General features: G+C 55.2%; 5 protein-coding genes and 1 long non-coding RNA gene across 12 annotated transcripts; 1 reads left to right on the top strand and 5 right to left on the bottom strand.

Annotated features, from left to right (window-relative positions):
• Nucleotides 1-23077: 23077 nt before the first annotated feature.
• Nucleotides 23078-28532, bottom strand: LOC102391992. Its single transcript, XR_329547.4, has 3 exons — nt 26135-28532; nt 25942-26038; nt 23078-24340 (listed from the first exon to the last, which is right to left on the bottom strand). It is a non-coding gene; the product is annotated as an uncharacterized LOC102391992 (long non-coding RNA).
• A 3271-nt stretch (nt 28533-31803) lies between these two features.
• Nucleotides 31804-56007, bottom strand: TNKS1BP1 (tankyrase 1 binding protein 1). 6 transcript variants are annotated; one of them, XM_025266036.3, is made up of 14 exons: nt 55871-55987; nt 54246-54390; nt 53873-54089; nt 52767-52874; nt 51077-51707; nt 49587-49656; nt 43684-45384; nt 39529-41546; nt 34468-34810; nt 34141-34291; nt 33907-34034; nt 33124-33278; nt 32832-32904; nt 31804-32206 (listed from the first exon to the last, which is right to left on the bottom strand). In XM_025266036.3, exons 4-13 carry the CDS (start codon nt 52858-52860, stop codon nt 32844-32846), a joined length of 5352 nt encoding a protein of 1783 aa, XP_025121821.3. In that variant the 5' UTR covers nt 52861-52874; nt 53873-54089; nt 54246-54390; nt 55871-55987; the 3' UTR covers nt 31804-32206; nt 32832-32843. The 6 variants fall into 6 exon arrangements, with proteins under 6 accessions (XP_025121821.3, XP_025121822.3, XP_006080779.3 ...); XM_025266037.3 differs by lacking the exon at nt 54246-54390 and having other exon boundaries at nt 55871-56007; XM_006080717.4 differs by lacking the exons at nt 54246-54390; nt 55871-55987 and adding an exon at nt 55021-55217.
• A 1157-nt stretch (nt 56008-57164) lies between these two features.
• Nucleotides 57165-67144, bottom strand: SSRP1 (structure specific recognition protein 1). Of its 2 annotated transcripts, XM_025266034.3 has the most exons (18): nt 66991-67144; nt 66408-66530; nt 65794-65979; nt 64767-64872; nt 64300-64490; nt 63983-64213; nt 63754-63857; nt 63538-63666; nt 63121-63342; nt 62230-62302; nt 62114-62122; nt 61699-61837; nt 61576-61621; nt 59599-59728; nt 59034-59204; nt 58790-58878; nt 57908-58094; nt 57165-57657 (listed from the first exon to the last, which is right to left on the bottom strand). In XM_025266034.3, exons 2-18 carry the CDS (start codon nt 66459-66461, stop codon nt 57586-57588), a joined length of 2139 nt encoding a protein of 712 aa, XP_025121819.1. In that variant the 5' UTR covers nt 66462-66530; nt 66991-67144; the 3' UTR covers nt 57165-57585. The 2 variants fall into 2 exon arrangements, with proteins under 2 accessions (XP_025121819.1, XP_025121820.1); XM_025266035.3 differs by lacking the exon at nt 62114-62122.
• Nucleotides 67145-68866: 1722 nt separating this feature from the next.
• P2RX3 (purinergic receptor P2X 3) lies at nt 68867-101068 on the top strand. Its single transcript, XM_045162908.1, has 12 exons — nt 68867-69142; nt 77362-77497; nt 77997-78068; nt 78228-78291; nt 79451-79544; nt 79773-79850; nt 80606-80747; nt 81455-81591; nt 98490-98583; nt 98839-98904; nt 99450-99527; nt 99929-101068. Exons 1-12 carry the CDS (start codon nt 69024-69026, stop codon nt 100037-100039), a joined length of 1191 nt encoding a protein of 396 aa, XP_045018843.1. The 5' UTR covers nt 68867-69023; the 3' UTR covers nt 100040-101068.
• A 9086-nt stretch (nt 101069-110154) lies between these two features.
• Nucleotides 110155-114275, bottom strand: LOC112579541 (proteoglycan 3). The gene is made up of 7 exons (XM_025266032.2): nt 114193-114275; nt 114042-114064; nt 113695-113828; nt 112967-113265; nt 112356-112487; nt 111116-111227; nt 110155-110357 (listed from the first exon to the last, which is right to left on the bottom strand). The coding sequence occupies exons 3-7, from the start codon at nt 113753-113755 to the stop codon at nt 110299-110301; spliced, it is 663 nt and encodes a 220-aa protein (XP_025121817.2). The 5' UTR covers nt 113756-113828; nt 114042-114064; nt 114193-114275; the 3' UTR covers nt 110155-110298.
• Nucleotides 114276-128460: 14185 nt separating this feature from the next.
• Nucleotides 128461-132017, bottom strand: LOC102406054 (proteoglycan 3). The gene is made up of 5 exons (XM_044928940.2): nt 131957-132017; nt 131224-131522; nt 130614-130745; nt 129375-129486; nt 128461-128618 (listed from the first exon to the last, which is right to left on the bottom strand). The coding sequence occupies exons 1-5, from the start codon at nt 132015-132017 to the stop codon at nt 128560-128562; spliced, it is 663 nt and encodes a 220-aa protein (XP_044784875.2). The 3' UTR covers nt 128461-128559.
• Nucleotides 132018-138406: the final 6389 nt, after the last annotated feature.

Raw genomic sequence — 138406 nt, 5'->3', positions numbered from 1 at the left:
TAATGGGCCGATATCTAAATCTAAGAGCTAAACCTGTAACGTTGTTTAGAAAGCATAGGAGTAAATCTCATGACCTTGGATTAGGCAACAGCTTCTTAATATGACACCAGAGAACAAACTGCAACATCAACAAAGCCCAAAAATGGATAAATCAGGCTTCATGCAAAATTAAAAACTTCCTTGCATGTTTTTATCCATGCCAAAAAAAAAAAAAAAAGACACCATCAAGAAAGCGGAAAGACAACCCCTAGAACAGGATAAAATGTTTACAGTCATATTTCTGATAAAGAGCTTGTATCTAGAATATAATGAAGAACTCTTACAACTCAATAATGGAAAGACAAATGACCCAATTAAAAACTGGCAAAAGATCTTCACAGGCATTTTTCCAAAGAAGATATAGAAATGGCCAATAAGCACGGGAAAAGATAATCAACCTCATGATCCATCAAGAAAATGCAAAGCAAAACCGCAATGAGATACCATTTCACACTCACAAGGAGGGCTGTAATCAAAAGGGAAATGACAGCAAGTGTTGGCAAGGATGTGGAGAAATTGAAACCTCACGCGCTGCTGGTGGGAGTGTGAAATAATGCAGCCACTTTGGAAAGCTCTCTGGCAGATCCTCACAGTGTTAGCCATAGAGTTACCATGTGCATGCGTGCAGAGTCACTTCAGTTGTGTCTGACTTTGTGACTCTGTGGACTGTGGCCCACCAGGCTCCTCTGGGATTCTCCGGGCAAGAATACCAGAGTGGGTTACCATTCCCTTCTCCAGGGGATCTTCCCAACCCAGGGACTGAACCTGTGTCTCCTGCATTGCAGATGGATTCCTTATGGCTGAGTGACTGGAGAAGGCCTAGAGTTACCATATGACCCAGCAATTCCACTCCTCAGCATGCACCCAGCAGAAATGAAACTATATTTTCCACACAAAAACACGTACATAAATGTTCATACAGGCATTATTCATAACGACCAAAAAGGGGAAACAACCCACATACCCATCAAGTGAAATGTGGTATAGCCATACAAGGGAATATTATTTGGCAATTTTTTCATAATAAAGTATTAACATGTGGCTTCCCTGGTAGCTCAACTGGTAAAGAATCTACCTGCAATGCAGGAGACCCCGGCTTGATTCCCGGGTCAGGAAGATCCCCTTGAGAAGGCATAGGCTACCCACTCCAGTATTCTTGGGCTTCCCTTGTAGCACAGATGGTAAAGAATCCACCTGCAATGTGGGAGACCTGCATTCGATCCCTGGGTTAGGAAGACCCTAGAGGAGGGCATGGCAACCCACTCCAGTATTCTTGCCTGGAGAATCTTCATGGACAGAGGAGCCTGACAGGCTACAGGCCATGCACTTGCAAAAAGTCAGACTCGACCGAGCAACTAAGCACAGCGATGCGTGGTACAACATGCTGACTGTTCAAAGCATTGAGAATGAAAGCTGCTTTTTACTACTGGAAAGAAGTCAGTAACAAAGAATCACAAGGTGTATGAGTCCATTTACTTAAAATGTCCAGAATAGGCGAATCTATAGAAACAAAGTATATTAGTGGTTACCTAGATAGCATATTGAAAAGCAAGGACATTACTTTGCCAACAAAGGTCCGTCTAGTCAAGGCTATGGTTTTTCCTGTGGTCATTTATGGATGTGAGAGTTGGACTGTGAAGAAAGCTGAGCGCCGAAGAATTGATGCTTTTGAACTGTGGTGTTGGAGAAGACTCTTGAAAGTCCCTTGGACTGCAAGGAGATCCAACCAGTCCATTCTGAAGGAGATCAGCCCTGGGACTTCTTTGGAAGGACTGATGCTGAAGCTGAAACTCCAGTACTTTGGCCACCTCATGCGAAGAGTTGACTCATTGGAAAAGACTCTGATGCTGGGAGGGATTGGGGGCAGGAGAAGGGGACGACAGAGGATGAGATGGCTGGATGGCATCACTGACTCGATGGACATGAGTCTGAGTGAACTCTGGGAGTTGGTGATGGACAGGGAGGCCTGGCATGCTGCGATTCATGGGGTCACAAAGAGTCGGACACGACTGAGCAACTGAACTGAACTGAACTGAGGGCTGTGGGGCAGGAGAGGTAAAAAGGGAAAAAATTGCTAATGGGTATGAGAGTTTTTCAAGGTGATGAAATGTTCTACAATTGGTTGCAGTGTTACTTTTCTGGACTAATCTGTTGTGATTTGTTCTCATTCCAAATAGTCTCTTCTGTAAAATAAATTTCATCCACAAAATCAGAAAAAATAAAAATTAAGTAAATAAAGGAAAGCCGATTACTGTGTTGTATAACAGGAAGGAATACACTGCTGTAGGTCGATCATATTTCAAAAGCAATCAATGAGACAAATAAACGAACAAAAGAACTCATAGAAAAAGAAATCAGACTACTTTTTTTCTATTTCTTTAATGTTGTATCAATACCTATATAAGATGGATATTCACTAAGTTCTTATGCCATATCTGCTGTGCTTAGTCGATCAGTCATGTCTGACTCTTTGTGACACCCGTGGACTGTAGCCTGCCAGGCTCTTCTGTCCATGGGATTATCCAGGCAAGAACACTGGAGTGGGTTGTCATGCCCTCCTCCAGGGGATCTTGCGAACCCAGGAATCAAACTGGGGTCTCCTGCTTTGCAGGCAGATTCTTTACCAACTGAGCCACCACGGAATACCTTACATTTATATAATGCTGTATGTCAATTATATCTCAGTAAAACTGGAAGGAAAAAAAGTATTTTTAAGTCTCTTTAAAAAAAAAACTGTAATGATGATTGCATAACTGAATACACTAAGGATTATTGAGTACACTTAAATAGGTAAATTGTATAGTGTATGAAGGAGAAGGCAATGGCACCCCACTCCAGTACTCTTGCCTGGAAAATCCCATGGACGGAGGAGCCTGGTAGGCTGCAGTCCATGGGGTCGCTAAGAGTCGGACACGACTGAGCAACTTCGCTTTCACTTTCCACTTGCATGCATTGGAGAAGGAAATGGCAACCCACTCCAGTGTTCTTGCCTGGAGAATCCCAGGGACGGGGGAGCCTGGTGGGCTGCCGTCTATGGGGTCGCACAGAGTCGGACATGACTGAAGCGACGCAGCAGCAGCATAGTGTATGAATTCTATTTTTAAAATATTTTTATTTTTTCTAAAGGTGTTATTTTAAAAATAAAAGTCAACGGGGAGGATCCCGTTGAAAGAATGTAAAACAGATGAAAGCAAAAAGGCCTAAAAGATAATTAGTCGGGGGGAGGGGTGGGGAGGTCCAAGGCTGAGGCAGGAGGCTGGACCCTGGTTCCTCAGAGGGTTGGAGTGGAAGCCAGAGCTTCGAGAAGGTGGCCGCTCTTGTCTGTCGTGAGCAGTCGGGAGGTCAGAGGTCTGAGAAGATGGCTGCTCTCATCTGCGGTGAACGGGAAGACAGAGGCCTGAGGAGAACGGTGAGGGTCAGAAGCACCGTGTGGACCTGAGACGAGGACTGCTGGGAAGGCTGACTCCCCTTCCCTACGGCTTGCTGCGGTCCTCACACAATTCAAGGGCTTCTCGAGCACAGGCGCTTCTTAGGGGGTGGAGGGAAGTGGGGATCCGGCCAGCAAGCAATGGACAGCTTACTCAGATCTGGTAAGCAGCGAATGGGGAGGGTCCCGATGGGAGGAGGAATTCAGAGTGGAAAGCAGAGCAGGGACCGCCCCCCCTCGATGGTCCAACAACCAAGACGCTGCACTTCTTAGGGGAGAGCGGATACATGTATACACGTGTGGCTGAATCCCTTCACTGGGCTCCTGAAACCATCACAACATTGTTAATCGGCTCCACCCCAGTACAGAATAAACAGTTCAAAAATGAAGACTCTGCACTTCCAGGGCAAGGGGTGAGGGTTCGATCCCTGATCAGGAAACTAGGCTCCCACATGCAGTGTGCTGAAGCCAAAAAGTAAATTAATGAAGCATTTTTAAAAAGTAGAAGAGGAGAGGGAAGTGCTAGCCACCTGGAATATTCTGAACCAGCGGGCACCCACACACAGGACAGCATCCTGGGCAGCCGCCCTGTCCAGCTGCACAGCACCCCCACTAAGAGGAGCTCCATGCTTGGCCGGCTGCTTTACTGTCCCTGTCTTGAAATTCTTAATAACTTTTGAACACGGGCTCCACATCTTCATTTTGGAATCTGTTCCGTTCAGTTCAGTCACTCAGTCGTTTGGGACTCTTTGCGACCCCATGGACTGCAGCACGCCAGGCCTCCCTGTTGATCACCAACTCCCGGAGTCCACCCAAACTCATGTCCATCAAGTAGGTGATGCCATCCAACCATCTCATCCTCTGTCATCCCCTTCTCCTCCTGACTTCAATCTTTCCCAGCATCGGGGTCTTTTCTGATGAGTCAGTTCTTCACATCAGGTGGCCAAAGTACTGGAGCTTCAGCTTCAGTATCAGTTCCTCCAGTGAATATTCAGGGCTGATCTCCTTTAGGATGGACTGGTTGGATCTCCATGCAGGCCAAGGGACTCTCAAGAGTCTTCTCCAACACCACAGTTCAAAGGCATCAATTCACCAGCACTCAGCTTTCTTCACAGTCCAACTCTCACATCCATACATGACTACTGGAAAAACCATAGCCTTGAGTAGACAGACCTTTGTTGGCAAAGTAATGTCTCTGCTTTTTAATATGCTGTCTAGGTTGGTCATTTTGCAATGGGCCCCCAAATTATCCTACCCCCTAAAGAAAACTCATCCATCCAGATCTGGGCCCAGAACGGCTACCCTAGCCTAAAAAATGACTTCTGTATAGCTTAGAGGGAAAGATTATAAAGCTTAGACTTAGGTTAACTCAAGAAAGAATCCTCTGATCAGACCACCTATCTCCCTACTATCTATGCATCTACTTATCTCCCTAGCCTACTTACCCTTACTTTACACAAAATTTCAAGGAAGACATGGGGTAATGTTGCTGTTCAGAAACATTTACTGCTGGCTTTCTGGGAGGGGAGAATTGTGCCCTCCCACCCCACTGGCATCTGGCTGGGTCACAAGGCTTGCTTTCGTCAAGGAAATGTGTCACTTCTAGGCAGAAGCTGTTAGACCCAGAATGTGGTTTACCGTGTATTACTTTTCTTCTATTATAAGAGTAGTAATGTCCCTAACATAGGGCTGCCCCGTCAGCTGATTTGGGAGTGAAGAACCATAAGGCAATGCTACAGTGGGCTTCCCAGGTGGCATTAGTGGTAAAGAACCAGCCTGTCAATGCAGGAGATGTAAGAGGCGTGGGTTTAATCCCCGGGTCAGGGAGATCCTCTGGAGCAGGGCATGGCCACCCACTCCAGTATTCTTGCCTGGAGAATCCCATGGACAGAGGAGCCTGGCGGGCTACAGTCCACTGTGTCACGCAAAGTTGGACACAACTGAAGCGACTTAACACACGATGCTATAGTGGTCTTCACAGGTGGCATTAGTGGTAAAGAACCTGCTTGACAATGCAGGAGACCTGGGTCCGATCCCTGGTTCAGGACGATCCCCTGGAGGAGAGAATGGCAACCCTCTCCAGTATTCTTGCCTGGAGAATCCCATGGACAGAAGAGTCTGGTGGGCTACAGTCTATGGGGTTGCAAAGAATCAGACACGACAGCACGTGCGTGCACACACACACACACACTGCTATGGTGGCTGAAACTGTGAAATTACTAAGAGATAAATCTCTGTTGCTCTAGGCCACTGGAATTCTAAGCTTATTTGTTACTGTAACATAATCAATGTACCCAGACTAACACAGAATAGCCTCTGTTTTCCAGGACCACATCAACTTAAAATCAGCAAATCTTGAGATCCTAGATAGCTTTTCTCTGACCTCTAGAACCTGAGTAAACACATATGTATTTGCTGAATTCATAGTTGGAGAATCCTGTTTCCTCAGCATAATACCCAGACTCCTCTGTCTGGATTCAGAACCCTCCACAATCAATCTTTACAGCTTTATCTCCCACTACCCCCAGAACAGCTAAATTTGCTCGCTCATCTCCACATGCTTTTCATTTTTTGTGCATTCATTCTTTTACAGTGGTACCCACTCTTTCCTGGGGATTACGCAGGTGCAGAAATGTTCACCAGTCCTGGTCTCCCTGCCCTGGTGGTTCTCAGAGTCCCAGACTTTGGTCACACCACTTCTCTCTGCCCAAAGCATCATTTCCACCCCCTACTGCTTATTTCAGCAACTAACCATCCTTCCAGACACAACTCAGACCCTACTTCCTTCTGCTAAGCTGCCCCTTACCCCACCTACTCCAGAGCACGCTGCCCCTCCTCTCAATTCCTGCACCAGTCACGTTCTCACAAATAACTTGGCAGTTAGCTATACCCTGCCTGGTGGTCTGTCTCCGTTGTGTTTTGCAGAGCTAGCTAAGTCTCATTATTAAAAGATTTGTGTATTTTGTCTTGTCCTTAAATAGGCACACAGAAACATCACATTGCTTGCTAAAGACTCAAAGTCAAGCCTTAGTTATCTTACGAGACTTAAGTTCAACCAACTTTTGACCTAGAAACATGGCAGTCTCCTGTGGTTTGACCTGATCTAGTCTGAAACAGGATCTGTTGGCTCTGGAGGGCTGGCTCTGGAGCAGAGCATACACAACCTGTCCACACCAGGGTGCCACTCACTGCCTCTTCTGCTCTGGTCTGAAACCTGGAAGTCCCAGCTTGCCGTGACATCCACCTGCCTCAGAGGGTGTCGGCGGGTGTTAGGGGAGAGCACACTACTGGAACTTCAGCTTCTTTCAAGCTCTTGACCAAGCCCTGCCCTCTTATCTCGCAGCAAAAAGAAAGGGAAAACCAAAAAGGAAGGCAAGTCGGTTTTTGCTGACCATCTGCGGGGTGCAGGTATTGTGTGGATGCATGCACATTCACTCCTCCAGGCCCACCTTTAAAAGTGAGAGCCCCGGGTTTCCAGAAAAGAAAACAGGCTCAGAGACAGAAAGAGCCAAGTTCACGGTCACTCAGCAGCAAGCACTAGTGTGCCCTTGTCCGTGACATCCATGCAGCCCAACTAATGAGTGTTCTCCGAGAGAATCTTCCGTTGTCACCATCTCGCCGACCCCTCAGTACCGCCTTGCTTGGGTGCAGGCTCCATCACGCCGGCACAGAGCCAGGGCCTCCCGCAAGACTTTGAGCCTCGCCTCTCACATCAGGGCAGGGCAGGCAAAGAAGTGCTTCCGTGGGGCACCCCGGTCATCCCGCGCAGCCTGGCGGACTTGGCACAACTGAGCCGGCAACGTGATGCTCCCGCGGGGCCGCTGAATAATCAGAAGCAGCGAGGCCTGAGCGTTAACCACTCTCATTTTAAAGATGATTATTCACAGTTATTTCAGCTAATTAAGCCTTGAGCGCCAGCCAGCTCGGCTTCCAACTCAGAGAGGGAGTGCAGGAGCTTGTCTCCAGCTCTTCTCTTGGGGGGTGAGGGGTTGGGGTGGAGATGGAGAGCTGGGGGGTTGGGAAGCAGCCATAGCTGGTGATTTGTAAGGACCAGGGGTGCGGGGGACCAGACAGGGGCACCCAGCCTCCCCCAGCACCTGCCATCAGGGAGAAATAGGAGGTCTGGTCCCTCCCGCGGAAAATGGACCTTTGTCCTCTCTAGGGAGCGGACAGCCTGCCCCTGTGGGTCCAGCAAGGAAGAGTCCGGACTGGCTTGAAGCTTGGGGTGAAAGCCAGGAGCAGTGAGTCACAGCCTCAGCAACCAGGCTTAGTAGCCGTGAGAAGCCGCAGAATCTCCTTTCTCTCATCGGCAGGCTGTCTGAAATTCAGCTTTAGCGCATCAGTTAGGAGGCACTACAGCCTAGTTGCTGTGCCCACATGGCACAGTACCCATGTGCCCACACGGATTATAAGAGCTAGTTTCATTTTAATTAATTAAAATTAAATTAGGGACTTCCCTGGCGGGCCAGTGGCTAAGAGTCCTCGCTTCCCCTGCACCAGGTGTGGGTTCCATCCCTGGTTGGGGAACTAAGATCCCAAAAGCCTAAAAAAAAAAAATTAGATTCAAATTTCAGTTTCTCCGTCAGGCTTAGCTACATGTAAGCATTCCGGAGGACTGCTGTAGTGAACGGGCAGCTCTGAGACATCTCCACCATCACAGGACGTTCTACTGGACAGCTCTGCCCTCTGATGAAAGGTATGAGCACCGCGTTTGACTCGTGAATGCAAACTGCAGCGCCACCCGTTACTGGTAATCTTTCTCCCTACAAAACAGGGGTTCACAGCACCCGGCTCATACAGTTCTGGTAAAGACCAAATGAGAAATAAATGGGACACACTTAGAAGAATGCCAGCTAATGGTGAGCATTTAAGTGTTAGCTCTTATTATGTCTGTGGGGGCGTATATTCCCACTGACGTGAGTCTTTCATTTTACAAAGCGATTTCACAATCGTTCCCTCATTTGCGTTTCACAACGGCTCTGTGAGGCAGGCACGGGGCATGAAGAGCCAGCTGAGCCATTTTACAGACAGGCACATGGAGGCCCGGAGGTTACCCAACCTCTCAAACGGCTGGCAGAACTGGGACCTGCGCTGGGTTAATAATCCAGCTGCTAACGTCTATGGATTCTTTCCTGCCTGATGGCCTGAAACAGCCTGAAATGTCAGGTTTCAGCCTCAGCCTGATCCCGGGAAGTCAAGAACATTCCTGCCACTTTAAGAGTGAGGCTGTAAGAGGGAAGCCGTCCTGACGCTCCCTGGCACGCATGCAGCGTTGCCTCTGGGGCAGGCACCGTCCTAAATGCGAATCTCGTCTCCACAACAACCCCCTGCAAGTAGGCACACTGAGGAGTAGTAAGGGAGGTGAAGCCCAGAGAGGGTAAGTAACTTTTGCAAAGTCACACAGCCAGGGGTCAGGACGTGAAAACAGAAGCAGCCTGACTGCAGCCTGGTTAGAGATCTTAGGCTCCACTCACCCACCCCCCGTACAGCTGGAGGACAAAGCCCCTCTGTCCCCGGGGCCTCTGTCTTTCTCTGTCGTCTGTGTCCAAGGAGAGGAGAGTGCAGGCGGCTCTCCTGGCCTCGAGGGCAGGGCAGTGACCTGCAGCCCCGGTGTTCTCCCCGCCTGCTCACCGTCACCCTCTATTAGTCTGCTCGGGCCACCAGGTCTACTGACTGGGTGGCTTGAACTATGCAGATATACATTTCTCAGTCTGGGAACCTCAAAATCCAAGATCAAGCTGTCCACAGGGTTAGCGCCTCCTCAGCGCTGGGAGAGAAGAGCTTATTTCAGGCCTCTCTCCTTGGCTCACAGATGCCCATCCGTGTCTGCACAGGGCCTTCCCTCTGCAGGTTTCAAAATCCTAATTTCCTCTTCTCATGAGAGACATATTAGGTTAGTGTCCACTCTAATGGGCTTCCCAGGGGGCGCTCATGGTAAAGAACTCTACCCGCCAAGGCAGGAGACATAGGAGAAAATGTTAGATCCCTGGGTCGGGAAGATCCCCTGCAGGAAGGCCTGGCAACCTACTCCAGTATCCTTGCCCGGAGAATCCCATGGACAGAGGAGACTGGCGGGCCGCAGTCCATGGGGTCGCACAGGCTCAGACACGACTGAAGCGACTCAGCATGCTTGCACACACGTCCACCCGACCTCATTTTCACTTTAATGACCTCCTTAAAGACCCCGATCTCAAAACACCATCACATTCTGAGGCCCAGGGGTTAGGACTCTAACACGGGAATTTAAGAGCCAGTTCCGCCCAGAACTTGCGCGTCTCTGCACTCACTGCCTGACTTGGAGGAGCCAACGGGAGCAGGGGTGTGGGGAGCGGGTGAATTGGGGGGGGGGGTGCGGGGCACGGTGTGTGGGGCCCAGAAGGAAAGCGAACGTTCTGGGAACAAAGGGACAGCTCCAGTCACAGCTCGCCAAGGATGAGGGGACGGGACCCACGGGCTGGAGACGGTACTTGCTGCCCACCTTCTCTGTGCCAGGTCCCCCCCTGAGCGAGCCTGCAGAGTGGGGTTTTTTGGGTTGTTTTGTTTTGGCTGTGCTAGGCCTTAGCTGTGCCATGCAGGATCTTTTTTTTTTCAGTTGCAGCATGTAAGATCTCGTTCTCTGACCAGGGATCGAACCCAGATGCCCTGTGTTGGGGACGCAGAGTCTTAGCCATTGGACCACCAGGGAAGTCCCTGCAATTGAGTATTGTTATCCCATTTTATAGATGAAGAAAATGATACTCAAGGTGACTAGGAGAAAAAATAAATTGTGAGTGAGAAAGCCATGGAGTTAAGAATCATGGGTCCTAACTTCTCAGTGAAACAGCCAAATGCTTTGTCTGTGTGTTTGGTTATTTCACTCCTTTCCACCACGGAAGCTGCGAGGATGTCTTCCCTTCTACCAAGGATCCATTCCACTGGATCTTAGTTCATTCCTGCTCCTCCTTTGACTACACGCTCAAGTGTTTCCTCTGTGGAGAAGCCTCCCCTAAATCCCAAAGTTCTTTGGTTTTTTGTTCTCATAGCTCCATGATCCTCCTACCCTCATACCTTATTCTGGGAAGTCGAGTCACCCTGTTTCCACTACACTATCAGCTCCTCGAGGTCAGGGACCGTATCTGTTTATAAATACCTGCTTGTGTATTCCCAGCACTGAGCACATGTATATATAACACACACATATATAGCACGTAGCAGATGCTCAGTCGATACCTATTCAGGGACTTCCCTGGTGGGTCAGTGCCCAAGATGCCATTTTCCCAATGCAGGTCAGGGAACTAGACCCCGCATGGCACAGCTAAGACTTGGTGCAGCTAAATAAATAAACAAGCCATTGAAATGAATGAGTATTACGTCCTCGCCACAGCCTTAATTAACACCCCTGCCCCTCTGAGATCCAGGCTTCCTTTCTCCAGTTAGTCCCTATGACAGTTAATTTTTATCTCAGCACAACTTACAACAAGCTACTCTAGTTATCTTTGTCCCTCTTTCTAGATCATGACTCTGACGATAAAACCCAGGTCATATTCCTTTTTTATGCCAGGAGCCCAGACCATGAGCTGCTGCAGAGTAAGCAACCCATTGTGAATGGAGAGGAAGTGAGGAGAGTGAAAATGCATTCTGGTGGAGAGATATCCCCCATCACTACTGTTCAGAGAGCCATGTATGTATTTTGGAGAACCAGTGTATCAATCAGGACTCTTAAATCACTGAAAAATTCATTCAGCCTTCAGGTACGGTTTGATCCAGGAGTTTACACACAATAGCCTCAGGATGTGACCTCTGTCCTTCTCTCAACACTACATTTTGCTGGGTTAGCCTTGGGGAGAGTTTCTCCCTGTACTTAAAAGCTTCCAGAAGTTCCAGGCTCATATTCTCCCAGCCATGAGTCCAGTGAAAAGAAAGATTCTATTGCCCCACAGTTCAAACAAAAGATCAGAAACCAAATCCCATCTGACCAATTGAGTCACCCCTGAACCAACCACAATGGCCCAAAAGAAGTGATGCTGGAATCGGTCAGGTTCAGGTCACTTGCCCAGCTCTGGAGCTGGAGCCAGCTGCGCTGAGCCTATGGGTTTAGAGCAGCTCGGTAACCAGGAGACAGGGCAGAAAAGACCCACTATGTTCATTCTGACTAATGTTTACAACTGAGCTCTATCCACACCAATTGTTTCCACTCTTCCCTTGGGAGTCACAGCTCCTGACCCTCCTATGAGGCTGCGAGCCGTGCAGCTGCAGATGGTGGTACTTCCCCTTCTCCTTGCCTCTGAGATGTAACTTCAGTGAAGCACCTCCCGGCTTCCCACCATCCTGCTCTCGTTCCACCAGCCCAGAAACTGGTGGACTGCAAGCCAGAGACCCTCAACTGTGGAGCCCCGAGGTGGACCGTCTCCCACCCCTCCCCATGCAACTCTTCGCATGGGAGAACTCACCCCCAGGAGAGGCGCTTAGCCTTGATGCTGGCTTCCTGTTACTGCCCTTTCCACCAAGACGTCATTGACCTTGGCTCCCTTCCAGATATTTCTGTTTTTCTAGCTCCTACTAAGGAGACAGCAGAACCATAAGAGAGTTTCTCCAATAACCCCAGTAATTTCAGGCTTTAACTCCCTGTTGGTTAGAGACACCCTTGCAAAATCCAGAGAGTGATGTTTTAATATTTTGTTGATATCATTGCATGGATGGATGGATGGACAGATGTGTGGATAGATGGATGCAACGCAGGCTGGATGAATCAGTTCTAGGTGCCTTCAGGACACTCTATCTCCACGTCTTTTCCTACTTACCATCTTAGGCTCCAGATTCCTGTAAGACTAGAGCACCCTTTCCTTTGTCCTGAGATCGCACATTCCTCCCTTGTAACAATGACTGATATTTACCATGGCTAATTATTACCAGACACTGAATAAGGCGCTCTCAGAATCTTCACCCATCTCCATGGGCCGATCAGGGAGCTGTTACTGTCTCTGCTATTGTCTTACATTTATGGTTTTAAGGAAACCAAGATTTAGCAGTAATTTGTCCGAGACGCACAGCCAGGACTCCATGCACATGACGTGAACTGTGCTGTACGGCCCTGTGTGTGAGGAAACCTCAGCTCCATCCACACCATTGTTTTCATTCTTCTTTTAACAAGGCATATCTTACTGTCGCTGCTCTGCCTGGAGCAGGATTTTCCCTCCCCTCTTCTAGGTATACTGATAGCAGAAAATACATTTGTCGGGGCCATGCTAGGCTACATTGCTTACCAAATGTGGTTCATCACAACAAAATGTATTTATTAGAGATGGCTTCCAGCAGAGGGAAAAAGAGATGGAAGGGGAACACAGGAACTTTACTGCCTTGATCTGGAAGGAACACGTGTCCTTTCTGCTTACATTTCACTGGCCCTGACCAATTAGCGTGTGGACATTTGATAAACACATTCTGTCTTTGCCACAAAGAACCACACAGCTCCTGCCAAGGGTGAAGGATAAAAGGCCAAGACAATCAGCTCAGCCCACCAGTGCAGATGGGAGGAAGGGGATGAAGGCAAAAGGACCAAGATTCAAGAAGGTGGATGGGAAGTAGGCAGCGATGGGCCCGAGTCAAGGCTTGACCGAGTACGGCAAGCCCCAAACTCCAGTGTTTGGGCGGGGCCCCGTTGCTATTGTCTTGAATATTGCTCTGAAATGAGTGAGCCAATGCTGAACTTCTTGGCTAAGACTCGGAACTCTTGTTATCTAGATTTGAGGCTGCTAATTACAGGATTTGACCTGAACTAAGGGAACAATGCAATAAGGATAACAATTCCTGACTTTTCAGACTTTAGCATTTACAAAGCGTTCTCACAGCCATAATCTCATCTGACCCTCACAATAACCCTATGACGTAGATGTGTTATCTCCATTGTAAGGTAAGGAAATTTGTAGGGAGATGATGTCATGGACCAAAATCACACAAAACCTGAGCATGCAAGGGTAGTTCTCAGGGCCAGTTTCCTGAACCCGTGCTCAGGGGTCCTTCTACAGCTCAGCCGCCTCCCAGGCAAACTTCTATGGAAATTGACAATGTGAAAATGAACATCAGCAGGGTTTGGATTCAAGAGCCTGGTCACTCTTGAATTTGAGAAGGAAGAGTTTCAGCCTGCAAGAGTTGAAGGCAGACAGCCTGCGTTTGAATCCCAGCTCTGCCACCTGCGGTCTGGGTGAGAGTTGGTGAGTCCACCCGTCCAGGCTCACTTCCCTCATTTGGAAAACAATGACAAAACTGTGCCTAATCCGCAAGGCCATGGTGGGGACTTAAGGAGATAACAAACATAAAATGCTTAGTACAATGTCTGTCTTGTCAAAGCTATGGTTTTTCCAGCAGTCATGTATGGATGTGAGAGTTGGACTACAAAGAAAGCCAGGCTTCAGCAATACGTGAACCGTGAACTTCCTGATGTTCAAGCTGGTTTTAGAAAAGGCAGAGGAACCAGAGATCAAATTGCCAACATCCGCTGGATCATCGAAAAAGCAAGAGAGTTCCAGAAAAACATCTATTTCTGCTTTATTGACTATGCCAAAGCCTTTGACTGTGTGGATCACAACAAACTGTGGGAAATTCTGAAAGAGATGGGAATACCAGACCACCTGACCTGCCTCTTGAGAAACCTGTATGCAGGTCAGGAAGCAACAGTTAGAACTGGACATGGAACAACAGACTGGTTCCAAATAGGAAAAGGAGTACGTCAAGGCTGTATATTGTCACCCTGCTTATTTAACTTATATACACAGGACATCATGAGAAACGTTGGGCTGGAAGAATCACAGGCTGGAATCAAGATTGCTGGGAGAAATATCAATAACCTCAGATATGCAGATGACACCACCCTTATGGCAGAAAGTGAAGAGGAACTCAAAAGCCTCTTGATGAAAGTGAAAGTGGAGAGTGAAAAAGTTGGCTTAAAGCTCAACATTCAGAAAACTAAGATCATGGCATCCGGTCCCACCACTTCATGGGAAATAGATGGGGAAACACTGGAAACAGTGTCAGATTTTATTTTTGGGGGCTCCAAAATCACTGCAGATGGTGATTGCAGCCATGAAATTAAAAGACGCTTACTCCTTGCAAGGAAAGTTATGACCAACCTAGATAGCATGTTCAAAAGCAGAGACATTACTTTGCCAACAAAGGTCCGTCTAGTCAAGGCTATGGTTTTTCCAGTGGTCATGTATGGATGTGAGAGTTGGACTGTGAAGAAAGCTGAGTGCCGAAGAATTGATGGTTTTGAACTGTGGTGTTGGGAAGACTCTTGAGAGTCCCTTGGACTGCAAGAAGATCCAACCACGGCATCCTAAAGGAGATCAGTCCTAGGTGTTCATTGGAAGGACTGATGCTGAAGCTGAAACTCCAATACTTTGGCCACCTCATGCGAAGAGTTGACTCATTGGAAAAGACCCTGATTCTGGGAGAGATTGGGGGCAGAAGGAGAAGGGGACGACAGAGGATGAGATGGCTGGATGGCATCTCTGACTCGATGGACGTGAGTTTGGGTGAACTCCAGGAGTTGGTGATGGACAGGGAGGCCTGGCGTTCTGCGATTCATGGGGTCACAATGAGTCAGACACGACTGAGAGACTGAACTGAACTGAACTGTATGCCCATGAGACCATTACCATCATCTATACTGTGCCATCGATATGTCTATCCATTGCCTCCAAAAGTTTCCTCCTATCCTCATCATTGTGTGTGTGATAAGAACACTTAATAACAGATCTACCCTCTAGCAAATTTTTAAGTATACGACACAGTATTATTAACTATAGACACAAGGCCATCCAGTAGTCCTTACTAATCTTGCATAACCTAAACTTTGTACCTCTTGATTAACATCTCCTCATTTCTTCACCAACTCCTGTCAACCACCAGTCTACTCTCTGCTGCTATGAGTTTTACTATTTTACACTATTTATGTAAGTGTTGGCATGTAGTATTTTTCTTCTGTGACTGGCTTATTTCACTGAGCATAAATGTCCATGTTGTTGCAAGTGGAAGGAGTTCCTTCTTTTTAACAGCTGAATAATATTCCGTTGGTGAAGGATGGGGAAGTCTGGCATCTGCAGTCCCATGGGGTCGCAAAGTGTCACACATGGCTGAGCAACTGAACAATAGCAGATGCATGTTTTATGTCTTGGCTATTGTGAACACGCTGCAGTGACCATAGGGTGTGGGTATCTCTTCTATGTCCTGATTTCAATTCCTTTGTCTATATACCCAGAAGTGGGTCTGATCTGAAAAATCAGATCAATCGCTCAGTCATGTCCGACTCTTTGCGACCCCATGAATTGCAGCATGCCAGGCCTCCCTGTCCATCACCAACTCCAAATAGAACAGCTCTATTTTTAATTTTTGGAGGAAACTCCATACTCTTCTCTTTGTCTCAGGATCAGCACTGGCCGTAGCTGCCAATCCCAGGGTCTTCATCTCAGTTTTGCTGCCACTCAGACATACCTGTAGGAACAGGCAAGTTTGGCCGTGGAGTACAGAATCAAGCAGGGCAAAGGCTAACAGAGTTCTGCCAAGAGAACGCACTGGTCATAGCAAACACCCTCTTCCAACAACACAAGAGAAGACTCTACACATGGACATCACCAGATGGTCAACACCAAAATCAGATTGATTACATTCTTTGCTGCCAAAGATGGAGAAGCTCTATACAGTCAGCAAAAACAAGACTGGGAGCTGACTATGGCTTGGATGATGAACTCCTTATTGCCAAAATCAGACTTAAATTGAAGAAAGTGGAGAAAACCACTAGACCATTCAGGTATGACCTCAATCAATCCCCTTATGATTATACAGTGGAGGTGAGAACTAGATTCATAGATTCAAGGGATTAGATCTGATAGACAGAGTGCCTGAAGAATTATGGACAGAGGTTCATGACATTGTACAGGAGGCAGTGACCAAAACCATCCCCAGGAAAAAGAAATGCAAGGAGACAAAGTGACTGTCTGAGGAGGCCTTACAGATAGCTGAGAAAGGAAGAGAAGCAAAAGGGAAAGATATCCCTAACTGGATGCAGAGTTCCAGAGAATAGCAAGAAGAGATAAGAAGGCCTTTTTAAGTGAACAGTGCAAAGAAATAAAGGAAAACAATAGAATGGGAAAGACTAGAGATCTCTTCAAGAAAATCAGAGATAACAAGGGAACATTTCATGCAAAGATGGGCTCGATAAAGGACAGAAACAGCAAGGATCTAACAGAAGCAGAAGGGATTAAGAAGAGGTGACAGGAATACATAGAAGGACTATACAAAAAAGGATCTTCATGACCCATATAACCACGATGGTGTGATCACTCACCTAGAGCCAGACATCCTGGAATGTGAAGCCAAGTGGGCCTTCGGAAGCATCACTACAAATGAAGCTAGTGGAGGTGATGGAATTCTAGTTGAGCTGTTTCAAATCCTAAAAGATGATGTTGTGAAAGTGCTACACTCAATATGCCAGAAAATTTGGAAAACTCAGCAGTGGCCACAGGACTGGAAAAGGTCAGTTTTCTTTTTGTTTTTAATTTTTTTTTTTTGCAATATAAATACATTTATTTATTTCTTGAAAGTGAAAGTGAAGTCACTCAGTCGTGTCCGACTCTTTTTGACCCCATGGATTGTAACCCACCAGGTTCCTCTGTCCATGGGATTTCCCAGGCAAGAATACTGGAGTGGGTTGCCATTTCCTTCTCCAAAAAGGTCACTTTTCATTCCAATCCCCAGGAAAGGCAATGCCAAAGAATGTTCAAACATTTGTGCTTATTTCATTCACATGTTAGCAAGATAAGCTCAAAATCCTCAAGCTAGACTTCAGCAGTAGGTGAACTGTGAATTTGTAGGTGTACAAGCTGGATTTTTAAAAGGCAGAGGATGAAACTGGAGCCTATTATACAGAGTGAAGTAAGCCAGAAAGAAAAACACCAATACAGTATACTAACGCATATATATGGAATTTAGAAAGATGGTAACAATAACCCTGTGTACGAGACAGCAAAAGAGACACTGATGTATAGAACAGTCTTATGGACTCTGTGGGAGAGGGAGAGGGTGGGATGATTTGGGAGAATGGTATTGAAATATGTATAATATCATATATGAAACGAGTCGCCAGTCCAGGTTCGATGCATGATACTGGATGCTTGGGGCTGGTGCACTGGGACGACCCAGAGGGATGGTACGGGGAGGGAGGAGGGTGAAGGGTTCAGGATGGGGAACACATGTATACCTGTGACGGATTCATTTCGATATTTGGCAAAACTAATACAATATTGTAAAGTTTAAAAATAAAATAAAATTTAAAAAAAAAAAAAAAAGGCAGAGGAACCGGAGCCAATATCTGTTGGATCATCAAAAAAGCAAGGGAATTTCAGAAAAAAAATCTACTTCTGCCTCATTGACTACGCTAAAGTCTTTAACTGTGTGGACCACAACAAACTGTGGAAAAAGAGATGGGAATACCAGGCCACCTTAGCTGTCTCCTAAGAAACCTGTATGCAGGACAAGAAGCAAAAGTTAGAACCGGATATGGGACAACAGACCAGTTCAAAATTGGGAAAGGAGCACGTCAAGGCTGTATATTGTCACCCTGCTTATTTAACTTCTATGCAGAGTACATCATGCGAAATGCTGGGCTGGATGAATCACAAGATGGAATCAAGATTGCTGGGAGAAAGATCAACAACCTCAGATATGCAGATGATACCACTCTAATGGCAGAAAGTGAAGAGGAACTAAAGCGCCTCTTCATGAGGGTGATGGGAGGAGAGTGAAAAGCCTGGCTTAAAACTCAACATTCAGGATTTCTGAGGGGTCCGGGGGTTAAGAATCTGCCTTGTAATGCAGGGGACACTGGTTTGATCCCTGGTTGGGGACCTAAGATCCCACATGCCTTGGAGCAATTAGAGAGTCCATGTATCTCAATGAAAGGTTTCACGTAATGCAATGAAGATACCAAGTGCCACAACTAAGACCTGACACAGACTAATAAATACATACTTTTTTTTTTAACTCAAAAAACTAGGATTATGGCACCCAGCCCCATCACTTATGGCAAGCAGATGGGGGAAATGTGGAAGCAGTGACAGATTTAATTTTGGGGGGGCTCCAAAATCACCATGGACAGTGCCTGCAGCCATGAAAGTAAAAGACACCTGCTTCTTGGAAGGAAAGTTATGACAAACTTAGACAGCGTATTAAGAAGCAAAGACATCAATTTGCCGACAAAGGTCCATACAGTCAAAGTTATGGTTTTTTCCAGTGGTCATGTATGGATGTGAGAGTTGGACCATAAAGAAAGCTGAGCGCCAAAGAATTGATGCTTTTGAACTGTGGTGTTGGAGAAGATTTTTGAAAGTCCCTTGGACTGCAAGGAGATCCAACCAGTCAATCCTAAAGGAAATCAATCCTGAATATTCATTGAAAGGACTGATGCTAAAGGTGAAATTCCAATACTTCAGCCACCTGATGCAAACAGCTGACTCATTGGAAAAGATCCTGATGCTGGGAAAGATTGAAGGCGGAGAAGAAGGGGATGACAGAGGATGAGATGGTTGAATGGTGTCACTGATTCAATGGACAAGAGTTTGAGCAAATTCTGGGAGATGGTGAAGGACGGGGAATCCTGGCATGCTGCCGTTCATGGAGTCACAAAGTTGCACACGAATGAGCGCGTGAACAGCAACAAACATAGGGGCCATTTCATGCCATGCCAGTGTTAATCTCAAAGCATTCCTTTTAGGACAGTGGTTCTCAAAAAGATAAAGGGGACCGGAGGAAAGATGAAAGCATATCTAACTTTTGGAGGAAGCTGAGGCTTTTGAGGATTGAGAGAGTCCCACAGAGACTTCCCTGGTGGTCCAGTGGTTAGGACTCTGCACTCTCAGTCCAGGGGCCTGTGTTGGATCCTTGGTCAGGGAACGAGATCCCACATGCTGCAGCTGAGAGCTGGCACAACCAAATAAATAAAGCAAGTTTTTTAACTCTCTCTAAAAAAAAAGGAAAGAGTCCGACAGGTGCTTCTGACATGTACCTCCCCTCTATACCATATGAGACTCACTGATTTAAGTGAAGCTCGAGAAATGAGAAGCAGGACGATCTCATCTGTTTTCACCAGCACCAGGAATGTATATTGCTTCCAAGAGGTATCAGCTCTGCCCCAGGAATGAAGCAATGTTTTGTTTCTGATGCAATTCTCCAGCCAGTAAACACAGGATCGGAGAAGTTATGAAATGGCCTTTCTTAAAGACTCTTCCAAATCAACCGGGATAAGGAACTCATATGGAGAATATGTAGAGAACTCTTACAACCCAGTAACAGAAAGACAAATCGGAAAAGGGCCTGAAGAGACATTGCACCAAAAAAATATATACAAAAGGTCAATACGCAAATGGAAGGTGGCCATCATCAGTACCCATCAAGGAAATGCAAAGCAGAACTACAAACATACACCACTTCACACACGTGAGGACGGCTGGAATAAAAAAAAAAGCTGTTGGTGAGGAGGTGGAGAAATCAGAACCTTCCTGCATGGCTGGTGGGAATGTAAAAGGGTGCAAGTGCTTGGAAAACAGCCTGGCACTTTCCCTAAAGATTAAACATTGAGTTACCGTGTAACCAGGCATTCCACTCCCGGGTATGTACCCAACAGAAATGAAAACATATGTCCACACAGAAATATGTGCACAAATGAAACTGAAACTCAGGTGGGGTCTTGAACACACAGTCTTCTAACTGAGGTCACACACACACCTGGTCTCAGGACTTAATGAAGCTCAGTTTCCTGATGTCTCATCGCAGAAAGAATTCAGTGGGAAACAAACCGATGGGTAAGAAGTGGATTTATTTAAAGAAAAACACACTCCACAAAGCCTGGACCATCTCAGAAGGTGAGAGAGGCAGCAGGGGATGAGGCTGTCAGTTTTATAGGAGTGGGTAATCTCATAGACTAATGAGTGGGAGAAGTATTCCAGCTATTTCGGGGCAAGGGTAGGGGTTTCCAGGAATTGGGCTACTGTGCACTTTTTGGCCTTTATTGTCAGACTGGCGACTGTCATGGCAGCTGTGGGTGTGTCATTTAGCTTGCTGATGTGTTACAGTGAGCAGATACTGAGGCTCACTGTCTAGTGGAAGTCAGTTCATCCCCATCGTGGACCTGTTTGGTTCTAATCAGTTTGTGTCATGGCCTCGGGCTAGGTCACCCTTTCAGAGGGTGTGCCCTGGCCCCTTTCCCTCCTGTTTCACCAATATGTATAAAACCACTCTTCAGAACAACCAAAGAGTGAAAACAACCCAAGCTTATCAAAGAGAATGGAGTGTAGTCCTACACGGAATATTACTTGGCAATAAAAAAGGAAAGGTGCCTGCCACACATGGATGAACCTTCAAAACAGGCAAGGTAAAAGAAGCAGACACAAAAGCACATGCATGATTCCGTTTATATGAAATGTCTACAAGAGACATATCTATAGAGGCAGAAAGTAGTCTCATGGTTGCCTGGGGTCGGGGGTTGGGGAGGGCAGACAATTATGCCCAAGGGGTGCGATGTGTCTTCATGACGTGACACAAATGTTCTGAACTGATGGAGTGTGTGCCACTCTGTGAATATCCTAAATGCCATTGAACTGCACACTTTAAATGGGTGATTTGTATATGTAAATTATATCTCAATAAAGCTGTTAGAAATAATAATATCAGTCAGACTGTTCCTGGTACACCTGCTTGAAGCAAGCACAACTTCTAAGCACCTGCATTCAGTCTAGGTTACGGAAAAAAAAAAATCAAGAGCCTTCTGGAAGGCAGGACAGTTGTACTGCAGTACAACCTTCTAGACCCAGAGGGCTCCTCGGTGGCTGCAGCCCGGCAGGGCCTGGCTCACTGGGGCTGGAGGACACACTGCAGTGGGCTGCCCACCACACTGCAAAGACAGCAAGCCGGCTCTACTGACCTTGGACATGGCTGTGAGCCTAGGCCTGTCAGGAAGCCCTGCAAGGTCACGCATGGGCTCCAGACCTGCTCTGACGACAGAATTACAGAGTGAAAGGAGCGTGGGCATCCGCCAACGGTCAGATCCGACTTGGCACCACACCGCTTCCCTTTATTAGTTCCGCGACCTTAGGGTTTTTCTTCGTCTGAAAAAATTCAATAATAATTCCTATCATATACACTCCCCTCCTCCCCACTCCTTTTCCTTTTGTTTGGCTGGGCTGGCATTTATGGAAGGCTTACTCTGCACCAAGCTGATGCTGTCCACGCACTATTACCTCATTTAGTCTTCCCTGCAGTCCTGGACAAAGCCAGGGCTATTTTTTACTATGCCCTTTTTACAAAATCGGGGACTGGAGGCTCAGAGAGGTCAGACAGCTTCTCGGTTGTCACACAGCCAATAGGAGGGAGAGCCATTGTGCCACCTCTGTCTGTCTCTTTAAGTGCCATCCTACACTCCATCCCCCAGCAAGGATGATATTCACAGTGTAGGTAATGAGCATGACCCAGAGCTGCACTCTCAGAAAACAGTTCCAAGAGCCAGGATACCGAAGTCCCGCTCCTGGAGCAGGGTCTCCACCCAGCGGCCACCAAGAGGACCCCTGGAGGTGGCGGGGTGGGGATGATGGTGCTTTTGATACACAGGTCTCTTGAGCACTGCCTGGAGACGGAAATGGCAACCCACTCCAGTATCCTTGCCTGGAGAATCCCATGGACAGAGGAGCCTGGCAGGCTACCGTCCATGGAGTCAAAGAGTCAAACACGACTGAGCGACAAACACCCTCCTCTTGTGAGCACTCTGTGCCTGGAGCTGTGTTCTGTGTTCTCTGCACACCTCAGAGATTGTCTGTACTCCCCCAATATTCCACACATACCCCTTTTCAGGAGTTTCTGATAGGGAGGAACCACATCCTTACTAGGAGAAGGCTTTGGCTTCTGGGGTGAGGAAAGCAGAGGATCAGTGGACAACTGGCCTAAAACCAGTAAGACTAGGTCTGAAGAGCGGGCCACAAGATGAGACCACAGGAGGGCTCTGAAGCAGCTGGTAGGCTCCAGAAAGCAGATTTTCTTGCCATTTTCCACCCAGGGAGAAGACTAAATTCAGCCTTCCCAAATCCAGCCACTTCTCACCCCATATTCCAGTTTTTATTGGGGTAACCAACGACTCCCAAACCTGGCAACTTAAAACAGCCGTTTAATTATGCATTCCATGAGTCAGGGATCTGGAACACAGGTCAATCAGGGCGGCGACTCGTCTTTGTTCCATGACATCCAGGGGCTCAACCGGGCAGAAAAGGCTGAGGATGACGGACACCTGGGGGCTGCAACCCTCAGGGACCCGCTGACCCACCTGCCGGACGCCTGGGCTGCACAGACTCCGAGACGGACGGAGCACCCACGTGGTCTCCCCTGCGGCTTGCTTCCTCACAGCATGGAGGTGGTGAGACTTCTTCCTTGGGGAGCCAGCACTCCAACCAGCAGCGTTCCAGCAAATCGGGCAGAAGCTGCCTCACCTCTTATGCCTCACCTCGGAAATCCAGCATCACTCTCCACACTCTTGGTCAAAGCGGTCACAAGTCACCCAGATTCAAGGGCAGGGACACATTGACAGGAGAAATGCCAATGAATTTTGGGGCCAAGTTCAGGGGCATATAAGGAAGAGACTGAGGAGGGTTTGCCCTGTTTCCTGCAGAATCCAGTGGGAGAATCTCTCAGATGTAACAACAAGTGTCGAAAGAAGCCAGAGGTAAAAGTGTATGTCCCCTATGATTCCCTTTATGTGATGTGTGTGCGTGGTCAGTCATGGCTGACTCTTTGGGGCTCCATGTCCACTAGGCCCCTCTGCCTAAGGAATTTTCAGGCAAGAACGCTGGAGTGGGTCGTCATGCCCTTTTCCTGACCCAGAGCTCAAACCTGCATCTCCTGCATTGGCAGGTGAATTCTTTACCACTGAGCCATCCAGAAAGCCCACTGATGGACCTTCAAGGAGGAAACTAATCTACAGTCAGAATAGTGGTGTCCCGCGGGTGGGGTGCAAAGGCTACCAGGGAGAGAGTCTTCTGGGCTCTGTACCTTCTATATCTGGATCTGAGTGGTGGTTACACAAACTTATTCGTATGCAAACATTCATCAAGGCTCTGTGCTTAAAATTCATCAATCGGACACACTAGGTCAACAAACTGGTTTTTTTTTCCTTTAATCACCCAGCAGAAGTATTCACCTCACCCTCCATCCCCCGCCAGCCAGCTTCCGGTGCCTCCCCAGTCCTGGGTGGGCGGAGGCGCAGAAAGGCTCTTACTAGAGGCGGGTACCTGCTCCACGCCCTCATTTGGCCCTTCTGCCCCCATTTCCTTCTCGGTTTGGAATCCTAAAGCTCGTGGAGGAAGGGCCGGGCCCTCTTGTTAAGGAGGAGGAAGCAGTAAAGAGAACAGTGGAGGGATCTGAACGTGGGACTTCACACCTCCTCGGGGCCCACGCCCCGGGATGGCCCACGCCCTCCAGGCAGAGCTCCGCCCAGCTTCCTGTGGTTGGCGAGCAGGCCTGAGCGCTCATTGTCCACCGGGCTCTGCTTGGAGAGGTCTTCGTACAACCCTGCCCATCCAGATGGGACTTCCTGGACAGCAGGAAGATTTCCTACAAGACAGGCATCTGGGACTCCCACAGCGGGCGGGGCGGGGCAGAGCGGGGCGGGGCTCCCACACGCCCAGGACCAGGGTGGATGGGGGGCTGGCCCCTCCTTGGGGCGGGGCCCCGATGACCAGTCCTGCGGGGAGCAGTAGGCCTGTGAGGTCGCACCCCGCCCAGAATTTCCAGGGCGCTGGGAACAGGAACAGATGAGCTACTTTCACTTTCCAGCTTCGGACCAAGCGCGGGCACCACCAAGTCCTGTAAGATAAAGCTTAACACTGACAGCCAAGGCCTCTGCTGACCCAGGTCTGTCCACGCCCACCCCCAGCGGTCCTCCGAGTTCCACAAACAACTCCTGTTCCCACAGCCTGAACTGTGCCCTCCGCCCCGAAGTCACATGTAAAAACACCTGGGATTGGGACCATGTTTACAGACACCATCCTTAGAGAGGGCTTCTATGAAAACGAGGGTGTGTGGGTGGGGCCCCAAGCCAATATGATTAGTGTCCTTATAAGAAGAGGAAGAACTTCCCCGGTGGTCCTGTGGCTAAGACTCCGCACTCCCAACTGCAGGAGGCCCAGGTTCAATCCCCAGTCAGGGAACTAGATCCCGAATGCCACAAGACTTGGTGCCACCAAATAAATAAATACATATTTATAAAAAGAAGAAGAAGATTTTAGGACAGAGACACACGCAGAAGGAAGCCCATGTGGAAGACACAGGAGATGGTGGCCATCTACGAGCCATGGACAGAGGCCTGCTGCTTACGCTGCCTGGCCGTGGTGTTTTGTTATAGCAGCCGGGGCAGACTAAGACAGCTCCCATCGTCAGCGTCACATGTTTTCACCCTGACTTTGCCCAGTCTGACCACCCTCGATCCACCCACCTGGGGTGCTGTTCCTTCGCTCTTCTCCCACCCACCACCTGCCCCGGACAAGCTCCACCTTGCGCGCTTTGCTAAGTGGTTAACGATGTTTCCCTTCAAGCTCCCCCAGGTCAGCACAGCACTCTGCCCTGTCTTGCACTGTACCTAGTCACTACTGCTATCTCTAAGACACCGGATTTCAGTTTATCTCCTGTAGTCATCTCTCTTGACTGAGATGCGGGCTATTCCTGACTCATCTCCACATCCCCAGCATGAGTAACAGATGGCCCGATAAACGTCTGTGGGATTGCACTGCATGGAGAATCTGTGGAGGGTCTCAGCATAGCCCTGGCTGGGTCCCGGGCCCTCGGAGCTCATGACTTCCCATTCTGTGCCTCTGCCCTGCCCCCTGCACAAACACTCATGGAAGACTTTAAAGTCAGAGGAATTACAGTGCCTGAGGGGCTTCCCGGGAGACACTAGTGGTAAAGAACCCAACGGCCAGTGCAGGAGATGTAAGAGACGTGGGTTCGATCCCTGGGTCGGGAAGATTCCCTGGAGGAGGGCGTGGCAACCCACTCCAGTATCCTTGCCTGGAGAAAACCGTGGACAGAGGAGCCTGGCAGTCTACAGCCCATGGGGTTGCATAGAGTCAGACACAACTGAAGTGACTAGCATGCACACAGGATCATACAGAGTGCATGTTCTAAACCAGGAGCCCCAGGGAGGACAGTGCTTGACTCAAAGATACAGATTGCTAGCGACAATCCTGGCTGCCAGCGGCTGGAAACAGCAGACTTGGGGGCGGAGGCTGCTTTCTCATCTTCCTAGAACCCCAGAGCTCGAGTCAATGACTCTTCCCCCTGCTGGGTACAATCATTCCCAAACTGGCTGTGAACCTGAGGAAGCGTGTGTGTCTGTGTGTCTGTGTTAGACAGAGACAGGAAGGGGTGGCTATGTGTGTATCTTGAAGTTATGAAGACCCCAGACTCACCCGCGTGGCGAAGCATGGCTAAAAGCTTCTGGAACCCCAGAGAGAGCACAGCATTTGAAGTTCGGGCAGACCCGGGGTCTGAAGTCTTGCTCCTACCCTGCCAGGAGATGAAAGGAGCCGACACTTGGATGAGACGGCCCGCAGAGCGCCTGGCCTTGGGCGGGTGCATCTCCGATCTTCCCCTTCTCCTGACCTCTCTTGCCCTGGTGCCGGGTCCGGAGCACAGAAGGCATCCTGTTCAGAGCCAGGCCAGCAGGGGTTAACAGAAGAAAGGCAGGTTGCTTCTCGAAAACAAAGGGCCCGGTCAATAGACGCGCTGCAGCAGCCATTCATCAGTGAGGGCAAAGTCTCCGCAGGGAGCTGCCAGCGGCTTCTCTGAAACCTCTAGAACAGCGCGATCGGGAAAGCCAGGTTGAGGCTCCCAAGGCCCCATGGTGCGCCTGGGCTGGGGTCGATACCCGCGGAACACAGGGCTCCTCCTCTCTCTCCACCCCGTCGACCTCCTGGGGACAGACTCCAATCACATGTTGGAAGAGCTGGATCTCCCCGGCATCCACCAGCTCCTTCTTAAGCTGGGGTCCTTGTTAGGAACTCAGCCATCTGTGAACTTGGAGTGAGGGGAAAAAATGTTCACTAAGCATTTAGTAATGCCAGCCAAAGTGCAGCGTTTCTTTCTGCAGTGAACACAGACGTCAAACCACAGTAGAAACTGGAGGACCTAGGACTCTCACTAGGACATAGCAGTTATCAAAAGACTGAAAAACAGATTTGTGCCATGGTAATATATGTGTTTATTTGTTAATGCATTAAACAAGATCTGGAGGTGGGTCCAGGAAGTACTGCAATTTTGAGGTTGTGTATGAACAATGGTTTGAGGATTCTGTCATGACTGTCATGAGCCAAGAAGACACTTGACAGCAGAGAAGTCTTCCCTGATGGCTCTGAAAGTAAAGAATCCACCTGCAATGTGGGAGACGTGGGTTCAATCCCTGGGTTAGGAAGATCCCCTGGAGAAGGGGGTGGCAACCCACTCCAGTATTCTTGCCAGGAGAATCCCATGGACAGGGGAGCCTGGCGGGCTACAGTCCCTAGGGTCACAGAGTCGGACTCTGTTGAGCAACTGACTTTCACTTTCATACTGTAGAAATGTGATTAACACTGCCTCAGCTAGATGATCGGGTGAATAAAGAGTGATAACTCATATGGATAGCAGGCACCTTCTTTTTTTTAATTTTCATTATTTATTTTTGACTGCGCTGGGTAGCATGTATCTTTGATATGATATCATAGGCATGGTGCTTTACTTCTTTTTTCTTTTTTAATGTTTATTTATCTGGCTGCACCAGGCCTTGGTTGCAGCATGTGGGGGTCTAGTTCTCCAACCAGGGATCGAACTTGGGCCCCATGCATTGGGAGCTCATTGGACCACCAGGGAAGTCCCCTGGCACTTTACTTCTACCTCCTAAAAACCTGTAACTGCTGTCTGATCAGGAGAAAAACATCACACTAACTCAAGTTTAAAGGACATTCTACAAGCACTCCTCAAAACTGCCAGGTCATCCAAAATCAGGCAGCTCTCAGAATCGGTCACAGCCAAACAGAGCCTCAAGAAATGACAGCAAAATGTAATGTGGGGTCCTGAGCGCGTTCCTGGAACAGAAAAGACGTCTCGGGCAAAGACTAAGATTCATTGGTTGTAATCCAAGCACCACGCTAATACCGGATATTAACATCAAGGAAAACTGGGTGTGGCTTGAGAGGAACTCTGTACTCCTTGCGCAATTTTAATCTACTCTAAAATAAAAAGGAGTCTTTTTTAAAAATGGTATAGCTGGGTGGTAAAGGGACGGGCAATTTCTTCTTCATTGTATGGATACTTCTCTGTGTTTTCTAAGTGGTCTACCATGAATCTGTTTTGCTTTTTCTCGTCAGAAAAATCAAAAAACTTAAGTCTTCAAAAAAAAAAAAAAAATGAATGAATGGGTGTTTGGCTCTTTGGAGACAGAGTGCCATATAAATGAAAGTAAAATTAGAGTCAGTCTTTGGGCAGCGCTTAAAACCCGCTTAATCATTCTGCACGCGGGAGGCTGCAGTCTCGAGGGCCTGGCCCTCTCCCCGGGGTGGAGTGCTGTCCGAGACAGGCCCCTTCTGGCAGGGGAGGGGCGGGGAGGCAGGGCAGCTGCTCAGGGGCCAAAGGCTTGTCACAGATGACCCCACACGTCTGGCTCGGCGAGGCCCCAAAGGCAAACCAGCCCTTGGGAAACCCTGTCCCCCACCAGCTTCCAGGCCCGGGCCAGCCTGCTCCAGGCATCTGAATCGAGATGGATCCAAAAAAGCTCCTCTGTTCCCCTCGCCTAAATAAACAAAAGGAAGAAGACAAAAGCAGCCAGGACCACGTTCTCTGTCTCAGGGACATTCATTTGCCACTATTTAGACCTTGAACAGCTCTGTAGAGCAGATCCTCTATTTTACAAAGCTGAGGCTCGAAGTTACTTTAAATACATTTAATTTGAAAGTGAAAGTGAAGTCACTCTTTGCGACCCCATGGACTGTAGCCCACCAGGCTCCTCCATCCATGGAATTTTCCAGGCAAGGATACTGGAGTGGGTTCCCATTTCCTTCTCCAGGGGATCTTCCTGACCCAGGGATTGAACCCAGGTCTCCCGCATTGCAGGCAGACACTTTACCATCTGAGCCACATATAGTAAAACTGAGACTCAGGAAGGGTGCCTGAGGGTCAAACAGATAAAGTCTGACCTGCTTCACTCCGCCACTGGGACTGCCCATCTCTAAGCGTCTCAGGGATGGGCTGTGTCCCCGGCAGATGGCTGGACCACTTTGGGGTGTGTGTGTGGGGCGGGGGGGTAAGGATGCAGGTGGAAGGACAGCAGGCATCACTAGTGGACAGACGTCCCACAACACCCATCACCACCACCCAAGTACCAAGGGCACCACAGGCAGCCGTCAACTTGTTCTCAGACTCAGCCCAGCACGAACCTCAACCTCGGGCTGCAGGGAACGCGGGACAGTCCCCTACGCGCCACCGCGTTCAGTTCCCGAAGGCTTCTTCCTCCATCCTCTAGGATCCAGCTCGCATGTGGCCCAGGCTCTCGGTGAGGGCCGTGGAAGCAAGGAATCGGGGGAGAGAGCGCTGAGACATTTCTAATCATAACGAGACTGGGACCCGATTCTCTGGGGCTATCAACAAAAATCCCAGGACGGGACAGCTCCACTTTCGAACGTGTAGGAAAGGGTTTGATTCCTTTAGAAACACATTGACTTGTTGCCTTTAAAGGGGAGCCCTCGGGACTTTCCCTGGAGGTCGAGTGGCTCAGACTCAGGGCTCCCAGTGCAGGGGCCCTGGATTTGATCCCAGGTAGAGCAACTAGATCTTGCCTGCCGCAGCTAAAAGACCTCGCAGGCTCTAAGGAAGATCTCAGATCCCGCATGCCCGGTGCTGGTGATTTAGTCGCTCAGTCGTGTCCGGCTCTTGCAACACGATGGACTGTAGTCCGCCAGGCTCCTCCGTCCATGGGATTCTCCAGGCAAGAGTACTGGAGTGGGTTGTCATTCCCTTCTCCAGGGGACCTTCCCCACCCAGGGATCGAACCAGCGTCTCTTATGGCTCCTGCATTGGCAGGCAGGTTCTTTACCGACTGAGCTACAAGGGAAACCCCGCATGCCTGGAGCAGCCAGATAAAGAAATATTAATATTTTAAGATATCAGAGGACTAGCAATTAAAAAAAAAAAGTGATGCCCTCAAAAGTGATGCCATCTTTATTCTAATGACTCTTCTAAAGTTCACTCAACTCTTCAGAAATTGCCTTCAGGGTCACCTTTAACCAAAATCGATCAGCCTGCCTGACTGCCCAAGGAATTCCCCAATCCAGGCAACCAAGTGACTCTCAGTTTCCAAAACTCAAAGCCAGGTTCCACAGACCTGCCCCTCCGAGGCCCCTCCCAGGAACCCTTGCAGGGCGTAGGAACAGTTTTCTGACTGTCCTCAGACACTTGCCGTTCAGCTCAGAGGTTGGGTACGCTGCTCTCCTCTCTGGGCCTGGAACGGGCGGTCCTCGGGCGGAGGGAGGCTGGGCCGCCCCGCCCCCCAGCCGTGGCTCCGCCTTCTCCGGAAGCAGGGCCGGGCGCTGGGACCGCCAGGCTCCGTACTCCCACTAATGAGTCCTAAGTGTTTGCCCTGGGCCCCTGCCAGTTCTACTCCTGCGAGGAGGCGGGACGAGAGGTGAGAGAGAGGGAGGACAGAGCTCGTGCCAACCCGGCTCCGCCGGCTCCCAGGAGAGCTGGCACGGGGCCGCGCGGCACAGACGCACCCCGGGCACGGCCAGGCACCCAAGGAAGGGCCCCTGTCTCTCCCCTCCGCTTCAGGGGGCTTCCCCAAACGCCGATTCCCGGGCACACCTACTAGATCGCAATCCTGGGATGCGCGTGTTTAGTGAGCACGCTAGGAGGCTAAGGACCACGGCTCTAGGACGCCAGGGATGGGAATTCCAGGCTGGTTTGTGCATTTCTCTAGAGTCCACAGTGTTGGTCAAGACTCTCGAGTTACATTAAGACCCCCCATGCTCCCTAAAAATAAAAAAATATAAACCAAAAGGCTAAGAAGCTCCGGTGGGTGGGAGGATTTCTAAGTTCAGCTTTATCTACAGTTCAAGTGATTCTGTTTGGTCTCTGTCTTCCCTGGTGGCTCAGCTGGTCAAGAATCCGCCTGCAATACAGGAGACCTGGGTTCGATCCCTGGGTCGGGAAGACCCCTGGAGGAGAGCATGGCAACCCACTCCAGTATCCTTGCCTGGAGAATCCCGTGGACAGAGGAGCCTGGTGGGCTACAGTCTGTGGGGTTGCAAAGAGCCAGACACGACCGAGTGACTAATACCTGCACTTTCAAGGGGAGTCCACCCAAGTCTCTCCTTTCCCCAAAGCTCAGGGAGAGACGATCCCAGGCCGGAAACAGGCTGGCACCTCTCAGATGACAGAGAAGGCAGAGAAATAGGCTGAGGGACAGCTGGATGCCAATGGTCAGGGGTTAAAGTGGGAAAGACCAGGGCCGGGGAGACATTCTTGAACATATGGGTTCAAAGGACCCTTCGGGATCACAGGAACCAACACCCTCCTCCCATGAGGATGAATTTTTACCAGTATCTGGTTCTCTCTCTCTCTCCCTACAAACATTTAGACTACATTTCCCAGTCTCCCTCGCAGGTAGCAGGGGGCGTGACTTGAATTTTGGCCAGTGGACCATGGGTCTCCCAAAGGATCGACCCCTGTCTCCACTGGATGCTACAGAGACTCTGGGGCCCCTGACCATGGCTGAGCCACAACAGTGAAGGGGCCTGGGTTCTGCATGACTGTGAGGTTCACAGCCCTCCTCCAGGGGATCTTCCCGACCCAGGGATGGAACCCAGGCCTCCTGCATTGCAGGCGGATTCTTTACTGTCTGAGCCTCCAGGGAGGATGGAGGCCATACAGAATCACTTGAACCAAAGCTGAACTGGGAAATCATCCCATCCACCGGAGCTTCTTAAGCCTTTTGGGTTTTTTTTTAATCTTTAGGGAGTGTGAGGGCTATTAATGTAACTTGACAGTTAACCCACCCCAGATGGGACTATGATCGGAAAAGAAATCTTTGTGTGTTAAGCTATGTAGATTTGGGTTTTGTCCAAATCAGGAACCAGCCTAGTGTAACCAAGACATCCTCCTCCGGGTCCCCGAGCCCAGGGAGTGCTAGGGAAGAGACAGGCTGGGCGTCAGCGCAAGCTCCAGGCTGGGCAGGGCGAGAGCCGGCACCTCCTGGGTTCGGCCTCCGACAGGGACACACCACAACCACACACCACAACCGGGGCAGCACCAATTCCCAAAAAACTTTATTGTTTCAAGTGGCAAAACGTTATTGGTTTCTGTGGGGCCCCTGGCAGGGCGGAGGGAGACGTGGGGTGGGGCTGGGCTCCACCCGTTACAAAAATCAAAGGCTTTTATAAAAAAGGCTATAAACTGGTATCAAAAGAAAACCCAAGGGGGGCTGCAGGAGGAAGCAGAGAGGGAGGCGGGACGAGGGACCAACACCGTGGAAGACCGGTGGGGAGGGGCAGTGCAAGGGAGCTGGGACGCTGATACAAAGTGCATATCGGGGCCTCCCCCAACGCCCCCAGAGGCGGACGGGCAGAGGCTGTGGCCGGGGAGGCTCAGCCGTCTCCCTGCCGGGGACCCCACAGGGATGGGCACTGCCTGAGACTGCCAGACGGGAAGAACCTGCAACAGAGAGAAGAGAAGAGGTTGGATGGGGACACGGGGGCAGAGGGGACATTTCACCTCCCTGCCCAGGCGCCCCTCTGCGAGGCCCAGCATGAGGAAGGCCCTGCTGGGGACCTCCAGCCTAGTGAGTGCCCCCCAGGGGTGCCAGACCAGAAGGGCAGGCCACCATCCTTGAGCCCTAGGAGAAAGGTGGGGTGGACGTCCCCAAGCCGAGGGACCCAGGACTCTGGAGCTTGGCCTTAGCCGTCTGCTCCCAGCCTCGGAGTGTTCGTGGCTCAGTCGTATCCGACTCTTTGCGATCCTATGGACTGCAGCCCGCCAGGCTCCTCTGTCCACGGGATTCTCCAGGCAAGAATACTGGAGTGGGTAGCCATTTCCTTCCAGGGGGTCTTCCCAACCCAGGGATGGAACCCAGGTCTCCCAATTGCATGCAATTCTTTATCAGCTGAGCCACCAGGGAAGCCTAAGAATACTGGAGTGGGTAGCCTATCCCTCCTCCAGCCTCGCAGACGAGGGCCATAAAAGCCAGGTCTGGGGCCTCCGGAGGCCTCGGGGCAGGGGCCCCAGCAGCCCTGAACCAGCCCCCAACCCCAGACAGGCCAAGTCCAGCCCCTGCCCGCACCTCAACGACTTCTTAGACCTTCTTCTTCTTCAACTTCAGGGCTTGCAGCCAGTTGGGCGATGATCCTTCTGACCTACAGGGCAGGGGGCAGAAGTCGGAAGGAGTCAGAAGCACCCCCTGCCCCTGGCCAAGAGGGGTGGCGTTGGGCTTGGCTGCAGAGACCAGCACCCTGGCACCAACTGAAGAGTGCCGACCCGCAGCATGATACCCTCTCCAAGCCTCTGTCTCCCTGTAAAGCAGGGTTTTCCTCTTAAGGCCGAGATGGGTAGTTCCTGGCACGCAGATCACCTACCCTGAGGACTTGTCTGGCTTGGGCGGGAGCGCGTGGGGCTTGCCCAGCCCGGGGACCTTGCAGGACTTGGAGCGCTGCATCGACTCCTTCTGGCCCGCTTTGCCCTCTGAGGGCTCCCCCTCGTCAGCCGAGCGGTTCCGCGAGCGCAGCTTGGCCTGAGAGGAAGCCGGGGCACAGATGGACGTCAGTGGGGCCGGTGTGGGCAGGGAGGGCCAGGACTTCTCCCCAGGGCGCGGCGTCCCCGGCCCAGGCCTGGACGCCCTCCACAGCCCTCTTACCCCGGGGAGGGGAAGTCGCTTAGCAACGACCTTCCCCGAGGGCAGGCTATGCCTGCCACCCCACAGGCCCTCGGGGAGACAGTGCTGACCTAAATCCAGCCCGAGAGGGCTGGGCGGGGCCAGCGGGGACGCCCCCAGGGTCTGCATGCCCTGCGCCCTCTGCCTGCAACATCTCCCCACCGCACACACTACACGCCTGCTAGAGCCTCGAAGCTGTGACCGGAGGCCTCCCCGAGCCCCGCAGCCAGCCTCCTGCCTCCCCCTGCGCGGCTCAGCCCTGCCCTACCCCCAGGGACACCTGAACCTCCACCCGCCACACCGCTGTCGCCCCGCCAGCCCGTGGGGTTTTGGGACCCAGACCCTCTGTGTTCTTCCCTCCATCCTGCCTCGCGCCCACCACGGGCACAGCAGGCACAGAGGACGGACAGGGTTTCGGGGCTTAGAGGGACAGACAAACGGACGGAGGGCAGGCTGGACGCCAGGGGGTGGCACGGCCAGAGGGTACCTTCAGGGCCGACGGGCTCAGGCCGGGGAACAGGCTGACTTTCAGGCCCTTGGTTACCCGTGTCCGGCGGTTCTGAGGCTCCTCGACCACCTCCTCATCCGAGGACGGTGTCTGTGAAGCCCGTGGCTCTGCAAGGGCCCGGGCAGGGGCTCAGCACAGGGCGGCAACCCCAGACCCCCCGCCCACCGCCCAAAGGACAGCGACATGGAGGTCGCCAGGACAGCCCGGCCCTACCCGTGGAGTCTTGGAACAGCCTCGCGTCCGACGCTGCAGCCTCCGACAGGCCCAGCGTGCCCCCGGGCCGGATGGCCGGGGCGCGGTGCCCACGCTTGCGCCCCAGGTTGGCACGGCTCCGGTACATGGCGCTGTCGAGGATCTCGGTGTCCTGTGGGGCATGGGGGTACAGACCACTGCCATGACCTTCACAGAGCCGCCCCATCCCAGCTTCCCACCCCTCGGGCTGAGACCGCCCCGCCAAGAGGGAGGTCCCGGGGTGAGACCTGAGCTACAGCACCTACACACCCCTTCCAACCCCACCCCGACAAGAGCCCACCCACTGACCTCGATGAAGGAGAAATCCTGGCTGGGGGTGCTGGTCGGCGGCCCCTGGGGGGTCTGCTCGCCCTGACTGGCCCCTGTGGCATCCCGGGTGCTGTTGACCGCGTCTGTCCAGCTGGCCTCCCCGTCCGGCTGCGGCCTCCAGGAAGGCAGGGGGTCCTGGCCGGACTCCCGGGGCTCCACTCGGTCCGCACCTGCTGCGGCCCCTTCCTCCTCTGACAGGGCCCTGGACCCCAGAGATGCCGACTCCTGCGGGGCCGTGGCCTCGGGGCTGTGGGCAGCCAGCCTCTCACCCGGCTGGCCTTGGGAGCCCATGCGTGGGGAGCGGGCAGGGTGATCACCAGGGCTGCGGGGACAGAACAGAGGCTGAGGTCATGCGGGGCCCACCCAAACCCCACCCCCCCAAACCCCACCCCACCGCCCCCAAAGCCCACTCCCTCACCCCCTCCACCCCACCCCCGCCCGCAGAGCGCCTTTCTCGGCCTGTTTCCCTGCGGCCCGTCCACGCCTCCCCCTAGACTGCACGCAGGGAGCGAGCTGGGCCAGCCCGGCGTGTTCAAATGCCAGGCTCCCCGCTTCCTGAGACGATGGGGGAGTCCCTTCACCCCCAGGGGGTCTGCTAACTGCAGGGTCATCGGGGGCACAGAGTGAGACTCTGAACACCTTGCACAGAGCCGCACGCGGGGGACCCCAAGAGCCTTAGGGTCTTCTAAGTACAGAGTCTCTGCAGGCGCGGAGTGAGACTGAACACCTCGCACAGAGCAGCGCGGGGGGCGTGCCCACCAACGCGATCCTACCGCTGCCAAAGCTGTGGATCCTCCCGGGACGCGGTCCACCTGCCGAGCTGGCCTCTCAGCCCCGGCCCTCCAGCTCAGCCCTCTCTGCGCATGCCTCTGCACACGGCCCTTGTGGACGGCCGCGTACCCGACGTGTACCCGATGGCGCGCCTAGACAAGCTGCTTCTGCCCGGCAGGCACCCCTGCGCTCTCAGTCAGCTTGGATTCCCCCTGGGGGGCCCCCGGGCCCGCTCCCCCGCCCTGCACACCCTGGGCGCAAGGTGCCAGCCCCACCGCAAATCCAGGTGCTCTGTGCCCATGGCCCATCGGCAAGCAACTCGGGGACACAGCTACCTGCGTCCCCGCGCGGGCCAGGGCCTGGGACAGAGCTGACATCTACCGGGGAGGGGGGAGGGGGGATGCCACCGTGCCCCTGAACCGCGTCTTCTGCCCACTGCGCCCTCGAGACACGACCCGTACCATCCGGCACGCACGGCGTGCTCAGCAGCTCACGCTCTGCACCGGGGAGCCTGTGTGTGGCCCAGCTGCCTGCCTGCCCCTGAGACAGACACACCTGCACACACTCACAGCCCGTCTCCTGCGGGGAGGTGGGCACCGTTCACCGGTCACTCCTTCCACACACCGGCACAAGCACCACAGAGCCACAGCCAACACACAGACACGCACACACACTGTACGCACACACACACACAAGCACCGCAGAGCCACACCCGAGACACACACACACACACACAAGCACCGCAGAGCCACACCCAAGACACACACACACACCCTGTACACAGTGTATACACACACACTGCACACGGGCATGGAAGAGGCAGAGAAGCACCACAGAGCCACACCTCAGACACACACATCTCTCTCACACACACCCCATGCACACGGGCGTGGGAAAGGCGGGCAGTGCCTGGAAGCTAGGCCACGAGCCCCAGATCCCGGGCTGGAGGGGAAGAGCATGAAGCAGGTGAGTCAGTGCCAGGCCAGAAGCGGGGAGAGCAGGGGAGCATGTGTCAGTCTGTCCTTCCCCAGGAGGACACAGGAGGCCCCTGGAGGGAGGGAGGGGTAGCCTCCCCGGGCAGCTGCGCCCACCAGCCTTTCCAGGTGAGGTAGAGGGGAGGCTGGGGGCAGAGGGGAGGCTGGGGCTAGAGGGGACGCTTGGGGTAGGCCGGGGCCAAGGGGCTGTGGACCCGCAGATGGGTGGGCGGAGACGTCCACACCAGAGGGGACCCGGCGCACCCGCAGCCCCATGGGCCTTGGGGGAGGCCCTGCAGAGGGGTGGGGGGGAGCACACATCCCACCCCACTATCTGTACCAGATGCCCGGAGTGAAGGCCCGTCTCAACTGACACCAGCTCTGCCCCTTGCCCGTCAGGACTCTGAGGATCCCGAGGGCCAGGACTTGATCCAACACCATCCCCAGGACCATTCCAGGGACAAACACGGGAGTCCACGTGTAACAGACTCGTTTCCTTGTGCTCAAGGCTCCAAGACCCAAAATGAGAGCGGTCAGGACTGAAGCTGGAATGATGTGTGTATACGAGCAGCAGCTGACCTTGACCCCAGAGAGACAGGAAGAGAATGCCAACCACATGCAGGGGCCCGAGGGGATGCCAAGGAGCAGCATTCACAAGCTGTGGGCCCTTGAGAAAGCCAAGCTGCCTCTCTGGGGCTGCTTCCCCTGCTCACAGAACAAGGGGGCCAGCCCTCAGAAACCCATGAGGGTCCCCTCCCAGCCCACGAAGACCCCCCCAGGTGGCTGGGAGGCTGCTGTATCCCAGGGCCTGGGGGCTGGGGCAGGAGAGGGGGCAGTGCAGCAGCTCTCGGGGGGCCCAGGAGTGCTTCTCCCCTCAGGACAAGGAGCCCAAGACACGGGAGGGACACGCCGAGCGCCCACGCCGCTCTCGTCCCAACTGTTCGGACAGCAGTCCAGCCAATGGCCACCAGCCGGGGGGCCTCCATCCCACGCAGAACGACGACCAGAAACGTCCCCCAGGGCCCCACAACTGTCTACGTCTGCCAAGCAGGTGTCAACACTGGCAGTGAGCACCTGGCCAGGGCTGACCACGTGTCTGCAGCTCTGCCACTCCCCGCACATGGACCCCCAGCCCAAAGGCCCCAAGAGGCGTTGGGAGTCAGTGATGCCCACTCGTCACAGGCGGGAAGCCAGAGCAGAGACGGGCCCTGCCCAGCCTCATGGAGGTGGTGGCAGAACCAGGCCCCAAACCTGGCAGACGGGCCCAAAGCCAGGGGCTCTGAGCTGTCCTCAAGGACTTCTCGTTACCGGGAGAACCTGCAAAGCTTCCTCCAGAGAGCAACTTTCCCGAGTGTAGAATTTCCCCAAGTCAGAAGCTTAGAACACCAGTCCTGTGGATATTAATCAAATAAGCTCGAGAAACACCGCGCTGGAGAACGGTAAACAGGTCTCCATTACTGCTGTATTTTCGGCGCCAAGAGCCGTCTGCCGTACGTCCACCGAGTACACGGTGTTCGCCAGATGTACAACACGGCCCAAAAAGCTGGGCGTTTTCAAGGTGTGACAGAGGCCAGAGATCACACAGCTGAGCTTCTCTGCCAGAACCCTGCCCCTTCCCCAACTCAGTCCCCCAGGCAGAACTTTTGGAAAGTTCTCTCTCCATCCTTAACAACAGGGGAGACTCTGTCCTCACTCCCCACCTTCAGAAACTCATGGAGGGCAGTGGGTCCCACTGCCTGCAAGTCCAAAAGCCGTGAAGGCATTTAAGACCCAGAAGTCGGAAAGTGGTACTGCTGACTGGGTGGCCTTAAGCGGCTCATACCACTCGACCTGCAAATCGGAGGTGATGAAAAAGCCACTCGACCTACAAATCGGAGGTGATAAAAAAACCACTCGACCTGCAAATCGGAGGTGATAAAAAAACCACTCGACCTGCAAATCGGAGGTGATAAAAAAACCTCTCCTGCTTCACAGGGCAGGTGTGAAGATCACGGAGGGGAGGTGTGCGGGATGGTGGAGTTGTGAGCATCCTGGGAAGAGGACTCGGGGGCAACCTCGGGCGGCCTACGCTCTCCCCGCACCCGGAAGGGACAGCTTACAGAGGTCCGGTCACTCGCGCTTCCCTGCAGGCTTTGCGCAGCCAGTGCCCCTCCAGCTCCCCACAGCAGCCTAGCCCGGAACTCCCCGGGGCCTTGCCCTGGCCCCAGGCTCTGCCCACCTCCCCTTGCCCTCCCCCGCCCTGTCCTCAGCCCCCATGCCTCCCGACACCTCCGACACCCCAGTCCCCTCTAGAGCCTTCCTGGCACCTCCAGCCCCCCAGCCACCAGCACCCCCTCCTCCACTGCGAACACAGCTTCCACCCAGCACCCCCTCCTGTCTCCCCTTCACAACACGTGAGACGCACCCCCCTCCACCCAGATGTGGCAAAGGTCAGACCTGCAACTCAAGTAAAGAGAATTAAACCCGATCTCAACAGAAGTGATGGCAAAATAAACATATGCCTTTTAAGCACCCTTAAGAGGGGTGAGACATCGCCCCAGTTGGTTTTACAACAGAAAAATTTCAGAGTCAGACTACGGTTGACTCATAAAACTGTTTTTTTTTGGAAAGTTCTTTTTCAGCCACCCTGGGTGTGGAGGCCAAAAGGTCACCGGGCCAGATACCAGGTCCCAATGTCCTTCAGATTCCCTTTTGAACCAGGGTTTATTCTCTGCTGGTGTGGCTGTTTTTTATTTATTTATTGGCTGCACTGCACGGTCCATGTGCAGGATCTCAGTCCCCTGACTGACCAGGGACTGAACTCGGGCCCACAAGCAGTCAAAGCGCAGAGTCCTAAACACAGGGCCACCAGGGAAGCCTTGCCCCTGGGGGCCTTAAGACAGGGCAGGCAAGAAGCACGGAGGTCCTCCCCTCTGGCAGAGATGAGCGCCACTGCCCGCTCCACGCTGGACCTGCCCAGGCCAGGATCATGCCAGGCCTCGCCCCCCAGGCCGGGAGCATCCGAAGCCTGCCAGAAACCATCCCGCACAGGACGGTTCCTCCAGCACCCACACAATCACGCTGCAGAAATCACACCTCAACCTCCACAGTCATCGCTTCAGAAAAAGAAACTCACCTGTGTGTGTGTGTCGGTGCTCAATTTAAGAAGTAAATAAAGAAAAATTCACACTCCGAACCATCCCAGTTCTCTGAATACTAGACATTTTGGTGGAAGAGCAGCTTCCACCCCAGGTAGAAAGGGGGCCGTTTCCAGGGCGCTGTCACACCCTCCCACCCTGGGGTGTAGCTCCCTTACCTGGGTCCGAAGGCCGGGGACTCCTGAAGCCCGTATCCGTCCTCCTCCCGGCAGATGACCACGAGCGGCAGGAAGGGGTCTCCGTCCTCGGCGTCCGGCCCACTCATCTCGCCGACCCCGAGCTCCCTGGCCTCCGAGGGGCCTCGGGCCTCCAAGCCGGGGGCTGAGAGGTCATCATTCCCCACACCTGGTTCCAGGGGCTGGCTGATGTCCCCCACGCCACACTCCCTGGCTTCAGCCGGGAGCTCCACGTTCCGGAGCTCCGAGTCCTGAGCCCAGTCCACCTGGTCCAGCCCGCGACCCCGCGGCCCCTGAGAACTCTCCGAGTCTAGCTCACAGGGCACCTCCAGATGCCTCAGGCCTAGACTGTCGCCCCAGTCCACCCCGCCAGGCCCGAGCTCTTGGTCTCTCAGCTCGGGCGTCCAGTCTACCTGACCCACTCCACGCTCCCTCGATTTAAGGAACTCTCCCGCCTCCGCGCCCGACCAGTCAGTCTGCCCCACGCCACCCTCTCTGGCCTGGCTGGGGCCTCCAACCTCAGAAGTCCAGTCCTGGTCCCCGACTCCAAGCCCCCCGGGGGCCTCCGCCCCTCCACTCTGCGAACGGCGGACTAGCCCTGCATCAGTCACACCCGCGTGGTCTGCCCAGCCCGTCTGTCCCACGCCATCCTCCCTGGCTTCGCCGGAGCTGCCGGCGCGCACACAGCTGGACACCTCCAGGTTCCAGAGGCCCAGCTGGTCAGTCCAGCCCACAGCCCCCTCGGGGGGCAGGAAGGGGCCGCCTCCCAGCTGGCCACAAGGGCTCAGGCCGGCCCCACTTGCCCTGTCGTCGCCGATTATCCCAAACTGGGGGCTCTGCTCCGCGGCCTCCGCACAGAAGCCACTGCCCCAACCCCGCCGCCCCGGGCCGAAGGCTGCCTCTGGCTGGGCGCCCACACTGAGGCCGAAGTCTCCGGCCCAGCCCCGCTCCGCCCCCTCCCTGTCAGCTTCCCCTGGGCTCCGGGAGCCCCCCGCCTGCGGGCCCCCAACCTCCCGGGAGTCAGCGCCCCCTTGCCAGCCGCCTGGGTCCCTCTGCCCCGGATCCCCATCCTGCAGCTGGGGGCCGCTGGCAGGGAACACACCCCCCGCCTCGGCGGTCTCGGGCCAGCCCGCGTCCCTGCCAGCCACCCCGGGGCTCACTCGGCCCGGGGTCTTCTTCTCAAACTCCGTGTCCTGCCGCTGGGCCTCCTCGAGGCTGAACCCAGCGCTCAGGGCTCTGGCTCCGAAGTCCCGGGTGAGGCCGCCGCTGTAGTCCGGCACCCAGGCGCTCCTGCCGAAGTCGCTCCTCCTGAACCCCGGGTCCTGCTGCCCTGCATCCTGGCTGCTGCTGTACCTACCGAGCGGGTCCTTCTGCCCTGATTCCGGACCCTGCCCCTCTTCATCCCGGCTCGCGTAGGCGCCCAAGGCATCTCTCTTCCCAAAGTCCCAGTCCTGAAGGCTTGCGTCCCGACCACTGTAGGTCCCCAGAGAATCCCTCTTCCCGAACTCCTGGTCCTGGAGCTCTGCATCCCGGCTGAAATAGGTGCCCTGGGAATCCCTCTTCCCAAACTCCTGGTCCTGGAGCTCTGCGTCCCGGCTGGAGTAGGTGCCCTGGGAATCCCTCTTCCCGAACTCCCAGTGCTGAAGGTCCACCTCGTGGCTTTGCGGAGCGCTAGGCTTCCCAATCGCCCGGTCCTGGGTGCCGAGGCTCCCTGTGGCCCCCGCTCCACGCCCGTCTTGGCCGCCGACCTCGCCCTCCTCGCAGTCGAGGGCACGCCTGCCAGCCCATTCCCCAGAGCCCCCCTCCCCGACTCCATGCCCACACTCGCTGGCCCACTCCCTCTCTCGGAGGCCTGGGTCCCCTCGAGGGCTTGCAACTCCCAGGCCGTAGTCCCGAGAAGCATCCTGGGACCAGGTGGAAGGCCGGAAACCACCAGGATGTGGGCCTCCTGCAATTCCAAATTCACTCTGCAGGTCTTTCTGGGCCCAGCCGAGGAGTCCCTGGGAATGAGAGAGAGACACAAACGGGGCTTACAATTAGTCAGGGTGGCAATCGGTCCGGAGCGAGAATCAGTGCTGCCTAGTGCCCAACTCTGGCTTCGGAGAGCCTGGGTTTGGATGCGGGCTGTGTGACCTTGGGCAAATCACTTAAGCACTCTGGGTCCCCGGGGTCCCCATCGTTCAGTGAGGTCAGCTACTACGGCAGGGGGTAGGACGAGAGGGTTAAATGGAATCACTGAAGCCGAGGGCTCAGCAGAGGTCCCAGCACCCCGTGGGGCCTCGGCGGCAAATCCCGAAGTCCTGTTTACTGCCCTTGGGCAACACCTGGCGAAACGCCAGGAGCAGGGCTGCCTGGCAGAGGGGTCTTCCCAGGGCCGTGGGGGCAGGCATGCCCTCAGCGAGGAGCGGTGAAGACCCTGCACCCCTCCACAGCTGCCCCTTTCCAAGGCAAGCTCCCCAGGGCACCCTTCACCCTTCCAGCCCACGTGAACCCCCAGCCCTGACCCCAAGGGAAGCTCCCTCCTGCCAGCGGCCGCCCTGCGAAGCTCTCTGGGTCCTCACCGCCCGCCCCAAAGGAACGGCCTCCTCCGGTTCAGGGAGAAGACCCAACCAGGGCTCCGGGCTCCCCACCCCGTCCGGAACTCCCTGACTCACTCGTGCGGCCGGGGGAGCCCTGGGCTCGGGGCTGCGGAGCCGGCCGGCCTCGTCCCGCAGCGCGGCGTTGGCCAGCAGCCTCTCCAGGACCGACATGCTGGGCTCCCGGTCCCCAGGCCCGGCCATGGTCCCGGCCTCCGGTCCCCGCCCGCCCCGGGGCCCACTGGGCGCGGCGAGTGCCAGGACGGGGTGGGCCGCTCCCCTCGCCCGCCCGGACCTGTCCAACTGCCCTGGCCCCCCTCCCTGAGAGCAGCTGCAGCTCTCAGCGGCCCCGCCCGGGAGCCAGTTGAGTCACCGCATCCCGGGACGGACACACCTACCACGGACGGACACACCTACCGCACGAGCCCAGCGGCCTTAACTCCTTCCTGCTCGTCCCCCAGGCCCCGCCCAGAGGCCCCCGGCTCCTCCCTCCTCCCAGCCCCGCCCCTAAAAGTACGTTTCTATGGCCACCTGGAGCCCATCCCTGAGACTACTGGGCAGCCCGGTAGGAGAAAGGGCACTGGCCCTGGAATCGGTGCTCTGGCCCTAGCCTGGCTGCCAGCTTACTGGGTAACCTTTGCACAAGGCTCCGCCTCCTCTGGGCCTCTACGAAAGCAAGTCTGAACTTCACAGTAAGAACACTCGCAAGATGCAACGCTCCCAAGCACTTGTGATGGGCGCTCGTCTGAGTACTTCACAGGCACTGCAACCATCACCCTGCGAGGTAGAGCCCAGCACCATTCTCCCCATTTTACAGACGCAGAAACTGAGGTGCGGGCAGGAAAGTCACGTGTTCAAGCTCACACGTGGGCCAGGAACAGGGCCAAGACAGCAACTCGGCCGTCTGGGTCCAGGACGCACGTCTAACTGGCTCTGTTGGTGCCCTTCATGAAACCACCAGTCCTCACGGACCGAATGCTCAAGGGTGCCAAGCCCTGCACCCAGCGCTTTCCACTTCTGTCTTGCCCACAACACAAGCCTAAGTGTCCTCGGTCGCTCAGTCGTGTCCGACTCTGCGGCCGCACGGACTGCAGCCTACCAGGCTCCTCCGTCCATAGAATTTTCCAGACAAGAGTACTGGAGTCGGTTGCCATGCCCTCCTCCAGGGGAGCTTCCCGACCCAGGGACTGAACCTGTGTCTCCCACACTGGCAGGCAGATTTTTAACTAGCAGTGCCACCTGGGAAGCCCCTAAGTCTATGAGGCAAATGTCATCGTTGTGAAAGGGCTCTGAAGCTTGGAGGTCTGGGTACGTTCCCGAGACCACTCAGCTGGTGGAAGCCGGGGTCAGATGCAGACTCAAGACTAGAGTCTAAGCAGCAGCCCACACCCTCTGCTCCGCCAGCTGAGCAGACTGTACGGACCTCCTGGGCAGGGGCAGGGGCAGAGGTGCCTGCTCACGGCTGGATCCCAAACTCTCAACACAGGGCATCCGCGTTGAAACAAGAGGCCCCCAAAAGCCCTTGACTTCCGTTCCAAACCCCGCCCAGGGCCCCCCTCACCTCGGAGCAGGCGCTGGGGGGCGGAGCGCCCTTCAGCTCAGACGAGGCGCCGCGCCGTGTGCTGGGCGGGGGCGAGGCCAGCAGGTCATCCAGCCACTGGGAGCCACTCTCGGGCCCCGCAGGCTCGGGGGATGCCCGGCAGGGATCTTGAACAGCTGTCCTGGATCGGGTGGTCTCGGCCAGGGCCAGGGCCACGGGGTCCTCCTCGGCAGACAGCGCCTGCCCAGGCTCGGGGGCGTCAACAAACAGGACGCAGGGCTGGTCCGGGGGCGCTGGCTGCTCCTGTCCCAGGACCGGCTCCAGGACGCGCAGGGCGGCCTCCCGGGTGGGCGGAGGGGGCTCCCGTTCCCCGTGTGTCTCCACCTGCGGCAAGGCTGGTGCAGGTGGGTGCCCTGCTGTTGGTGAGGACTCCAGAGGATAGTCCGCCCCACTGCCCGTCGGGCTCGGGGAGGAGCTCGGGTCGTCCCCCGGCCCCCGAGAAGCAGGTCTTCCTGGTCCCTCTGCAGCCGACGGGGCCCCTGACCTTGGCTGGGACGCGCCTTCCTCCCGGGTGGACGAGGGCCAGTCCCCAGCCTCCTCGTGGATGGACGTGGCCCCGCCTCCGGCCTCCTCCCTGGTGGACGCGGCCCTGTCTCTGGCCTCCGCAGCCTCCACAGCCCCACTTCCGGCCTCCTCACAGGCGGATGCAGCCCAGTCTCCGGGGTCCTCGCGGGTGAACGCGGCCCCTCCTCCGGCCTCCTCGCGGGCGTACGTGGCCCCGTCTCCGGGCTCCTCCCTGGTGGACGTGGCCCAGCCTCCGGCCTCCTCCCGGGTGAATGCAGCCCCGCCTCCAGGCTCCTCCCGGGTGGACGCGGCCCCATCTCTGGCCTCTGCAGCCTCACCTCCGGCCTCCTCGCAGGTGGACGCGGCCCAGTTTCCGGCCTCCTCACAGGCGGACACGGCCCCGTTTCCAGCCTCTGCGGCCTCTGCTGCCTCCGCGGCCTCGGTGATGGGGGAGGGTGGCGGGGAGTCCAGCCGCCACACCCCAAGGCCTGCAGGCCGCGTGGGGAAGGTCCATTCAAAGGACTGAGACAAGCTCCAGCTGGACTCGGTCCCGCTCCCCAAGGGGTGGTCCAGGGCGGACAGGCCCCCCGGGGCCTGGGGCAGGGTGGCCAGCGAGCCCCCCAGCTGCTCTCGGTCTGGGCCGGGAGGCCGCAGCACGCCTTCAGAAAATCGCCGCTGGGCCAGACCGCCGGCAGGGCAGTCCTCATCCCCCGGGGCCGCCCCGTCCCCGGATGCAAACGTCCGAGGCAGGTCTGGCAGCTCACCCGCTGCCGTCAGGGGCTGGGGCGCTGTGGCTGGGGACCCCTCGGGGCTGGGGTGCCTCACGAGCTCCCCCACCGGGGAGCTGCCGGGTCTGGGGGCCTCCGAGGCCGCCACAGCTGGGACCCCTGGGCTCGCGGGTGGGTGGTGGGAGCCTTCCTCGGGGGGGCCCGCAGCTGGGGAGCCCAGAGTCTCGGGGGGCAGGGAGGGAGGCCCAGGAGCAGCAGGGCTCTGGGCCTCTGGACGGTGGGGTTGGGGGGGAGAGCCCCGCTCGAGGGAGTCAAGGCGAGGAGACTCGGGGCCCGAACCCAAGGCTTCGGCGGGGAGACCCGGGCCAGGGGCGCCTCCATTCTCCAAGGTGGGGCCTGGACTGGGGGGCACCCAGGGAACCTTGAGAACCTGCAAGACAAAGTCAGTAGCTGTCACTGCTCTGCCGGCTTGGGGAGGCCCCTGCCTACCCCCAAGAGACCCCAGCTCAGCGGCGGGCTGCCCGACACGCTCACTCCACGGGGGGAACCGGGGCTCGGGGGGACAGCCCCCCAGGACAACAGATAGAAGCTCCAGAATGACCTCAGGCATCCGAGACCGCTAGGGCCCCAGACCCCTCCCGCGTGGCCCTCCCCCCATAAAATGCACAGCGCTCTATTCCCAGGGGATCACTCAGACCATGCCCACCCGCATCCCCCAAGCCCAAAGCTCATGTGAGGAGTTACTAAGGGTCCAAGGTTCACGAGTCAAGAACACTGGCTTTGTGCGATTCCCTGGTGGTCTAGGGGCTAAGATTCCACGCTCCCAATGCGGGGGGGTCCCGGGTTCGATCCCTGGCCAGGGAACTATATCCCAAGTGTGGAAACTAAAAGTTTGCATGCCACAACTGGAGATCACGTGAGCTACAATAAAGATCAAAGATCCCGTGTGACCCAGTGCAACCGAATACATAAACAAATAAAATATATGTTTTTAAAACTGGCTTTGTAAAGGAAAGGCAAAAGGAAAACTAGAGAGTCTGGCTGTCTGGGTGCACAGCCTCAGGGTGGGACTCCACCAGGCCCAGGGCAGCTTCAGACCAGTTTCCGGGAGCAACTCACACCCCCTGCTCTGAGCATCCACGGTCCCAGCTCCGCCTGAGGAGCAGCAGGATCCGGGATTCAAGCCAGAAGCCCCGGGGGCCATGAAAGCACTGGTCTGAGACACTGGCACCTCCCCCGTCAGCTCTTCCCACGCAGGGTCTCCCCGACCCCCGGCATCCCCACCTGCACCCCAGGGCCAGGTCAACAACGTCCACCTCGTGGTCAGGAGAAGACTGAGCAAGATCTGCACACCCGGCCGCTGTGAACAGCACAGGGGAAGAACACTCTGGGGCCCTGGGACCCCCAGCATTTGGCCCCCCTTCACCCCTGCACCGGCCTGCCCCAGGCCGTGACCTGAGTCTTGCTCTATCTGACCTCTGCCCTCCCCAGAGGTCACGCCCCCCGCCTTCTCTCATGGGGAGTCGTCTGCCCCATCACCACCTGACCCCTGGGCCTGGGCAGGGGGGCATCCTGTTTCCGCATCAAGGCCACCCTCCGATCCTTCCAGCCTGCACAGTCTCTGCAAATCAGGTTAATTTAGAGCCTGTGCCCTTAAACCACGCCCCCCAGGAACCCTCCTCCAAGAGCCCAGGACAGACCCCTTAAGACCCCTCTGCCCCCAGAGCAGAGCTCCAGGACCACAACCACTCTCCCGAGCACTGCCCCTGGTAAAGAGCTCACAGCAGTTCCCGAAGCCCCACAACTGACCCATCCAGCGTCCTGGCTCCGCTCCCTGACCTCCTCTCCTCCACTTCCCCGGAACCCACCTCTCTGAGGGTCCACCCTAGACCTGGTCCTCAGCCAGAGCCCCTCCCAGAGCGTCACATCTAGGTGACCTGCTCACCCATGTCCACCCCCGTCCATCCAGTGCCCTCTCTCCCTCCCCTCCGCCCATCTGAGAAGCGCGGTCACTCAGTCTCCTCCCTTCTCCCTGTCCCGACTCCCCTCTCTCCTCCACCGCTGTGTTCACACAGCTCCCTGTATTCCCTCCCTCACCCCAGTTTAACCTAATACAATACAGCTCTGCCCCAGCTCCAGGCTGCACCAGGGCAGCTGGAGACGAGCCCACCGCTGAGATGGTGGGTGCTGGGATGGTGGGTTCCCTGCAGCTGCAGCCACCCTGGGCTCAGCTGGGCCCCGAACACCTAGCAATCCCACGACATCCCCCTTCCACACACCCCCACCTCCCAGCTTTCCGATCCGGTCCAGTCCATCCTCAAACCTCCCCGCCTCCGCCCAGGCTCTCCAGGCTGAGGGCCTTGCTGTCCCTCCCCGAGGACTCAGAGACCCCCACCCAGGCACCCCACTCCCCGCCGCCAGCACGAGAGCCGTCCCTGCTCAGAGCTCAGGCCAAGCCCTCCTTTCTGTGTCCAGCATCACAGATTTTTTTCCTTCTCTACTGGACCGTTTCCATCAGCACACAAACTGCTCTCATTTCTTCTGGCTTAAAAAAAACACACACATGCTGCTGTCCACCCCTCCCATCCCTCCAGCTACACCCCTTTCCTTAAACCCGGGCTCTGTGTTCAGCACCTCTTACCTCAACGCCTTGGGCCCGGCCTCCGCTGAGCCCCCTCCAAACGGGCTCCCTTCTTCACTTTGCCACCCTGCCACTCTAGCCAAGTGCAGCCAAGAACCCCCTTGCAACCCCCGATTCTCAGGGGCGCCCCTTGACCACCCGCCCCAGTGCCTCCCCCAGCCCGGGCAGCTCCTGTGCTCCACGCCAGCAGGGTTCCCTCCCTCACCTCCGCTCCTTCCTGCATCTCCTGGGCTCCTCTGCCAGGCCTCCGTCTCCCTCCCACGCCTCACCCATGCCCTCGAGGGACCTCAGGGACCTCAGCCGACTCCACGGCCATCTCCACGGCCATCTACACACCGACAAGTCCCTGCAGCTCCGGACTCAAACACCCCACTGACCCCCTCGGACCCTGCTGGACGAGGTGTCTCCAACTCAACAGATCCAGAAGCAAGCTCCTCTGGTCCCTTTCTCTGTAAAGGGTAACCTCCCGACCACTTGGGCCACAGACCCCCAGTGGCACCCTTCACTCTCCACTCACTCCCAGCAGATCAGCCTGCCTGCAAGTCCCGTCCCCTCCACCTTCACACCAGAGGCCCCCCGCCCACCGTCTCCCCCAGGGACTGCCTCCAGGATCCACAGCACTGTCGTCTCTCACCGGGGTGACCCCAAGAGCCCCCTGACTGGCCCCTGCCGCTGCCCTTGGCCCCTGGCCGAGATCTTGGGCAGGGAGACTCCTTGCAAATGGAGCAAGGTCATGCCTCTCCTCCAGCCCCTCAATAGCCTCTTTCCCTCCTGCGAGCCAGCGCTCCCCCGAGTGGCCCATCGCCACTCAGTTCTGCTGTCTCTGTGACCCAGACACCCCAGTTTCCTCGCTGGGTGGAGTCCACGTCCTTTGTAACTGCAGCTCCCTCTGCCAAAAAGGCTGTTCCCCAAACATCCAAGAGCTCACCCCATCCCCCGTTTCCTGGCAAGGAATTCCCGTCACCCTTGCCCCGGGACCCGTGCAGGTAGGTGTCCCGGGGGCCTGTCTGATGCTCTACCTGTCTGCCAGTTCACAGGGCTCCCGGTGTTGGAGTCTGCCTCCCTGCATTAGAAGGCATGTTCCGCGGGAGCAAGGGCTTCCCTCCTGGCTCAGACAGTAAAGAATCTGCCTACAAGGCAGAAGACCTGGGTTCGATTCCTGGGTCAGGAAGCTCCCTGAGAGACGGGAACGGCTACCCGCTCCGATATGCCTGCCCAGAGAACTCCGTGGACAGAAGAGCCTGGCGGGCTATAGTCCACGGGGTCGCAAAGAGTCCGACACGACTGAGCAACAGACACACGCTTCCCTGGAAGCAGGGGGACTGTGGATACTTTGCATGTGGCTGTCTCCCCAGCACCGGGATCACAATGGATGCTCGATAAATACGTTTGGACAAATGCACACACTCATGTCTCTCTCCCTGCTGGACGGGACAGCCTCCAGCTAGCAAGGGCTCTTGGAACAAGAGAGACCACCCTTCGCGTCATTTACTCAGGAACGCAGACTGTCCGCCCCGAGCACACCGTGGGCAGAGGGGCTGTAACAGGAGACCCCTGTGAAACGTCGCTTCACCTCTTCTGCGAGAGAGCAGACCTGGCCAGGGACCGTGCTGGACTCAAATCCTGCCTTTAGCCCCTGGGCAAGTTATTTGGCACCTCAAGCCCTGGTGTGCGCACCTCTTGTGTGGGACCTGAGGGGCCTACTGGGCCAGAGTTATGACCGGGGTTACGTCCGTCAATCCCCCCGCCCCCCCGAGGTTACCCAGCAGACAATAGGCCGTCCAGGGCAGTCATCCTGGACACTGTAGGAGCCTCAGGCCCTCAGCCACACTTAGCCAGGGTGGCCTGGAAGTTGAGAAATATAAGTCCTGGGGCAAATCACGTAAACCTCCTCCACAGCCTCTGTTTCCCCAGCTAAACTAAGGGAGGCGGGAGAGGCACAAACGAGACCCTTCCAGCTCAGAGACTGCGTCGTCGGGTGGGGAACTCACGTCGGTCGTGGGCTCAGAGACGGCCGGCTGGGCTAGGTCCCCATTGAAGGTCAGGTCTGAGGGGGACTTCCTGTGAGGGAGAAAGAAGGGAGACGGAGGCACAGATCAGAGAAGCCTGAGGCTGGTGGAGAAGGAAGGTAATCAGGGGTCTGACCGACGACCGGAACAGAACCCGACATGCACCCCGCCGGGGCACGTCCTCCTGGGGGACAAAGACCCTGGTGGCTCCCAGAGAGAGCACCCCAGAGGCAGCGGGTGTGTCCCACCTGCATGTCAGGGGGTAAGCCCCCCCAACCCCTCTGGGAAGAGCCTGCGGGGCCCCAGAGCCCTCGGGGCTCCTAGTAAGACCACTAAGCCCCAGAGCCCTTGAGGGGTTAAGGTTCTCTGGGCCAGGGCAGCTGGCCCCTCCCCAGCCAACGCTTCTGGAGAACTGCACGGGGAGGAAGACAACCAGAGGGATTTTGCAAGGTCGAGGTTGCTCCTTTCAAGCCAGGCTGGGAGCAAAAGAGAAGGAGAGCGGAACCCAGCCTGGACAGGGCGGGCTCCCTGAGAGCCCAGGGGGGATAGGAGGCCTCAGACGCCCACACTCCCAGGAGAGGCTGGCAGGCAACGCAAGCGAGGCTCTGGGCCTCCAGCTCGGCTCAGACCGTAGCAGGGCCTTCTCTGCAGCAGGAGCGGTGTCAGTGGGGCCAGAGAGCTGCGGGCCTGGGGGGCAACCGGCCCAAGCTGGCGCTCCCTGCCCTGAGGGTATTCCAGGCAGCTGGGACCCTCATGCCTCCTCCCCGGGGCCCAGGGACACGTCCAGGTCAGGAGCCCCCAGGACACGCTGGCACCGGCTCTGGGAAAAGGGATGCCACACGCAACGATCTCCAACCCAGCTGTGCAGCCTGTGCGCTCACACCCACTGGCCTGGCGTCAAGGGGCGTTCACTGCTTTCCTCTCCCGTTAGACTTCTCTTCACGGCCAGGCTGTGCCACACACATACACACACACCCACACACCCCCCAGCACCTGGCACACCGCTGCACCCACAGGATGGGCCAGCAGTTAAGAGCACACACTGGAATCAGAGAGGCCCTAATTCTAACCCCAGCTCTGTCTGTCACTTGCTAAGGGACCAGGGGAAGTCACTTTTGAGCCTCAGTTTCCTCATCTCTAAAATGGGCCTAATATTCCCTTCACTACACAGGATGGCTGTGGATTAAGTGAGGCAGCGTTTGGCTCTCAGTATGAAAAAAGCACTGAAAATAAACTTCCAAACTATATATCTGAGTTCTCCTACAAACACATGGACTCTGTACAGACGACAACAGAATAAAGCACACACTAACTTGGTCTGCAGGGGGGGAATGGTCCGTGACTCTGTCCAGGGTTGGCCCGCACGCACGCAACACAGCTAACCTCCAAGGGAAGATCACCATCTCACAGGAGACTACCCACCCTGTCCTCCAGGCTGGCTGCAACCAGACACATAGCCCCCCACCCCTCACCTCTGCTCGGGGGTCTTGCTGGGCTCCTCGGGGCAGTCGGCAGGAGACCCCGCGGGCCCCTCCTGGGACCATTCCTTGGAGAGGGTCCCAGCGTCTTCCCTGGGGCCTGGGGCCACGCCGTAGCTCCTGGGACCGTATCTGGAGCTGCCGTCGTGGTTGAAGGTGAGGCGGGAGCCCCAGAGGCGGTCGGGGCTAGCCGGGCCCTCCTTCCTGGGCTGGTCCATCTTGGCCAGGATCTCCTCCACAGTGGGCGCAGCGAAGCGCTCCGAGGCTGGGCGGAAGGGAAGGGGTGCCTTGCGCACGCCCCCGGGGGCAGCGCACCGGGCCGGAGGGGTCAAGGGGGGCGTCTCTTCTTTCCCAGGCTCCTCTCTCCCAGGCTCCCGAGTGGCTTCTCCCCCAGCCAGGGCCTCGGCCGCAGACCTTGGCGCAAACGGAAGGGGCCGCTTGTTGCCGCCATAGGGCTGGGGTCCTGCCAGCATGTTCATCTTCCGGGCAGAAGGCAATTCGGCCAGAGGACCCCGGGGAGGCCGAGGCCCAATGGGCACCAGCAGGCTGGGCTTGGCAGGCAGGGCTGGCTTGGCAGGCAGGGCTCGGGGTTTGGGCTTGACAGGGGGTTTGGCCCGAGGGTCACCTACCAAAAGGAAAGGGCTGGTTGAGCCGATGTCAGAAGAACAGGAGGCAGAGCTTCACCTCCCACCCTATGGACTCAGAATGTTCCTACACCCTTCCAGGTACAAGTCAAATGTCACCACTTCCATGAAGGCTTCCTGGATTTTCCACACACATCCCAGAAACATTTTCCCTCATCTCCAAATTCCCGAAATGTCTAGCCAGTCACCCTAACAAGTGAAAAGCCATTTAAGGGCCTAGCTGGCAGCTATTTCTCACTGTACCCACTTTACACCTAATACACATTCTTACCAAGTGAATGACCAGATGAGCAAACGAGCTAATAAATGAACACCTGCCTGCCCACACCAGGCAGTCAGTCCACCATCTCCCCCAGTCTGGTCCTTCCCTCGAGCATGCCACTCTGCTAAACTACATCCACAGCAAACTCGTTCTCCCAGCTCAGATTCCCTACCCTGCCACCCTGCTGCCCCCCTCCTCTGGGGCACACCCAGGCCACCTCCCTGCCACCATCCGCTGTGTGACCAGGAACACAAACTCACTATTGACCTAAGCCAAACAGAAGGAAATCTGCTACAGAAGGGAAAAAAAAGACCAGAAACATACCTTCTATATAAGGCATTTCAATGCCAAATAAAAGACCTTGAATTACTCATGGCCACAGCCCTGCTAATAGGATATTTTATCACCCACTCATTCCACTCAGTGCAAGAAAGGCGTCTAGACAGGGAGCCAGGAGGCCTGGGTTCAAGCCCATAGGTGCATGCCCTTCCCCATCCCCCACCCCCAGGCCTCAGTTTCCTCCTCTGTCAAACAAGTGGTTTGATCTACATCCTCTCCAAGGTTAGCGTGTTCTCTGCTGGAGAGCTGTGATCTCAGACAGTTCTGAAGGGTCTCCACCAGAGCGCAGGACCTCTCAGGCTCATCCCGCTTGTCCTCAGACTCCTCCCTCTGTCCCCAACAGGGTCAGCCTTCACCCACCCACCCCCAACACCGAACGGGGGTTCGGGCCTCCAGCCCCCTTTCCAGCCAGCCCGCTCCACCTCGCACCCACAGGTACCTCGCTCGGACCCAGCGGATACCAGCTCCTCTTCCGGCTCGCGGGGCGCTAGGGAGGCCATGGCTGCGCCTTCCCTGGGAGCAGACACTTGCATCACATGCGGCAGGCCTGGGAGTGGGGGGCAGAGGGGTGAGCTGGGGGCGGCAGAAGACCCAGGAAAAGAGGGAGAACAGAGAGAGGACCAGAGGGCTGGGCGCTGGCAGCGCGCTTGGAGAGGGAGTCTCCGACTTCTGGCGGCCGGTGCGGGACAGGAAGCGGGCGCTTCAGGAGGGGGGCTGGGGGAGATCACGGGAGGTCCCCGGCGGCCACGTCCTCCCCTCTGCTGCCCGCCCCCCCCCCCCCCACCCGCGTCGGCTCTCCAAGTCCGTCTCCTAACCCTAAAGTCCCACAGGTCCGAGGAGCCGCCCCCTGCTCCCTCCTCCAGCCAGCTGTCCAGGGCACCCCACTTACCACTCCTAAGGCACCCCCCCACACACAGACACTCCTTGGGTCAGGGGGCCCCCGCTCGCGGGATCGACCCAGGGCCGGGGAAAGAGGGCTGCCAAGCCTGAAGTCTCCTGGTGAATCACCTCGCGGGAGACGGGAAAAACCCGCTCCTCCCCAACCTGGGCCCCGCCCCGCCGCCCGCCTAGCCCGCGGGCCTCCCCTTCCCGCTCCCCGGCCTGCCGCTGGGAGTGGTTCCCTCCCGGCCCCCCCACCCCCACCCCGAGTCCTCCTCCTCCCTCCACGTCCCTGCCCCGACTCCCGCCTCCTCCAGAGCCGTCTCATCCAAACACGGAAAAATAAGGAATAAAAAGTAAACATCTGGAATACATTTTTTTTTCCTTTAATTTCTCAATCGCTTTGGCTTCGGCTCGGAATTTGATGAGGTAAAGTCAGGGCCTAGTCCTGTTGCCATAGCAATGGCCTCCCACTGGATTTCCAGAGCCTCGCCAAGAGGAAGGAGGAGCCGGCCCAGGCCCGGGGCTGGGAGAATGAGACCAGGCTAGAGAACATCCGGGGGGCGGGGTGGCTTGGGGGGGAAACTCCCTAGGGCTCCCCTCCTGGGCCCGTCACCATGGGAGGGTCCACAGCCCACCAGAAGCAGCTACCTGGGCATCACTCACCAGCCTGGGCCTGACCCGAGGGCTTTCGAGGGAGGTTGCAGAAGAGATTTTAACCCAGGTGACAGAAGCCTATGGCCGAGAGCAAATGGGTGCCCCTCCTCTCGGCCTGTAACTGGAGCTCCAGGTCTGCTCCACCAGGATTCAAATGCTGGGTGGATCTCCTGCCTTCCAGCTCTGTGACCTTAGGCACTTTCCTCACTGGTCTAAACCTGTTTCCCTGTATGAAGAACACAATGAGACTTAACACAGCGGTTAAGGCTCCGTGCTTCCACAGCACACTGCAGGCGGCCCCAGTTCGATCCCTGGTCAGGGAACTGAGGTCCCACATGCTGGGAGGTGTGGCCAAAACTAAAAAAAAAAAAAAGAGGCTCACATGAGATGATCCATGCAGCTGCTGACCTCAGTGCCCAGCACCCAGTAAGTGGCCATTAAACGGTAGCTCCTATTAGGAGGCTTCCCCTGGAAACCATCTCGTCCTCTCCTCCAACCACAGGCTACCGCAGACCAAGCCTTGTCACCTGAAGAACCCAGTCTTGTCACCTGTTCTTCAGACACTTCACCACCTCCTCAGGTCCTATCCTGGATCCTGAAGCACCATCCCACCCTCAAGAGCCCCCAGGAATGACCACTGCCCTGCCTCCTTGATAGACCCCGCAGCCCTCTGTTCCAAAGGAAAAGCGATGTTTCCTATTGCCTGGCATGCATGGGGTCCCTGAGGGCAACCCAACCCTCTCCAACCTGCAAGGGGCCCTGCCTTGCCCAGAGTCACCTACTCCAGCTGGTCTGGCAAGACAGCACCAGATCCAAAGAAGGGACCTCAGGTGCCCAACTTCCGGGAAAACCTCTCACTTCTGACCCTGCCCCAGCTTGTTCCCAGGATAGGAGGGACTAGGCAGGAGGGAAAGAGACATCCAGGCCCGTGCAAGTCCGGTCAGCCAAGTCCGGTGCAGCAGGCGCACTGTGGGTGGGTGAGTAACATTCACAGCCGGCCCGAGTGTGCGTGGAGGAGGGGCACGCGGCAGAAAACATAAAATTTAAAAAAAAAACGCAAGACTGTTTCCTTGTCCTTGAACGTTATTACCAGGGATACGTGGTGTGGGTGGTTAGAAATGGAGACCAGCTGGTCCAGAACCGAAAAACCCTTTCACCTGGAGGCTCAGCCGGGCGAGGAGCTGTAGCACACAGGAGGGAGAGCTCGTCCTCCCCCGCCAACTGAGGACGGGGTCTCAGCAGCTCAGACGCCCAGCGGGAAACCCGGGTGACCAGGGCCGGAGAGCAGAGCTGTGAAAATCTCAGCGGCTCTGAGCATCCCCCATGCGTTAAGAGTCCAGAGACCGGCTGGACCCTGAGGGCACAGGGGAGACACCAGGCGGCTCCTGCCCCGGGGCGGAGGCCCAAAGAAGCCTCGCCGCAGGCAGGGCCGCCTCCGCCGACCCTGAGATCTCCCGCCAGCCGGGTCCGGGGCCGGAGAGGACACTGCCGCAGGAGGGAGGGCCAACTGCGAGACGAGAGAGCCCGGGGCGAGGGGCCGTCTGGAGGGGCCCGGCGGGGAGCTCTGGGCACAGGGGGCCGCGGCTGCCGGGGGGAGGGGACGGCAGGCTGGAGGAGGGGGCGGCGAAGGCCCCGCGCGCGGGATGGGGCGCCGCCGGCGGACGGACGGACGGGGGCCCGGGGACGCGCGCCGGGCGGGGGCGGGCTGGGGCGGCCGGGGGCGTGCCGGGGGCGGGGGCCCAGTCGGGGAGAAGTGGGCTAGGGTCCCTCCGCCGGCTCCGCCCGCCGCGGGCTCCGCCTGCAGCCTCGGCCCCCCTTCCAGGGCTCGGTCGGCACGCGCTTCAGGCCCTGCGCCCCCGCGCGCACGCCCCGGCCCCCGGGCCCCCGGGCCGTGCAAACTTTCCTCGTGACCGGCCCCCGCCCCCAATCTCGGCTGCGGTCTCGACGCAAGAGCGCCCACCGCCCCCGTACCTCGCCCCCGCCCTGGACCCGCCCCCGCGCACTCACGCTCTCCTCCGAGGTCCAGCTCCGCCAGGCCCGCGCTCCGCACCCCGTCGTGAGTCTCAGCCGCCGCCGCCGCCGCCGCCGCCGCGGGACCGAGCCTGGCGGAGTCCGGGCGGGGCCGCCCTGGGCCCGCCCACGGCCCCGCCCACAGCCCGGCGGGCCCTGCCCTTAGCCCCGCCTCTATCCCCGCCCAGGGGCGCTTGGCCCCGCCCATGCCCCGCCCCGGGCCCGCCGGGCCCCGCCCCTGCCCGCCCACATCCCACCGGGCCCCGCCCCCGGGCGCCTGGCGAGTGTTGGGGCGCCTCGCCAGTGACCGCGCGCCGCCTAGTTCGCCTGGGCGCATGCAAATAAAGCCGCCCCCGGCCCACGAGGGCCCGCCCCGGTTCGGACCCCCGCGAAGCTGACGCAACTCGGCGCTGAGGCGGAAGGCCACCGAGACGGCGGCCTAGAGAGGAGGCGGCCCGGGCCCGGGCGGTGGGCGGGCTGCCGCCCTGCGGGGCCCGCGCGGGAGAGGTTTCCCCCGGCCAGAGCCAGGGGCCGGCCCCTGGGCTCTCCGCGCGCGCCGGCTCAGTCTGCAGCCCGCGGGGATGACCGCTCACCCTCGCGCGTCTCCTGTGGCGCCTGCCCCCGCCCTTCCCAGGTGGCACATCCCTGGTCAGGGAGGGCCCCTGGAGCGGGGCACTCTCTGCCTGGAGAGTCCCATGGACAGAGGAGCCTGGCGGGCTGCAGTCCACACAGGGTCGCAGAGGGTCGGACTCGACTGCAGCGGCTTAGCAGGCATGCCTGCCCCGCCCAACATAAATTCCTCCCAGCCTAACAATGCCGCATACTCCACAAGAAAGGCTTCACACATACTCCACCCCTTTCCCGAACCCCTATCAGGCTACACCCCCACCCCCACCCCAACACACAGCACTCTTCCCCCCCAATTCTGCGGGCTCAGGTTTCCATTCCCCCCCATTTGCGGGGAAGATTGGTCAATCCTGATTCCATTATCGAAAGACTTCCAAGACCCTGGACTCGCAGGTGATGAAGGCTGGAGCCGGAGCCGCCCTCTCAGCTTCGCTAATGGAGTGCCGCTGTGAGAGAGACGGCCTAATCAGATCAGCTGTCATTTCTAGACTCTCAGGTGGCCCATCCCACCAGAAGAGACTGAAAACCAATGCTTGTCCAGCCGGGAACAGAACAGGCTGTACCTGGAGACTCGCTTCCCAGCTGAAGGGTCAGATGAGTGCAGTAAACACCAGAAAGAGTGAGAGCCATACAGCGGGGTGAGAGAGAAGGCCTAAGGACGTGATTTCCAAAGTCAGTTCCCTTTATTAAATGTTCATTTTTCACAGACCAGAAATACAAAATAAAAGTAGAAATAGGCCCCGGTTAGGAGCTACAGACCTGCCCTCACAGGACCCCTGCCTGCGGCAACTTGTACAGGACAAGCAGCAGCTATACCCCAAAGGGCGGGAAGGCAGGGCGTGCGGTGGGATCCAGCCCTGCCCTGGCCCCCACCAGATGTCTCCCCGGATTATAAACAGCCATCTTCTGAAGCCGCAGGGTGAGACGCCTCCCCTGCGGCCCCAGGGAAGTGCAGACTAGCGGGAAAGCTTGTTCAGATGGCACAGAACCCAAGGACTGCATTTCATAGGAGAAAACAGGTACCAAAACACGGGTGGGGAGACGGGCTGGGACGGGGCAAGCCCCAGGAGACACAATCTTCTTCTCTATTCATCAGATCCTGATGCTGAGTCTTCTGAGCTGGGGGGAGTACTGGCTAGTTCCTCTTCTTCGGAGTCCTGAAAGCCAAAGGTCTCTTACAGGGGAGAGGTACAGAGTCCAGGCCACCCTCCCCCCCAGCCACTTTTCAGAGAAGGACCCCCACTTGGCTACCCGCTCCCTGCACCCCAGTGTTAGCCTTCAGAAGCACAGATTCCACCCACCCGCTCCCCTTCATTACCCCTCCGTCCAGGAGCGTCTGTCTGTCCCGCCACCAGCCCAGCGGCCCCCACCCTTCCATGCCCCACGGCCCCCCAAGCCCCGCCACACCTCACTCCGCCTTCTCTTCTTTTTGCCCTTATTTTCTCCGGAAGAGCTCTCGTCACTGGACACAAACTCTTTGCTTTTGAAGCTCTCGCTCAGCTGCCTTGAAGAAGACTTTGATGATGAGCCCCGGGAGGGTGTGGATTTCTTCTCCATCTTCACTTTGACTTTCTTCTTCTTCTTGGACTTGTCCCTAGGTGAGCAAGAGGGAAGGGGGTGCTGGGCCCTCGGGTTCCCCGCATCATCAGGGCCGAACCTCTCCTGGCTTTCACAGGGCCTTTCCCAATCCCAGCCACATTGCCCAGCTCACACTAAACGTACACAACCAGGCGTGTCAGCCCTGAGTGCCCCAGGGGAGCTCATCATAACTGAATCACAGGAAGGATCAGGGGCTACAGCCTGAAGCAGCCCCATATGCAAAACTTGCTTAACGTCTGTTATTGGTGAGTCACTAAGTCGTGTCCCACTCTTTTGAGAGACCGCTGACTAGCCTGCCAGGCTCCTCTGTCCATGGCATTTCCCGGGCAAGAATACTGGAGTGCGTTGCCCTTTCCTTCTCTAAGGGATCTTCCTAACGTCTGTTACTTTACCTTTAAAATTTCATGTGAATTACGCTCCGTAATAATAATCATTTTTAATCCCCCCCACCCCTTGAAATAAAATTGAAGGAAAATATGGCTCTTAGGAAAATGAGCCGTATTTATCCAAGTTACTTTCAGAAATCCTCTAGCCCATTCCCCGTACCTGGGCAACTGCCTACCCCGATCTGAGCAGCACTGCCCTACTGCAGTCAGAAACGTGTCTGTTAACACCCCAATTCTCAACCTGGAACTGCAAAAATACCTGCCAGAAAAGCAGCTCCTGGGTCATTTTGTTCCCAACTCTCACCTCTTGGAGGACTCTCCACGGCCGCCTTCATATTCCTTCATGGCTTTTTCATATTCCCTCCTGGCATCCTCAGCCTTGCGATCCCACTCCTGAATCACGCACACACAGGGAATGAAAAAAACAGGAAAATATATATATATATTAGACCCCTGCCCCGATGCAGGCAAAAGCAGCACAGAACCATAGCCCTGGGCCCACCCACCTCCATCAGGTCCCAGGGTCCCGACTATCCGCAGCTCCTTACCTCCTTCTTCTCCTTGGACATTCCCTTCCAGATCTCACCCGCCTTCTTGGAGAGGTCCGTGACGCTGATGCCTGGATGGTCCGACTTGATCTTCTCCCGGCTGGCGTTCAGCCACAGCATGTAGGCAGACATGGGCCTCTTGGGGGCGTTGGGGTCCTTGCCCTTCTTTACCTGTGTAGGAACCCAGAGGCCGTCAGCCACCTACTGCCCACAAAGCTCCACATTCTCCCCAAGAGATGACCTGGAGCTCCTTCTTAGAGGGACACAATGGAGAAAAGACTGCGCAGCATCAGGCTAGACGGAGAGCCCCCAGGGATGGAGACCATGACCTCCACCGCTCTGCACCCCAGCCTAAGCTCACATGGAACCCTCTCCTTGGGCTCCAGGACAGAAGCCTACTCCCAATTTGGATCTCCCAGAAGCTAACTGTCTCAAGGGCCAGACTGAAAATTCTCCAGGCTCCTCCTCAAGGCCAGCACCAGTCCGCAGGCCTTACCGGGGTGGGGGGAACTGCAGAAAGACTGAAAGAGGACGGCCACCCCCCACCGCCCAGCACAGTCTGCACCTCCAGGGGCTTCTTGCGGCTCTTGCGGTCCTTGGCCATCTTGGCCTTTTTAAGCTGCTTCCGTTTCTTCTCTTCCCGGTCGCTGTCACCCTCGTTACTGGAGGAGCTAGCGGAGGCGTTGCTGTCAAACCTGTCGAGGACAGCAGGGCTCAGAGAGAGGGGAGAGCCACCCACCAGCTTAGGACGGGAGGACAGCGAGCCCCAAGACCCCCGCCCAGGGAGCAGAGACGGAGCAGGGCTGCGGCGCGCATCCTCCTCTTGCTGACGTGCCTTCAACCACCCGGTCCCCACCCAGCCGTGGCAGCGGCTTCCTCGTCAAATCCATCAGCAAGACGCAAATGACGCAGGGGGGGCCTCTGCGGCTTTCTTGGGTCACGGCCTAACCTAGACCCCACGCCCCTGGAGACGAAGCCACGGTCTCATCTTGCCCAGAAAATGCCCCAGGTCCACTTCACCGCTTCCTCTGAGCTAACTGTTTTAACCCTGCAGTCTTCTCTGTTGAAGAGATAATCAGCTACCATGTAAAAAGTGGGGGGACCACCTTCAGTCCAACCCGGTACCCCTAAGCAGTCCCCTCCATCCACGCGCCCAGCCCCTCAGAAGGTGGAGCCCTTACGCCCGCACCACGGTGAGGAGCCCTTTCCAAGGCACTGTCGCAAGCGACTGCTCACCGACCCTCCCAAGTGTGCAGCAAGCAGAGCTAGTGCACTCCAGCAGAGTTTCCTTTTTTTCTTTTTGCTGCCCAACCTTTAATTCTTTTGGAACAAGAGAACTCCAATTTCCTGTTGGGAACCACCCAGCCCCATTCAGGGGGAGCGCACCCCAACCACAGGCTCTAAGCGGGGTGGGGGGGGGGGGTCCATGGCTTAATTCCGGCCCATCAGAGCACATCTCAGAACGCAGACTCAGGAAGGGGAGGCAACCACACTATTCACCACTGCTCTGAAAAAAGCAGCGCTTCTGAGTGTTAAATTGTAGGACTGAGCCTACCCCATGCTGCTCAGGGTCATTTAGCAATGCATGCACCTATCTAAAAAAAAAGGAAATCAGAAGTAACAATTAATATTCCGCTCAACTTTTGAGCACCTGGATTCAGTCGTGGTGGTGGTGGTTTAGTCGCTAAGTTGTGGCTCCTCTGTCCATGGGATTTTTCCAGGCAAGGATACTGGAGTGGGTTGCCATCCCCTTCTCCAGGAAATCGTCCCCACCCAGGGATGGAGCCCGTATCTCCCGCATTGCAGGCGGATTCTTCACTGTCTGAGCCACCAGGGAAGCCTCTGGATTCAGGTGCCTGAGCCCAATCCTATCACCAGGCTCTCTGGTTCCATGACCTAATAAAACTCACTCTTACGCGAAAGTCAGTTTGAGTCATATTTCTGACATCGGCAATCAAGAAGTCTCCATAGAGAACTTCCCGGTGGGACACGGGTTTGATCCCTGCTCTGGGAAGATTCCAACACACTGCAGAGCAGCTAAGCCCCATGAGTCACAATTCCTGAAGCCCCTCGCACCCTAGAGCCCCTGCTCCAAAACAAGACAGGCCACTGCAGTGAAAAGCCCGCACCCCGAAAGCAGAGAGCAGCCCCTGCTCGCCGCAACCAGAGAAAGCCTGCAACCAGCAACTAACACCCAGCCCAGCCAAAAATAATTTTTTTTTAAAAAGTCGTGATGGACACTACCATCTCATAGGGGAAGACAGAGATGCATGCACCGCCTGACCTGAGGACCGCAGCTGGGAAGCAGGCAAGCTCTGCCCCTACCACCGTTCTCTCCACTGTCCTTTTCTGGTTTCAGGAGGCGCTTCGCACTTACAAAGCATCTTAACAACCTTAAAACATGTCCCTGTATCACTTCAGCAGCAGTCACTTTTCTACCCTCGGTCAGTAGGTAACTCCGGGACTTGGGAACGCCCAGAGGTATTCCGGTTCCTGAAGCTTACGGGCCACCCTCACCCCGCCGGGTAGACCCACGACTCACTCCTCTGCCACATCCTCCTCCTCTTCACCCGGGTTGAAGGACTCATCTGAAAAAGAGCACAGGCCGCGTGAGCTCCGCCCCCAGAAGACCCCACCCCGCTCCCCGCCAGGCCGCCCAGCCCACCGGTCTCCTCTCCCGATTCATCGCTGCTGTCGTTGGCGTTCTCCTCGCGGATCTTGCCCTCCTCCTTCATCCGTTCCAGGTAGGCGTCGTGCTGGTCTTCGTCCGAGTCAGCGTATTCGTCGTAGCTGGGGTTCATGCCCTGCAGGGCGGGCATGGGGCTCAGGGCCAGCCCCCCACCCCGCACCCGCGGAAGCTGTCCCCATGCCTGTGAGCAGCTGGGAGCAACCACGCCTGGAGCCCCAGGACCGCATGTCCACACACAGCTCGGCGCAGAGCGTCTGCCCGACTCCCTGGCGACCCGGTTAGTCCAAGCCCCTCCCGCGCCCGGCCCCCGGGGGGCCCCTGGGGGGCTGCGGAGCCTGCTCTAAGGTCATGCCAGGAAACCTGTACCCGGAGGGGAGAGGGTCTCACGCACCTCTTTTTTCTACAAGGGCGAGAAGAGAAGAAAGAGTGAAAAAGAAGCCGCACCAACCCCAGCCCCTTCCCCGACAGAGAGAGCAGGCGAGGCTCCTCCCAAGCACGCCCAGATACCTCTTTCAGCCCTCGGTTTTTGATGTTGAGCTTCTTGGCGTTGACGAAGTCGAACAGCTTGCCGTACTCCTCCCTGAGAGGAAAGGGGCCCGTTACCCAATGGGCAGGTCCAACACGGGCTGGGCTGCGGGCTGTCCTGACACCCCCCAGGGGCCGCATGACAGCTCGATCACGCCCAGGATCTCAGAGACCCCTGGCGAACAACAGGCAGAGAAGAGTCAGGCGCTGGTCTTGAAGAAAACTTACAGGATCTTCAGATTTCAGAGGAATAAAAGGCAGAAAGGAGTGTGTGCCTGTCCACCAACATGCTCAAGCAGTGGGGAGGCGGGCTGGGCATTTTGCTAGTCTGTAACCCAGCCTTCTGGAGAAGGCAATGGCACCCCACTCCAGTACTCTTGCCTGGAGAATCCTATGGGCAGAGAAGCCTGGTGGGCTGCAGTCCATGCGGTCGATGAGAGTCGGACACGACTGAAGTGACTTAGCAACAGCAGCAGCCCAGCCTTCTCAGGCTGCTCTGAAGGTTGACTGTGAACGTGTCTGTGAAACATGCAGCCCCCAGCCGGCATTCAGTGAGCAGCTGCTGTCCTCGGGCACAGAGATCATTCAAGGAAAGAGGGAGATAGCATTTCCATTGTGCGGGAAGAGGAGGAGGGCTAGTACCAAACACACACGGCACTCGGATTTTTTTAAGTACAGAAAGCAAGCAATGCAGCGGCTGCCAAAGGCTAAGCACCCCAAGGGAGAAGGCCAAATTCCAGGCAGCAGAAGAGAAACTCTGCTCAAGGCTTGACGTGTCAGAGAAGAGTCACCGGCCTGGAGAGGCCGGGCCGCCCAGTGGAGGAGGCTGGGTCAGGGCCAGGGTGCCCAGGAGGGCTGGGCAGAGGCGCTCACCTCTCAATGCTGCTGAAGGTATACTGGGTGCCCTGCTTGGTCTCAATTTCAAAGTCAAAGGAACGCGTGGTGGTGGTCCCGCGGGCGAAGTTGACAAAGGAGATCTCGTCGAAGCGGATGTGCACGGGCGGCTTGTGGACGTAGATGAAGCCCCGCTCCAGGGGGTACAGCAGCCCTGAGCTGGCCTTGTAGGAGCAGGTGATGCACTGGGCCCCCGAGTGCCTGGGGAGGTGGCACGGTCAGTGCCGCCTGGGCAGCAGGCACACGGCGTGCCCCAGGTCCCCCGGTGTGTAAGCCTCAAGGGGCTGCCCCCTCCAGCGACCGCCCACCCAGGGCCCCGCGGGGTGGCGTTCCCAGCAGGGGTTAGTGCACCCCCCGCCTCCCACAGCAGGCAGCGGCCCAGGCCGGTGTGCTCACCCTTGGAAGTTGCCCGGGACCGTGATCTTGCGGTTCACCAGCGCTTTCATGACCCGGCTGACCATCTCATAGAGGGATCCCGACATGTTCTTGGTGAGCCGCCCCTCAAAGCGCTTCTCCACCTCCTCCCTGAGGACAGCAAGAGGCGGGCGGGGGCGCTGCGGCCTTCCGCCCGTCCACCCGCCCCCTGCCCAGGCCAGGGACAGCCTCACTCACTCGTTCATGTTGAGCGTCAGGGAGATGTCCTCGTCCTTGGAGAAGAGCAGGATGAGGAAGTGGTAGCGAGTCTGACCCTGCTTGATGGGGGGGTCCAGGCTGATCTGCGGGGGAAGGACCGACCGGGTTCAGCGCCAGCCAGGGCTTGGAGGACCAGCGGATGAACTAGACAGACACGGGTGACATCTTCCTCCCAAAGACCTGGCGGGCCCCAGGGGTTCCAGCTTACCACAAAGAACATCTGGCGCTGGTCCTTGTGGGGCAGCAGGAAGAGCCGCAGCACCGTGGTGTAGGGGATCTTGTAGTCGAAGGTCTTGCCGTGCAGGTGCAGGAAGGTGGGGTAGATGCGGATGTCGTAGCGGCCTCGGGGCGTCAGACACTGCAGCTCCCGGAAGATGCAGATGGCGTCTCCGGTGGCCTGGATCACGTCCGCCTTTGACAGCACGTTCTGGGCGAAGGCCTGACGAAGCACACGCGGGTCATCGAGCCGCTGGGAGCCAGCCGCGGGGCTATCCAGGGCCCGCTCAGCACCGCGGAAAGCCTCACCTCGACGGGGTCCACGCCGTCCTCCTGGGTGGGCGGCACGTAGAAGCGCACCTCCATGAGGGAGACCTCTGCGTCATCGTTCTGGTGGAATTCCAGCGTCACCTCGTTCTTGCCGGTGGTGCACTGGGACACATTGCTGAGAGGGATCTCGAAGACCGGCTGGTCGCCAATGTCGAAGGAAAGCAGCTGCCCTGTGGGGAAAAGGCGGACGATCCATCCACAGGCCCTTCCCCTGGCTCAGCATAAACTGCGCTCCCACCAGACCGCAGGCTCCCTGTGGAGAGGGCCCAGGGGCTGTCTGTTTATCCCAGACCCCCTAATACACCGTTGGTCCTCGATAAACACACGATCGTTTACAAATGGACAAGAGATCAGAGGCAGTAGCAGAGAGAGAGCAAGACAAGTTAAAGGGGGAAATCTTTCATCTTTCCTCCTCCCCCGAAACCTCAATCTCCCGCAGGACTCACCACCAAACTTCACGGTTCCCCAGTTCCAGCCCTTCACACACAGGTCCTTCTCCATTAGCTCCAGGCGATAGTGAGTTTTGAAGAAATCAGAGAGTTTCTCAAACTCCTGTAGGGAGAGGAAAGAGAACCAGCCCAGTAAACTCCTGATGGCCTGAACACAAACTTGAATGTTCTGGGATTATCTGTTTCTGAGAAGCTGTCCCAGTATACCTTGTATCAGAAATCCTTGGTGACTTAAGAGTCACAGCTATAAAACTGTTTAAAAGACTGGGAAAAGGTTATTTCTCAGCCTGGGGGAGGAATAAAGTAAGGGGCTGACATTCCCAGTCAGGGGTCTCACAATGTTTTTTCTGAGTTTGTATAGGTATTGCTTTACCGAAAATGGAAACGAAAATGAAGTAAAGTCTTGAATGCACGCAGGTCACAATGGAAAAACAAAACCCAAACTAAAGCATCAGGTAAGACCCAGAACCTGGATAAAGACAACAAGCAGAAGACACCAAAAAAAAACAAAATCAAAACAGTAGAAAAACTTCTGGAGTCAGGGCACAAAGAAACTCCTGCTGCTGCTAAGTCGTTTCAGTCGTGTCCGACTCTGTGGGACCCCATAGACGGCAGCCCACCAGGCCCCGCCATCCCTGGGATTCTCCAGGCAAGAACACTGGAGTGGGCTGCCATTTCCTCCCCCAATGCATGAAAGTGAAAGTGAAGTCGCTCAGTCGTGTCCGACTCTTAGAGACCCCATGGACTGCAGCCTACCAGGCTCCTCCGTCCATGGGATTTTCCAGGCAAGAGTACTGGAGTGGGGTGCCATTGCCTTCTCCAGAAACTCCTGAGACTGACCCAAAACTGAACGTTGATTGCTTAACAGCTTCACTGGTGCTGCTGTAAGGAGCCCAAACCAGCGATCGCACAGTTACCAGAAGAAGGGGTAACTGTCTGTCTAGAGGATTAAAACTAAAGGAGATACATAGTCAAGAGGAGGTGATGGCAGTCAAGAGGGGGCGATGGCAACAGGGTGTCTCACCGATTCCCGGAAGCCGTCATACTTATAGACATGTCCGTTCTTCGTGAGCAGTTTAAGCCCGTGGCCCAGAGCCACCCGGCGCCAGATGCCTTCGGTCAGCTCCCCGGCCTGGATGTTGTCCACCTTGCCCGTCTTACTGTTCTTAAAGATGATGCCCTGGCGGCTCAGCCTCAGCCGACCATCATTCTGTGGGGTAAACAGGCCCAAATGTGTGGGGACGCCACAGAGCAGCAGACCAGGGTCAGTCCCACCTGGCGCCCCATCTGGGCCCGCCTGACATCCACAGACTGGAGCAGCAGCAGCCGTGAGGAGCCCTGAGGGCTGGTAAAGGGAGACAAGCCCGCTAGGACCCTTGGGCTCTAATCCTGGCTCAGGCATCCACAACCCTTGCAGGGTCTCACTTTCCAGGCTCCGGGACTGGGTATAGCAGCTGTGAGGCCCTCAAGCGGACCTGATTCTGGTCCTTTCCCTGGGCACCGCTTCTCAGTTGGGGGGAACCCTAAGCACACACGGGTACTCTGAGCCCTTTTCCAAACCAGCATGCCCATGCAGAGCATGGGCATGATCAGTGGCCCTGCAGGTCCACTCCCCTCCCTCCGCGGGGCCCTTCTCACCATGGAGCCCTTCACCTCCTGATACACGTCGTTGAACTCCAGGGTTTCTGCCATGCTGACCTAGCCCTGTTGGTACCCCCGAAACTCCTGGGTGGGCGCGCAGACGGAGGGCGCGCTGGGGATCTGGATTCGAGAGAGAGAGAGAGAGGTGGATAGGAAGGACAGACGCTCACGGTGCCCCCGGATGGGCCCGCTGCACCGGGCATGCGTCCTATCTCCTCCGCCCGGGGGCCCGGGCCCAGTCCTGGGGTGCCGGGCCCATTCCTGGGGGGTGCCGGGCCCATTCCTGGGGTGCCAGGCCTGCCCCAAGAAGTGCTGACACAACCCCCCACCCACAACCCGACACCCGACCTGGGCGCTGCACCGGGCGCCGCGGCACCGAACAGCGCAGCCCCCCGGGCCCGGCCGACTCAGCGCGCAGGGCGCCCCCCCCAGACCCCCCAGCGCCCCCAGAGCCACAGCTCCCCCCGCCCCCCAAAATGGACTCGCCCGCGGCCGCCCGCCTCCAACGCGGGCCGGCCCACCGCGCGCACCCCGCGGGGGAGCCGGGCCCGCGCCCTGCACGCGGCCGGCGACCACCCACCTCCTCGTGCCGGAGCCTCGCGGCCGCCGGCGCCCGGGCGGTAGGCGCGCCGGGGCGGGGGGACGGCGCGGGCGGGGGCCGGGCAGGGGCGCTGAGCAGGCTCTTCCCGCGTGCGCGGCCCCGCGTCCCGCCACCGGAAGCGCTGGCCACAGAGACGGCTGCCGGCTAGAGAGGCGCCGCCCGCGAGGCGCCCGGCTAGAGCGCCGGCAGCGCCGGAGGCCCCGCGGGGCGTACCCGGCCCCTCCCGCCCGCGCGGCCGCTGACCCCGGCTCCGCCCGCCCGCCCGCGCTGCCCCCGACCCTCGGGCCCGGAAATCGGGGGCCCCTTAAACGCTAAAGACGCCTAGGCTTTTTAGAAGAGAATTTGCGTAGTGTTTTTATCAGACTGGGTCCCGAAGCGCGTGGCTCTTGCAATGAGGGCGTGTATCTCCTGTACAATAGTGGTTTCTGTAAAGCCGAAAGGAGTCTGACCCAAGAAGGAAAAGATTGGAAGAGTTGTGCAGAGAAGTGCCCCCTCCCACTGGCTTCCAGGAGAATGCAGGCGTTGATGTCGCTGTGACGGCACCACCCTCTCCTGTCCAGAGAGGACTGGGTCCTTTTGCAAATGAGCTCGCTGCACCCCCGAAACTTCCAGCAGCCCCTACAAGTTGTGAATTGCCTGGAAGGGGCTGGCCAGCGGCCATGCCAAGTTCAAGCGCTGGTGTCAGGTTAATCACGGAGCCACAACTGCTTTGAAAGCCTATCACCCTGGGACTGCGGAAGCCAGCCACCCCCACACCCCCACCTTCTAGAGTCCTGAGGTGCATCTTGCAAAATCAGAGGCGGCCGGACTTGGGAGAGATGTCTGGGTTTCTACGCTCCAACCTCATTTTGCAGATGGGGAAAGCTGAGGCCCTTAGGGGAGGAGCCCTGGGGTCTCAGTTGGCGACAGAGTTGAAGACAGATCTACCACGGTCTAGCTCTCCTCTGTCATCCTCACCGTGACTCTGTATTTCAGAATGACTGACGATATGTGTCGTGCATGGAGACATTAGGGCAGAATGTTGAAACTTGAACATTTCTCTGACAGCCTGACCTGTGGTTAACCAGTAGCTTTGATCCTGGGACAAGAGACAAAGTAAACGCACCGTTGTTCCCAGAACTCATGGCTTTACCCTCTGGGTGATGGCTGTTCCCACACTCTCTAGCAACATAAATTCAACTAGATTCAATAAATATGCATTGAGCTCCGACACAGTGGTAGGATTTGAGGAAACTAGCAAGCAAGATGGAAACAGCTCCAAGCTTCCAGGAGCATGTAATCAAACAGATGATTCAGATAAATACACTGACAGAAAAACAACCCTCCCCCCAAAAAACACCCAGTGTTATAATGCAGTGCTGGAAGTAGAACTTCAGCCACTGCCAGGATGAATAGGAAATAGAAACTAAGTGACTCTTTAGTTACCCTCTCCCCTGAGACCAGGAGAAAGGTTCAGGAGACCACCCCTCCCCCCACCCACGCTGTCCCGATAGCAGCTCTTGAAAAGAGCGGAGTGTCTGTAGAATTGAGCGCTATAGGAAGACAGGAATAAACTCAGCTCAAGCAGGCTGCTAGGTGGGTGGGGTGGGGTATTGCAAGGGGCTTTCAGGAGAGCGTGGAGCAGCTGGTGAGCTGGGATGGAGACGCAGCACAAGAGAACAGAACCGAAGCGGTAGACAGAGTGCAGATAAAGCATAAGTCCCAGAGGGCCCCGGCCAGCTGCATCCCAGGCAATCAGGAGCCTGGGATTGGAGACCCCACCCCTGCCGTGACATCATAGGGGAGTGGGGTGGAGACCAACAAAAAGGGGGTCCCCCACCCTGGCCTTGGACTCTTTGCAGCCCACAGGGTGGAGAGCAGAGAGAAGCTGAGCCCCGAGCTAGGGTTGCCTGACTTAAAGGAACAGGCTCCTCAAGCCCCCTCTAAGCCGCCCCCCCTCCCAGCCTCCATCTGGATGACCCCTCCCTCCTGAGTCCACCATCGGGTCTCTCCTGAGGGGTCATTCTCTCAGCATGAACTGCATCTCAGATTTCTTCACCTACGAGACCACCAAGTCGGTGGTCGTGAAGAGCTGGACCATTGGGATCATCAACCGAGCGGTTCAGCTTCTCATCATCTCCTACTTCGTGGGGTGAGTCTCTGGCCCCCAGGACCTAGAAACCTGAGATCCTAGTGACCCCGAGGGCCGCTCCCGGGTCCCATCCTCCCCTGCCTCCCCTCAGTGTTGCTGCCCAGCTGCCTAAGTGTCTCCCCTTTGGGGGGCAGCAGCCTCATCTGTGGGGACCTGTCCCAGGCACTGTCCTCCACTGTCATCCTCGGGGAGTTCTTTTCCCACTAAACCCTCCCAAGTTGGACCGTGGCCATCACCCCGAGGAGGGGCGCTCTTGCCCTTCCACCATCTCCCCTTCCCTCTCTCCTCTCCCCCAGCCCCAGCCCCAGCCAGAGAACAGACCCCCACACACACACACACACATCTTCCCATTGCCTTCAATCAACTCTTCAGGGGTCTCAGAAAGATGAGGGAGCCAGGGGAAGGGAGGGGAAGGCGATGAGACAAGGGAGTCCGCGACAGGTTGACCAGGTGGATGGCGGAGAGGGCGCAGAGAAGGGGCGGGCTGGGCAAGATGCTGTGAGAATGTCGAAGGGGAGCCCTCGTTCTCTGAGCACAGGACGGGGAGGGAGGGCGTTAGAGTGGGGGACCCTGCACCTGTGGGGGGACGGGCGGCAGGCAGAAACGAGTGCAAACACCCTTCCAGGGAAGATATACTGCAGAGAAAGGAGGCTTTCCTGAGGATGACATAGGGGACTGCCCCCCTCAAGGACCAGAAATACTCCCCTTTGTCAGAGAGCATCAATGCCGTCCGCCTGACTTCATGCCCCAGAATCCATTCTGGGAGTTACTTAGGAGCCAGGGAAGTCCGAACACCCGCTCTTGGCCCCCACCTCTTGCAGATGCACAATGCACACACGTACACACACGTATACATGTGTACATACAAAGTACACACAAAGGTTCATGAAACAGACAATGGCCAGGGGGAAACACAGGTTCTGTCCTTCTAGTAGACGTTCAAATCAGGAAAGCAGGACAGAAACCTCGGAGGTCTGTTTCTTTTTTCCTGGCATGCGGGTCTCTAGCCTCGTGCTGTTCCTTGAGACAACGGGTCTGTGTGTGGGAGACAGAAAGCCACCGATGACCGTCCGGAGTTTGTGCCGGGAGGTCAAAGGAGACCCGTGTGCGTGTGGGCTGGGGCTGCGGGAGTGGACCTGCTGGCCTGCCAGGCAGGAGTAGTGCGTGGAAAGACGGGTGGCCGTGGATGAAGGAAATTTTTAGCAGCTCCACACGTGTGCTGAGAACCAGTGGGTTTCATTCATGTGGTGTGTAGACGAGGCTGCACATGCAATCTCCTCGCGGAGACATGAGAGGAGGGATTCAAGCTTTGGGATGAGATTAAATGGCTTTAAATGAAGTTCTGTTCCCACACTGGGGTTTCACGAGATAGGATGTTTGCATGTGCTCTCCGTCGGCATCTCCAGTGCCTGGCTTAAAGTTGGTTCTTAAGGCTCCACGTTTGCCTGTGTGTGCACGGCTGTGGTTCGTTGCCGCTGAATGGTCTATTGGTCCAGGTGAGCACAGAGCTACTTCAGCACCTTCCAGCCTGGCCTGGCTCTGTGGGCTCCAGGCCGGAGGCTGATGGAGGCGAGACCCAGCGGGCTCCATCGCCCCCGCCCCCCACTGCCCTTGTCTCTCCCCCTCCCTGATCCAGTCCAGCGCCCCGTTCTCAGTGCTGCAGCCGGCCTGCTGGGCGGGTGGGAGAGGCACTTTGGCGTCTTGACATCCAGCCCCATCCGTCTCCCAGTCTGACAGCTCCCCATGGAGCAGCGCCTGGCAGTTCCATCAGCGCTCTCTTCAGCCCAGCCCCTGGTCTCAGCCGCATCTCTGTGCACCTGAGCCCGGACGCCCGTCCGTGGTCAGGAAGGTAGCAGGAGTGTATCGAGTGTGTTCTCCTGACACAGAGACGGGAACAGTGGGCCCAAGCACAACGGGTCCTCACCCCGATGGAGCTGACCCTGCCAGAGATGGATGCTAATCAGACCGTCTCCACGAGCAGATGTAAAATGGCAGCTGTGTCTCGGGGTTGAAGAAGGGGCGCCCAGCGCCCCGAGGGTCGCGGGTACCGAGGGGTTTGCCTTTGACCCGGCCGGGGAAGTAAGGGAAGGCTTTCTGGAGATGAGACTTTGAAGCCAACAGCTGAAGGATGAGTCAGAGCCACCAGGTGCAAGAAGAGGAGGAAGGGGGTTCAAGACAGAGAAGGCCGGCTCTGCCAGGTGGAAGAGCCTGGTGAATGCGGGACGAGAAGGGGTCTTGGTGGCTGGAGCAGAGGGAGCCAAGCAGAGGATGGTGGAGGACGGGGCTGCAGCCACAGGCGGAGGCTGGACCTCCGATCCTTCACTGCTGCAGAGGAGTGATGGACCGTGATGGAAGCTCCTGGTGCGTTTCAACCTCTGTGTGTGTGTGTGTCTGTGTGTGTGTAGGGGGATAGGTGGGAAGCCCTGGCTGACACCCCAGGGATTGGCGTGGGCAGAAGTGGACGCAGGAGAAACCGTTAAAAGGCCAGGCAGTCATGCAAAGAAAGGTGACCGTGGCTCCGACTCAGGAGGATTTGAAAGGATTTTTAGTGCTTTGAGGTTAATGCTTGACTTGAATCGCTTCCATATTAGCCCTGCCAGGTAGACCAGATGCACAGCTTTACCTAGGGCATGAGCGACAGGAGCCAACTACTCCTCTTATGTACGTACAGCAATACACCGCCTGATCGCCTGATGGACTCCACACACACCCATGCACACACACACATACTGGCCTGAGCCTCAGCTGCTTGCCTGTGGCTCCCGCCCGTCCATCCCTGGCTTCCTGACCCGCCCCAGGTGCACGGAGGTGTCTCCGTGAGGACTACTGGGCCTTTCTCGTGCCTTTTCTGGGCCCAGCTGGTAATACGCAGTCTCCTCTGCAGTGGTGGGGAGGGGGGAGGACTTCCTAAAAGCCGACCCCTTGTCTGGATCCCGCGGGCACCTAAGGAGGAAGGAGACAATCCCTGAGGCTTGAGTGCCCAGACGCACCAGCCAGTGCCCGGCCTGGGGTTGGTTCCCGGGGCCTTCCTGCAGGAAGCCCACAGCCTGGAAAGCAGGGGTGAGGGCCTCCCGCCTCTGGGGTGCCCCTTCCACCCCGGGAAGGGCCTGTTGGGGTTGCAGGCGCCCCCAGCCCATCGCAGCCCTGCACTGGCTCTCCCACTCCAAGACCCCCATCTGCACGGCCTCCCACTTTGGTTCATGACCTTCAGCCTCAGGTCAAAGCTTCCAAAGACGTCCATCATGTAAAGCCATTAACAGGGCGCATGGGGTCGGTGGGGATTGATCCAGTTTACAGAGAGGGGCGTGGGATCCCATGGCTTGCTTTCTGCCTGCCCCGTACCCATCTCCCCAGATAGGGAGACCTGGTCAGAAGCCTGGCTCTGACCCCAACAGGAGTGGGGTTCAGACAGGTCAGTTTCCGTCTCCACGTCTCAGCCCCCGTATCTGGACGATGCCACCTCTGAGGGTTCTGAAGGGAGGAGGTGACACATGGCAGTGCCTGGGCTGGGCGACTCGGGAAGCTGGTGACTGTTGCCATTTCTCAGGCTCCCAGCGTGCCCCTCTTTCCCTCGGCCCAGCTCACACCTTCCTGAGAGATCCGTCTGATGCCTGCAGGCATGCGTGCGCACGCGCACGCGCGCACACACACACACACACACCCCCCCTCATACCCTCCCGATCTCCTCCCTGACTCCCGGGAGGTGGACAGGACAGGACACTGCCCGGACTTCCAACCTGCACATCCCACCTGCCAGGGAGCTGCCGCCCACCTCCCGCTCTATAAATAATGAACCAGGAACGCGAGGAAAGAAGTCAGAGCAGCAGAGTCAGTGCCAAGAACTGGAGGCTCAGTGCCATCCCGTCTCCTCAGCCCTGGCCTCTGGAGACAGACTCGGCCCCTCTGTTCCGGAAATGAACACCACCCCCCCGCCCCCCCCTTCTCCAGCTGCCTGCATGCCCCAAGGGGGCACTGGAATGCTTCCGCTTGTTATTCAACTCGGAGGGGGAACCCTGCCTGGGCACAGAAAGGAGCCGTGAGGCAGGAGGAGGAGGAGGAGAGAGGCCGGACAGTCGTCCCTTGGGCCCTGGGCTCTTCCTCCTGAGACGTCCCTGAGCCGGGGGCCACTCTCCCGGGTGATGGGGCGAGGCCAGCAGGACAAGGACCAGGGCCCGGGGGGGCGGGACCCTGCCAGGGGACCCCGCAGGGGTGATCCATGGTCAGAGCATGCGCGCAGCTCGGCGAGTCGGTGCCCCGCCCCGGGCCTGGGCTCCTCCGTGTCCCGCCCCGGGCCTGGGCTCCTCCGTGTGTAGCGTGAGGATGATACCACAGCAGTCTCCTTGGGTGGTGAGTAAGGACTCCTGCCTCCTGAGCATGCCGTGCTGATCCTGCGGTGATGGTGGCCATCTGAACCCCACTTCTCACCCAAAGGTTCCCAGACTTGAAGGACAGGAGAGGCCGGTCATCTCACTGCTGGACACACAGAGGCGTGTCCGTTCCTCGGCCAGGCACACGGAGGGTCCAGGGGGTGTGTGGCCACCATGGCCCCAACCTGGGCGAGGGCACCACAGCCGCAGAGGTGCTCTGTCGGACCTCCCTCCCTACCTTGGCTCCAAGGGCCGCAGCCCACTGATAAAGCTCTTCTGGACGACGTCCCCGCTCTTCTGGATGACGTCCCTGTTTTCCATAATCATTCCCTTCCCTTCTGCTGGGATAGGAGATGGCAGGTGGGACGTCTCCATGAGCCGCCTTCTCTCCCGAGACCTCGATGATACCCCTCCCAGTTCAAAACACAGAAGGCAGGGAGAGGGAAGTAAAGCTCACCCCGCTGCAGACTTCCACAGAGGCATGGTGTTCCAGGGAGCGGTTCAGAAGCACACAGAGAACTCTTAATGGCTCGTTACTCAGGGCGCTGCCCGGAACAAGGCAGGAACAGCAAGGTAGGTGAGGCGCCCTCAGCCAGCGCTGGTGGTCACCACCCTTTCCCTCCCGCTCAAGACAGCGTTCAGAACTCGGGCGCCGGCAACTTCCCTGGCGGTCCAGTGGTTAAGAACCTGCCTTCGAATGCAGAGGACCCTGGTTCACTGGTTCGATCCCTGGTCAAGGAACTAATATCCCAGGTGTCTTGAGGCAGCTGCGGTGGAACACCACAGCCAGAACCCCGTGTGCTGCAACTGGGGCCCTGCGTGCGTGCGTGCTCAGTCGCTTCGGTCGTGTCCGACTCTTTGCAACCCTGCGGACTGTAGCCCGCCAGGCTCCTCTGCCCACGGGATTCTCCAGACAAGAATACTGGAGTGGGTTGCCATGCCCTCTTCCAGGGGATCTTCCCGACCCAGAGATCGAACCTACGTCTCCTGCATTGCAGGCGGATTCTTTACCCCCTGAGCCACCCGGGAAACCCAACTGAGACCCTATGCAGCCAAATAATTAATATCTTTTTTTAAAAAGAATTCGGGGGCCCTAGGGAAGCCCCACTAGGGGATGACTGCAAACCCTCTCACTGAAAACTGAACGAGGAGCCGCTTGTAAAGTTCAGTCCCATAGGTAGGGCCCCACGAGTGACTACAACCCCAGCATGACCCATGAGTTGCTCCCCTCTGCATCTCCCAACATCAGGGGACCCCAGAGGTTAGAAAGCTCCCAGGCTTGCAGTCCCAGCCCCTGCTTCTAAGCCCCTTGGCTCAGGCTGCAGCCGCCTCCCAGCCCTCAGCCTCCCCCGCCCAGCCTTGTCTTCCCTGCTCCACGGCTTCCGTTCCTCCTGCCCGTCTTCATCTCACAGGGTTCCCCCACCGGCCATCGCCCTGGTGAGCATCAGACCCCAACACCATATTCCCCATGTGCGCCCCTAGATTCCCTGAGGGGTCACACTGTGTCTCCAGAGCAGGGCACATGCAGTGTTTTGCAAACATGTTGGAGGAGGTTCTATCATCTGCACAGCAGGAACAGTGAAGACGCCTCCCCACGTGCCGTCAGGAGCAGATGGAACTTTCACGAGTGGCCTTGAGGCTGAGAGTGGCCTGAGGCCCGAGGGCAGGGCGTTGACTTCCCGTGAAAAGGCGGGTACCTCCCCGAAACTCAGGGGAAAGCAAGGGACCGGGGCAGCCCCTCCTTGCTGCTGGAGAAGGCTGGGAGGCCCGTGAGGGAGGCAGGAAGGGAAGAAGCCCAGGACATCCTCCCTGACCAACGTGGTCCCTGTCTGCCCTGACTCTGTGAGGGGGAGCCGCGTGACTGACAGCAGGCTCAACTGCTTGCCTCTCCGAAGCTGGTAAAGAGGCCAGGTCAGTGGAAGGGAAAGTTTGCTTTTGGGGGGATGCCAGATGCTCTCCAAAGGCAGACTCCCCACACCACCACCCCCACCTCGACAATCAGGGAGCTTCAGCTTTTATCGGCTGAAGGGGGCAAAGCTGCACGCAGAAACAGCGCCGTCAGCTCTGACTGTCATCTTCAGATTGGTCATCAGTGGTCTGACCGGCAGCGTCTCAATTGCTTTCAGTTCATCTTCAGTTCCAGGGTTGGTTTGTTTCGATTTTTTTTTTTTTTTTTTTTTTTGAGGCCAGTTCTCAAAATTTTTGCAGCTCATGTCACGGCTATAGTCTGCTCACCACCTAATCAAATTCTTCCACCTGGTGGGGGGTTTCCATATCTACAAGACAGCTCGAAGATTAGGGCTCAGAGGGTTATCTCTAGCCCCTGCGCAGGAACTGAAGCTCCTGGGCTTTGCTAAATTATTACTTGGTGTCCTTTGAGTATTTTCCCTTCATGTCTGTGTTTTCTCACTTCTCTATTAAACTTGTTCTTTGGCTCAAGTGTCAGGGGGACAAGGACCATAGTTTCTTACTCCGTGTCGACCGTACCGGTAAATGTCCACTGGGTGGCAGCACAACCCAAGAAATAAGCGGCCCCGCCTCCCTCCCCAGCCACCCCGTCGCCTGCCAGGCGCGAGCTGGCGGGTCCCTGCCGTCCTCCCCGGTCCTTCTCATCCAGCGCCCAGGGCCTGCGTTGGCTTGTCCGCTGAATCCCTGACGTGTGCCAGCTCTTAAGATACAGCCGTTAGCAAAGCCTGGGAGGCACCGGGGTCGGAGGCACCGGGGTCAGAGGCCCGTGACCCTCGGCGTCCTCTCTCCGGAAGCCGCCAGAGAGAGAAAGACAGCACAGCTGAAAACTGGTTCTTGGAAAACTTTAAAAAAAAAAAAAAAAAACTTACTCTTTTAAAAATGCTTTTTTAAAAAAATTAATTACTTTTTGTCCGCGCTTGGTCTTTGCTGCTGCACACGGGCTTCCTCTAGCTACGGAGAGCAGGGGCCGCTCTCGAGCTGCAAGGACTTCTCGTCGTTGGGTCTTCTGTGCAGAGACAGGCCCCAGACCACCCAGGCTGCAGTAGTGTGGTACTTGGGCTCAGTCGCCCCAGGGCCGTGGGGTCTCCCCGGACTGGGGATTGAACCCGTGTCCCCGGCACTGGCAGGCGGAAGCTTAACCACTGGACCACCAGGGAAGTCCAAACATCTCACTCTTTTTATGTAAAAGGCAGAAAACAACAAACAGTATACAAATGGCATCTGTAGTATTAAAATTGCAAGGAGGGGTTCAATGAGGGGGGAAAAAGAAGTCTAAAAGGGCTCTTTAGTCGCAAAGAGTCGGACACGACTGAGCGACTTCCCTTTCACATTTCACTTTCATACATTGGAGAAGGAAATGGCAACCCACTCCAGTGTTCTTGCCTGGAGAATCCCAGGGACCAGGGAGCCTGGTGGGCTGCAGTCCATGCGGTTGCAAAGAGTCGGACACGACTGCGCGACTTCACTTTCATGCATTGGAGAAGGAAATGGCAACCCACTCCAGGGTTCTTGCCTGGAGAATCCCAGGGATGGGGGAGCCTGGTGGGCTGCCGTCTATTGGGTCGCACAGAGTTGGACACGACTGAAGTGACTTAGCAGTAGCAGTAAGGGGGAAGTGCAGAAAGGGGGAGAACGTGACTCTAAGCCAACCCTGGGCTGGCGCAGGCCTGCAGCCCAGGTGCCCCATGCCCTCTGGAGGTGGACAGGAAGCGGCCTTTCCCTGCCTCTGTCTGAGGGCCTCGCCCCTCCTCTGTTGCTCTCCACCCCCGTGCCCCCCACCAGGTGGGTTTTCCTGCACAAGAAGGCCCAGGTGCCCTGTGCCCTCTGGAGGCCCTCTGTCTGAGGCCCCTCCTCTGCTGCTCTCCACCCCCGCACCCCCACCAGGTGGGTTTTCCTGCACGAGAAGGCGTACCAGGTGCGGGACACGGCTATCGAGTCCTCGGTGGTGACCAAGGTCAAGGGCTTCGGACGCTATGCCAACAGAGTCATGGACGTGTCTGACTATGTGACCCCACCCCAGGTACATCCCTCTGCCCAGCCCAGGACCCTGTGGGTGCCCCCATGCTGGGTAGGTTGGCGAGGAAGGGCCAAGGCAAGGAGCGCCGGTGGGATTCCCAGACCAGATGCGGTGGCATCAGGGATCCGGGGGACCCCTTCCCAGCAGCTGGGAGGTGCTGGGGGCTTGGGCCTGCCTTCCCACTTTGCTAGGCAGCACTGGGTGTCATGGAGTCAGGTTTCTCCCTGGCTCTGCTACAACCTGTCCTGAAACAAGGACAGCACCCTGGGGGGAGCAAGAAGGGTCGGGAGGATGTCTGGAAAGAGCTTGGCGTGGACCCCACCTTTGCCTTTTGTTAGCCCCGTGACCTTGGCCAGATCTCTGGGTCCAACCCTCAGTCTCCCCATCTGTACAGTGGGGATAACAGCCTCAGAGTTCTCATCTATACAGTGGGGATAACAGTTGTACTCACCTCTCAAATTGGCACTGTTGCATTTTCCCTCTCCCTCCTCCTCCTCCCAAGGGCACCTCTGTCTTTGTCATCATCACCAAGATGATCGTCACGGAAAACCAGATGCAAGGCTTCTGCCCAGAGGTGAGGCCAGGGCAGTGTGGTTGGGGGAGGCGTGGGGTTGAGGATGCAAGCAAAGGCCCAGGGTCCAGCCCCTGGAGCTGCGTGGGACCCCTCCACCCTCCAGCGCCCCCCCACTGCCCCCTGGGGTAATGGATCCTCCCCGCACCTGTCTCCCCACAGAGCGAGGAGAAGTTCCGCTGTGTGTCGGACAGCCAGTGCGGACCCCAGCGCTTCCCGGGGGGAGGTGAGTGCGGCCCCCTCCCCATCCTCTCCCAACCCCACGGAGTCAGCGGGACCCCAAGGGCAGCACATCCCCGCCAGGGGAGAGGGTGGGAATCAGGGGTCTCAGGGGCTGCTGCCCGCTCTGATGGAATTCCTCCATGTGCCAGCCCAGCGGGGGCTGCCCCCAGAGCTCCCAGTCCAGGGATGGGGTGCACACAGGTGTGCCCAAGGTGGGCAGGGCCGTCACGGACGCACAGTGGGACGCGGGGGCTGGGGGTAAGAGAGATTGGCTCCTGGTGTGTGCGTGCTAAGTCGCTTCAGTCGTGTCAGCTCTGCAACCCCACAAACTGTAGCCCACCAGGCTCCTCTGTCCTTGGGATTCTCTAGGCAAGAACACTGGGGTGGGCTGCCGTGCCCTCTTCCAGGGGATCTTCCCATCCCTGGGATGGAACCCAGGTCTCCTGTGGCTCCTGCATCGCAGGCAGATGCTTTACCGCTGAGCCACCAGGGGAGGCCCTGGTTTCTGGTGGGTATCCCAAGTGGCTTCCTAGAGGCAGGGACATTTGAGATGGGCCCTGAAGAACAGGCAGGATTTGGCAGGCGGCTTCGAGAAGGGCATTCTAGGCAAGAGGAGCAGAAGCAGCCAAGGCTCGGAGGCAGGAAAGAGCCTGCGGCGAAGGGGTCTCCGCGTGAAGGGGTCTCCGCGGTGAAGGGGTCTCCGCGGTGAAGGGGTCTCCGTGGTGAAGGGGTCTCCGCGTGAAGGGGTCTCCGCGTGAAGGGGTCTCTGCGGTGAAGGGGTCTCCGCGTGAAGGGGTCTCTGCGGTGAAGGGGTCTCCGCGGTGAAGGGGTCTCGCGTGAAGGGGTCTCCGCGTGAAGGGGGTCGCCGTGTGAAGGGGTCTCCGCGTAAAGGGGTCTCCGCTGTGAAGGGGTCTCCGCCGTGAAGGGGCTCGGAACACGGGAGGGATAGGTCGTCCCCTCCGTTCCGCCCGGTTCAGGGCTGGGGAGGCGAGGAAGGAGGAGCTCTGAGGAGCACGGGGCCCCCAGTCCCCCTCCGTGGCCCGGCCTGCCCTTTCCCTCCGCCTGCGGGATCCCTGTGTGTGTTGGGGGGCGTCCCCGATGGGGAGGGGGGAAGGGGTGAAGGGCCGGGCATGCACCCAGCGATCGCGGCTCCACCCTCGCAGGGATCCTCACCGGCCGCTGCGTCAACTACAGCTCTGAGCTCCGGACCTGCGAGATCCAGGGCTGGTGCCCGGCAGAGGTGGACACAGTGGAGACGTAAGGACCCGGGCACAATCCGCGCCTCTGGGCCCCCCGGACCTGTCTTCCCCTGGGGCGGGGAAGGGGCCCTTGACAGAGTCTCCCCCAGCCCCGCTGTCCCTCAGACCCCGAGATACCACGGCCACGTGGCCGTCAGGAGGTGCTCCCAGGGAGGTAGGTGGTCCCTCCTCCTGGTTCCGCCTCCTTCCTCCCGAGCTCAGGGCTCCTGCTCTCGCCCACCCGCAGGCCTGTCATGATGGAAGCCGAGAACTTCACTATTTTCATCAAGAACAGCATCCGTTTCCCCCTCTTCAACTTCGAGAAGTGAGTCCTCAGTCCCGTTGGGTTCAGTCGCTCAGTCGTGTCCGCCTCTGCGACCCCTTGGACCGCTGCACGCCAGGCCTCCCTGTCCATCACCAACTCCCAGAGTTCACCCAAACTCATGTCCATTGAGTCGGTGATGCCATCCAGCATCCCATCCTCTGTCGTCCCCTTCTCCTCCTGCCCCCAATCCCTCCCAGCATCAGGAGTCAGCGCTTCACATCAGGGGCCAAAGGGTTGCGTTCTAGCTCCTTCCTGAAGCCAAAGACCATTGCAGCCACCTCCCCACCCCCGGGAGGGGACAGCCCTTCTTCCCCGCTCTCCAGGGGGAGACCTCCCCAGGGTGGACTCTGGGACCAGCTTCTCCGCCAGCCTCCTGCGCCGGGGCTGAGGACCCACATGGGGGCTTTGCTGGGCAGTAGGGGGTGGGGGCAGGGACAGCGGACTCTGGGCCTGGAACGGGGGATGCCTCCGAAGAAGGCAGGGTCCTTTCCTCACCACCTCAAGCCCACGTGTGGGTGGGGTGTCCCTTTTCCCTTGGGGCAGCCCTCTCCAGTGGTGCCCCAGTTCAGCCCCTCCTGGGTGGGTGTCCACGTGCAGAGCACAGCAGAGGAGCCGAGGATAAGGCCACCCACCCTCATGTAGGAGGGCAGCGGTGTGGGCCATCGGGAAGGCGCCGGGGCAGAGGTGGGGCCGCGAGCATCCAGAGGGCTGACGCTGGAGGGAAACCCAGGCTTCAACACCCCTCCACTCCCCAGGGGGAACCTCCTCCCCGACTTGACAGCCGCTGATGTGAAGACCTGCCGCTTCCACCCCGACAGAGCCCCCTTCTGCCCCATCCTGCGGGTGGGCGACGTGGTCAAGTTCGCGGGGCAGGATTTTGCCAAGCTGGCCCAAACGGTGAGGAGCCAGCCGCTCTTGCCTTGGGGGCCCAGGGGGCCCTTTGGCCGGTGGAGGGAGTCCTGGGGGCTGGGGAGGAGCTGCAGGGTGGCTGCACCCTGGGTGGGGGCACCCCAGACCTGTGCCCGCCATGCTCCTGCCTCCCTAGCTCCTGCCCATCCCCAGCCCCCCTCCCCTGCTCCTGGCTTCATGCTCCACGTGCAGGCAGAGGCCTCCGATCTCCCAGGAGCACCCACACCACGGGAAGATGGATCAGTGGTCACTTCCCTTCGTGGGAACTAAGGGACTAAAGATAACCAAAAGAAAAAACCCAGGGACGTCCCTGGTGGTCCGGTGGTTCAGAGGCCGCCTCGCAATGCCGGGACAGCAGGTCAATCCCTGCTCCGGGAACTCAGATCCCACCTGCTGTGGGGCAGCGAGGACCACATGCTGCAACTAAAGGGCAGGGCTCGACAAGAGCCAGCGCCATGGGGAGAAAAAAACACTGAAAGCAGGAATCAGAGAGGCTCAGGGGCTGTGACCCTCAGCTACAGCCCTTCTTTACTAAGCGACGCGTGACAAAGCCCTCTTCCTTCTCCCGACCTCTGCCCTCCACTTGGAGAATGGCAGGAAATCCCCCGTCCGTTTCGTCACAACGCCCCGCCAGCCCACCCCGCTGGGACCCACCCCGCCATCGGAGGGCTCAGTCCGTCCCCTTGTCCATCCAGGGCGGCGTCCTTGGCATTAAGATCGGCTGGGTGTGCGACCTGGACAAGGCCTGGGACAAGTGCATCCCCAGATACTCCTTTACCCGGCTGGATGGCGTTTCCGAGAAGAGCAGCATCTCCCCGGGCTACAATTTCAGGTAACCCCCGCCCCGTCCCCCGGGACTTTGCGAGAAGGAGACGGGCACCCTGACACGTCAGGCCGCAGTGCACCCCAGGAAGAGAAGGCACCACGTTCCCCCCTCGGGTTTCAGCTCAAAATCAGGGAGGACTTTCCAGCTGTCAGCCCCTCGGAGACCCTGTGCCGTCCTCCGAGCTCACCGCCACGGGCAGGGACCCTGCAGAGGGGTCACACTGCCAGCTGGCGGTTAGGCCCTGAGATCAGGGCCTCCTGAAACATTCACTTACGTGATTCTGAACCCATTCTGAGCTCCTCCAGCTCCGAAGCTGTGGGTCATCCCATTTGTCTCCTGCACCAGAATTTTCTGAGGTTTCTTGCTTCACCAAGCAAGGGTGATAGCTGGTATCCTCTTCTCAAAAGGTGGAAATTTTGTATCTCTGTCCGTAACCAAGAGATTTCATGAGTGACAAGTAATGATTATACTGTTCCTGTTAGCTCTTCAGTGACTTTCCAAACAAGAACTCAGTCTTTAAATACCATCTCATTTACATTCCCAATGGCTTTAAAACATAAGGGATCCCTCTCCCCATTTTGAAGAAAGGGAGAGAAGAGAACTCGGGGCGAACTATTGGGAACCAGCTGAAAACCCTTGAAAAGCCCATGACCTTCTATCCCCATTTCCTTATCTATGAACCTTATTATCTTGAGGAGCTGATCAGACAATGTGTGGAAGACTTCAGCTCTCTGGGGGAGTTTTCCCTTAATTTTTTAAGGTCCTGAAGTTTCTGGCAGGGCCCTGGTTAAGTACACAGTGTTATATACTGTAAACAGGCTAACGTAGGTAAGTAGGCAGGAATCAGGGGAAAAATATGATTAAGAATATATTTCAATTATATTATATATATATTCAAATTTTCTCTATTATAATGGTATTATCCAACATAATGGCATCCATAAGCAAAAAAAAAATCATTTTGCCTTTTTAAATTTTTGTTTGTAGTTTAAAAAAAATAGTTATCCATGCCATTATGGACAGAGGAGCCTGGCAGGCTACAGTCCATGGGGTCGCAAAAAGTTGGACATGACTTAGAGGCTAAACAACAACAACAAGCTTTACAATTAATAGTTTAAAATATGTGTGTATTCTCTGGAAAGAAGAATTTTTTAAAATTGAAAGTGCTTTTATAATCAACTCTAAACTTAAAAAAAAAAAAAAAACCATAGGAAACAACACATAATTTAAAGTAGTTTAAAAATACTGTTTGGCTCCCTGGCAGAAATTGTCATATTTATTCAGTCAGTACATCACACTGAAATCAATACAAAGGATATTTGTATGGTGGCTTAAAATAGTAACATATTAATAAAAATTCTTGTGATCTAAAATGCAAGTCTTCATCTTCATAAATTCCCTCTGGCCACTGGGAATTCTTCAGCCCTCCAGCTAATTCATCTGGCAGGAGAGCTTACGAAGAGTAGAGCTAGGAAGAAGACCCCGACGATCGGTCTCATACAGCTTTAGAAGAAAGTCTTTCATTCAAAGAAGAACTGGTTTGGAGTTCTCATCTTCAGTTGGTCGTGCTGGGCTCACCCACACATACACTGCAGCCCTACCCTCTGTCACCCTAGGCACCGCAGGACGTGAGTTAGACCTGTTTCTAAATAAGTGAAGTGAAAGTCTCTCAGTCGTGTCCGACTCTTTGTGACCCCATGGACTATACTGGAGTAGATAGCCTTTCCCTTCTCCAAGGAATCTTCCCAACCTAGGGGTCGCACCCAGGTCTCCCGATTTCAGGCAGATTCTTTACCAGCTGAGCCACAAGGAAGACCGGTCCTAAATAAGCCTGGGTTAAATGTGGGGAGACAGGTCAGAGGGTCTTTAAGGATGCTGCAAGCATAATCCCTGGGAGCCTAAGGGAAACTAAGATGTGGGGGTCCCAGATAGCTGACCCCACCAAAGACCTCCAGGCTAGATACTGTTTTTGTTCAGTCGCTCAGTCGTGTTCAACTCTTTGCGATCCCATGGACGGAAGCACGCCAGGCTTCCCTGTCCATCACCAACTCCTAGGCTTACTCAAACTCATGTCCATTGAGTCGGTGATGTCATCCAACCATCTCATCCTCTGTCGTCCCCTTCTCCTCCCACCTTCCATCTTTCCCAGCATCAGGGTCTTTTCCAAGGAGTCAGTTCTTTGCATCAGGTGGCCAAAGTACTGGAGTTTCAGCTTCAGCATCAGTCCTTCCAAAGAATATTCAGGACTGATTTCCTTTAGGGTGGACTGGTTGGATCTCCTTGCAGTCCAAGGGACTCTCAAGAGTTTTCTCCAACACCACAGTTCAAAAGCATCAATTCTTCATTGCTCAGCCTTCTTTATGGTCCAATTCTCACATCCGTACATGACTTCTGGAAAAACCATAGCTTTGATGATATGGACCTTTGTCAGCCAACTAATGTCTCTGCCTTTTAACACACTGTCTAGGCTTGTCATAGCTTTTCTACCAAGGAGTAAGCACCTTTTAATTTCACGGTTGCAGTCACCGTCCATGGTGATTTTGGCTCAAGTGTGAAGAGGCAAAGGTGCTCTATTTGACCCTTATGGTTTAAGAGTTTCTAGAGAGCCCAAAGAGTCAGACACGACTGAGCGACTTCACTTTCACTTTTCACTTTCATGCATTGGAGAAGGAAATGGCAACCCACTCCAGTGTTCTTGCCTAGAGAATCCCGGGGACGGGGAGCCTGGTGGGCTGCCGTCTATGGGGTCGCACAGAGTCAGACACGACTGAAGCGACTTAGCAGCAGCAGCAGCAAGCCCAAAAGGATAAAGGCACAGGGAGCATCTCTGTGGTCCTGGCTCTGCCCCCTCAGAGCACCCCCCAACTTCACTCCCCACTCCGGGGGAGCCAGCCACTGCCCTCGTGTTGCTGCAAACTGCAGGCACCACATGAACACCCAATGCTAAGCTGAGATCACCTGTCGGGGAGGCTCCTGGCCACCGATCCAAAACCTCGGAGAAGAGAACAAGGGTTAGGCCAGGCTCATTCAGCTCAGCCGCGGTGCGGATCCTGTGTGTCTGCTCCGTAGAGTCTCATAAGGCTCCTTGCCAAGTGTGTGAAGGGTCCCATGTGCGTTTGCTCAAAGTTCCTCACCCCCTGCCCGGAGGACCTTCCCTCCTCCCACTTCACAGATGAGAAAGCAGAGGCCTGCGAGTGAAATACTTCTCTCGAGGTCACAGAGCCGGTAAGCGTGGGCGCCTGGATGCAAACCTGTTTTCTTGGCTGCTTTCCACCCCAACCAGGAAGGTTAGACACGTTCACCTTTAGGACGGTCAGGATGAATACATGCATCCCAACTTTAAAGACGAGGAATCTGAGGTCCAGGGAGGCTGAAAGACTAGTTGCTGCTGCGGGAGGCACCATTCCTAGCCCAGTCTTTTGTCTCCCAGTCAAATTCATCGGCTTCCTCATCTCCAAAAGAGGCTAGATTTTTTTTCCCCCCAACATCCTGCTGTTGCCGTTTGCTCTGGAGGGAATGAAATCATTCAGCCAAGATTCAGCTTTCTTTTAATCTGCAAACTCAGACGTTCAGAGGCAGCTAGAGACTCGAGTTTCCATCCTTAATTATTTCTGCAGCTCCTTTCCAAATGCCAGCCCCCACCCCAAGGATCTTGAGGATCTTTGCCTGCAGAAGTCAGAGACTTAGAGAATTGATAGCTGTCCAAGGCACCTTGACTAACTCGGCCATTTAATGGATAAGGAAGTAGACCCTCCAAAGGGGGAGGTGATGAGGCCAAGGTCACAGGTGCATGTTAGAGGAGCCTTAGAGGTCATTTGCTCCCAGTTCCTATGGCAGTCTCTGCGATGCAGCCCCAGACGGGGTCTGTCCGTCACTGATGGCTCCAGTCATTGGAAAGGTGACCTCGTATTGAGCTAACACGCGTCTCCCTTCCACTCCCACCCAAAGCACCTGGTGCGGTCCATCTAAATTAATCTTTCTTTGTGTGATCTCCTGAAGGTTCCCATCTGTCCCTACCTGAAAGTGAGTGGAAAGATTTTATTTTTACTCCCAGGTCTCGTCAACGTGCTGTAAGGTTCCAAAGGTCATGCTAACTTAGTGTTTTCATGAAGCTTCTTTCCAAGTACCTTGAGAACGTGCAGTGGGTGGGTTCGTCCACATCAGTCCCAGACAGAGCTCAGCATTTCTGAAAATAGGAACTGGCACGACTTCCCTGGAGGTCCAGAGGTTAAGACTCCCCGCTGCCGATGCAGCAGACATGGGTTTGATCCCTGGCTGGGGAACTAAGAGCCCACAGACCATGCAGTGTGGCCAAAGGATTTTTTTTAATTATTAATAAAAAAATTTAAGAAATAAGAACTGGCGAGAGTTACCAATTCCAGGGTGCGCAAGGTGACAGCCACCCCAGCAGAAGGGCTTCTGCGTGTTGGGCGCCCCCACAGCTTAGCGGGGCAGGATTTTAACCAGAGAACTGACTGCATCCCCCAGAGGGCTGGTGCAGGCAGTGTTGTGGGGGCACTGACTGTCCTGCTGCCCGTGAACGGGTGTGTGCGTGCATTTGGGGATGAGTGCGTGAGAGTGAGCATGTGCATCAGTTGTGTGAGTCAGTGAGGCTGAGTGAAAGTGTGTCAGGGAACACGTGTGAGTCTTTGAGTGGCTAGGCAGAGACAGTACAAAGATGAATTGAAAATCCTGTATCAGTCAGGGTCTCAGCAGGAAATGGATGGCACATGCCCACTGGGTAACTGGAGGAGAGCTGGGTAAAGGGAGAAGAGAGCCTCAAAGGACAGTGCATTGTCCACAAAGTGGGCAGCAACATAACGCTGGTGACGGTCCAGGTCTGAAGATAAGAGGGCAGGAAGTGGTTCCTGGCCCACAGAGCAGCCAGCAAGAGAAGCAAAGGCCGGGGCAGCCCAGGGCGGGGGCCGGGCCAGGAGGAGGGGCGGGGCCAGGCAGGGAGGAGCAGATCAGTAGAGACACTCAGCACAAGCCTGACAGCTTTCCTCTGTGAGGCCCAGCTCTGCCCTACCTCCTGGAGGCCTCTGAGCCTTCCATGCCCGTAAGAAAACCTTGATTGCCCCAGAAAAATGCACGTATTCACACATGTGAGCAACTTGGCAGGTGATTTCTTTCTGGACAGGATCCTCGATTTCTACGAATAAGGTGAAGTCCGCTCTCTGAATAGCAAATGCAAGCCAGAGGACTGCCAGGGAAGCACCCTCCCCTCCCCCAGTTCTGCTCCTTTTACGGGAAGTTAACCTCCTGGGCAGTTTGGCCATCTTTTTTTTTCTTTCTTTCTCTGCATTTATATTCATACAGCATAGAATTCCAGGGCTTTGAAGACCTTGAAAAGCTTATCCCTGGACCTCAGATTAGGAGCCCCTCGAGTTAAGTAGGAAGAGCCCTCTCAGACCTCTTTTTGAGAGGATTTAGAGCTCATCATCTGCCTCTCACCCCCAAGGAAGGCTCACGAAGATTTTGAGACTTGCCCAAGGTTACACGGCCCAGTGAAGAGGACGTGAGTCCTCAAACCCAGGGACCTGATCTGCAGCCACTCAGCAGCTGTCAGGGATATAGTCACCCACCCCCACCCTGATTGCTGGAACGACAGAATCAGAACCATGCATTTAGCACAATCGGATTTCTCGTTCCTCCCCTGAGAGCTCCCAAGACAGCTCTGCTATACTAAAAGGCAACGCAGTTTTGGATTTCCTCTCTGAGTCTGGGACAGAAAACACTCGTTCAGCTGCGAGATGTTCCTCGTGCCGTAGGTGTTTCTAGCGATCGTTTGGTGTTGGAAACGTCCCCACCGCAGCTTTCATAAAACTCGGAAATCTGGCGTGTGTTCCGCCTCCATGTTGCAGCTCGGCAAGCTCCCGGGCCGATTGACAGAGACAGAATCGAACGGCACCCTTGGCTTTGAGCACGCTTTCTGCAATCTGGATTTTTTCTCCTTCCAAAAGCCATAGAAAGTGTGATAAAATCAGTCATTTCCATCATTTCTGCAGAAACACGTGCAGGTCCTCTCGGCTCGGGGGTAGGGGTTGGAATTCTCTCTCCTCCGATTTCATCTCTGCTTCCTTTAGCTTACTGTGAGAGGCAAGGCAGTTAGAGGGACCCTGAATTCATCCAGCCCTTGCTCACTCCTGTGTCTATCCACCCGCGCAACAGCCAACAGGATGGGTAGAGGCTACTGGCTGGCACTCACTCATGAGCCTGGGACTTGGCAAGTGCCCTCTGGGGATTACCCCGTTGACTCTGAAGAGGGAGGATTTTATAACTGGAAATCTGAGGCTCAGAGGTTGCGTCTATCTGTCCCCCCAACTACACAGTGCTGGAGCTGGAAGCCTCTGGCAGGCTGACCCCCGAGCTCGTGTTCACGGCCCCAAGTACGCTGGCAGGACTGGTGTGGTCACCCCCATTTTACAGATGAGGAAACGGAGGCCAAAAAAAAAAAGATCACTCACAGGATCAGACAGCTAGTGACTTGGCTGTCTGGTATATCTTCCAGCTCTGTGTCCATTGACCTTTCCCTGCCTTGTTGAAGATAAATTAATAATAGTATTTTTTTTAAAAGAGATCCAACACACCACATTTTAAATGTCTGCCTCTGCGGTCGATTAGGTTCCGAGAACGTGAATCAATCGATGTAACCTGGGACGCTTCTCGCAGGGGAGGAGTCCCTGCCTGCTGGAAGGATGTTGCCTCAGCCCCATGCAAGGAGTCTGCCAGGAGAAATTTTCCCGTCAGTATAAAAAATCAACTGTAAAAGTATATTTCGGCTGGCAAAATTACTTCCCACCAGGCAGAAGCTTTGCTGAGAATGCCACCTCCCTCACTCAGACACCCAAATTCCAGGCCCAGGTTTTCCCTCGCAGGTTCAACCGGATCCTGCACGTTCGTTGCTGTTTCTCCTGCTGTTGTAACAGTTACGAGTCCCTGCTTTGGGAAGGAGTTTCCACCACTCCTTGGGAGATGGATCATTTCTAAACAGATGTCTGAGAGCTTCCAAGGGATTTGTACGTGATGATAAAAAACCCTTCTCCATTCAGTTTAGTGACTGAAAAATATCAGCTCAGCGTGGGAAAGCACCACTCAGAGTTGAAGTGAAGGGAAGTGAACGAAAGTTGCTCAGACTTGTCCGACTCTTTGCAATTCCGTGGACTATATAGTCCATGGAATGCTCCAAGTCAGAACACTGGAGTGGGGAGCCTTTCCCTTCTCCAGGGGATCTTCCCAACATAGGGATCGAACCCAGGTCTCCCACATTGTAGGCGGATTCTTTCCCAGCTGAGCCACAAGGGAATCCATTCAGGGCTGGAGCTGTCCAAAGGTGAGCTGGGCAGCTCCCACCCGTGGGGCCTCCCCCTCACTGGAGGTGTTCAGGCAGTGGCAGGAGACCCGTCCAGGGTAAAGTGGAGAGGGCTTTGAGGCTTTCTTTTAACCTGCAGTTACAGCATGTGCTGGGCTTTGTGGCTGACCTGGAGAGAGCAGGACCAATTCCTAGGATCAAGGAGTTTTTTTTTTAACTTTTTAAAAAATTTATTTATTTTTAATTGAAGGATAATTGCTTTACAGTATTAGGTTGGTTTCTGCCAAACATCAGCATGAATCAGCCATAGGTATACATATGGCCCCTCCCTCTTGAACCCCCCTCCCGCCTCCCTCCCCATCCAGCCCCTCTAGGTTGTCACAGAGCCCCGGTTTAAGATAACTTTATCTGTTTATTATTCTTGGCCGCACTGGTTCTTTGCTGCGGTGAGTGGGCTGCTCACTGCGGTGGTCTCACGGGCTCCAGGGCAGGTGGGCTCAGTGGTCGTGGAGCACGGCCTTACTGCCCCGCAGCTTGTGTGATCCTCCCAGACCAGGGATCAAATCCACGTTCCCTGTGTGGGCAGGACGACTCCCAACCATGGGACCCCCAGGGAAGACCCAGTCAAGGAATCTTTAATCTAGTAGAGACAATAAACCTGCACTCAAATAACGAGAATCTTTACACACACACACACAGATCTGGTGCTGGGGCGAGCCAAGAATAGTAAAGGCAAAGTAGAGGGCAAGCAGAAGGAAGGTCCAGGCGGTGGTTCGGGCCTTGCCACAAAAACTCAGTGTGATTTCTTGGCAAGCCCTCGTTCCCTCTGCGGGCCTCAGTGCCCCCCTCTGTAAAATGGGCTGGATACAGGTGACTGTCTCTAAGCCCGATTCAGTGTGTGTGGGCGTCTGGGGAAGGGCTTTGGAGACTCAGGCCGCTGAAGCATGCGCTCTTTATTTGTAGACCTGTGATGTGTACCCTCCCCGCCCAGAGAATGAAGCTGCCACGCTGCCCTGCAGCAGCACCTCTGACAAGTGATGCATTACGGTAACTGACGCTTGTAACTTACTCATTGTTGCTGCTGCAGAGGCAGGAGGGCATTACGGTAACTGACGCTTGTAACTTACTCATTGTTGCTGCTGGAGAGGCAGGAGGAAGTACGCATGTGCGCACGTGTGCGTGTGCACACACACACACACACACACGCAAGCTTCTCAGTACTGTCAGGCCTCAGAAGTGTCTGATTCAGTCCTGTGCTGAGGGCATCCTATCTGGCCACAGAACAGGTGTCTCTGCGAGGTGCCTGGAGGGAAAGGCCCCTCTGAGCCCCCAGCTCAGCTGGGGTTTGTGAAGAAGCACACGCAGGGCTCCCACCCCTGGCCCCCCAGTCAGTGCAGAGGATGGAGCCTGGAACCGGCCACAGCCGCACAGCGACCCAGCTCCAGGCAGGACCCCAGCAAAGCGGCAGCAGCAGGTGGAACTCACACCCCACCTTCTGCTTCCCGCCCGCCGGTCCCCCGCCGGTGCCTCCCACCCACCAGCCCCCCACTAGAACCCAGGGAGGAGTCGGGGGCAGGAAGGCAGCCTGTGGAGGTCGGAGAGCAGAGACTGGGTGCCCGGGGGGCTTCCCTGAAGTTCCAGTGATTAAGACTCCGAGCTCCCAGTGCAGTGGGCGTGGGTTCAATCCCACTTAGGGAACTAAGATCCCTCCTGCCTCACGGTGCAGTCATAACAGCAGAGAGAGAGGCTGGGTGTTAAGACAGGTGACCCTTCAAACAGCTGGGCTCCGGGGGCCCCCTGTACCCCGAGGCCCAGCCCTGCCGGTCGGTGCCCCTCTCCCAGGCTTTCCCCCGCTTCCCAGCTCAGCACGGGCAGGTGTCCGGGGTCTCTTCTCCCCCCAGTAGTCCTGGCATCATCGCTTCGGAGCTGCACCGTGCTTTCCTCCTCAGCCGCCATGTTTTCGCAGGCACCAGCTGAACGAGCTGCCGGCCTGCTCCGAGGCTGCAGCCAACGCTCCCTTCAAAGCCTCTTCTTGCAGGGAAGCAGCAGCGGGTGGGCAGGGAGCTGTGGATTCCAGAGGCACCATTTGGATCCCAGCTGTGCCCCCTTGCTGTATTTCCATGGTGCATCTGGGGAAACTGAGACCCAAGCCCTGAGCCCCAGGTTTTGTAGCTCATCCAAGTGGCAAAGCCAGAGTCCCAACCCAGGACAGTCTTATTCCAGGGCCCCTAAGCCACCAGCTGCTCCGTGGAGCTGCTGCTGTGAGAGGCCTCGATGAAATGACGGGTGTGGAAGCCGCCGGCCTGGTGCTTAGCGGGAGAAAGTGCTGCACGTATATTACTTCCTGCACTGTTCCCACCAATAGCATCTACTTCCCCACCCAGCCAGCTGTCAGATGTAAATGTTTCTGCTGGGGAGAGAAAGCCTTTGTTCCTGCCTTGTCCTAGCTCTACCTGACAAATGGGGAGAAGTCGGTAGGAGGAAACTTGGAGGCCAACCTTGCGAAGCTCCACTGTGAGATGTCAGGAATCTCAGAAATCCATTTACCCCTCTAGCATGCATTTACCCGACTCCTTGCTGAACTGGGCAGCCCCTTGGGCAAAGAGAGACGGGGAGATCCAGCTTGTAGTTAATAGTCCCCAGTTACTGTTTTAGAAACTATTTCTGTATTATCTGGCCACAGTGGGTCTTTGTCGCCACACGCGGGATCTTCATTGCTGCCCATGGGCTCTCTAGGTGTGACATACGGGCCCAGGAGCTGCAATGTGGGCTTAGTTGCTCTGACCGGAGATCAGACCCGCATTGCCTGCATTGCAAAGCGGCTTCTTACCCACTGGACCACCAGGCAAGTCCCGATAGTCCTAATTATTAGCTACAGTCTGGGGTGGCAGGTACTGGAGCAGAGGCCTGGATCCCATCAGAGACAGGAAAGGTAGCCCAAAGGGTGTTAGAGCTTCAGTGCTGCACTTGTAAGACAGCATGTGTGCGTGCTAAGTCGCTTCTGTCGTGTCGGACTCTTTGCGACCGCATGGACTGTAGCCCACCAGGCTCCTCTGTGTGTGGGATCTTCCAGGTAAGAATACTGGAGTGGGTTGCCATGCCCTCCTCCGGTGGATTGTCCCGACCCAGGGATCAAACCTGCATCTCTTAGGTCTCCTGCACTGGCAGGCGGGCTCTTTACCACTAGAGCCAGCTGTGGCAGCCAGGGAAGCCAGCACGCTGGGGGGAAAAAAAAACAGCACTGATTTGTACTGCTTGCCGATTTCCGTGGTGTAAACGTGCCACCGTGGTCAATTTCGAGCCAAAGCACGTAGCCCCTGACCTCGGCAGTGGGAAGAGAGACACAGACGGGCTCCCAGGGCGAGGTGCACCAGCCAGGGCCGCTTCCTTTCTGTCCTCCACCTGCCAAGTCGCTGAGCTTTTCAGGATGCAGCATTCTGCCCTCAAGAGGGCCTGCAGACCCCTCAGCCAGGAAAGCTGCCCAGCTCCAGCCATCTTACCTCTCAGCCCCCCGCGCTTCAAGTCTCAGCATCCCCGTCGCTTTCGCAGGGCGCCTTCCTTGACCCGCCAGCCTCCATGCCGTGTGCTCGTGCGTCCAGCTTTCCCTGAGTGTGGGTCTGCGCGGCTCGCTCCTGTTTCACTTCCTCACCTGAGAGCAGAGCTTGTCGTGTGTCAGCGTCAGCGGCGCCTAGCACCACGCCTGGCGTGGAGCAGGGTGCTCTAAAGAGCTTCGGGGAGTAGAAGTGCAGGCCCTGCAGCTGGGCCCCGCGGGATGAATAGGAGTCTGCGCGGTGGGGAACGGGAGGAGAAGGGGCATCAGGGGCGGAGGCACAGAAGTCGGCGTCCACGGAGCGTGTTCAGGGGGTCCAGAAAGCAGGCAGCGTGCTGTGCAGGCGGTGAGGGGCCTCTGGGGGTGAGGCTGGGACCGCAGACCTGGGGCTTGGCATTCCAGGCCGAGGAGTTGAATGCAGATACCGCCCTCACTGACCTCATTTCCTAGCCAAGAAGACCGGAGCCAGAGAGGCAGGAATCAGAGGACTTGGGGAAAGTCAGGGCTCAGCCATGGAGTGGGGCTTCCTGGGTGGCACTAGAGGTGAAGCATCTGCCTGCAACGCAGGAGGCATGAGACGAAGCTTTCATCCCTGCGTCGCGAAGATTCCCCTGGAGGAGGGCATGGCAACCCGCTCCAGGATCCGTGCCTGGAGGATCCCACGGACAGAGGAGCCTGGCGGGCTACAGTCCGTGAGGTCACAGAGAGTCGGACACGACTGAAGTGACTAGGCCTGTACGCAGGTATGGGGTAGCTCAGCCCTTCCGTTTACTTCTCTGTTTATTTTTTTATCTGTTGGCCACATCACACGGCTTGTGGGGTCCTGGTTCCCAACCAGGAGTCAAACCCCAGGCCCGTGACAATGAAAGCAGCTAGTCTGAACCTCTGGACCGCCAGGGAACCCCATGCCCTTCTCCTTTTTCGGTGAGGTGGCTGGGGTCTTTCTTTGGACGTCTCATGGCTCGCTGATGCTCTTTTTAAATGTTTATTTGTTATTTACTCATTCAGCCGCTCCGGGTCTCAGCTATGGTGCGTGGGATCCTAGGGCGCGGCATGTGACCTCTTCGTTCGTCATGTGGGACCTAGTTCTCCCTCACCAGGGGTTGAATCCGGGCTCCCCGCAGTGGGGGCATGAAATCTTAGCCACTGGCGCACCAGGGAAGTCCCCTCGATTCTGTGGTTTCACGTTGCCTCGTTTGGGGGCATGAAATCTTAGCCACTGGCGCACCAGGGAAGTCCCCTCGATTCTGTGGTTTCACGTTGCCTCGTTCTCAGAATGAGGAAACGGACATGCCTTGAGCACTCACGATGTCCATCTGGGCACCATCCCGTCACCGCCCTTCCTGCGGCTCTTTTCACTGTCACTTATCAACCAAAGCAAAAAGCTCAGAGAGGTTGAGAGACTTGCCCGGGGTCAAAAAGCTGGTTAACGACAGCCGTGGACCCACACGTCAATCTCCTGGACTTCCTAAGAGGGTTTGTTCCTGGCAATGTGGTGTCCTTGGAATTCGCCCTCTCTGTACTCTTGAATGACTCCCCAGTGTTAGCTCATTCTTTGTCCTTCTACAAATACTTCTTCCCTCTGAGCCTCAGTCTTCTGAGCTGTGACGTGATGGTGGTGGTTTAGTCGCTAAGTCATGACCTACTCTTGCGACCCCGTGAACTGTAGCCCACCAGGCTCCTCTGTCCATGGGGTTCTCCAGGCAAGAATACTGGAGTGGGTTGCCATTTCCTTCTCCAGGGGACCTTCCCAAGCCAGGAATTGAACCCAGGTCTCCTGCACTGCAGGCAGATTCTTTCCCAGTGACTGACCTATGAGGGAGGAGTTTCTAGTAGTCAGGGTAAGTACTGCTAGCTGCCGTAACAAATGGGCCCTGCAGCTCAGTGGCTCAGCAGAGGCTTATGCCTTGCTCAAGGTACCGTGCCCTGTGGGTCAGGGTGGGTGGAGAGCTGTGTGAAGTCCTCTGGGGGTCCTGCCACCCATGGGTCAGCCTCCTCTGGGGCCTGAGCTCTCCCCTGGCTCCTAAGCACCCGGCCATGAGGCTGGGAAGGATGAGGAAGGCACACGGCTCTCACAAACCCCAGCCCAGTGGTAACAGCCCTCACTTCCCTTCACTTGTCTGTTGACAAGAACTGGTCCCGGGGGCCCAGGTAAAGGCGAGGGGGCTGGGAAACCCGGTCCAGCCGGGTGCCAAGACAGAAGATAACCCCTAGCCTGGTGCGCAGGGAACCTGTCTCTGCCGCAGGGTGGGGCCAGATTGTGCGATTTCCCCCCACAACTGCAGCCACACGGAGTGCAGAAGTCAGGACGCCTGGGTCGCTCCCACGTCTGCAGCCGGGGCCTCCCCTCACCCCCTGGCCGAAAGCTCCCGCCCTCCCGGGAGGAGAACTCATCCCTGCCAAGCCTCCTCCGAGGGCGTGTGGGCGGCGAGATAATGATCTGAGCGTGCTTATTGCCTCTTGGAAGGCAGGTGCTGGAGGGGAACCAAGTCCGCTTTGGTTCTTCTCTCTGTTCTCTTCACATTCCTTCCCAAGATAAATTTAGCCAGCCCCGCTCTGAGCGGCGGTACCCAGGATACCGACTTCTTGTTCTCCGAGCCCATGTCAGAGCGTTCCCCACGACTGCGGCTGTGAGCCAGGGACGCAGACCTCAGGAGCGCGGTCCCGGTCTCGCCCTGCGCCTCTGTGACCCCCGCCAGCCCCATTCCCAGCCCTCAGCTGCTGCTCAGACAAGGGCCCTGAGTGCTCCAGAGACCTGAGACAGAACTCAGAGCACAGAAGGGCTTTTAGATCAGGTGCTTTGTCCTTCCCAAAGAAAGAAAGGCAAGAACAAAAGAGTAATTATCGCCACTTAGCGCCCAGAGGCAAGATAGCTCTGGCTGAAAGCACAGACTGAGGAGTTGTACCCGTGCATCGGAATTCCAGTTCAGGCAAGTGACCTTGTCGACTGTCTCTCCATCTGCAAAATGGGCGAACACTGCCTTCTTGAAATTTCCTGAGCAGCTCGAGAGACGTGTGTATTTTTCTGCTGCTCTGTGAATGTGGGTGCGGAGATGGAGCTGGTTCATACGTTGCCTTGGGCCAACCTGAGAAAGCCACAGGGAGGACTTTCTGGAGCCTTCTGCCCACGCCAGACCCTTCTTCTGCAAACTTCCTGAACTCTCCCGCGAGGTCTGCTGGCAGAATTAGGTTCTGGGGCCTCTTCATTTTTACAGAGATGATTTCCTTTCTGGTGTTCGTCCTATTCTCTTACAGCTGGTGCGGTTCGAGTTTGGTGCTTTTTGCCTTGCTCTGTAAAGCTCTCTGCCACCTCCACCCAGACCACACTGACCCTAATTTTCTTTTACATATTTCTTTATCTGACTGCACCAGGTCTAGTGGCGGCAGGCAGGATATAGTTTCCTGTCCGAGGATGGAGCCCCAGGCCCCCTGCACTGGGAGCGCGGACTCATAGCCTCAGGACCACCAGGGAGGTTCTGATACTTACCATACTTTTGAGGATGAGGTAGCTGCTGCCGTATTTCCTTGTCCTCCAAATCTTTTTTTTTTTTTTCCTTTTCGGCCACACTGCACATTTTGCAGGACCTTAGTTCCCTGACCAGGGATTGAACCTGGGTCCCAGCAGTGAAAGCATCAAGTCCTAACCACTGGCCAGCCAGGGAACTCCCCCACCGAGGCTTTGCCCTTGGGGTTAAGTGGCTGCCCTTCTCGCAGCCTCCTTTCCAGGCCTGGGTTCGTTCTCCCTCTGGGTCTCACTGTCAGGAGGACCCTTTTGTCTCCCCAGCCTCTCCCTCCAGCTGCAGAGCCCCTGCAGGAAACACATGTCTGGCTCAGCCTCCCCAGAGGCTGTTTTCTCCCAGAACCCTTTCCAGCCTTTCCAAGGCCTCCGTCAGCAGGTGCTTCCCTTGGGCACAGGCAGAAACCGAAGGTGGGTCCCCTCTTGCCACGCGCCCTCCTGACCCAGACAGAGCTCTCCAGGCCCGAGCTTCCTGCTTGTAAAGTGGGGAAGGGGAGGGCCGGAGTCCCAGGAGGGAACAGTCAGGGCTCTCAAAAGGGGCGACTGCACGGAGGCACTCTTTGCAGAGGTGGGCAGGCTGTCCTGCGGGCTCTGGGCCTCAGGCGGGAGGCCAGCCTGGTTAGAGGCCCCGCAGAGGAGCTGGGAGACAAAAAGCATCCTGCCTGTCTTCCCTTCACTCTCTGGCCATGCGCGGGCACCTCCCACTGGCTGGACCAGCCCGACCCGAGGGCAGGGGGCTGGGCGGGAGTGGTCTCTGCAGAGAAGGACAGAGAGGACGTCTGACACGGAGGTCAGGAGTGCGCCCACCTTGGATGGTGGGCTCGGGGTCACCCCTCTCACTGACTGACCTGCAGAGGAGGCCTCAACACACCCCGGTTATAGACGCCAGAAGAGCCCACACCTGCAGCCTGTGGTGGTAGAACCAAGATTTAAGCTCGTTTCTGCCTGACCCCGGAGTTCCCAGAGCTGACGTGCATGCTGGCTGCGTCCCTCAGTGGTGTCTGACTCTTTGCAATCATACGGAGAGTATCCCGCCAGGCTCCTCTGTCCATGGAATTTCCCAGGCAAGAACACTGGAGCGGGTTGCTAGCTCTTCCTCCAGGGGATCTTCCCGACCCAGGGACTGAAGTCTCCTGCACTGGCAGGTGGATTCTTTACTGATGGGCCACAGGGGAAGCCACCCAGCCAGCAGTGGCAGTAGCCAGCATTTACAATTTAAAGTGGCTCTTCCCCCCGACCTTCTCCCCCACCACCCCCACCCCCACCCCACCCCGTGATCCTTCCGTTATCTGTCCCCTCGGGCTCAGCACTTCATTTTCCTCTCCGCTGGACAGTTTGGAAAGCAAACATCCCTGGGAGGGGCGTCGTGTCAGTCGCTGGACACTGCCAGGGACTGAGTTTCTCAGCTGTCCTCTGTTCTGGGAGAGGCCCGGGAAACGCACTGGCTTTAGAAGCCAAAAGACAAATGCAATTCAAGTCCTTGCTGACAGTGAGATGGCAGGTAGACCCCTTCACCACCACAGGCATCCCCAAATGGTATGATACCCACCTCACTGTGTTCAGTGAGAATGAAATGTGATCACTCTGATCAGTCTTCCGCGTGGTTCCGGGCACACGGCAGAGAAAGCTCAGAGAGCGAGTTCTTGAACAGGAGTGGGGGAGGGGCGAATCCAGCACTAGGTCTCGGCCAGGTGAGTCACCCTGGGCCAGTCATCTAACCCCTAGAGCCAGTCACACCCTTATCCCACTGGCTTGTGAGATTCAGTGTCTAAAAGCATTTATTATCATCATCATCTCAGCCACCCCTGTGTCATGAGGGATCTTAGTTCCATTGGAAGCACAAAGTCCCAACCAGTGGACCGCCAGGGAAATTCCTAAAAGCACTTGTTAAAGCCGCTCTACAAAGCACTTTCAGAATCAGTGTATTCCTTCACAGTGTCGACGCCAGGGAGTCTCTCCCGGGGCTTTCTCTGTTCCAGACCCTGTTCTCAGCCCCTGACACGTGTAACTTCATTGTTTTCATAGCAGGACTTCTGTATTATCTTACTCACAGATGAAGGAATCGGCTCTCAGAGAGGTTAAGTGACTGTCCCAAGTTGGGCGGCTGGCAAGTGGCAGAAGCAGGCTTTGAATCCAAGCGGGCCGAGACGCCCACGGCAAGGGGCACACCCGCCTGGGAGAGGACGCCCAGAGAAAGAGAACCGCGGAAGCCTGGAGTCCAGCGGGGCTCACTGGCCTCCATGTCACACTCACTTAGAGGAGTCATTTAGAAGGCAGCCTCCCGGGACCTAGTCCTGAGCTGCTGGTTCTCTGGGTTCAGGGCCGGGCCTGGAAATCTGCCTCCTTAACAAACCCTCCAGGTGAAGGCTGTGCAGGCGGACCACATGGGGAGGACCGCGGCCGGCCCCACCGTCAGGCAGGGCTGGGCTGTGAACGAGGGCTGCAGGGCTCTAGGGGACCCTGAGGGTTCAAGCAGGAGAGATGGGCGCCCGCAGCGGGCCTGCGCCTTCCCCTCTGGCCTCCAGGTTCGCTAAGTACTACAAGATGGACAACGGCAGTGAGTACCGCACCCTGCTGAAAGCTTTTGGCATCCGCTTCGACGTGCTGGTGTACGGAGACGTGAGTTCCGGGCCGGGGGCGGGGCGAGACCCAGGCCCTTTCCGGGCCCGCCGTCGGGGGCGGGTGCTGCGGCTGACCGGCCCAGAGACCCTCGCTGGTCACATTTCCGCAGCGGGGTGGGGGTGGGGGCGCCCACTGGTCCCCCGAGAGCCTTCTGGCTCCACGGCCGCCCTGGCTGGGAGTCCAAGTTTAGCCTCAGGCCTCACCCGGCCCTGTCGGGCGCCCTGCGCGCTCACCTTGGTATTTGTGCACCAGGCTGGCAAGTTCAACATCATCCCCACCATCATCAGCTCCGTGGCGGCCTTCACCTCGGTGGGAGTGGTGAGTGCGGGCCCTCCAGGCTCGGTCTCGCCCTGGGCGCGCGGTGGGTGGGAAGCAGGCCAGCCTGGAGAAGGAGGGGGACGCCCTTTTCTGCCTGGAGCCATCCCCCCCCGCGCTGGGCCAGCATCTCCTGTCCTGACACCCACGTGGCCAGCGCCCCCCCTGTTACCAAGTCCGAGTTCCCCATCACCGTGAAGGTGGCGGGGTTTGGGGTGGTTGGGGGAGACCCCAGGGTTCCCAGACCTGAGAGCCGAGCAGGCGCAGAGCCCGCTCCCCGGGGTCGGGAACAATCCCCCGGCCCCGCCCGTCCCCCGCATTCTCTCGGCTTCTCCCGGCGCATTTCAGGGTGGGCCCAGCCCCCGGAGCTGCGGAGGTGGGTCCCAGAGACAGAGCAAAGGCCTCGGGCGTTTTCCTAAAGGAAGGTCTGCCGGGCAGCTCTGGAGGGCGCGCCGCACCCCCAGGGCAGTCCTGCCCCCGCCCCAGCTTCCCCCCATCCTGCCCCTGACCCCGCCCGCAGCGCTCAGGGCCGCCCGCTGTTCCTCCAGGGCACCGTCCTCTGCGACATCATCCTGCTGAACTTCCTCAAGGGGGCCGACCAGTACAAGGCCAGGAAGTTCGAGGAGGTGAGTGGTGGGGGGCGGGGGGAGGGAGGTGTCCTCTAGAGAGAGAGGGAACGGGGCAGGGAGGGAGCTGGACCCTGGACTGTCCTGGGTCCACGAAGGGGAGTTCACTGGGCCTCAGCGCACACCCGACAGGCGGACCTTGGCCGAGCGCGGGGCGTGGTCATCGCTCTCAGCATCCCCACCCATTCGTCGTCCCTTGGGGGTGGGCAGACCCTGCTTGCCTTGGGGTTCGCTTTGCCCTTTAGCTGCATGGGAAGAATATTGGGGTCACATCCATCTGCCCTCGCTCCCCTCAGACCCGGCCGTGAGCCGCGACGGCTGAGTCCGCCACCCACACGGGGGCCCACGGGAGGACCCCACCCGCGGTCGGAGCCCACTCACGCCAGCCCTTCTGCCTGCAGGTGAGCGAGACCACGCTGAGGGTCCCAGCCTCTGCCCATCCCGGGGACACCAGCGACCAGACCACGGAGAAGCAGTCCACAGATTCGGGCGCCTACTCTATCGGCCACTAGGGCCTCTCCCGCCGCGCACGCTCAGCCTGCGGCGCCCAGCCTCCAGCCGGGAGACCCAGCGGGGCGCGCTGGGGATGCGAGGGGAAGCAGCTCTCATTTCTGCTGCCCACCCACAGGGGCCACAGCCGAGGCCTGGGTCTGACCGCCCCGCCACCCTGCAGACAGGTCCTGCTCCCACGAAGACCCCCGTCTCACCTGCACCCCCTGCCTCACCCTGCTCTGCTTCCCCAGACCCCCGGGGCGGTGATACCTGGCCGTCCCCCTTCCAAAGAGTAAGAGATAAAAATAGGACTAACCATGGCCCACAGGAGCCCAAGTGCCAGGCACCTTCACACATGTTAGCTCATTTACTCCTTAGAATAGTCCTGCGAGGTAGATATTAGGTTCCCTTTTCTGAAGATAAGTGGAGGCTCAGAGAGGCTGAGTCGTTTGCCCCGGACACACAGCCAGGAATCGAGAGAGCTGGGATTTGGACCCGGCTCTGACTCATTTCATCACCCCCACCCCACCAGGAGACAAGGCAAACCAGAGGCGTCCGCCCTTCCCCTTCAGCCTCCCCAACCTTGACCACGATCCCGTTTCCACTTCCTCACGAGGGCGGCCCTTGCAGTCCCCAGCAACTCAGGCAGGCCCCGTGTCAGATGGGGGCGCGGGGTCCCTTTCTCTGACTTGGGTGGATCCCAGACGCAGAAGGAAACAGGAGACATAACCGTCGGTGAATTTTTCCTTCCCTCACCTCAAGCCGGAGAAGGGAACCTTCTCATTTTCTCTGGGACCCTCACAGGGTCATATACATCCAGGCCCCTCACTCGGGAGCCCAGCTAGGCACCTACTCCCCTGCCCGGGGCGGAGTAGGCTTCCCCACCTGGCGCCCTGTGCCAGGAGGTTAGCGGGTCTTCTCCATCACGTGGATGAAAAGGTCGGTTGAGACCCAGCACCCCGTGAGCAGCTAGTCAGCGGGCCTATCCCCGCGGGGCCCGAACAAGGTGGTCGGCCTTGTGACATCAGAAACTAAAGGGGCTTTAGGGACCCTCTTGTCTGAGTCTCTTCCTTACAGATGAGCAAACCGAGGCCATGGAAATGGCTCGTCCGTGGTCCTGCAGTTAGCAAACCAGAGGCGTCCTGCCGCTCGGGGCTGGGCAGCAGGGAGCCAGGAGCGGACACGGGCAGCCTGGCTGCCTCCCTGTGCCCAGTCGCCCCCTCCCTTCTGCAGTAGGGGCCCAGAAAGGTCACCAGGGGCAGGTCCAGTCGCTCAGTTGTGTCCGACTTTTTGAGACCCTGTGGACTGCATGTAGCTCACCAGGCTCCTCTGTCCACAGGATTCTCCAGGCAAGAATCCTGGAGTGGGTTGCCATGCCCTCCTCCATGGCATCTTCCCGACCCAGGGATCGAACCATGGTTTCTTAGATCTCCCCCTTTGCTGAGTGGATTCTTCACCACTAGCGCCCCCTGGGAAGCCCTTATGAAGCCTGAGGCATACACTCGGTGAGTCATCTTTTGGAAAAGACTACAACATGAGGCATGGAAAAGGGCTCGTGCCACTGAACGGCTCTGGAGTGGGAGCTCCACCAGTTTCACAGGAGATGCCACAGAAAGATGGGCACCCAGGCCAGACCATGAGGTCTTAGCAGAGCTTGATTATACGGGGAGGGCTGGTCCCTCCAGAGAAGGTACAGGGAAATGGGGGTCAGGGCACCGGAGGGAGTCGTTTAGGAAGGCCCCACCCCCGTGACCCCCACACCATGGGGAGAAGGGGTGAGATTTCCCCGCAGGGGGCCCGTTGCCCCTTCTCCTGCTCTGCCTCAGTCCAGCCCCTGTCCTCAGGATGCTGGGGTGACACTTCCCCAGGTACCAGCCAGAGGAGGAGGCAGCGTCCGGAGACCTGAACAGTAGAGGTATCAGTGAAGGCAGAGCTGACCTCTCCAGCCAGCAGCCCCACCCGCGTTCCCGGTGAACCCAGCTCTCAGGAGGCTGGGCCAAGGCTGGGGTCAGAGCAGTGTTTGTTCTCTGATGAGGGGATGGAGGTGGCTCCGTCCTGGGGGCACCCTCTCCTGCAGCCCCTCCCTTCCCTCCAGACTGCAACGGTCCTCCTACGGTGCCTCTGCCCATCCCGGGCCTGAACTTGTGGACGTGTGACCCTGATGTTGTGTTCCCCACTGCCGATTAGGTCACGGTTCCCTGTGCAAGACTCAGGGCTGGTATCAAGAGCAGTCCAGTACTGACTCACCTCGGCCACATCACGTGTGCTCAGCACGCACGTCAGTGACTCCGCCCCTAACCCGGATAAGCTTGCTGCCCCACACCCCTGCGCTGTGCTCAGTCGTGTCCAACTCTGCGACCTCATGGACTGCAGCCCACCAGCTTCCTCTGTCCACTGGAGTGGGTTGCCATTTCCTTCTCCAGGGGATCTTCCTGACCCAGGGATCAAACCCCCGTCTCCTGCATCTCCGACATTGGCAGGCAGATTCTTTACCACTAGTACCACCTGGGAAGCCCAAGCTTGCTGTGAACCAGTGAAGTTGCTCAGTCGTGTCCAGCTCTTTGCGACGCCATGGACTGTAGCCTACCAGGTTCCTCCATCCATGGAATTTTCCAGGCAAGAGTACTGGAGTGGGTTGCCATTTCCTTCTCCAGGGGATCTTCCTGACCTGGGGATCGAACCCAGGTCGCTCGCATTGTGGGCAGACACTTTACCATCTGAGCTACCAGGGAAGAGCTTGCTGTGGTTTGTCATTAGCCTTGATAGAAAAATAAATTTGCAGTATGTGGGCATTTGAACCAGAACCCACGCTCATTCCTAACAGCTCAGCAGCAAAGCTTACATTCTGTGATAACCCACCATCGCCAAGCAGTGGGTTAAATGAGCGGTAGCCTTTGTCTAATTCAACTTTCATTTTGTTGAAGAAATTGAGGCTAAGGTTTTAGACTAAAATGGTAGATCTGGGACTCGAACCCAGACCTTTATGACCCTGGAATCTGGGATCGCGACTTGCGTGCCACATCCATCTGGGGAAAATGAAGAAATTTCTTGGCCCCTTCTTTTCTATATGTTAGGCAAAAACAGTTGCTGTTGCTGCAGGAACAAATTGTGAAATCTCAGAAAGTTGTGCAATGAAGTAGGTCAGACAGCCCTTCCACTTGGTAGCTATGCCATCTGAGACTCATGAACCCCCAGATCACTACAGCAAGGGAAATGAGAACTGGAAGGTCATGGGTGACCATAGAGGGTCATTTAAAGGCCGGGCCTGGGATGTCCCTGGTGGTCCAGTGGCTACGACTCTACGTCACCCAATGCAGGGGGGCTGGGTTCGATTCCCAGTCAGGGAACTAAATCCCACACGCTACAACTAAGAGTTCGCATGAGCAATGAAGACTGAACATCCAGCGTGCCACAACTGAGACCCAGTGCAGCCAAATAAATAAATGAATATTTAATAAGCAAACAAATAAATGCCAGGCCTGGCCTTCGTATCACTTCCAACGGCCTCTCACTGGTCAGACTCAGTGCTGTGCTGCAGAACCCAGCTTTACTTCAAAGAATACCGGGGAAATATAGGCTTCCCAGGTCCCCAGGAAGAGAAAATGGTGAACACAGTACTCTCGGCTTCGCTGGCTCCTTGTTAATAGCTCTTCTTCTCCACAACCCCTCCCCCCAACATGTGTTCTAACTGTTACACACATTTTTCCCTTCTGTGTTACTTCTCACAAAACCTTTTTCTTGGCAAGTTATCAATCAGTCTCCCAGAGGTATTAACAGACAACACACTCAGGAGTTTCTTCTCCTAAGAATATTTGCTTTTTAGTCAAGGATTTCAAAGGTGAAAGGCCTGAAACAGCCAAAGGAATGAATATATAATGGTTGAACTTGAGGGTGAATAATAGGACTGGATACTTGAAGCACATCTTATCTACTACCCTGGCCTGCCTCAAGCAAGCTTCAGTCTGGAAGGATCTGAGCCCTCCTGCCATCCCTTTCTCCTCCCTCCCTCCTTCTCTGACCTTGGCTGGCCATATATTGGGACACTGGGATTAGCTAGAGCCCATTCCCCGTCAAGGAGATAAGTGAAGGCTGAGAGGAGGGAATCTGGGTTCCCTGGTGGCTCAGACAGTAAAGCATCTTCCTGCAATGTGGGAGATCTGGGTTCAGTCCCTGTGTCAGGAAGATTCCCTGGAGAAGGGAATGGCAACCCACCCCAGTATTCTTGCCTGAGAATTCTCGTGGAGAGAGCGGCCTGGTGGGCTACAGTCCATGGGGTCGCACGGAGTCAGACACGACTGGGCGAGTAGCACTTTCCCTTTCACTGCCATTCAGCAAGACCCAGGAATACCAGTCCCAGAGCCACCTGTGCAGAGCTTAGCCTTCCCTCCCTGCCATCCCGCCCCAGCGCTCCCGCTTCTTTTAGAAGGACAGTCTCAAGAACCAGCTTGTTGGACTTCCCTGACAAAGAATCAGGACCTCGCTGATAAAGATTCCCTGGTGGCACAGCAGATAAAGAATCTGCCTGCCAGTGCAGGGACACAGGTTCGACCCCTGTGCCAGGAAGATGCCACATGCGGTGGAGCAGCTCAAGCCCGTGCGCCTAGATCCTGTGCTCTGCAGCAGGAGGAGCCCCCGCAGTGAGCAGCCCAAGCACCACAGTGAGGAGTGGCCCCCGCTTACTACAACCAGAGAAAGCCCGTGCATGGCAACGAGGCCCAGCGCAGTCAAAACGAGGTAAATCAATCCTAAAAAAAAGAACGAGGCTGTTGCAGTTTGCAAAGCAGGGACGTGGGTGTGACCTGACCCCAAAGCAGCTCCCCTTCCCTGCCCTTGGAGAGACTGAGATGCTGGATTAGGAGCCTCCTGACTCAATCTCCATGCAAAGCAGATGGACAGACCCCTCCACTGAGGACAGGCCTCTTCATCCCGAGGCAGTCCCCAGGACCCAGCCCTGGTGCGGTTAAGGCAATGCCAAGGCCCATTCTCCTACTTCCAGAGGCCTGCTCACGTCCGAGAGCCTCAACCCTGCGGCTTCAACACCAACCACTTCCCCTGCGGGTCTCCCATCCTGTCTCCTCCATCAACTCCAGCACCTTTAGAAGCAAAGCACAGCCTGCAAAACTGGATTCTCTTAAATATTTGTCTTCTTTGTTTCTTTTGGCGGCCCTGGGTCTTAGTCATGGCTCATGGGGTATTCATCGCGCACGCGAGCTCTAAGTTGCGGCAGGCATGTGGGGTCAAGTTCCCCAGCCAGGGATGGAACCCAGGCTTCCTGAATTAGAGAGCATAGTCTTACCCTCCGGACCACCAGGGAAGTCCCCAGACCGTGCAGTCCTAAGACCCCACGTCTCATCCGAGGCCTGTACAGATAGATACACACACACAGATACTCACACAAGTAGACCTGTATGCAGATCTGTTCAGACACACGCTGGCGCGTACACACACTCCCAAACATGCTGCCCAAAGACACAGTGGTGCACACGGAGGTGTGCGACACGGATCAGGTGTCTAAGGTACAAAGTGACACAGATGCACACACTCAGGGATGTACACAGACATGCGAGCATCTCCATAGAGATGTAGAAAATGTGCACACAAGCAACACACAAATACATGCTGACTCACACAGATTTATGCACATTTACAAGCACAGATTCACATATACACAGACATATACAGGTGTCTGAAGACTGACTCATGCACGCACCAAGACACCTACACACCCGTGTACACGTGTGCCCCAGACATCCTTGAACACGCTCCCCGGGCCTCACATAGAGCCACACCCCCAGGAAGTCTCTCTCACTCTCTCTCTCACGACCCAGGGCTCTCTGCCCTCTGAACCCAGTTTGCAGTCTCAGCTTCCCGCTTCTTCAAGCTCTGATCCTTCCTGGAGCCCAGCCTGGGATGAAGCTAAGAGCAGGAACACTGTTCTGTCTCAGTGATCCCCAGACCGAGAAAATGGAAGAAGCCTGGAGACCCGGGGCTGGAGAGCCAGTCCTGGAGCCACCTGGCTGCACACGGCCTGACTTGGGCCCCGAGCCCCTCGGGGAGTGAGGCACCTCCCTGCTGAGACCATGGCCCCTCCAGGGAGGGGACGGAGGCTGGGGACAAGAGAGGGGATGCAGGATGGAGGGGAGCGAGGAGGACAGCCTCCCATGAGGATATGGTCGGGGAGCCATCTCACAGAGAGCTGGGCCTTGGACTCAACTCCAGGTGGCTGAATTAAAATCTGAATCAAAGCCACCCATTCCCATCCATTTTAGTTCAGGGATTCCTAAAATGTCAGTGTTCACCCTTAGCATCTCCTGCTTGACCACGTCCAATTTACCTTGCTTCGTGGACCTAACATCCCAGGTTCCTCTGCAATATTGTTCTTTACGGCACTGGACTTTACCTTCACCGCCAGGCACATCCACAACTGAGCCGTGTTTCCACGTGGGTCCAGCCTCTTCGTTCTTTCTGAAGCTTTTCCCTACCAGCATATTGGGCACCTTCCAACCTGGGGGCTCTTCCGGTGTCCTATCCTTTTGCCTTTTCATACTGTTCATGGGGTTCTCAAGGCAGTAATACTCTGGAGTGGCCTGCCATCCCTTCTCCAGTGGACCATGTTTTGTCAGAACTCTCCGCCATGGCCCGTCCGTGTTGGGTGGCCCTACACGGCATGGCTCAGAGCTTCATTGAGTTAGACAAGGCTGTGGTCCATGTGATCATTTGGCTTAGCATTCTGTGATTGGAGTTTTCATTCTGGAGTCTTTGGGTTTGTAGTTCTCCCTTCTTCTGTCTGCCATCTGTCAGATAAGGATAAGAGGCTTGTGCAACCATCCTGACGGGAGAGACGGGCTGTGGGAAACACTCAGTCTTGCTCTGGAGGGCAGGGCCATGCTCATTATATTTTTAATCCAATTGTTTTCTATGAAGTCCTACAAGAATTTCTAGGACTAACACACACAAAAAAGACATCCTTTTTGTCATAAGGCATTAGAACACAAAAGTAGGAAGTCAAGAGATACCTGGAGTAACAGGCAAATTTGGCCTTGGTGTACAGAATGAAGCAGGGCAAAGGCTAACAGAGTTTGCCAAGAGAACGCACTGGTCATAGCAAACACCCTCTTCCAACAACACAACAGAAGACTCTGCACATGGACATCACCAGATGGTCAATACTGAAATCAGATTGATTGTATTCTTTGCAGCTGAAGATGGAGAAGCTCTATACAGTCAGCAGAAAGCAAGACTTGGAACTGACTGTGGCTCAGATCACGAGCTCCTTATTGCTAAATTCAGACTTAAATTGAGGAAAGTAGGGAAAGCGACTAGACCATTCAGGTATGACCTAAACCAAATCCCTTATGATTATACAGTGGAGGTGACAAATAGATTCAAGGGATTCTGTCTGGCACACAGAGTGCCTGAAGAACTATAAACAGAAGTTCGTAACGTTGGACAGGAGGCAGTGACCAAAACCATCACAAAGAAACAGACATTCACGACAGCAAAGTGGTTGCCTGAAGAGGCTTTACAAATAGCTGTGAAAAGAAGAGAAGCAGGAGGGAAAGGAGAAAGGGGAAGATATCCCCAACTGAATGCAGAGTTCCAGAGAACAGCAAGGGGAGAGAAGAAGGCCTTCCTCAAGGATGAGTGCAAAGAAATAGAGGAAAATAACAGAATGGGAAAGACTAGAGTTCTCCTCAAGAAAATTGGAGACACCAAGGGATCATTCCATGTAAAGATGGGCACAATAAAGGACAGAAACAGCAAGGACCTAGCAGAAGAGGATTATTAAGAGGTGGCAAGAATACACAGAACTATACAAAAAGATCTTAATGGGCCGAATAATCACAACACTAGAGCCAGACATCCTGGAGTGTGAAGTCAAGTGGGCCTTAGGAAGCATCACTACAAACAGAGTTAGTGAAGGTGATAGAATTACAGCTGAGCTGCATAAAATTTTAAAAGATAATGCTGTTAAAGTGCTTCACTCAGTACACCAGCAAATATGGAAAACTCAGCAGTGCCCACAGGACTGGAAATTGTCAGTTTTCATTCCAGTCCCAAAGGAAGGCAATGCCAAAGAATGTTCAAACCATACAATTACGCTTATTTCATATACTGGCAAGGTAATGCACAAAAGCCTTCAAGATACGCTTCAGCAGTATGTGAACCAAGAACTTCCAGATGTATAAGCTGGACTCAGAAAAGGCAGAGGAACCAGAGATCAAATTGCCAACATCCTTGGATCATAGAGAAAGAAAGGGAATTCCAGGAAAATGTCTGCTTTATTGCTAAAGACCTTGACTGCATGGATCACAATAAACTGTGAAATTCTTAAAGAGATGGGAATACCAGACCACCTGACCTGCCTCCTAAGCAATCTGTATGCAGGTCAGGAAGCAACAGTTAGAACTGGACATGGAACAATGGATTAGTTCAAAATAGGAAAAGCATTATGTCAAGGCTATATATTGTCACCCTGCTTATTTAACTTATATGCAGAGTACATCATGAGAAATGCCAGGCTGGATGAATCACAAGCTGGAATAAAGATTGCCTGGAAAAATATCAATAGCCTCAGATATGCAGATGACACCACCCTTATGGCAGAAATTGAAGAAGAACTAAAGAGCCTCTTGATAAAAGTGAAAGAGGATAGAGAAAGGAGAGAGAAAAAAGTTGGCTTAAAGCTCAACATTCAGAAAAATAAGATCATGGCATCCAGTCCCATCACTTCCTGCAAAATAGAAGGGGAAAAGTGGAAACAGTGACAGATTTTCTTTTCCTGGGCTCCAAAATCACTGCAGATGGTGACTGCCGCCTCGAAATTAAAACACGATTACTCCTTGGAAGAAAAGCTATGACCAACCTAGACAGCATGATAAAAAGCACTTTGTCACTTTGCTGACAAAGATCGGTATAATCAAAGCTATGGTTTTTCCTTTACTACTAAGTCACTTCAGTCGTGTCCAACTCTGTGCGAACCCATAGACAGCAGCCCACCAGGCTCCCCCGTCCCTGGGATTCTCCAGGCAAGAACACTGGACTGGGTTGCCATTTCCTTCTCCAATGCACGAAAGTGAAAAGTGAAAGTGAAGTCGCTCAGTCGTGTCCGACTCCTAGCAACCCCATGGACTGCAGCCTTCCAGGCTCCTCCGTCCATGGGATTTTCCAGGCAAGAGTACTGGAGTGGGGTGCCATTGCCTTCTCCGAAGTACAAATGTGAGCATTGGACTCTAAAGAAAGCTGAGCGACAAAGCATTGATGCTTTTGAACTGTGGTGTTGGAGAAGACTCTTGGGAGAATCCCTGGGACTGCAAGCAGATCCAACAAGTCCATCCTAAAGGAACTCAGTCCTGAATATTCATTGGAAGGACTGATGTTGAAGCTGAAACTCCAATACTTTGGCCACCTGATGCAAAGAGCTGACTCATTTGAAAAGACCCTGATGCTGGGAAAGATGGAAGGTGGGAGGAGAAGGGGACGACAGAGGATGAGATGGTTGGATGGCATCACCGGCTCAATGGACATGGGTTTGGGTGGACTCCAGGAGTTAGTAAAGGACAGAAGGTCTGGCGTGCTGATGTCCATGGGGTCGCAAAGAGTGGGACACAACTGAGCACCTGAACAGCAGCAGGCAGGTAGGAGAATGGAAAACAGGGGCCAGTCTCCGAGGTGAAAACAGCTCAGGGCTGGAAGAGTCAGGTGCCCCGAGAGACCCTTTCTCCTTGCCCCATCATGTGGGGGCCCCAGGCGGGACCTCATGGCTCCTCCCAGTTCTCAAATCTGACACAACCCCTGCATTTTGGAAAGCCGCCACTCTGCCCCTAAACCGCGGGCCTTATTGAATCCAAACAAAGAGGGCTCCTCAACAGAGGCGTCCTCCCCCAGAACCTGGGGGGGGGCCCTTCAGGAGCGGGACTCCCGCCCATTCCCGGCTGTCGCCAGGGGCCACTGCAGTGAAACCCCCCAGTGCCACCCACTCCTGCCCCGCGGGCAGGAGTCCCGCTCCAGCTGTTACTTTTCAAAGTCCCCCTGCCCTGCCCCGCAAAGCCAGAACAAGGGCTTCCAGGATTCTCCAACCCAGAGGACTCCTCCAAAGTGCGCAGCAAAGAGACAGCAGACAGGATATGCTGTGAGAACGTGGCTTTATGAACCGGGGAGGCTGGGGGTCAAGGGGGCCGAGGGTGAACCGGGCAGGCAAGGGGGTGGGGGGGTCAGGGGTGAGGCCAGGCAGGCAGGGGGGCCGGGGACGTGGGGGGCAGGGTCTCCGGCCTCCGGCTTAGAAGGAGCAGATGAAGGGCAGCCGCCTGTTGCACGGAGCTCGTCGCCAGTGACCCCCTGCAGGCAGAGAGCACAGTGATGTCAGTTCACCTGAGTGTGGCCTGTGTCCCCAGTGCCCGGCCAGGCACCTCTCAGCTGACCTTTGCAGGCCAAGCTGAGGGCCGTATGTCTCCCCATGTCCCAGCTAGCCACGATCACTGATCTCTTCCCTTGCAGAGGCAGTGTGCTAAGGGCTTCCTTTGGACTGTCCTTCCATCCTCACAGTGACGCCAGGAGGTCAGGGCTGCCAGCACTCCCACTTCACAGATGGGAAAACTGAGGCTCAGGGGAGTGATAACCTGCCCTGATCTCAGCAGACAAGCAGTAAATGGAGCCAGATGTGGACCTCGGCCATCTGACTGCAGCCCGTGTGGTCTTTGCCCCTGTTCTAAACTCCCACACGTCGAGCATCTGTGCTGTTGGGAGCTGGGGAATCATCTGTCAGCTGGCCCTAGTTGCCACTTCATTCCCATGTCCCTCGGCCACACTTCACATTATCGAGTGTCCCTCCTGTCTGTCCCACACTCTCTCCTTGTAACCGACCCGTCAGAGGAAGGGAGGGAGCCTCACTGAGTCTGGAGGACACAGAGCCCCCAGCCCTGTCCAGGACCCCTCACTGTGGCTCTGAGGATCCCTGCACCTCAGCCCTGCTCACACACAGGGCAGGGTTCTCTAGTGGGGGAGGCTGTGTGAGGGGAGGCGTGTCTGTGCAGCTCACAGGGACGTCTGTGTGGGTCCACACCCCCCTACCTTGCCCAGGGGCCTGGCCCCCTCACCTCTGGTGCACAGGGCTACACAGCGGCCTCTCCCAAATGTAGGTTGTCCTGCAGCCCAGTATGCAAAATTCCAGTAACTCCCATCAGCCCAGAAAAATCTCCTGCATCGTAACTAGAGAAGAGAGAGGCTGGGTCAGAGGGCAGAGGTCCAGGAAGACAGATGCTGAGGCTCCTGAAAGTCCCCTGAGCATCCCTTCTGGATGTCTATAATCTCCTCTCACTGTGTCACCTGGCTAGGACCCCACCGTACAAACCCATCCCTGAGCGTCTTCAGGCAGTGACACGGAAGAGCAAACATCACTTCCAGCTCTCACACAGAGCAGGCTTCTCAAACTTCACTGAGCAGACACATCTCCTGGCGATCTGGTGGGAATGTGGATTCTGATTCGGGAGGTCTGGGGTGCGGCCCAGGATCCTGTATTTCAACAAGCTGCGGGGTGGTGTTGATACTCTGGTCCCAGGACCACAGCTGACAGCACTTACTCAGGCACCGCCCCAGGGTCACTCTGAGGGAAGGACCCTCACAGAGGAGGACACCGACATAGGGAGGCAGGCATTCAGCCAGTCATGCACAGAGCTGGGTATGAACTCTACTTCCTGACTCCAGGGACGGACTGATAGACATTTCACAGCCAGCTTTGGTGGAAAGTGTGAGGCAGAGGAAAGAAAGAACCCTGTTTATGATAACTGTCCATTTCTCTGTGCAAACGCACCCACCGGGGCAGATTTCAAGCTGCAAGCGTGAAGCCACTGAACACGGGTGAGGAGGAGAAGCGCTCACTCATCACGTCTCCTACGTCAGCACAAGCCGGCTTCCGGGGCCAGGATGAGGCTCGGTGGGGGCAGGTGGAGCCTTGAGGCACTCCGAAACCCCTGAGCCCCGGGGCCTTCCCTGGTGGTCCAGGGCTGAGGAAGCTGCCTGCCCTTGCAGGGGCCGTGGGTTTGCTCCCTGGTCCTGGAAGACCCCACGTGCCACACAGCCCCCACTTGTGCTCCCACCGCCGAGTGGGGCTCTCGATTCTGTGCGCCCCAAAAGCAAAGCCACCTCAATAAGAAACCCATGCCCCACAGCCAGAGGGTGCCCCAGCCACACCTAGAGAAAGCCCGTGTGCAGGCAAATATGAATACAGGAAAAAGGCTTTTAAAAGATACGGGATTGACTTCCCAGTATTAAACCAACCTTTTTATAAAGGACAGAAAGAAAGAGCTTCCTCTCTCTGGACACTGGCACCTCACTTACCCGACCTCTGATGAAGCCTCCAACCCAGACCTGTGCGTAGTTGGTCGTTATGCTCAAGCGATGGATGAGACTGTTGACATTAAAGTTGTGGATGGAGGCGAGGTTGCCTCGGTAGCACTTCCTGCAGACTCTCTGCAGAGAGAACAGGCAGGAGAGAAAATTCACTGTTTTCATGTTAAGTTGCTGAGTCTCCAGGAAATTCCCACATCCATTTGCAAATCAGAAATCAGGTATCTATTGCTCCCCCTGAATCCCATCTCTTGTGCCTTTCTTTGGGCTTCCCTGGTGGCTCAGCTGGTAAAGAATCCGCCTGCAATGCAGGAGACTTGGGTTTGATCGCTGGGTTGGGAAGATCCCCTGCAGAAGGAAATGGCAACCCACTCCAGTACTCTTGCCTGGAAAATCCATGCACAGAAGACCCTGGTTGGCTACAGTCCATGGGGTTGCAAGTGTCAGACACAACTGAGCAACTTCACTTTCTTTCTTTCACTTTCTTTTCTGATGCATATTAGGCTAAGAGAACCATTAGTCTAAATAATAAGAAACAGATCATTGAATCCAACCCTATCTCTCCATCCCTGGTCCCTCATAGCAGCCTCGCTGCCATATACCTGAGCTTTCTTAAACTTCTTTGGGGTCCGCACCAGCGTGTAGCGGCAGGTCTTGCACTCAGGACTGCCCGGAAGTTGCACTGTCTCCTCTTCCTTGGGGCACTGCACGTCCTCATCTAAGTCATCTGGGTCTGACTGTGAGTCCCCCTCATCGTCGTGGGCGTCCTCGGCCTCCTCTCCCCCCAACTCAAGCACCTCACCACTCACGGCCAGCTCTCCTTGCTGCCCCCCTGAGCCTTCAGGATCCTGGCTCAGGTCTGCCTGTGTCTCCAGATCACCCAGATGGGGGGCATCCTTCTCTGGAAAAAATACCCCGCCATCAGACCAGGTACCACCTTCCTCCAGGACCACGGACAGCTCTGATGGCTCCACCCAGTCTTCCTAGGGACCCCATCTGGAACCAAAGACGGGAGGGATCCCTTGGGGGTTGGATGAGCCAGAATTCTTGCAGCACGCACACAATTGCATGAGAACCTGATGCCAGTTGACACCACGTGCGGGTAATGTGGGCGTGAGAGATGTGAGAAGCCCTCATTTTACGGGGGTGTGTTTCCCTGCAAAGGAGCCCTGGGGGAAAGTTCAGGTCACAGCTCTGGGTCCAGGAGAAATCTAACTAGAGAGGGGCTGGGGCAACTGAACAGGGGCCTGTGGCCCTGGACTCACCAGAGCAAAAAACAATGCAAGAAAGATGAGAGGAAGATGGATGAGAAGGGAAGGGGAGCACACACCCAGATAGAGAGCAGAAACTGTCCCCAGCAGCAGAAGGGGCAGGAGCAGGCAGCCTTTCATGTTCCTGCAGTCTTGTGACAGATACGCAGCTCCACGTTCCCTCCTGGGGACTTCCCTTGTGTCTGCACGGCTCCTGGAACACAGTGGAGAGGCAGGGTCTGCTCAACTGGTAGATTAAAGAGCAAAGTAGAGAGCTTCCTTGTCTCCCAGCGAACAGACCCCGAGCTGGAGGATCAGGGAAAGATCAGGGGGTGTAAGCTCAAGTCCCTTTTCCTGAGAGCGCGTCACTGCTCCCTGGGCCAACACTCAGCTCAGACTGGCTCTTCTGCAGGAACAGGCGACTCACCTTCAGGGCCAGAGTCACACACACTGGGGAAGAAGGGGAGGACAGGGGTCATTATGGTGCACAGGACAGGAGTCCCCAGTGGTTCCCATACAGAGCCCGGGTTCTTCCCAGCCCTGGACCTGTCCTCCCGGGGAAGCTGAGGGAGTCTTACCTCTTGAGAGTCTGAAGCCCCTGCTCCCAGCTTCTGGATGTTGATGCACAAAGCCCTTATACCGGGCTTTGGGGAAGTGGGAAGAGGCCAGGAGGATTGCCCCAGACTTGGGGGTTGGACAGTGGGGCTGATAAGAGGTTGGCTCAGTCCTCCCACCCTTGGGCCCTGCACTCTGTTGGGACTCCAGGGACCTGCCTCTGTTTGGACATAGATGGCCTAACATCCTAGTGTGCTCCAGAAGCCCCCATGACTACTGTCCAGACTGAATTTTTATCAGTGCCCCTAAAGGGTCCAGGTCTGAACAATCCTCTTCAGTCCCAGAAGCAGCCTTCCCTGGGTCAGTTTTCCAGCAAATGCCATGGAGGATCCCAGGGAGCAGGGAGACCAGGGGAGGAGGGGGAGGTTAGGGGGAGGTTAAGGGGAGGCTCGGCCCTCCTGAGCTCTTGTTGGGCCATGTGTGCATGCTTCATGTGCGTCACATCCCTGAATCCTCACCTTCCTCACCTCGGTCCCACGAGGACATGCGATCAGCCCGACTTCACTGATGTGAAGAAAGATTCAGAGAGGGCAGGTGACTTGCCAAGGTTGTGTGGGAAGTGGGGGAGCTGGGATTACTAAGCCTTTGGGGCTCAAAACCTTCTCTCCCTCTCTGTGTCTGTCTCTCCCCCTCTTTCCCTTCTTCACTCTCTTCCTGTTTCTCTCTCTCCTCTCTCTCCATCTCCTTCTCATCTTAAAGATGAAAAATGCATGCTCTTTCCTTTATACTGTGGCTCTCGATCAAGGCTCTCAGCCTTTGCACAATTATTTTGGCAGTCAAATCATTCTTTGATAGGGGTCGGCGGAGGGGTTCTCCTATGTTTTGTAGAAAGTTCAGCTCCGTTAAGTCACTCTGATACGTCTCCACACATTTCCAAATGTCCTCGAGAAAGCAAAACTGTCTCTCTCAGGGTCACTGACCTAGTTCAGGACTTGTTGTCCAGCCTAGAGGCGGATCTCATAAGGAAGCAACAGCTGGATGGAGACGTTCGTACTGAGTCTTCCCATTCTCTGTGGGCCACGCTTCCCTTCCAATCCACCAGCCCCCACGGTTGGCACAAGAGGCAGCAAATGAGGCACTCAGCTTAGTTGCAGAGTTCAAGGGGACACGAAAGAATTCAGTAGTCACAATAAATAAACATTTCATGCAATCTTTCTTAAAAGTCAGAATCACTGCAAAAGTACCGTGATGAACAAATGTCAAGATATTCATCAATCAAGTTCCAGCCACATTCACTGCAATCCAAGGAGAGGCCAGCAAGGGCTGAGGCTTGATTTTGCCGGACGTCATGGCCCAGAGCCCATGGACCCGTGAAGGTGTTGCCTCCGCTCTGGGGTAGCCTAGCTGGGCAGTGTATTTTTGTACCTTCGATTCCAGGCCAGCGCTCAGGGCACCAGTGACGGGTCACCTAGGCTTTCTTGCCTGGCCTCTGCTCTCCCCAGGGCCCTGAAAATGGAGAAGTGTCTGAGAGGCCACTTCTGGGCTGATTACAGAGTAACGGTCTCAGCCGTATCTCCCGGGGCCAACGGACCCGACCCTCAGCTTATCTACCTGACTTGGGGTTGGGGGGGATTGGTCAGTTCCAGAGAGGGAAAACCTGGTCTTCAGATTTCAAGCTGGAGACTTCCCTTGGAGGAGTGGAGGCCTAGGCACTCCTCCATTATTCTCCCAGTCCTGGGCCCAGGCCAAGGACACCATTCCACACAGCAGTTGGGATGACCAATAACTTCAGCTGGTGTTGCAAACCAAAGCCATGATAAGCTTTTCAAGCGCTGTTTCTTGTAAACATCCCTGTTTCACACATTAGGAAACAGCCTATAAGAGAGCTGAAATAAGTTGCCCAAGACCACACAACAAGTCAGAGACAGGCCTTCCCGCTCCTTATCCGCCTGTCTACCCTTGGCCTCCTGTCCCTGGAATCCCATCCCTCTGGCCGGCCCCTCCCCTAAGCTGACCCAGAGCAAAGACACCCCAGTGACTTCAGGGACCCCCTTGACATCATGATGACGCCTGCCCAATGTGAAATGGGAAAGAGCTTTCTAGGCCTTGCCACGAGGCAGGAGGAGTCTTAGTTCCCCAAGCAAGTACCGAACCCACACGCCCTGCAGGGGAAGCTCAGAGTCTTAACCATGGGGCTGGAGCTCCACACCATCCCAACGCCATGCTTCATTAAGGCTTTTGCATCCTTATCCTACCTTCTTAATCTCTACCTTCACCTGAGGGCCTTAGGTACCGCCGTTCTAGTCGACAGCTCCATCAGAGAGGGGAAGTGACTTGCCCAAGGCCACACGGCGAGTTCGAAGACGCATGTCTGACCCTAGTGAGTGACTCCCATGACCTTGCTATCTTTGATTCGCTCAACTGTTACCCCTCAGGTAATGGCGCCTACCTTTTCAGCATCCGTGAAACCCCACCTCTTGAGCTTACCGCGTGCATCTCTGTTCATACGGGTTTCAGCTCTGCCCCTTGTGTGAGGTCCGTCAGCCCCACATCTTGCAGAGGGCAGTGTGCTGTGATGTAGAATGCAATCGCCACTCCAGAGGCAGCCACTCGGGTCTCAATATTCCCATCCACAAACCAAGGCTGATGACAGGATCTACCTCTAGTGAGATCCGCTCCAGTAACGCTCTGAGGACAGTACCAGGCATGTGGGCTTGGGGTAGCGTTTGTCAGGAAACCAGGACCCAGCTGCCCCCCTGGTCAACTAGTAAGCACCGAGAGTTGGCTGAGTGCCAGCTCCAGCCCCAGTGGATCCAGGGAATTTGAAGCAGGGACAGCGTCAGCAAACTGGATGCAATAGCTTTAATTAAATATTAATTAGAGATATAGAGTAATAGAATAAGGATAGCTCAGTAGGAAAATTCAGCGGAGAAAAGAGGCTGAATAACTTGGTTTACGCGGAAAGCTAATAAAATTCCAAGACAAGGAATTTGCGTCACCTGCGTAGGCCGCAGGCATCCTCCCATTCTCCTGAAGGAGAGGAGACACTAAGGCCTCCCCGGTCAGATCTTAGAAGCCCAGGCATAATTAGTAGGCTTGACGAGCCTCCACGCTCCAGATGGGAATTCAGCCAGAAGGTGAGAGAAAGAACGACATGGGGAGACCAAGCCTTGGTGAACAAGGCCCGCACTTTATTTTCCAAAGTAGTTTTTATACCTTAAGTTGTGCATAGAGGATAATGGGGGAAGGGGTGGAGTCATGCAAGGATAGCAGTCCTTGATCCTTATCGAAGCCAGGCTTTCTTCCTGCAAACTTATCATATGCAAAATTTAGGTGATTTACATCATCTTCTGGCCAGGAGGCCTGTTAACATTTTATGATCCTTTCTTCAGAAAACTTATTTTTCTCTAAAGGTGATGATTCTAAAGGCAGGTGCCACCCTCCAAAAGCATTAGATAAAGTTGCATTCCTATAGGGCAAAGGTATGGTGGGCTATAACAAGAAAAGAATTAACTCAAAGGTCCAAGGTTACAAACATTAAAGCTACTACTTACATTGCTATACACCAATTATAGTAATCAATACACTGCCAGGGACACAGCAGGTAAGGGATATGGAAACTTAGCAGCAAACATTGGCCCAACAAGTGAAAAACTCTTCACCAATACAATTTCTAATCAATCTTTTAACTGCTCAAAGGAATCTGTATTTAGACAGTTTAGAACATCTCATGCCTCTCATGGTTGGGAGGCTGTGCACAATCACATGTGGCCAGAAGAACCTGTTTAGGCAGGCTAGAGGACTTCCAAAGGAGTTGGTAGGTTGAAACACTCTTGTCACGCCCAGGAACTTTATTAACTGCAGCTGTAAGTTAACTCTTTTTCAGAGACAGGTGGTGGGGGACAGCCCCCTGTAAAGTCAGAGGTGTAGGTGAGAGAACAAAGCAGTAAAGTAGGCAGACTCTGGTTTTGGGGGTAGATGCTCGAGAGTATCCAGGGAGACTCCTGAGGCTCGATCCCGCCTTGCGTATGCCGAGCCTCCTTCCTCATGACCTTTGCCATGGGCGGAGTTCCTCACACTGGCTCCTGGCAGCTGAGGGCCCGCTCTCTGGATTTCAGGATGATGTAAGGAACTCCAGGGACTCTGCTGTAAAGACACCAGCTGAGCTGTCCAGAGCTTAGTTAGCATCATTTTGGAGGGGAAAGGTAACACGCAAGCCCATGTGTGGGGATATCAGGCCAGCGCTCTTATTGTATTTAAAATGTATCTTAAGGATGTTTAAGATGCAGCCTGTCGCCTGCACTGCATCGTAGACTGCTCGGGGAATTGTCACAGAGGAGATTTACCATGTGATGGAGCCCACGTCAAGACACAGAATCTTTCCAGGAGCCCAGATGCCTCCTTGTTGATTTAACCCCCCAAAGAGAGAAGTCACACCTCTGCCACCAACACACCGCCAACAGAAGAGATTTGTGAGGAACAACATGAGGTCTCCCTGAGCACAAAGTCAGAGCCCAGCACATATTTAATGCTTAATAAACGAGGGACTTTGTTGCTCTTTATTATTAATTCTGGCACAAAAAGAAGCAACGCCTCCCCGCACCAGAACACAAAATCCCCGAGGACAGGAGCGAAAGCTCTGCCCTGGCACAGGGCTGAACCCGTGAGTCGTGTGGGAAAACCACCGTCATGGAAATCTAGACAACAGCAGGTACAGTGGACCTCAGTTTGATTTCTTTCTTTTTCACCTCACTCTGCAAACTTGAGTAAGTAGCCTCTCCTATCGGGGCCACACTCAAAACATTAAGGTTCTTGATTTGCTTAAGGCCTAGGGGTGGGACTTCCCTAGTGATCCATTGGCTGAGACTCCAAGCTCCCAAATCAGGGGCCGGGGTTCCATCTCTGGTCAGGGAATTAGACCCCACTTGCTGCCACAAACAGAGCCTGCAAGACACAGCTACTGAGTGCATGAGCTCTAGAGACCAGGGGCCATAGCTAGAGTAGCCTTTGAGCTCCAAAGAAGACCCAACACAGCCAAATCAAATACACAAATAATGAAATAATTTTTAAGTGAGGTTTTTCCTTTGCCTCTAAGACTGTTGGACCTTTTATATTTCTGTGAATTTCAGCAGTTCTGGAGAAAAGCGTTTCATGGCACTGACGCCTTACTTTCTCACGGCAGCCCCAGCAGAGGGTTCAGGACGCCCTCCTTCCTCACCTCGGACTGGGACTCCCTTGGCCCCAGCGAGGTTGGAATCCTGTGCCCCAAGGGGAACACTAGAGTAGAGGACTCGGGGCTTCCCTGATGGTCCAGTGGTTACGAGTCCACCTTGCAAGGCAAGGGACACTGGTTCAGTCCCTGGTCTGGGAAGATGCCAGGTGTCGCGGGGCAACTGAGCCCCTGGGGTGCAACTAGAGGGCAGTCCTCACTTGTTGCAACCAGAGAAAGCCTGCGCACAGCAATGAAGACCAGCTCTGCCAGAAGCAAATGATTTTTTTAAAAGGTAGTGAACGGTCTCCTTCCTCCCCTCCACGTTGTATCCCATGTGATCATGTCCAGGAAGCAGCCAACACTTCCAGCCATGAAATCCTGCTGACTGAAAGGACTCACTCTGGAGATCCTTGCATCCCTCCGTGGGTCCCATTCCGATGGTCAGCCTGGGGCACAATCCAGGTCACCACTTCTCTAACCTGGTTCTGTCAAAGGGACAATAGTTACTGATCACACAAGGCCATCCTCGAAGTAGCCTGCCACAGCTAGGGGCTTCCCGGGGAGCACGAGTGGTAACTAAGCCGCCTGAAAAGGCAGGTGACATAAGAGACATGAGTTCAATTACTGGGTTGGGAAGATCCCCTGGAGGAGCGCATGTCAACCCAGACCAGTATTCCTGCCTAGAGAACCCCATGGATGGAGGAGCCTGACCAGCTGCAGTCCATGAGGTCACAGAGAGTTGGATATGACGGAAGTGCCTTAGCACACATGCCTGCACTCGCGACAGCTGGGGTGCTTTACAGATGCACAATAAGCAGAAACAAGAAGCAGATTCTTTTGTGTTCCGGGAGAAGGAAATGACAACCCACTCCACTATGCTTGCCTGGAGAATTCCATGGACAGAGGAGCCCGGCAGGCTTCAGTCCCTGGGGTTGCAAATCACTGAACGCAGTTGAGCAAATTTCACTTTGGGCTTCTATTGCAATCATCCTTATGTTCCCGAAGCTGTGTCTTATCATATTCTGAGATCTCACGCAGAGTTGTACATATTTTAATAGCAGTTTGACTTATGCTGAGTCCAGATATGGACCCTGAAACAGGATTTGAGCAAGTAGAGTATTTGGGAGGTGCTGGATCTCAGAGGAGGGTTCACACGGGAAAGAGAAGGCAGCCAATACACTGTGTGTGATAAAGCCAGCTTCCTCAGTGGATGAGTGCAAGTTGATCCTGCTGGGAAACCCCGGGAAGCGGTGCCCAATACATGCCCCAGAATTTTCCACTCGAGGGGGCAAAGGACTGCAGTTCTCACACACTCACTCCTGGGAGCTGTGGACTGTTCCCAGGGACTTGTTAATATCCAGGCACACTAAGGCAATAGCCGTTTGTGGGAGAAAAAGCCCTCAGACATGGAGATGCAAGTACAGTGCGGTGAGAGTCCAACTTGAAGACTGGAGACGGGACCAGGGAAGTCCCGCCAAAGGTTTAGGATCAGGATACGTGTCTGGAAGTTCTGCTCGGTCTCTGACTGTACGACCTGGGCAGGAAGATGAGCCTGGCTCCTCATCCGTAGGATGGGGTGGCCACACCTGCCCTCCTCTTGTTAGAGCCAGAGGGATGCGTGTGTCCCTGGGATGCAGAGAATGTGAGGGTGACCATCGCTGTGGGTCTCCACTTCAGCTGGCCAGCAGGTGTCCAGCATCGTCCAGCCCCTCTTTAAGGGTCGATGCCGGGCAGGCAGCAGCAGCAGCAGGCAGGGACAGGCCAGCGCTGCCCACCTGCTTCCCTTCGCCCCAGGCCGCAGCCCCTCTCCTTCCCTCCCGCCTCCTCAGGGGTCGCTGGATACCCTTCACTAGCTTGCCATCAGTGCCTGGAATTTGCGTCCCGGGCGGCTGGCCATCCCGGGGGCAGCGGCTGGATGTGTGGCCCTGGGCACCTGATGGGAGGTGGGAGAGGGGTGACCGACAGCAAGCCTGGAGGAGGGGCTCTACGAAAAGCCCATCCTCTGGAGAGGGGCCTTTCTGGATCTCTAGACTCATCTCCACCGTGGTGTGGGGTGGGGAGGGAAAGACCCTCCTGGGGCTGAGTCAGGGGAACAAGAGGCTGAGAGCCCTTCCTGCTGTGTCTTCACAGGACACCCTGCAGTCACTCACTGAGGCTCAGCCTCCTGTTCCCCTCTTTCTACCAAGGTGGATCATCTGGGCAGCCTCCACCTGGGCCCTCCCACCCCCAGCAATAAAAGTGTGTTCCTGAAACAGATTTCTTTTCCTTCCAGACACTGATCTTCTCTGCTTAGCCCCACCCAAGAGCTTTCTGCCTTGTAAAGATCATGTCTCCCCACCCTACTGTGTTCCATAAAAAGGACTAGAAGTTATCACTCTGAAGGAGACTGTAGTGTGGGGTCCATGGGGCCTTCTTAGAGAGAGAGGAAGGGGCCCACGTGTTGTTTCCATAGGACACCCCATTACTCGGCACGTGCTTTGCAGGTGCTACCAGTGGCGGATGTGACTGCTGATGGAAGGAAGGTCCGATGCTATAAAGAGCAGCAATGCATAGGAACCTGGAATGTTAGGTCCATGAATCAAGGCAAATTCGAAGTGGTCAAACAGAAGATGGCAAGAGTGAACATTGACATTTTAGAAATCAGTGAACTAAAATGGACTGGAATGGGTGAATTTACTCAGATGACCATTATATCTACTACTGTGGGCGAGAATCCATTAGAATAAATGGAGTACCCATCATAGTCAACAAAAGAGTCCCAAATGCAGTACCTGGATGCAATCTCAAAAACGAGATTTCAGAATGATCTCTGTTCCTTTCCAAGTCAAACCATTCAATATCACGGTAATCCAAGTCTATGTCCCGATCAGTAATGCTGAAGAAGCTGAAGTTGAATGGTTCTATGAACACCTTTAAGACCTTTTACAACTAACACCCAAAACAGATGTCGTTTTCATTATAGGCGACTGGAATGCAAAAGTAAGAAGTCAAGAAACTCCTGGAGTAACAGGCAAATTTGGCCCTGAAGTACAGAATGAAGCAGGACAAAGGCTAATAGAGTTTTGCCAAAAACTATGTTCTTTGCAGCCAAAGATGGAGAAGCTCTATACAGTCAGCAAAAACAAGACTGGGAGCTGACTGTGGTTCAGTTCATGAACTCCTTATTGCCAAATTCAGATTTAAACTGAAGAAAGTAGGGAAAACTACTAGACCATTCAGGTATGACCTAAATCAAATCCCTAATGATTATACAGTGGAAGTGAGAAATAGAATCAAGGGATTGGATCTGATAAATAGAGTGCCTGAAGAACTATGGACAGAGGTTCGTGACATTGTACAGGAGACAGGGATCAAGACCATCCCCAAGAAAAAGAAATGCAAAAAGGCAAAATGGCTGTCTGAGGAGGCCTTACAAAGAGCTGTGAAAAGGGAAGTGAAACGCAAAGGAGAAAAGGAAAGATATACTTATTGGAATGCAGAGTTCCAGTGAATAGCAACTAGAGCTAAGAAGGCTTTCCTCAGTGATCAGTGCAAAGAAATAGAGGAAAACAACAGAATGGGAAAGACTAGAGATCTCTTCAAGAAAATTGGAGATACCGAGGGAACATTTCATGCAAAGATGGGCTCGATAAAGGACAGAAACCATATGGACCTAACAGAGGCAGAAGATATTAAGAAGAGGTGGCAAGAATACGCAGAAGAACTGTACAAAAAAGATCATCATGACCCAGATAATCACGATGGTGTGATCACTCACCTAGAGCCAGACATCCTGGAATGTGAAGTCAAGTGGACCTTAGGAAGCATCACTACGAACAAAGCTAGTGGAGGTGATAGAATTCCAGTGGAGCTCTTTCAAATCCAAAAAAATGATGCTGTGAAAGTGCTTCACTCAATATGCCAGCAAGTTTGGAAAACTCAGCAGGGGCCACAGGACCAGAAAAGGTCAGTTTTCATTCCAATCCCAAAGAAAGGCAATGCCAAAGAATGCTCAAACTACGGCACAATTGCACTCATCTCACATGCTAGTAAAGTAATGCTCAAAATTCTCCAGGAACCGTGAACTTCCAAATGTTCAAGCTGGATTTAGAAAAGGCAGAGGAACCACAGATCACATTGACAACATCCTCTGGATCATCAAAAAAGCAAGAGAGTTGCAGAAAAACATCTACCTCTGCTTTATTGACTATGCCAAACTTTTGACTGTGTGGGTCACAACAAACTGTGGAAGACTCTTCAAGAGATGGGAATACCTGACCACCTGACCTGCCTCTTGAGAAGTCTGTATGCAGGTCAGGAACCAACAGTTAGAACTGGACATGGAACAACAGACTGGTTTCAAATAGGGAAAGGAATACGTCAAGGCTGTATATTGTCATCCTGCTTACTTAAATTATATGCAGAGTACATCACGAGAAACGCTGGGCTGGAAGAAACACAAGCTGGAATCAAGATTGCCCAGGGGAAATATCAATAATCTCAGATATGAGTTGACACCATGTTTATGGCAGAAAGCGAAGAAGAACTAAATAACCTCTTGATGAAAGTGAAAGAGGAGAGTGAAAAAGTTGGCTTAAAGCTCAACATTCAGAAAACCAAGATCATGGCATCTGGTCCCATCACTTCATGGCAAATAGATGGGGAAACAGTGACAGACTTTATTTGGGGGGGGCTCCAAAATCACTGCAGATGGTGACTGCAGCCATGAAATTAAAAGATGCTTGCTCCTTGGAAGAAAAGTTATGACCAACCTAGACAGCTTACTAAAAAGCAGAGATATTACTTTTCCAACAAAGGTCCATCTAGTCAAGACTATGTTTTTTCCAATAGTCATGTATGGATGCCAGAGTTGGACTCTAATGAAAGCTGAGTGCCGAAGAATTGATGCTTTTGAACTGTGTTGTTGGAGAAGACTCTTCAGAGTCTTTTGCACTGCAAGGAGATCCAATCAGTCCATCCTAAAGGAGATCAGACCTGGGCATTCATTGGAAGGACTGATGATGAAGCTGAAACGCCAATACTTTGGCCACCTTATGTGAAGAGATGACTCACTTGAAAGATCCTGATGCTGGGAAAGATTGAAGGCAGGAAGAGAAGGGGACGACAGAGGGTGAGATGGTTGGATGGCATCATCAACTCAATGGGCATGAGTTTGAGCAAGCTCTGGGAGTTGGTGATGGACAGGGAAGCCTAGTGTGTTGCAGTCCAGGAGGTCGCAAAGTGTTGGACACGACTGAGCGACTGATCTGGCTGAATGGAGCTCACCACCCCCACTGCACACACTCACCCCAGGAGAACCCAGGCTCCTGTATGAGGTCCTGGTGGTTAAGAGTATGAACTTAGGGTCAGGCAGTTGAGGGGTTGGTACTGGTTCCATCTTTCTTCGTTTGAGATACGAATGCACCACTCACATACCTCATGGGGTCATTATGAGGATTGAAGGACATAATGCACAGAAAATGCCTAGCCCAGAACACTCAGTGAGCTCCCGGCAAAAGAAGCAATCCTTCGATCATCATTTGCATCTTGCAGAAAGGACAGCATTGAGAATGTCACAGTAGGGCAAGACTGCAGGCTCGCAGGAGCCTCAGCCATCCCTGCAAGTCCCGCTCTAGAGTCCCTGCTCCTTTACAAGCAGAGATCCTGAAACAGGGGGTGGCCAGGGAGGAAGGTGGCTCTGCGACTCTGATCCCAGAAACTGTAGAAAGGAGTCAAAACAGAAAGGCTAAAGGCCAAGGAGACTGACGCAGATGAAAAGCTGAAGTTGTCCCAAGTAGAAGACCCAGAAGTAGAGAGAATTTCACCTGGGATTTGTCCTGCAATGGAGAACGCAACTGGACACACACACACAAGAGCCACACCTTTCGGTGACCTTGAGAGTGAGGTGGAGAAAGAGAAAGCATAAGTAGATACACACACTCAAGGATGTACACAGGCATACAAGCATCTCCATAGAGATGTAGAAAATGTGCACACAAGCAACACACAAATACACTCTGACTCACACAGATTTATGCATATTTACAAACACAGATTCACATATGCATAGATATACACAGGTGTCTGAAGACTGACTCATGCACACACCAAGACACCTACACACCCGTGTACACGTGTGCCCCAGACATCCTTGAGCATGCTCCCCGGGCCCCACGGAGAGCCACACCCCCAGGAAGTCTCTCTCACTCCCTCTCTCAGGACCCAGGGCTCTCTGCCCTCTGAACCCAGTTTGCAGTCTCAGCTTCCCGCTTCTTCAAGCTCTGATCCTTCCTGGAGCCCAGCCTGGGATGAAGCTAAAAGCAGGAACACTGTTCTGTCTCAGTGATCCCCAGACCGAGAAGATGGAAGAAGCCGGGAGACCCGGGGCTGGAGAGCCAGCCCTGGAGCTACCAGCCTGCACATGGCCTGACTTGGGCCCCGAGCCCCTCGGGGAGTGAGGCACCTCCCTGCTGAGACTGTGGCCCCTCCAGGGAGGGGACGGAGGCTGGGGACAAGAGAGGGGACGCAGGATGGAGGGCAGCGAGGAGGACAGCCTCCCATGAGGATATGGTCGGGGAGCCGTCTCGCAGAGAGCTGGGCCTTGGACTCACCGCCAGGTGGCTGAATTAAATTCTGAATCAAAGCCGCCCATTCCGGTCCAATTTAGTTCAGGGATTCCAAAAATATCAGTGTTCACTCTTAACATCTCCTGTTTGACAACATCCAATTTACCTTTCTTCGTGGACCTAACATCCCAGGTTCCTCTGCAATATTGTTCTTTACAGCACCAGACTTTACCTTCACCACCAGACACATTCACAACTGAGCTGTGTTTCCACATGGGCCCAGCCTCTTCCTTCTTTCTGAACTACTCCCCAGTAACATACGGGGCACCTTCCAACCTGGGGGCTCTTCCGGTGTCCCATCCTTTTGCCTTTTCATACAGTTCACAGGGTTCTCAAGGCAGCAATACCGGAGTGGCCTGCCATCCCTTCTCCAGTGGACCACGTTTTGTCAGAACTCTCCGCCATGGCCCGTCCGTGTTGGGTGGCCCTACACGGCATGGCTCAGAGCTTCATTGAGTTAGACAAGGCTGTGGTCCATGTGATCATTTGGCTTAGCATTCTGTGATTGGAGTTTTCATTCTGGAGTCTTTGGGTTTGTAGTTCTCCCTTCTTCTGTCTGCCATCTGTCAGATAAGGATAAGAGGCTTGTGCAACCATCCTGACGGGAGAGACGGGCTGTGGGAAACACTCACACAACGTCTTGCTCTGAAAGGCATGGCCACGCTCAATATATTTTTAATCCAATTGTTTTCTGTGAAGTCCTACAAGAATTTCTAGGACTAACACACAAAAAAAGACATCCTTTTTGTCATAAGGGATTGGAACACAAAAGTAGAAAGTCAAGAGATACCTGGAGTAACAGGTAAATTTGGCCTTGATGTATAGAATGAAGCAGGGCAAAGGCTAACAGAGTTTGCCAAGAGAATGCACTGGTCATAGCAAACACCCTCTTCCAACAACACAAGAGAAGACTCTACACATGGACATCACCAGATGGTCAATACCGAAATCAGATTGATTGTATTCTCTGCAGCTGAAGATGGAGAAGCTCTATACAGTCAGCAGAAAGCAAGACTTGGAACTGACTGTGGCTCAGATCACGAGCTCCTTATTGCTAAATTCAGACTTAAATTGAGGAAAGTAGGGAAAGCGACTAGACCATTCAGGTATGACCTAAACCAAATCCCTTATGATTATACAGTGGAGGTGACAAATAGATTCAAGGGATTCTGTCTGGCACACAGAGTGCCTGAAGAACTATAAACAGAAGTTCGTAACGTTGGACAGGAGGCAGTGACCAAAACCATCACAAAGAAACAGACATTCACGACAGCAAAGTGGTTGCCTGAAGAGGCTTTACAAATAGCTGTGAAAAGAAGAGAAGCAGGAGGGAAAGGAGAAAGGGGAAGATATCCCCAACTGAATGCAGAGTTCCAGAGAACAGCAAGGGGAGAGAAGAAGGCCTTCCTCAAGGATGAGTGCAAAGAAATAGAGGAAAATAACAGAATGGGAAAGACTAGAGTTCTCCTCAAGAAAATTGGAGATACCAAGGGATCGTTCCATGTAAAGATGGGCACAATAAAGGACAGAAACAGCAAGGACCTAGCAGAAGAGGATTATTAAGAGGTGGCAAGAATACACAGAACTATACAAAAAGATCTTAATGGGCCGAATAATCACAACACTAGAGCCAGACATCCTGGAGTGTGAAGTCAAGTGGGCCTTAGGAAGCATCACTACCAACAAAGCTAGTGGAGGTGATAGAATTCCAGTTGAGCTGCATAAAATTAAAGTGCTTCACTCAATATACCAGCACATTTGGAAAACTCAGCAGGGCCCGCAGGACTGGAAAAGGTCAGTTTTCATTCCAGTCCCAAAGGAAGACAATGCCAAAGAATATTCAAACCATACAATTATGCTCATTTCATATACTGGCAAGGTAATGCACAAAAGCCTTCAAGCTAGGCTTCAGCAGTACATGAACCGAGAACTTCCAAGTGCATAAGTTGGACTCAGAAAAGGCAGAGGAGCCAGAGATCAAATTGCCAACATCCGTTGCATCGTAGAGAAAGCAAGGGAATTCCAGGAAAAAAAATGTACTTCTGCCTCATTGACTACGCTACAGCCTTGACTGCATGGATCACAGTAAACTGGGAAATTCTTAAAGTGAGGGGAATATCAGACCACCTGATCTGCCTCATGAGAAATCTGAAAGCAGGTCAGGAAGCAACAGTTAGAACTGGACATGGAACAACAGTTCAGTTCAGTGGCTCAGTCGTGTCTGACTCTTTGCGAACCCGTGGACTGCAGCACGCCAGGCCTCCCTGTCCATCACCAACTCCAGGAGTCCACCCAAACCCATGTCCATTGAGTCTGTGATGCCATCCAACCATGTCATCCTCTGTCACCCCCTTCTCCGCCTGCCCTCAATCTTTCCCAGCAAAGGCAGAATGAGAGCTTCCAGGATTCTCCAACCCAGACGACTCCTCCAAAGTGGGCAGTGAGGAGACAACAGTCAGGAGATGCTGTGAAATGTGGCTTTATGATGCAGAGAGGCAGGGGGGCAGGGGGCAGGGGTGAGATGGGGCAGGCAGGGGGGCCAGGGGGCAGGGGCAGGGTCTCCGGCCTCCGGCTTAGAAGGAGCAAATGAAGGGCAGCCGCCTTTTGCATGAAGCTCGTCGCCAGTGACCCCCTGCCAGCAGAGAGCACAGTTCTGTCAGTCCACCTGAGTGTGGCCTGTGTCCCCAGTGCCCAGCCAGGCACCTCTCAGCTGACCTTTGCAGGCCAAGCCAAGGGCCATATGTCTCCCCATGTCCCAGCTAGCCACGATCACTGATCTCTTCTCTTGCAGAGGCAGTGTGCTAAGGGCTTCCTAAGGATTGTCCTTCCATCCTCACAGTGACGCCAGGAGGTCAGGGCTGCCAGCACTCCCACTTCACAGATGGGGAAACTGAGGCTCAGGGGAGTGATAACCTGCCCTGATCTCAGCAGACAAGCAGTGAATGGAGCCAGATGTGGACCTCGGCCATATGACTGCAGCCCGTGTGGTCTTCGCCCCTGTTCTAAACTCCCGCACGTCAGACAGCTGTGCTGTTGGGAGCTGGGGAATCATCTGTCAGCTGGCCCTAGTTCCCACATCTTTCCTGTGTCCCTCGGCCACACCTCACATTCCCGAGTGTCCCTCCCATCTGTCCCACACTCTCATCTTGTCACCGTCCCGTCAGAGGAAGGGAAGGAGCCTTGCTGAGTCTGGAGGACACAGAGTCCCCAGCCCTGTCCAGGACCCCTCACTGTGGCTCTGAGGATCCCTGCACCTCAGCCCTGCTCACACACAGGGTGCGGTTCTCTAGTGGGGGAGGCTGTGGGAGGGGAAGCATGTCTGTGCAGCTCACAGGGGCGTGTGTGCGAGTCCTCACCCCTACCTTGTCCGGGCACTTGGCCCCCTCACCTCTGGTGCTCAGGGCCACACAGCGGCCTCTCCCAAACGTAGGTTGCCACCTGGCCCAGTATGTAAAATTCCAAGAACTCCCATCAGTCCAGCGATATGTTCTCCACAGGCACTAGAGAAGAGAGAGGCTGGGTCAGAGGGCAGAGGTCCAGCAAGACAGATGCTGGAGCTCTTGAAAGTCCCCTGAGCATCCCTTCTGGATGTCTATAATCTCCTCTCACCGTGTCACCTGGCTAGGACCCCACCATACAGACCCACTCCCAGCGGTTTACAGGTAATGACACGGAAGAGCAAACATCGCTTCCAGCTGCCACGCCGAGCAGGCTTCTCAAACTTCACTGAGCAGACACATCTCCTGGCGATCTGGTGGGAATGTGGATTCTGATTCGGGAGGTCTGGGGTGCGGCCCAGGATCCTGTATTTCAACAAGCTGCGGGGTGGTGTTGATACTCTGGTCCCAGGACCACAGCTGACAGCACTTACTCGGGCACCGCCCCAGGGTCACTCTGAGGGAAGGACCCTCACAGAGGAGGACACCGACATAGGGAGGCAGGCATTCAGCCAGTCATGCACAGAGCTGGGTATGAACTCTACTTCCTGACTCCAGGGACGGACTGATAGACATTTCACAGCCAGCTTTGGTGGAAAGTGTGAGGCAGAGGAAAGAAAGAACCCTGTTTATGATAACTGTCCATTTCTCTGTGCAAACGCACCCACCGGGGCAGATTTCAAGCTGCAAGCTTGAAGCCACTGAACACGGGTGAGGAGGAGAAGCGCTCACTCATCACGTCTCCTACGTCAGCACAAGCCGGCTTCCGGGGCCAGGATGAGGCTCGACGGGGGCAGGTGGAGCCTTGAGGCACTCCGAAACACCCCCGCCCCGGGCCTTCCCTGGTGATCCAGGGGTGAGGAAGCTGCCTGCCCTTGCTGGGGCCGTGGGTTTGCTCCCTGGTCCTGGAAGACCCCACGTGCCACACAGCCCCCACTTGTGCTCCCACCGCCGAGTGGGGCTCTCGATTCTGTGCGCCCCAAAAGCAAAGCCACCTCAATAAGAAACCCATGCCCCACAGCCAGAGGGTGCCCCAGCCACACCTAGAGAAAGCCCGTGTGCAGGCAAATATGAATACAGGAAAAAGGCTTTTAAAAGATACAGGATTGACTTCCCAGTATTAAACCAACCTTTTTATAAAGGACAGAAAGAAAGAGCTTCCTCTCTCTGGACACTGGCACCTCACTTACCCAACCTCTGATGAAGCCTCCGATCCAAACCTCTGCTTCATTGATCTTCGTGGCCAAGCTCTGAACGTGACGGTTGAATTTCAAACTGTGGATGGAGGCGAGGTTGCCTCGGTAGCACTTCCTGCAGGCTCTCTGCAGAGAGAACAGTCGGGAGAGAAAATTCACTGTTTTCATGTTAAGTTCCTGAGTCTCCAGGACAGACCCCACATCCATTTGCAAATCAGAAATCAGGTATCTACTGCTCCCCTGAATCCCATCTCTTGTGCCTTTATTTGGGCTTCCCTGGTGGCTCAGCTGGTAAAGAATCCACCTGCAATGCTGGACCTGGGTTTGATCCCAGAGTTAGGAAGTTCCCCTACAGAAGGAAGTGTCAACCCACTCCAGTATTCTTGCCTGGAAAATCCCATGGACAGATGACCCTGGTAGGCTACACTCATGGGGTCGTAAAGAATCAGATACGACTGAGCAACTTCACTTTCTTTCTTTCACTTTCTTTTCTGATGCATATTAGGCTAAGAGAACCATTAGTCTAAATAAGAAGAAACGGAACATTGAATCCAACCCTATCTCTCCATCCCTGGTCCCTCGTAGCAGCCTCGCTGCCATATACCTGAGCTTTCTTAAACTTCTTTGGGGTCCGCACCAGCGTGTAGCGGCAGGTCTTGCACTCAGGACTGCCCGGAAGTTGCACTGTCTCCTCTTCCTTGGGGCACTGCACGTCCTCATCTAAGTCATCTGGGTCTGACTGTGAGTCCCCCTCATCGTCGTGGGCGCCCTCGGCCTCCTCTCCCCCCGACTCCACCACCTCACCACTCAGGGCCAGCTCTCCTTCCTGCCCCCCTGGGCCTTCAGGATCCTGGCTCAGGTCTGCCTGTGTCTCTGGACTGCCCACATGGGGGGCATCCTTCTCTGCAAAGAAGAAACACCCCGCCATCAGACCAGGTACCACCTTCCTCCAGGACCACGGACAGCTCTGATGGCTCCACCCAGTCTTCCTAGGGACCCCATCTGGAACCAAAGACGGGAGGGATCCCTTGGGGGTTGGATGAGCCAGAATTCTTGCATCACACACACAATTGCAGAGAACCTGATGCCAGCTGACACCACATGCGGGTAATTTGGGAGTGAGAGATGTGAGGAGCCCTCATCTTCACAGGGGGTGTTTTTCCTTGCAAAGGAGCCCTGGGGGGAAGTTCAGGTCACAGCTCTGGGTCCAGGAGAAATCTAACTAGAGAGGGGCTGGGGCGACTGAACAGGGGCTTGTGGCCCTGGACTCACCAGAGCAAAAAACAATGCAGGAAAGATGAGAGGAAGATGGATGAGAAGGGAAGTGGAGCACTCACCCAGATAGAGAGCAGAAACTGTCCCCAGCAGCAGAAGGGGCAGGAACAGGCAGCCTTTCATGTCCCTACAGTCTTGTGACAGACACACAGCTCCACGTTCCCTCCTGGGGACTTCCCTTGTGTCTGCACGGCCCCTGGAACACAGTGGAGAGGCAGGGTCTGCTCAACTGGTAGATTAAAGGGCAAAGTAGAGAGCTTCCTTGTCTCCCAGAGAACAGACCCCGAGCTGGAGGATCAGGGGAAGAGCAGGGGGTTGTCAGCTCAAGTCCCTTTTCCTGAGAGCGCGTCACTGCTCCCTGGGCCAGCACTCAGCTCAGACTGGCTCTTCTGCAGGCACAGGTGTGCTCACCTTCAGGGCCAGAGTCAGACACACTGGGGAAGAAGGGGAGGACAGGGGTCATTATGGTGCACAGGACCAGAGTCCCTGGTGGTTCCCATATAAAGCCTGGGTTCTTCACAGCCCTGAACCTGTCCTCCCGGGGGACTGAGGGAGCACTTACCTCCTGAGAGTCTGAAGCCTCCGCTCTCAGCCTCTGGCTGTTGGTGCACAGAAGCTGCCCTTATACCAGGCTTTGGGGAAATGGGAAGAGGCCAGGAGGATTGCCCCAGGCTCGGGGGTTGGACAGCGGGGCTGATAAGAGGTTGGCTCAGTCCTCCCACCCCTGGGCTGTGCTCTCTGCTGGGATGTCAGGGACCTGCCTCCTGTTTGGACATAGATGGCTTAACATCTTAGTAGGCTCCAGAAGACCCCATGACTACTGTCCAGACTGAATTTTTATCAGTGCCCCTAAAGGGTCCAGGTCTGAACAATCCTCTTCAATCCCAGAAGCAGCCTTTCCTGGGTCAGTTTTCCAGCAAATGCCATGGAGGATCCTGGGGGCAGGGAGATCAGGGGGAGGAGGGGGAGGTTAAGGGGAGGCTCGGCCCTCCTGAGCTTTTGTTGGGCCGTGTGCGCACGCTTCCTGTGCGTCATATCCCTGAATCCTCACCTTCCTCACCTCAGTCCCACGAGGACATGCGATCAGCCTGACTTCACTGATGTGAAGAAAGATTCAGAGAGGGCAGGTGACTTGCCAAGGTTGTGCGGGAAGTGGGGGAGCTGGGATTACTAAGCCTTTGGGGCTCAAAACCTTCTCTCCCTCTCTGTGTCTGTCTCTCCCCCTCTTTCCCTTCTTCACTCTCTTCCTGTTTCTCTCTCTCCTCTCTCTCCATCTCCTTCTCATCTTAAAGATGAAAAATGCATGCCCTTTCCTTTACACTGTGGCTCTCGATCAAGGCTCTCAGCCTTTGCACAATTATTGTTGGCAGTCAAATCATTCTTTGATGGGGGTCGGCGGAGGGGTTCTCCTATGTTTTGTAGAAAGTTCAGCTCCGTTAAGTCACTCTGATACGTCTCCACACATTTCCAAATGTCCTCGAGAAAGCAAAACTGCCTCTCTCAAGTTCACTGACCTAGTTCAGGACTTGTTGTCCAGCCTAGAGGCAGATCTTCTCATAAGGAAGCAACAGCTGGAGTGGAGACCTTCGTACTGAGTCTTCCCATTCTCTGTGGGCCACGCTTCCCTTCCAATCCACCAGCCCCCACGGTTGGCACAAGAGGCAGCAAATGAGGCACTCAGCTCAGTTGCAGAGTTCAAGGGGACACTAAAGAATTCAGTAATCAAGATAAATAAACATTTCATGCAATCTCTCTTAAAAGTCAGAATCACTGCAAAAGTACCATGATGAACAAATGTCAAGATAGTCATCAATCAAGTTCCAGCCACATTCACTGCAATCCAAGGAGAGGCCAGCAAGGGCTGAGGCTTGATTTTGCCGGACGTCATGGCCCAGAGCCCATGGACCCGTCAGGGTGTTGCCTCCGCTCTGGGGTAGCCTAGCTGGGCAGTGTATTTTTGTACCTTCGATTCCAGGCCAGCGCTCAGGGCACCAGTGACGGGTCACCTAGGCTTTCTTGCCTGGCCTCTGCTCTCCCCAGGGCCCTGAAAATGGAGAAGTGTCTGAGAGGCCACTTCTGGGCTGATTACAGAGTAACGGTCTCAGCCCTTATCTCCCGGGGCCAACGGACCCGACCCTCAGCTTATCTACCTGACTTGGGGCTTGGGGGGATTGGTCAGTTCCAGAGAGGGAAAACCTGGTCTCCAGATTTCAAGCTGGAGACTTCCCTTGGAGGAGGAGTGGAGGCCTAGGCACTCCTCCATTATTCTCCCAGTCCTGGGCCCAGGCCAGGGACACCATTCCACACAGCAGTTGGGATGACCAATAACACCGGCTGGTGTTGCAAACCAATGCCATGATACGCTTTTCAAGCGCTGTTTCATGTAAACGTCCCTGTTTCACACATTAGGAAACAGCCTCTCAGAGAGCTGAAATAAGTTGCCCAAGACCACACGACAAGTCAGAGACAAGCCTTTCGGCTCCTTATCCGCCTGTCTACCCTTGGCCTCCTGTCCCTGGAATCCCATCCCTCTGGCCGGCCCCTCCCCTAAGCTGACCCTGGGCAAAGACATCCCAGTGACTTCAGGGACCCCCTCGACATCATGATGATGTGGCCCAGTGTGAAACTGGAAACAGCTTTCTAGGCCTTGCCACAAGGCAGGCGAAGTCTTAGTTCCCCAACCAAGGATCGGTCCCACACGCCCTGCAGGGGAAGCTCAGAGTCTTAACCATGGGGCTGGAGTCTGGACATAACATTTCTGGAGCTCCACACCATCCCAACGCTGTGCTTCAGTAAGGCTTTTGTATCCTTATCCTACCTTCTTAATCTTTACATTCACCTGAGGGCCTTAGGCACCGCCATTCTAGTCGACAGCTCCATCAGAGAGGGGAAGTGACTTGCCCAAGGCCACACAGCGAGTTCGAAGACGCATGTCTGACTCCCATGACCTTGCTGTCTTTGATTCGCTCAACTGTTACCCATTAGGTAATGGCACCTACCTTTTCAGTGTCCGTGAAACCCCACCTCTTGAGCTTACCGCGTGCATCTCTGTTCGTAGGGGTTTCAGCTCTGCCCCTTGTGTGAGGTCCGTCAGCCCCACATCTTGCAGAGGGCAGTGTGCTGTGATGTAGAATGCAATCGCCACTCCAGACTCAGCCATTCGGGTCTCAATATTCCTATCCACAAACCAAGGCCAATGACAGGACCTGCCTCTAATGAGATCCACTCCAGTAATGCTCTGAGGACAGTGCCAGGCATGTGGGCTTTGTTAGGAAACCAGGACCCAACTATCCCCCTGGTCAACCAGTAAGCACCGAGAGTTGGCTGAGGGGCTGCTCTCTGGATTTCAGGATGATGTAAGGAACTCCAGGGACTCTGCTGTAAAGACACCAGCTGAGCTGCCCAGAGCTTAGTTAGCATCATTTTGGAGGGGAAAGGTGACACGCAAGCCCATGTGTGGGGATATCAGGCCAGTGCTCTTATTGTATTTAAAATGTATCTTAAGGATGTTTAAGATGCAGCCTGTCGCCTGCACTGCATCGTAGACTGCTCAGGGAATTGTCACAGAGGAGATTTACCATGTGATGGAGCCCACGTCAAGACACAGAATCTTTCCAGGAGCCCAGATGCCTCCTTGTTGATTTAACCCCCCAAAGAGAGAAGTCACACCTCTGCCACCAACACACCGCCAACAGAAGAGATTTGTGAGGAACAAGATGAGGTCTCCCTGAGCACAAAGTCAGAGCCCAGCACATATTTAATGCTTAATAAACGAGGGACTTTGTTGCTCTTTATTAATTCTGGCACAAAGAGAAGCAACGCCTCCCCGCACCAGAACACAAAATCCCCGTGGACAGGAGCGAAAGCTCTGCCCCAGCACAGGGCTGAACCCGTGAGTCGTGTCAGAAAACCGCCGTCATGGAAATCTAGACAACAGCAGGTACAGCGGACCTCAGTTTGATTTCTTTCTTTTTCACCTCACTCTGCAAACTTGAGTAAGTATCCTCTCCTATCGGGGCCACACTCAAAACATTAAGGTTCTTAATTTGCTTCTTAAGGCCCTGGGGTGGGACTTCCCTGGTGATCCATTGGCTAAGACTCCAAGCTCCCAAATCAGGGGCCGGGGTTCCATCCCTGGTCAGGGAATTAGATCCCACTTGCTGCCACAAACAGAGCTTGCGAGACACAGCTACTGAGCGCCTGAGCTCTACAGACCAGGGCCACAGCTAGAGAAGCCTTTGAACTCCAAAGAAGACCCAGCACAGCCAAATCAAATGAATAAATAATAAAATAATGTTTAAATGAGGTTATTTATTTGCCTCTAAGACCCTGGGACCTTATGTTCTTCTATGTATTTGAGGAGTTCTGGAGAAAAGGGCTTCACAGCGTTGATGTCTCACTTTCTGCTCACTGCACCTGCCCCAGCTAAGGGGGTTCAAGACACCCTCCTTCCTCACCTTGGACTGGGACTCCCTCGGCCTCAGCGAGGTTGGAATCCTGTGCCCCAAGGTGAGCACAAGAGTAGAGGACTTGGGGCTTCCCTAATGGTCCAATGGTTAAGAATCTGCCTTGCAATGCAAGGGACAGTGTTTCAGTCCCTGGTCTGGGAAGAGCCCACGCCTCATGGGGCAACTGAGCCCCTGAGCTGCAACTAGAGAGCAGTCCTCACTTGCTGCAACTAGAGAAAGCCTGCGTGCAGCAGCAAGGACCAGCACAGCCACAAAGAAATGATTTTTTTTTTTTTAAGAAAAAATAAAAGAGTCAAGGATGGTCTCCTTCCTCCCCTCCATGTTGTATCCCATGTGATCATGTGCAGGAAGCAGCCAACACTTCCAGCCACGAAATCCTACTGACTGAAAGGACATGCTCTGGAGATCCTTGCATCCCTCCATGGGTCACATGCAGATACTCAGCCTGATGGAAGCAAGGTCCAATGCTGTAAAGAGCAAAATGGAATGGGAACCTGAAAAGTTAGGTCCGTGAATCAAGACAAATTGGAAGTGGGCAAATAGGAGATGGCAAGAGTGAACACTGACATTCTAGGAATCAGTGAACTAAAATGGACTGGAATGGGTGAATTTAACTCAGATGACCATTATATCTACTGCTGAGGGCAAGAATCTATTAGAAGAAATGGAGTACCCATCATAGTCAACAAAAGAGTCCCAAATGCAGTACTTGGATGCAATCTCAAAAACAACAGAATGATCTCTGTTCATTTCCAAGGCAAACCATTCAATATCATGGTAATCCACGTCTATGTCCCGATTAGTAATGCTGAAGAAGCTGAAGTTGAATGGTTCTATGAATACCTACAAGACCTTCTAGAACTAACAACCAAAACAGATGTCGTTTTCATTATAGGGGACTGGACCACAAAAGTAAGAAGTCAAAAAAACACCTGGATTAACAGGCAAATTTGGCCTTGATGTACAGAATGAAACAGGGCAAAGACTAAGAGAGTTTTGCCAAGAGAACGCCCTGGTCATAGCAAACACTCTCTTCCAACAACACAAGAGAAGACTCTACACATGGACATCACCAGATGGCCAACAGTGAAATCAGATTGATTATATTCTTTGCAGCCGAAGATGGAAAAGCTCTATATAGTCAGCAAAAACAAGACTGGAAGCTGACTGTGGCTCAGATAATGAACTCCTTATTGCCAAATACAGACTTAAATTGAAGAAAATAGGGAAAACCACTACACCATTCAGGTATGACCTAAATCAAAACCCTTATGATTATACAGTGGAAGTGAGAAATAGAATCAAGGGATTGGATCTGATAAACAGAGTGCCTGAAGAACTATGGACAGAGGTTCATGACATTGTACAGGAGGCAAGGATCAAACCATCCCCAAGAAAAAGAAATGCAAAAAGGCAAAATGGTTTTCTGAGAAGTCCTTATGAATAGCTGTGAAAAGAAGAGAAGCGAAAGGCAAAGGGGGAAAAGGAAAGCTATACCCATTTGAATGCAGAGTTCCAGAGAATAGCAAGGAGAGATAAGACGGCCTTCCTCAGTGATCAATGCAAAGAAATAGAGGAAAACAATAGAATGGGAAAGACTAGAGATCTTCAAGAAAATTGGAGATGCTGAGGGAACATTTCATGCAAAGATGGGCACAGTAAAGAAAAACGTATGGACCTAACAGAAGCAGAAGGTATTAAGAAGAGATGGCAAGAATACACAGAAGAACTGTACAAAAAAGATCTTCACAACCCAGATAATCACGATGGTGTGATCACTGACCTAGAGCCAGACATCCTGGAATGTGAAGTCAAGTGGGCCTTAGAAAACATCACTACAAACAAAGCTAGCGGAGGTGATGGAATTCCAGTTGAGCTCTTTCAAATCCTGAAAGATGATGCTGTGAAAGTGCTGCACTCAATACGCCAGCAAATTTGGAAAACTCAGCAGTGGCCACAGGACTGGAAAAGGTCAGTTTTCATTCCAATCCCAAAGACAAGCAATGCCAAAGAATGCTCAAACTACCGCACAATTGCACTCAT

The sequence above is a fragment of the Bubalus bubalis genome, chromosome 16 (genome assembly GCF_019923935.1).
Source record: "Bubalus bubalis isolate 160015118507 breed Murrah chromosome 16, NDDB_SH_1, whole genome shotgun sequence".
NCBI lineage: Eukaryota > Metazoa > Chordata > Mammalia > Artiodactyla > Bovidae > Bubalus > Bubalus bubalis.
Note: the sequence above shows the minus strand (reverse complement) of the source record. Positions and strands in the feature narration are given on the sequence as shown.

Coding starts and splice junctions, on each gene's coding strand:
- TNKS1BP1 (XM_025266037.3), bottom strand. CDS start 52,860: ATGCAAGTGTCTGCTCCCAGGGAAGGCGCAGCCATGGCCTCCCTAGCG. Junction 45,385..49,586: donor TCTCTGAGCCCACGACCGAC/GTGAGTTCCCCA, acceptor TTTGTCTTGCAG/GTTCTCAAGGTTCCCTGGGT. Junction 33,279..33,906: donor TGAGCCCGTCGGCCCTGAAG/GTACCCTCTGGC, acceptor GCTTCCTCTCAG/GCCAAGCTGCGCTCGCGGAA.
- SSRP1 (XM_025266034.3), bottom strand. CDS start 66,461: ATGGCAGAAACCCTGGAGTTCAACGACGTGTATCAGGAGGTGAAGGGC. Junction 64,214..64,299: donor ACGGCGTGGACCCCGTCGAG/GTGAGGCTTTCC, acceptor GTGCTTCGTCAG/GCCTTCGCCCAGAACGTGCT. Junction 58,095..58,789: donor CGTGGAGAGTCCTCCAAGAG/GTGAGAGTTGGG, acceptor TTGCTCACCTAG/GGACAAGTCCAAGAAGAAGA.
- P2RX3 (XM_045162908.1), top strand. CDS start 69,024: ATGAACTGCATCTCAGATTTCTTCACCTACGAGACCACCAAGTCGGTG. Junction 81,592..98,489: donor TCCCCGGGCTACAATTTCAG/GTAACCCCCGCC, acceptor TCTGGCCTCCAG/GTTCGCTAAGTACTACAAGA. Junction 98,584..98,838: donor ACGTGCTGGTGTACGGAGAC/GTGAGTTCCGGG, acceptor TTTGTGCACCAG/GCTGGCAAGTTCAACATCAT.
- LOC112579541 (XM_025266032.2), bottom strand. CDS start 113,755: ATGAAAGGCTGCCTGCTCCTGCCCCTTCTGCTGCTGGGGACAGTTTCT. Junction 113,266..113,694: donor AGTTTCTGCTCTCTATCTGG/GTGTGTGCTCCC, acceptor TATTTTTTCCAG/AGAAGGATGCCCCCCATCTG. Junction 112,488..112,966: donor AGAAGTTTAAGAAAGCTCAG/GTATATGGCAGC, acceptor TTCTCTCTGCAG/AGAGTCTGCAGGAAGTGCTA.
- LOC102406054 (XM_044928940.2), bottom strand. CDS start 132,017: ATGAAAGGCTGCCTGTTCCTGCCCCTTCTGCTGCTGGGGACAGTTTCT. Junction 131,523..131,956: donor AGTTTCTGCTCTCTATCTGG/GTGAGTGCTCCA, acceptor TCTTCTTTGCAG/AGAAGGATGCCCCCCATGTG. Junction 130,746..131,223: donor AGAAGTTTAAGAAAGCTCAG/GTATATGGCAGC, acceptor TTCTCTCTGCAG/AGAGCCTGCAGGAAGTGCTA.